Source organism: Nycticebus coucang, chromosome 13 (genome assembly GCF_027406575.1).
Source record: "Nycticebus coucang isolate mNycCou1 chromosome 13, mNycCou1.pri, whole genome shotgun sequence".
Classification (NCBI taxonomy): Eukaryota; Metazoa; Chordata; class Mammalia; order Primates; family Lorisidae; genus Nycticebus; species Nycticebus coucang.
The window spans coordinates 46,111,711-46,255,889 of record NC_069792.1 but is presented as its reverse complement, the minus strand read 5'-3'; the positions used below and the strand labels follow the sequence as shown (position 1 = coordinate 46,255,889).

General features: G+C 38.6%; 3 protein-coding genes and 1 pseudogene across 5 annotated transcripts; 1 reads left to right on the top strand and 3 right to left on the bottom strand.

Annotated features, from left to right (window-relative positions):
- Nucleotides 1-30,093: 30,093 nt before the first annotated feature.
- On the bottom strand, nucleotides 30,094-31,297 carry LOC128563652 (high mobility group protein B1-like). Its single transcript, XM_053559076.1, has one exon. It carries the CDS (start codon nucleotides 31,178-31,180, stop codon nucleotides 30,545-30,547), a length of 636 nt encoding a protein of 211 aa, XP_053415051.1. The 5' UTR covers nucleotides 31,181-31,297; the 3' UTR covers nucleotides 30,094-30,544.
- Nucleotides 31,298-64,746: 33,449 nt separating this feature from the next.
- Nucleotides 64,747-108,717, top strand: NBN (nibrin). 2 transcript variants are annotated; one of them, XM_053559205.1, is made up of 16 exons: nucleotides 64,747-64,902; nucleotides 66,999-67,132; nucleotides 67,957-68,105; nucleotides 68,488-68,647; nucleotides 71,594-71,697; nucleotides 75,667-75,784; nucleotides 76,600-76,793; nucleotides 79,917-80,014; nucleotides 86,830-86,959; nucleotides 89,940-90,215; nucleotides 92,105-92,546; nucleotides 96,063-96,146; nucleotides 97,552-97,707; nucleotides 100,361-100,474; nucleotides 107,047-107,096; nucleotides 108,548-108,717. In XM_053559205.1, the coding sequence occupies exons 1-16, from the start codon at nucleotides 64,866-64,868 to the stop codon at nucleotides 108,576-108,578; spliced, it is 2,277 nt and encodes a 758-aa protein (XP_053415180.1). In that variant the 5' UTR covers nucleotides 64,747-64,865; the 3' UTR covers nucleotides 108,579-108,717. The 2 variants fall into 2 exon arrangements, with proteins under 2 accessions (XP_053415180.1, XP_053415181.1); XM_053559206.1 differs by lacking the exon at nucleotides 64,747-64,902 and adding an exon at nucleotides 65,083-65,317.
- Nucleotides 108,718-115,188: 6,471 nt separating this feature from the next.
- OSGIN2 (oxidative stress induced growth inhibitor family member 2) lies at nucleotides 115,189-138,551 on the bottom strand. 2 transcript variants are annotated; one of them, XM_053559330.1, is made up of 6 exons: nucleotides 136,893-138,551; nucleotides 128,510-128,664; nucleotides 123,891-124,027; nucleotides 123,206-123,397; nucleotides 120,697-120,788; nucleotides 115,189-117,175 (listed from the first exon to the last, which is right to left on the bottom strand). In XM_053559330.1, the coding sequence occupies exons 1-6, from the start codon at nucleotides 136,988-136,990 to the stop codon at nucleotides 116,143-116,145; spliced, it is 1,707 nt and encodes a 568-aa protein (XP_053415305.1). In that variant the 5' UTR covers nucleotides 136,991-138,551; the 3' UTR covers nucleotides 115,189-116,142. The 2 variants fall into 2 exon arrangements, with proteins under 2 accessions (XP_053415305.1, XP_053415306.1); XM_053559331.1 differs by lacking the exon at nucleotides 136,893-138,551 and adding an exon at nucleotides 136,105-136,384.
- Nucleotides 138,552-143,708: 5,157 nt separating this feature from the next.
- Nucleotides 143,709-144,179, bottom strand: part of LOC128563363 (oligosaccharyltransferase complex subunit OSTC-like) — a 590-nt pseudogene continuing 119 nt past the window's right edge.

Genomic DNA, 144,179 nt, shown 5'->3' with positions numbered 1-144,179 from the left:
TTTCATCTTCTTTGGCACTACTGTGAAAGGAATAGTGTCCTTGACTGTTTTTTTTGGCTTTGTTATTGTTGTTATATATAAAGGCTACAGATTTATGGGTGTTGATTTTGTAGCCTGAGACATTGCTGTATTCCTTGATCAAGTTTTGTAGTAGAATCCCTACATATATTGAACCAGCTTTGAGACCCTGGGATAAATCCTACTTGGTCGTGGTGTATAATTTTTTTGATGTGTTGTTGGAGTCTGTTTGTTAGGACCTTATTGAGTATTTTAGCATCAATATTCATTAGTGATATTGGTCTATAATTTTCTTTTCTTGTTGGGTCTTTCCCTGGTTTGAAGATCAATGTGATGTTTGCTTCGTAGAATGTGTCGGGTAATATTCCTTCTTTTTCTATATTTTTGAAGAGGTTTAGTAATATAGGTACTACCCTGTTTCCCCAAAAATAAGACAGTGTCTTATTTTAAGGTGTTCTCCCAAAGATACACTAGGTCTTATTTTCAGGGGACATCTTATCTTTCCTGTAAGTAGGTCTTATTTTCAGAGGATGTCTTATTTTCAGGGAAACAGAGTAGTTCTTCTTTAAAGATTTGGTAGAATTCTGACATAAAACCATCGGGTCCTGGGCTTTTCTTTATAGGGAGATTTTGTATAGTTGATACTATTTCGGAACTTGATATAGGCCTGTTCAACATTTCCACTTCATTCTGGCTATGTCTTGGTAGGTTCTGTCCTTCCAGGTATTGGTCGATTTCTTTCAGATTTTCATATTTCTGAGAGTAGATTTTCTTGTAGTATTTGTTAAGGATTTTTTGAATTTCTGAGGGGTCTGTTGTTATTTCATCATTACCATTTCTGATTAATGAAATTAGAGATTTTACTCTTTTTATCCTGGTTAGATTGGCCAAAGGTTTATCTACTTTATTGATCTTTTCAAAAACCAACTTTTGGATTTATTGATGTTGTCTCATTCTTTTGTTTTCAATTTCATTTAATTCTGCTCTGATTTTGGTCATTTCTTTTCTTCTGCTGGGTTTGGGATTGGAGTGTTCTTCCTTCTCCAGTTGCTTGAGATGTCCCATTAAGTTATTAACTTCCTCTCTTTCCGTTTTCTTGAGGGAGGCTGGCAATGCTATAAATTTCCCTATTCGGACTGCCTTTACAGTATCCCAGAGGTTCTGGTAATTCGTGTCTTGATTGTTGTTTTGTTTCCAAAAAATTGGTGATTTCTTTCTTAATCTCGTCTATAACCCATCTATCCTTCAGCATAAGGTTATTTAGCTTCCATGTTTTTGTATGCATATGCAGATTCCTGTTGTTATTGAGTTCAACTTTTATTCCATGATGGTCTGAGTAGATGCAAGGAATAATTTCTATTTTTTAAAATTTTCTGAGGTTAGATTTACGGCCTAGGATGTGGTCTATTTTGGAGTATGTTCCGTGGGCTGATGAGAAGAATGTGCATTCGGTTTTGTTGGGATGAAATGTTCTGTAGATGTTTGTTAAGCCCAGATTTTGAATGGTTATGTTTAAATCTAAGATTTCTTTGCTTAGCTTCTTTTTGGAGGATCTATCCAGGACTGCTAAAGGGGTGTTAAAATCTCCAGCTGCTATGGAACTGGAGGAAATCAAGTTGCTCATGTCTGTTAGAGTTTCTCTTATAAATTGTGGTGTGTTCTGGTTGGGTGCATAAATATTAATAATTGAAATCTCATCATATTGAGTATTACCTTTAACAAATATGAAGTGTCCATCCTTATCCTTCCTTAATTCAGTTGGTTTAAAGCCTATTGCATCTGCGAATAGGTTTGCAACACCTGCTTTTTTCTGCTTTCCATTTTCCTGGAGTATAGATGTCCATCCCTTCACCTTGAGTCTATATTTGTCTTTTAATGTAAGATGCGATTCTTGCATGCAGCAGATATCTGGTTTGAATTTTTGTATCCAGTCAGCCAACCTGTGCCTCTTTAAGGGACAGTTTAAACATTCACATTAATTGAGAATATTGATAAGCCTTTCAAGAGTCCGGTGGACATTTTTAATCCTTTTGTGACTGTGGAAGTTGGAATTTGATCAAAATTTTCTGGGTGGGTTTACTTTTGTGGTGGAGGATTACGCTACTCTTTATGGAGGATAGGTCTGAGAATATCCTGGAGATCTGTTTTACTTATGGCAAATTTCTTCAACATGTGAATGTCACTGAAGTATTTAATTTCTCCATCATAAATGAAGCTCAGTTTAGCTGGGTACAGGATCCTGGGTTGAAAGTCATTTTGTTTTAGGAGATTAAACAAAGCTCTTCTAGCTTGAAAGGTTTCAGCAGAGAGATCTGCAGTTATTCTAATATTCTTGCCCTTGTAGGTGATGGTTTTCTTTTATCTGGCTGCCTTCAGAGTTTTCTCCTTCATATTAACTTTAGTGAAATTATGATGTGTCTGGGGGATGTCTTATTAGGGTTGAGTCATGCTGGAGTTCTGAAACTGTCTGCTATCTGAATTTCAGAATCTCTTGGCATGTGTGGAAAGTTCTTTTTCATAATCTCATGGAGAAGAGACTCTGTGCCTTGTGAAGCCACTTCATTGCTTTCGGTGATCCCTATAAGACAAATATTGTTTTGTTTTGTTTTTTAATTATCCCAGAGCTCTCTGAGAGAGTGATCTGTTTTTGCCCTCCATTTCTTTTTCTCTTTGAGAGTTTGGGAGCATTCGAAGTTTTGTCTTCAATGTCAGAAATCCTTTCTCCTGCTTGCTCATTCTATTACTGAGTGATTCTCCTGTGTTTCTCAGATCTTTGAGGGCTGCAAATTCTTGTCTCAATGTGTCAAAATCTTTGGTCATTTTGGTCTTTTAATTCATTGAATTCTTGAGATATCTTTTTGGTTACTGCTTTGGAATACTAATTTGATCTTATTTGCTATCCAGATTCTGAATTCAATTTCTGACATATCAGCTATTTGTTTGTGCTTGGGATCTTGTGCTGTGTCTGCCCCATTGATCCTTGGAGGAGTTGATCTACTCTGATTATTTGTATAGCCTGAGTTTTTCTGTTGATTTCACCTCATGATTGTTTTTCACCATTGCTTCTGGTGGTCCTCAGATTTGAGGAGGTGTCTCTCCAAGATTAGACCCCAGCAGGATCACTCTATTGTTGCTGGGTCTTTGTAAGGAGTGACCCTGTGTAGTTCCTCTGGGCTGCCCCAGACTGTGAGTTCTGGTTGTGGAAGCAGCTCCGGAGTGTGACACACCCAGATTCAGCAACAGGGCAGGAGGTGGTGTGCACGGTTCTGGGAGTACCTGGTGCCCAGTGACTTTGCCACAGACAGCCCAAGGAGCCAGAAGTCTCTGGCCAGGAGAAGGGCTCTGTGCAGAGGCAGGGAGCACTCTGGAGGGGCATGCAGCTACCAGAGTCCCTGGCCAGACGAGCAGGCTGGTGTGGAGGCAGGGAGGGTACAGGAGGGAGGATGTAAGGTTGTGCGGCTCCCACAGTTACTGGTCAGGGCATGCAGAAGCCTGGCAGGCGTGATTCATGGGTCGGGGGTCACGGCACAGCTCTTATGGAGGTCCAGGTGGCACCAAGCCCAGGAGTTTGAGGTTGCTATGAGCTGTGATGCCATGGCACTCTACCCAGGGCAATAGCCCGAGGCTCCAGTGTGCCAAAACCGGTCTCACTCTGCCCCTGAGGGTTAAGGCTGTAAGGGAGCACAGTCCCCACCTTTAGGCTACTCAGTCACTTGGTTACTAGCTCCCACCCGATCCTTGCTCTGCAACCCTGAGGGCGGAGCTTGCTGGGGTAGTTCTCTCACAATGGCTCCCTGAGGCCCACAGCCAAACACTATTAGCTCCATCTGGCTCAGCGGCTCAGTCTGGGGCCCTAGACAATACCCAAAGTTCTCCACACTCTTACTCAAGCTCTCCCCAAGGCAGTTCAACTGAGTGCCAAGTTCAAAAACACCAAAGCAGTTCATAGGTAAGGCCTTTCTGGTTTGCAGTCTCACTGCTGCTTGTACTTATGGCTGCTGGAGGGATTAGGTCGATCAAACACACACAACCACTTGCTAGTTTTCCACTTTTTTTGTCCTTCTCTTGGGGTCCAGAAATCTCTTGCTGACTCCCTGTATTCTCAAAGGGATGATTATAGGCAGATCCCAGCAGCCAGAGATGCCTGGAGTCTTATCTCCCCAGACTCACCGTGCCCAGTTGCAGGGAAGCTGTTACTCAGCCACCATCTTGCTCCCAGAACAAAGTTCTTAACCCAAACTTCTTCCCAGGCCGATTTCTCCCTGCCTGTATACTCAGTTCCTGATATGGTTACATTACACATTTTTGGCTGAAGCTACCCTCCTCTCTCTGAACTCTGAACTCTGTCTTTGAGGTTTTCTCCCTGATAAAGAGCTTGGACACCACGCATTAGGTGACGGAGAGAGAGGGAGTGATTTTAAAGAGATAGACAATTGAAAATTGAGCTGCAATAAGCATTCTGGTTCAAATGACTTTGTAGTAAAATGATTTTTGTTCTTCTAGGTAGATGCCTAGTAATGGAATTGAGAGATTGTGTACAAGGTCAACTTTCAGATATTTCAGGATTCTCCATGGGATGGAGTTGAACTATATTCTTCTTAGTAAAGTATTGCAAGAATTGAATAATACATATCCAATGTACACAATATTAAATTAAACCAATATGTAAATAATTACATACTCACATGAACAATAAAAAGCAAATAAAGTCTAGAATGGTAGTGGACAAGGAGGGGTTAAGGGGGAGGACGATTGACAGGAAGAGGGAAGGCATGTGGTCATCTCCCCTAATGGGCAGAATGGGTAGTTCGATACCAGGCCCCATAGGTGAAACGTTCTCTTACATCTGGATCTTTACCTTGGAAGTGAGAAAAATGTAATCTAAAGATTATAGGCATCGTATTAATTTATAAATGAAAAATAAAACAAAATAAAGAGATTGACACAATCATATTTGCATATAATAAATGTAACTTTGGGTCCAGTAACCAGACATCTCTATAAAGAACTCTGGTGGAGAAAGGAAGATAGAAATGGAATCATAGTTATGAGTGGTTAGAAGATGGAAAAAGATTGACTGAATGACTAAAGAGGCTATAATGTGTTTGTCAGTTAATGGGAAAGGGCTGGTGTTGAGGCAGATTTTGTGGAGAAAAAAATGCCACAGCTGAAAGAATCAATGATCAATATAGCTAAGAAGACAGAAGAAAATAAGGATGAGAGCATATTGGGTGCAGGTGCACTTTTCCTTCGAGTCTTGTGAGAAATAGAGAAGAACAAAGGTGGGTGCCTCAAAATGATGTCCAAGGGAAAAATACTGAGAAAATAGTCCCCATGGGTTTAAATTTCTCCGCGAAGGTGAGAAAGAGGTTTCCAGCAGAGTTTTAATGTAGAGTTTTCTGGTGAGTTTGTGAAAAGTAGCAAAGTTTTTTTTTTTTTTTTTTTTTTTTTTTTTTTTTTTGGTTTTTGGCCAGAGCTAGGTTTGAACCCACCACCTCCGGCATATGGGACCGGCGCCCTACTCCTTGAGCCACAGGCACCACCCTAGTAGCAAAGTTTTTTGATGGGCTGTCATAAGTAACGGTAAAGACAGGCACACTGAAGATTGTTGAGAGTCCAAATGAAATGCAGCATCATCAATTATGGCTCCCACATTGTCTGATTTCTTTACTATGTCTCTGCTATTCAGAAACAGGGAGTGAAAATACAGGCAGCTTTTCATAGGGTCAAGGTTTTGCTGGAAGGGTGCCTGGCCATGGAGTTTAGACTGGGGAGAGATGAGAGTGCTACAACTGGGGTGGCTACCTGGCATACAACACAGAGGTTTAGAGGCTGCAAATCATGGTCAGGTCAAAGAGCAGGTAGACACAAAATGAATAAGCTGCAACAAGCAGCATCTGGCAATTAAACGACATTAGCATAATAGTGTTAAAGACAAACCCTACTTGCATCCACTTAACTATTTGGCTTCCTCTAACCTGAATCTCTTTTTCTCTTAGCATGATATATGTCCCCGGCTCCCTCTTTCCAACCCACATAAACTTCTTGGCAATCTCCTCACAAGCAATGCTTTCTTTATCTCACCTCCTAAGTTCAGTGTAACATGCACTTTAGCTGTAAAAATACATGGCCATACTTGGGACCCAGTTATCAATTAAGCCTGTGCAATTTTTATGTCCCTCACTTTCCAGTAAGGAAACCACACCATTAATGTCCGAGTACGCATATGCTTCCCCAACACATGAGCATGCTCCACATGACAGATCCTTAAGCACCATCTACCCTGTTCCTCAGCTCCTCCTTCAACCAGCTCAGTATCCACCACAGCAATAACCCCTCAAATACTACAACCCTCCTTCACTCACCTGTGTGAGCCTCTGCTCACTGACAATTTTTTCTTACACATGATTAATGCTGAGAGAATGGGGACCAAACACCCCATTCTTGGCAAAGGAAAGCACTCCCAGAAAAAGAGGAAAACTAAAAAGTAAACTGAGTGAGTCTGAATTAAAAAAAGTAAGCTAGTTTACATTTAAACTAGCCATTGCTAGCAATCATGCCTTTTCAGAAATTCTAGCCTGTTGGGGATACAGCTTACAAACACCCTACGGGGTCTGTGAGCACTCTGAGGAGAATAATGTTCATAGAAGAGGCTATGACAGTTCCTCAGGAAAGATATAACTTCTATGGCATTTCCTGCCCATTAAACAGAAACTCATTGTGGATATTTGCATTTGCCGGGGCAGAGACCAAGGCAGTAGTTCAAGCTCTGAAAAATGGGCAGAAGAGCTTATATCCCTTATAGCAGAGGAAAGTTGTTTGTGGTGCTGATGGGAGGAATATGCTTTCCTCCCTCTGATCCCTCAGAGGAGATGAATGCTGGTGGCATTTTACTCCACAGAGAACTAGTGGAGCTCAACACCTCCCTAAAAATCTGTGTGTGTGACCTCAAGTGGGAAGCTCTCCCAATACAAGGCTCAGATTTCAGATTACTGAAGTCCACCCTTAAGGTGAATAATAATAACAATAGAAGCTGATATCATCAATCCCAGAAACTGCTGAGGCCTTTGTTCTCTCTCTCATCTTACCCTCTGGGCAAATAGACTTCAATAAAATCAGAGTGGAACAAACACTCTGGGCTATTACCAGAATCCCACAATGAGCAATGGACCCCTGAACTCCCACTTCCCACATTTTTTTGTTTTTGTAGAGACAGAGTCTCACTTTACTGCCCTCGGTAGAGTGCCATGGTGTCACAGAACTCACAGCAACCTCCAGCTCTTGGGCTTATGTGATTCTCTTGCCTCAGCCTCCCGAGCAGCTGGGACTACAGGTGCCCGCCACAACGCCCGGTTATGAGCTCCCACTTTTAATTCAACTCTGTCTCTTATCTTTCTTTACCATTGCTCCTACCTCTATAATTCTCCAGTGGATCACTGCTGCTTTCCACAGGTGTAAGCAGACACTGTTCTTGGGGCAGGACACAGACATCCAAACCATCATTTTCTGAAATATATGCCTATCTTTGGTCTCCTCTACAGATGCAGAAGACCTATCCTGTTTGCTGCTCTACAGGATATAAAACAGACTAGAGGGAGAAGGTCTGGGCTACAATAGAATTCCATGAAGGCAAAGAGATGAGAAACAGCCCATCTCCTCAAACTTTCTAAGGTATTGAAGGGGATGTGGGGTACATAATATCCATTCCTTGACAAGAGCTCCAGAGCACTGGTCAACTTTTGGAGGCCAAATAAGCACTGTGAAGAAATGAACTAACCCCTACTTTCTTCACTAAGAACACACTCTAGGTTCCCCAAAACCTCTGACCCCAGACAGCACAAAGAAAAGACATGGGGCTTAAGAGAGCATTTATTGGGAAGAACCTGCTGGTTTTTCTCTTAGGGAAATAACTAGCCAACTTGAAACCTGCAGGGATTCCTGGATGGTGCAATGGGGTCTCAGGCTCTCTGTAGAGCATGGGTAGGGAATGCTTCTAACAAAATTGGGGGCTACCCTTTTCCAGAGAATCTTCTTTTTCCCTTCTGTTTTATTCTGCATTTAAAAATATATTGCCAACCAGAAATCATCTCCTTTTGAATGTGATATTCAGGAGGAGGCCCTGCCTTCAGAAATGGGGATGGGGAAGATGTGCTCCTAAGCATGTCCTCACACATCTTGTATATGCTTGCATGAGGGGGGCACAGAAGAGTCTGCCTGCCATTCTTAATTGTCTGCATATTCTCTGTTGGCCTCATGCTTGGTATAAAAGGGAGATTGTAGTAGGGCTCCCTGTCCTCACTTTGCTCACATGTGACGAGGCACAAGGGGATGATCAAACCTGGAAACTGAATTTGTTGTTCCAAACTGTTCTCTGTGACAAGCTTTAGAGCTTCTTCTTGGGTCTTGGAGATCCTACCTTCAGAATTTGTTGTTCCCACATGTTCCAATTGTTTTCAGACCTAGGCTCACTCTTGAGGGCTTTGAATTATTTCCTGCTTTTATAGCTCTTTCAGAGAGTTAGACTCAGATCCTTATCTGAAGATCTTTCTGGATCGCTGAACAGATGAACTTTTAGGCCACTCCTCAGGCTATGTTCCTCATCCTTCCCAGTATCCTTGTTAAGTAGCAGCATTTCTGAGCAGCTCTCTTGGAAGCTTCCAGTTTGGCTGAATCCATAATTTTCTTGCTGAAGATGAAGCCCTATTATTTTTAGAAGCACAGTGCTGAGAAAAAAATCACCAGAAGGATGGATGGAAATTAGAATATAGCCCTTGGAGGACTGGCTGAGCAATGTGAGGTTGGGAACTAGAGGACAAAAGATTCCTGGGATTTCTTGATCACAGAGTGTAAACACCACATAATTTCCTGTTCTTTCTGTAACACATTCCAGATCACGTGAGAAATGTCAGATGACAGAACACACTTGCCTCATTCTGGTGTTTATGAAAACACACTCCCCAGAACCTAATCTGGGATAGGGAACCAGGTGTTAGATTGGGAGTGGATTGAAATTGGGCCTGAGACTGGTCCTGAGTGAGGGTTAAGGACTGAGATTAGGCAGGGTATGACACATGGAGAGAGGCTGGAGATGGTTAATTACCGGGGATTTTTTAGCTATGAAGGTATTTGAGATTGAAGAACATAGATGGTGAGGAATAGCCACTTGGAACAAGGACCACCAAGGGCAGGAACTCACCTCTTTGGACCTCCTGTGTCCCTCTTTGGACACAGGAGCTGTTGTCCACGTGCAGGTGCTCTGGTTTGTCTTTGCTGGTTCACAAAGGAAAGGAATCTGCTGAGCCACGCTTATTGAGAATTAATACTAACATTGTCCCTCAAGAATTTACCATATTTTGCCATGTATACTGTGCACCCATGTTATTGGCCCAAACTTTCTGGAAAATGCACCTCAGTTTTTGTCCAGAAGAGACACATGTGGGGAGGGCTAACATTCCTCTGTAAACATGCAGATTGTGCTACTTTTGCATAGCCACCCGCTCTTTGAAGGCTGCCCCTTTGCTCACTCCCAGGAGCCATACCCTCCTCATCACATGAGAGGCTACACTCAAGAATACCACACATGTAGCCACAGGGGCAGGAGCTTCTGATATGCTCAACCGAGGGGCAATCATAATGGTCCAGGAGATCCTCCCAAGGCTCCAGAACCATTCTTCACACAGCTGCCAACCCCCTCTGCGCAGGCCTCCCACCAACCTCTATGCAGCAACACCTAAGGCCACAGACTCCATCACACAAGGCCAGGGCCTGCCTCCCCAGCCCCACCACAGCCACCCTCCTTGGTCATGGCACTAGGTGGAGGCCACGCTGGCTCACTCCCACCAAATCTGGGATTCTCCTGGACCAGAGCCCCATACACCCACCACACGCAAGAGGGAAAGCATAACAGCTCCAGGAGGTCCATTGGGCCCCAAGCCGTACTGTCCACATATGATGCGCATCCTTGTTGATCCCTCACAAATTTGGGTAAAAAGGTGCACATTATACATGACAAATTTAGTAGCTGGAAGTTTGGCATAATTTCTTTGGGAAAAATCCTGTTTTCCTTTCCTTTTCCTTCCACATCATGAAATCCCTCCAGATTTTAACTTGTCTCTCCAACAGGTCCATAAAATCAGAGTTGGGCATGAAGAGGTAACCAGATGTTAAAATGTTGGCTTCAGGGTCTCCCACAAATAATGTCTCAGAAGGTGAAGGGGAAAAAACTCAGAAGATGCAGGCTGCCACAGGAGAATTCTGACACTGCTAGGCTTAGAGGATTGGTGCCTGTGGGGGCTGGGAAATAGTGGACACCTCATCAGCACCATCTGCAGAGAACATCTCCAGAACAAGCTTCCGTGGATGGAAACAGGTTTAGTTGAGTCACAACTAAAGTGCCATCTGATGGCGGGTGGGTGGCGCCGGATGATGAACATGGGAATCAGTGGAACCACTCCCTGGGATAAACTTGGTAAGAAGTAGACATCTCAGGAAACGCAAAAATTAAATAACTTCGCCGTGTCCATAGAGAAATCCACGTCTGATTGGAGAACAACATTTGCTCTCTGAGTGTCAAATGGTGGGAGAAGAGGAAAGGCAAGCAGCTGAGGTGCAGAATTTCCACTGGGAATGTGGGACCCAAGGGAGGATTATGCTCTGAGAGCAGAGAGTGACTGAGTGGTGAGAGTGAAGTTAAGTCACATAAGGGGGTCCTCAGACCAGGAGAGAGAATGGCTGGTAGACGTGAAGAGGCTCGGTCAGAGGGGCTGGTATTAACTCTCCTGGAGGGCTTGCTGACAGTGCAGAGGACAGATTGGGTGAACATTATCTCACGGAAAACATGGGAGTGAACAGGCCTGCAGAAGGACCAGGATCTTCAGGGACTCCCAGGACATGAATGGCTTGACTTCAGCATTTGTTCCATGGCACATGTCACAAGGAGTCCGTACACACTGCTGACAAATGCAGACGGTATCATGATGCTGGCCTGGGGACGGCAGAAGATAGGAGGCACAGTACATTGGATACTTTTTCTTCCATTCTTGAGATACTTTACTAAGAAGAATATGTTCCAGCTCCATCCATGTAAACCTGAACAAGGTAAAGTCTCCATCTTTCTTTAAGGCTGCATAATATTCCATGGTGTACATATACCACAGTTTATTAATCCATTCGTGGTTCGATGGGTACCATGATCACATTAATGTACACAGCTATGATTTAAACTTAACAAAAAAAAAAAAAAAGAAAAGAAAAAAAAGAAGATAGGAGGCACAAACCTGCAACCAGGACCAGGAAAAGGAAAAAGGGGCCTGCTGACCTAGCAGGGTGTGGGCATCTGAAGCCTGCTGCCCCTTGACCGCCCTTCACCCACCCATGACTTGACAATACTGTCGGTGGCCTCCTCCCAAAACCATCACTCACATCCCGATCCCAAGGCTACCACCTCACATGACCATGGCAGGATGCACTGAATCCCTGAAATGTATAGAACATGCTTTCCAAAGGGTCCAGAAAACATGGAAAGGTTCATCACGTTTTCAGAGCAGAAAGCAGCTTCCTTCATTCTTCTGCTTCTCTTTAGGTAACTCTCCAAACCTGGGCAACCTGGAGAGTAGGTGATATGTAAGGAAGATAGGAGCACAGGGATTATACTGGAGTCCCTTTAGGGGAGACACCTTTGTTATTAAACTCTGATGGCCCCAAAAAGCTGACAAGGTCAAATGGTCAACAGTAATATTAACAGATTCAAGACCTTGTGGTTTCATTTATCCAGTACATTACTCCACCTGCTGCTCAAAACCACCACCTGAAGCTCAGACATCAGTGGTTACTTCAGAGGAAGCCGAGCACACAGGAAGTCAAAGTGCTGATTCAGTCAGGAGACAGACGTGCTGACTCCAAACCAACCTGTTATCTTTCCTGGACACCTCCCTTGGCCACCTATTGGGGAATACCCAGTGCCCACATCAGTCACTGCTTCCTGCCCACAAATGGAAAGAGCAGAGATGCTGAAAAGTGTCCCATCGCTTAATATCTTCCTAGGAGCCTACCCCAGAGGGCTCTGTTTTCCAGAGACACTGTATCTAGCAAAGGACATCCTCTGAGAGCATGAACATGGGACCTCACGGAAGTAAAGGAAGGCTCACAATTGGAGAGCTCGGTCAAATACACACAACCTTACCTTTCACATACCATTTTCGTTTCCCCTGTTGGCTCTGCCCTGATGCTGCTGAGAACAAAAGGAAAAGAATGAGAAGCTGAGATTTGCTTCTCTCACACCTCTTCACTAAGAGGCTCAGACATTCATTATCCAAGAATAATGTCCCTCTCCATTTTAACAAATGGAAAACTATTCCTCTTACCATTATTAAAAGTGATAGCATATTTCCCATTTTCCTTCTTTGAAAAACTCAAGGGAGAATTTTGTTGCAGAATCTCCACTTAGTGTTCTCAGAAGTCCTCTGCTCAAGGAGGATACAGAATCAGAAACCAACAGTCACATCTGGTCCCTCAGAGGACCCTGTGTTCTGAGGACAGAGCTTGGGTGGTCTGGACATTGCTCTCCTGAGCAGGCAACATGAAGAAAGAGTTGGCTGAGTGATACCTAATATGGGAAAGCAAAAATCAAGTGTCGCTTTCTCAATATGCCAGTCCGGAATCACGAAGTCACACGTTTGGGTATTTATCCTACAAGACTCCACCACACCCAGATAGGCAGCCTGTTAGCCTAACGTGGAAGCCTTCGTCCTCCTGGACCCCTAGCCCTGTCCACGCTCTCCCCCTGGAGAAGTGATGCTCTATCATTCTCCAAGCCAAGTAGACTCATTTAGAAATGTGGAAATAGAAATGGGAAACAGCAACAGGGAATCTCTCTTGGAAGCTCCTTACCTTTCGGTTGTCTTAGATTTTCCAGAAGGTTGGTGAAAATGCTTTCAGCACAAGGTAACAGAGGTACAAAAGGAACAACCCAAAACTACTAAGAAACGTGAGGAGGAAATTAATATTCAAGAAAGTGAAAGCAGAGCTTAGCCAGAGCTCAGTATGGTTGTTCAGAAAACAGAGACTCTTCTGCACTGTCTGGAGAGTGGGGCTGCCTGAAGCAACTGAGTGCTGAGGGTGCCCTGGCTTGCCTGTAGCCCCAGGCATTCATCACAAAGGAGAGTCACAAAGGGGTTTTGAGGGTTTGGAAGGGACAACAGGAGGAGGGCAGCCACAGCCTCCCACCCATCATCCCAGCAGATCCTCTGCCCCCATTGGGACTTCTGGGTTCCCCTGCCCTCCCCTGCCATCCCGTTTTACAACTTCACCCTTTCTTCATAAAATATGTTTGCCTCAGTGAAATGTTCTGTTTGTTTTATCTGTAACCAGCTATTACCTGAGTCCCCCTTTGCTTTGTGCAGCCTTTGACTTGGACCTTGGAAGTCTGACACAGCTGGAATTTCTGCTTGTACGCAGGCATTTATACTTTCAGGATTACACAGATCCTCAAATCTGTCTTATCTACAAAATTTTTTTGCCTTACTCTAACTTAGATATAAAACGTAAAGTTCTATTACACTTATTTTAGTCTCATGGATGTTGAATAGAAAATGTTTTCAGGTCAGCCTTTAGTATTTTCAATCAGAGTAGCTGACTCAAATAAAACTAATAATATATTATTCAATATTCCAAAACTAAAATAAGTATGAAATGTATGTATTTAAAACTTTAAGTGATATTGGTGGTAAATTCACTTATATTTCTGAAGTTAGTGAAGCTTAAACTCTACAAGGACTTCAGACATACTCCATACACACACACACACGCCCACGCACATGCACATGAACACGCACACGCACATGCTTTGATGAATGAGTCAAATATTTTCAAATTCAGAAATCAATTCCCTCCTATTACTTCAATCTTCCATTCATTATATTGACCATACTTTGTTTTCTAACCCTAGTTAAGTAACAGATAGTCCCAGTCCTCTACATTAATTTCATTATAGGTCATTGGCTACCTGAAGACAGGCCAGTCACATAGCTGTTGACTCCCTCAGCCTGTGGTGGCAAAGTAGGACCTAGGAGTGTGAAAGCCTTCAGGCAGAATCCATTCTTAAGCAGCCTCTCCTGAGTCTTCCATGGGCCATGTGAATGTGAACAGAACCTATTCCATGAAGTTCTTCATGTCAGGTGTATATAATCCCAATATTCCTCCACTTTTTCCCCATAGTGTCATTGTAAACTCTTTATCAGATGATAGCTGTCCTCTGAACTGTCTCCCAACTTTTCATGTCTCTCTGAAACAATGTAGCCCTTCACTTACCAAGAGCTTCCACTCTCTCCTCTCCTTGATATGCATCCTCAATCAAGTTTTTGTTTAAGAAATATTTCCTTCTGGAAAGTAGGAGACACAGACATCTGTAGATTTGGGGCTCTGCCTTTGACCTCATAATGCAGTTTTAGCAGTAATTCCCACATAGTTCAATAGCTATTCAAATGTGCAGAAGCAGTTTTCCTACCCACAGCATTTGTAACTCCCCAGTGGTCTCTGCAACAAATCAGATACTGTGGGGCATAACTGCTCACACACATCATGTCCCTTCTTAACAATGGCATTATACTGCCCACTGATGTGCATTAATTGGCTATTAATAAACCAAAAAAGTGGACATAAAAACTAAAATTACAACAATTATGCAATTATTTTACCATTTATTATACTCATATTATAGAATATTATACATTTTGTTTATTTGTTTTTCTAGATGGGGTCACTCACCCAGGCTGGAGTGAAGTGGTACAACCATAGCTCACTATAACATCAGGCTCCTGGGTTCAAGAGCTCCTTCTGCCTCGGCCTCTGAACTATCTGGGACTACAGTCATGCATCACCTCTAATTTTTCTAGAGACGGGGTATTGCTATGTTGATCTGGCTGGTTTTGAACACATATCCTCAATCTTTCTGCTTAGCCTCCCAAGAGATTCTAGGCATGAGCCAGGTGCACCGGGCCTGGAATATTATATTCAAGGAAATGATGAAAGTATTCAATTTTTTAAGTGTATTAATTAAAACTCAAAATACAAAAATATATGAAAAGCCCAATATTGTTGTATATATTACACATACACACAAAGGTGGAAATGAAAATGCTAACCACATAAATGGACATGTTAATCAACTTGATTGTAGTGATTATTTCACAATGATGGCATATATCAAAATATCAAGTTATACACCCTAAATGCATACAATTTTTAATTATCAAGTGTACATCAATAAAGATAGAGAAAGTTCAAACTGAGAGACATTTTCCAAAATAAACAACTGGGGTTCAGTAGATGTGGAGGAGGACTAGAGAGTTGGAGTTTTAAACCCCCCACCCTGCACCCGAGGCAGATGGCAGCCCCAGGGTCCTGAGATCTCATTTTGAGAAGCCTTGAGCCAGAGGAGTCATTTCTAAAGAAGAGTGTCTGGAATGCTTCTCCGTGGTGCAGGGAGAAAATACTGAAATGTCTCTTTTAAAATAACTATTTATGGAGGAGAGACAAGATGGTGGACTGAAGCCAGCTTTCAACAGAGGCTCCCGTCCAGAAGGAGAGTTAAGGGACAGGAATTTAGTAAGTATCCTGGTGGACTTGAGCCACACCAAGAGAGAAGGTTGAAGAACGCACATCAACACTGCTGAGGCAAGCTGTGATCACAATGATGCAAACAAAAGAACGGCTCACTTCTGGAAATTCTGAGGCAACACCCCCGTCTCCCTGGGCAACCAGAGGAGGCCACCGGTGAGCGGGGGATTTCCTGACACTGCTCACAAACCTGGGAAGCTTCCAGGGCGGGCCGACACAGAGAGGTGATCGGATGCAATCCTCCAGCAGCAAAGAGGACACAAACCTCCAGCAGCAAAGATGTTTGAACTCAGAACAGCCCGTCTTCTGTAGGCAATTTTGGCAGGAACAGAGACAGAACCCCGCAAAGTTGTCTGTTCTGTTCTGTTCTGTTAGCAGCATCAATCAGGGACGGGGCTAAGCCTGAGTGAACACCTTCCTCCCATCACCTGCATCAAGCACTCAAAGATGTCAGGCCCCATCTCCTCCTGCTAGATAGCGGCAGACTGTGGGGGCCTGGCAGACTTCCTTGCGATTCAGGGAGGTGCAAACACCTGGAGTGTCTGTTCACTGTGGGCAACTGGGTTAGCCATCTGCAGAGATACCAGTGACTGGGTCCGATGGAGGGGCAAAGTGGGGAAGGAGACATCAACCTTCCCAGACTGCTCTGTTTGCTGGGTGGCTCCTCCAGACTCCACGCTGCACTAGGGTGAGCCATGTCAGAGGAGTCACCAGGCCCCTGTGATCCAGTTCCCAGAGACCTCTTGAACTCTCCCACCTGAGACAGGTGCCGATTGAGACAGTTGATTTGGCCCTTTAGAACTGGGCTAATAGACTGAGGACTTTTTAGGCGGTGCCATGGGTGTGCGGTTGTAGGAAGGTTTGATTCTCCTTTTCCAACTGGGGCCAGAGGTGGGCGGGAGGGGTGACTTAATTGCTGATTTTTCCACACAGCCGAGACTTCAAGCCAGAGTAGACATTGCAATAGGATTGAACAGAAACCAGCTAAAAACAAGACAGAACCACTTAGCCCCACCACACAAGACAGGGCCCCAGTTCCTCAGGCCACAACACTGTATGGGCCCTTGATAAAGCCCCAGGGGAAAAATCAAAGTGAGTAAAATAACCATGGGGCGGAATCAGTGGAAAAACTCTGGTAACATGAATAACCAGAATAGATCAACCCCCCCAAGAAAAGATACGGCAGATGTGATTGAAGATCCCATTCATAAACAACTGGCTGAGATGTCAGAAATCGAATTCAGAATTTGGATTGCAGACAAGATTAATAAAATGGAATTAGGAATTCGAGGAGAAATTCAAAAGTTGTCTCAAGAATTTAACGAATTTAAAGACAAAACCACCAAAGACTTAGACACACTGAAACAAGAATTTACAGCCCTCAAAGATATGAAAAATACAGTAGAATCCCTCAGCAACAGAATGGAGCAAGCAGAAGAAAGGATTTCTGACATTGAAGATAAAGTCTTCGAACGCTCCCAATCTCTCAAAGAGGAAGAGAAATGGAGAGCAAAAATGGATCACTCACTCAGAGAGCTCTCAGATAATTCGAAAAAAAGCAATATAAGAATTATAGGGATTTCTGAGAACGATGAAGTGGCCTCCAAGGGCACAGAGGCCCTTCTGCATGAAATTATGAAAGAAAATTTTCCAGACATGCCTAGAGAATCTGAAATTCAGATAGCAGACAGCTTCAGAACCCCAGCACGATTCAACCCCAATAAGTCATCCCCCAGATATATCATAATTAGCTTCACTAAAGTTAACATGAAAGAGAAGATTCTCAAAGCAGCCCGGCGAAAGAAAACTATTACGTACAAAGGAAAGAATATTAGAATAACTGCAGATCTCTCTGCTGAAACTTTTCAAACCAGAAGAGGGTGGTCATCAACTTTTAATCTCCTAAAGAAAAATAACTTTCAACCCAGGATCTTGTATCCAGCTAAACTGAGTTTCATCTATGATGGAGAAATTAAATACTTCAATGACATTCATATGTTGAAAAAATTTGCCATAAGTAAACCAGCTCTTCAGGATATTCTCAGACCTATCCTCCACAATGACCAACCCAATCCTATAACACAAAAGTAAACTCACTCAGAAACTTCGGATCAAACTCGAACTTGACACTGGCGAAAGGATTAAAAATCCACTGGACCTTTGAAAAACTCGATACCCAAAATTCCACCAGACTTATCAATACTCTCCATCAATGTGAATGGCTTAAACTGTGCTCTAAAGAGGCATAGGTTAGCTAACTGGATACAAAAACTCAAGCCAGATATTTGTTGCATACAAGAGTCACATCTTAACTTAAAAGACAAATACAGACTCAGGGTGAAAGTATGGTCATCCATATTTCAGGCAAATGGTAATCAGAAAAAAGCAGGTGTTGCAATTTTATTTGCAGATACAGTAGGCTTTAAACCATCAAAAGTGAGGAAGGACAAGAATGGTCACTTCATATTTGTTAAGGGTAATACTCAATATGATGAGATCTCAATTATTAATATCTATGCACCCAACCAGAATGCACCTCAATTTATAAGAGAAACTCTAACAGACATGAGTAACTTGATTTCCTCCAGCTGCAGAATCTTCGGAGATTTCAACACTCCTTTGGCAGTGTTGGATCGATCCTCCAGCAAGAAGGTGAGCAAAGAAATCTTAGATTTAAACCTAACTATCCAATATCTAGATTGAGCAGACATCTACAGAACATTTCATCCCAACAAAACTGAATACACATACTTCTCATCAGCCCAGGGAACTTACTCCAAAATTGACCACATTTTAGGTCACAAGTCTAACCTCAGTAAATTTACAGGAATAGAAATTATTCCTTGCATCTTCTCGGACCATCATGGAATAAAACTTGAATTCAGTAACAACAGGAATCTGCATACTCATACAAAAACATGGAAGTTAAATAACCTTATGCTGAATGATAGCTGGGTCAGAGATGAGATTAAGAAAGAAATCGCCAAGTTTTTGGAACAAAACGACAAGGAAGACACAAACTATCAGAACCTCTGGGACACCGCAAAGGCAGTTCTAAGAGGGAAATTTATAGCACTGTAAGCCTTCCTCGAGAGAACGGAAAGAGAGGAAGTTAACAACTTAATGGGACATCTCAAGCAACTGGAAAAGGAAGAACATTCCAACCTCAAACCCAGTAGAAGAAAAGAAATAACCAAAATTAGAGCAGAATTAAATGAAATTGAAAACAAAAGAATTATACGAGAGATCAATACATCAAAAAGCTGGTTTTTTGAAAAGGTCAATAAAATAGATAAACCTCTGGCCAACCTAATCAGAAAAAAAAAGAGTAAAATCTCTAATATCATCAATCAGGAACAACAAAGATGAAATAACAACAGACTCATCAGAAATCCAAAAAATCCTTAATGAATATTACAAGAAACTTTATTCTCAGAAATATGAAAATCTGAAGGAAATTGACCGATACTTGGAAGCACGCCACCTTCCAAGACTTAACCAGAATCAAGTGGAAATGTTGAACAGACCCATATCAAGTTCAGAAATAGCATCAACTATACAAAACCTCCCTAAAAAGAAAAGCCTGGGACCAGATGGTTTCACGTCAGAATTCTACCAAACCTTTAAAGAGGAATTAGTACCTATATTACTCAACCTGTTCCAAAATGTAGAAAAAGAAGGAAGACTACCCAACACGTTCTATGAAGCAAACATCACCCTGATCCCCAAACCAGGAAAAGACCCAACAAGAAAAAAAAATTATAGACCAATATCACTAATGAATATAGATGCAAAAATATTCAACAAGATCCTAACAAACAGAATCCAGCAACACATCAAATTATACATCATGATCAAGTTGGTTTTATCCCAGGGTCTCAAGGCTGGTTCAAAATCTGTAAATCTATAAATGTAATTCAGCACATAAAGAAATTAAAAAACAAAGACCATATGATTCTCTCAATTGATGCAGAAAAAGCTTTTGATAATATCCAGCATCCCTTCATGATCAGAACACTCAAGAAAATTGGTCTAGAAGGAACTTTTCTTAAACTGATAGAGGCCATCTACAGCAAACCCACAGCCAATATCATATTGAATGGAGTTAAATTGGAATCATTTCCACTCAGATAAGGAACCAGACAAGGCTGCCCATTGTCTCCATTGCTTTTCAACATTGTAATGGAAGTTTTTTCCACTGAAATTAGGGAAGAAAAGGCGATCAAGGGTATCCATATAGGGTCAGAAGAGATCAAATTTTCACTCTTCGCAGATGATATGGTTATGTATCTGGAAAACACTAGGGACTCTACTACAAAACTCCTAGAAGTGATCAAGGAATACAGCAGCATCTCACATTACAAAATCAACATCCATAAATCGGTAGCCTTTATATACACCAACAACAGTCAAGTGGAAAAGGCAGTTAAGGACTCTATCCCATTCACAGTAGTGCCAAAGAAGATGAAATATTTGGGAATTTATCTAACAAAAGACATGAAAGATCTCTATAAGAGAACTATGAAACTCTAAGAAAAGAAATAGCTGAAAATGTTAACAAATGGAAAAACATACCATGCTCATGGCTGGGAAGAATCAACATTATCAAAATGTCCATACTACCCAAAGCAATATATAATTTCAACGCACTCCCTATTAAAGCTCCACTGTCATAGTTTAAAGATCTTGAAAAAACAATACTTCATTTTATATGGAACCAGAAAAAACCTCGAATAGCCAAGACATTACTCAAAAATAAAAACAAAACAGGAGGAATCACACTACCAGACCTCAGACTTTACTACAAATCAATAGTGGTCAAAACACCATGGTTTTGGCACAAAAACAGAGAAGTAGATATCTGGAACAGAATAGAGAACCAAGAGATGAATCCAGCTACTTACCACTATTTGATTTTTGACAAGCCAATTAAAAACATTCAGTGGGGAAAAGATTCCCTATTTAACAAATGGTGCTGAGTGAACTGGCTGGCAACCTGCAGAAGACTGAAATTGGACCCACACCTTTCGCCATTAACTAAGATAGACTCTCATTGGATTAAAGTTTTAAACTTAAGACATGAAACTATAAAAATACTAGAGGAGAATGCAGGGAAAACCCTTGAAGAAATTGGTCTGTGTGAGAACTTCATGAGGAGAACCCCCCGGGCAATTGAAGCAGCTTCAAAAATACACTACTGGGACTTGATCAAACTAAAAAGCTTCTGCACAGCTAAGAACACTGTAAGTAAAGCAAACAAACGGCTCTCAGAATGGGAGAAGATATTTGCAGGGTATATCTCTGACAAAGGTTTAATAACCAGAATCCACAGAGAACTCAAACGCATCAGCAAGAAAAAAAACAAGGGATCCCATCGCAGGCTGGGCAAGGGATTTGAAGAGAAACTTCTCTGAAGAAGACAGGTGCACGGCCTTCAGACATATGAAAAAATGCTCATCATCTTTAATCATCAGAGAAATGCAAATCAAAACTACTTTGAGATATCATCTAACTCCAGTGAGACTAGCCTATATCACAAAATCTCAAGACCAGAGATGTTGGCGTGGATGTGGAGAAAAGGGAACACTTCTGCACTGCTGGTGGGAATGCAAATTAATACATTCCTTTTGGAAAGATATATGGAGAACACTCAGAGATCTAAAAATAGATCTGCCATTCAATCCTGTAATTCCTCTGCTGGGCATATACCCAGAAGACCAAAAATCACAACATAACAAAGATATTTGTACCAGAATGTTTATTGCAGCCCAATTCATAATTGCTAAGTCATGGAAAAAGCCCAAGTGCCCATCGATCCACGAATGGATTAATAAATTCTGGTATATGTACACCATGGAATACTATGCAGCCTTAAAGAAAGATGGAGACTTTACCTCTTTCATGTTTACATGGATGGAGCTGGAACATATTCTTCTTAGTAAAGTATCTCAAGAATGGAAGAAAAAGTACCCAATGTACTCAGCCCTACTATGAAACTAATTTGGGGCTCTCACATGAAAGCTATAACCCAGTTACAACCTAACAATTGGGGGAAGTGGGAAAGGGAGGGGAGGGGGGTGGTGGGTAGAGGGAGGGGGATTGGTGGGATCATACCTGTGGCGCATCTTACAGGCGTATTTGCCAAACTTGGTAAATGTAGAATGTAAATGTTTTGGCACAGTAACTGAGATAACGCCGGAAAGGCTATGTTAACCATTGTGATAAAAATGTGTCAAATGGTCTATGAAGCAAGTGTATGATGCCCCATGATAATATCAATGTATACAGTTATGATTCAATAAAAAATAAATAAATAAAACAATAAAAAATAAACAGCTGATTTTAAAATGGGCAAAAGATTTAAATAAATGCATCAGAGAAAATGAGATCCAAATAATCAAAAGATTTTGCAAAGATAAGATGCTCAACCCCATTACTCATCAAAAAACAGCAATAAAAATGATGAATACCACTGTATACTACTCATATAGCTAAAATGAAAACACAGACAATATTAAGTGTTGACAAGAATGCAGACTAACCAGAAATCTCATACTTTGCTGGTGGAATTTATGTTGGTACAACTATTTTGGAAAATTGTTGGGCAGTATCCCTATATCCCTTAACAAAGCATTTCTAGTCCTTGCTGTGTACCCAAGAGAATTGAGTGCAATAACTACAAAAACACATGTGAAAAATGTTCATAGCAACTTGACTCACAACATCCAAAAAATATCCTAATAATGAAACCAAACAATATCCTAATAATGAAGAATGAAAACAGAATTTGCAGTCTATTTGCATAATAGATATGGATATATACACTTTTATATATATTCATCTCAGTAGACAGGTGTAATAGGAGATGAAGTCCTTAATTTTTGGATGTATCCCAATGATCACAACTCATTTTGTAGCTTATCCTTTAACTCTCTTTATCGTGAATTTTGTCAAATAAAGTTCTTAATTTTGATAAGTTACAATCTATCATTTGTTATTTTTGTGTGTGTGTGTGTATGTGCATGTCTAGATATGTTCTGTATAAAAATCTTTGCATAGTCGAGAGGTGAAACAAGATGGCCAGATAGAATCCTCTAGAGAATTCCCCTGCAAGAACACCAAATTGAACAAGTATGCCCACAGAAAAACACCTTGGTAAGAACTAAACATCACACAAGCAATCACAGTGCCTAGTTTTAGCATCATAACATAGAAAGAGTCACTGAAGAAGGTAGGAAAGGTGATCCTGTTTGCCTGGCCACAGAGCATCGCAGCCCTCCACTATCCCCCACCACTGTCAGGCCAGTGCTGAGTAGGGAGAGAATCTATGTGCTTGGAGAAAGGAGCACACAGGACTGTGGGACTTCACATTGGAACTAAGGGCCAAGGAAACACAGGGGAACACAACACAGGACAGAATTCTGCTGGCACGGATGAAGGAAGCATGCAGACCAGCCCCAGAAAAGACTCTTCCACTGCAACAGTAGGAACCCAATTTCTAGCTTGCTCCACCACCAGCCCATGAAAGTGGCCTGAGGCCAGGAATAAATGTGAAAGGTAGTCAGGCCACATAACTGTAGTCATTGGGCACGTCTTGGTGCTGCTCTAGGCTTAGATACAATGGACATGGGGAGCTCATGGCTGGAACACCCACTGTGGTGGCCAAGGGAGTGCTCACATCACCCCTCCCCTAACTCCAGGCAGTGCAGCTCACGGAGAAGTTCCTTACACTTGGCAAAAGGAAAGGAAAGAGTACAGGGAACTTTGTCACGCATCTTGGATACCAGCTCAGCCACCATAAAATAAAATACCACACAGACGCCTGAAACCCCTGATGGCATACAATATCTCCTATATGACATTACTAGACTTAACCCTGGACCACAAGGGAACATGCTTCCCTGAAGGGAGGGTTCTACCCCTGGCAGGATTCACCACCTGCTCGCTAAAGAGCACTTGGGCCTCGAATAAACACCAATAGTGGCCAGGCTACATAGTCTGGTGTGAGCAGAGCAATCCCAGCAGTGGTGGCTGTGGGAAGGGCTTGCATCATCACACCCCCAACTCCAGGCAGCCCAGCATGGAGAATGAGAGTCCTTCCATTTGGGGGAAAGAGAAGGAAGAGTGTGAGATGGTAATCTAGGGAATTCTCGCTAACCTTACCCAGGCCCACCAAGGCTGTACTACTGGGAGGCTGCAAGAGTTTGGCATTTCTGTGCTTGAGTGCCCCCTAGTTTTGGCATGGCTGCACTGACCAAAGACAGATCACAACACTCAATTCCCTCTGAATACCAAAAATGATATGTACAAATATGCCTGGACTGCAAACATTAGAATAAGGACCGAAGTCTTCAATGCCCAGACAACAATAAACATCCACAAGCATCAAGAACATCCAAGAAAACATGATGACCTCACCAAATAACTAGATAAGGCACCACTGACCAACCCAGAGTGATGGAGATGAATTTCTAGGAATACCTCAAGGCCATAAAGATATTATCTTATGATTTTGTTTAAAAGTATTGTATTTTACCTTTTATATTTAGCCCTTGATCCATCTTAGATATTCTGTGTGTTTGCTGAAATGTTAGAACAAGTTGTTTTTCTTCCTGCAGGGGTTCAGTTATTTGACATTTCTTTCCTCCACTAAATTGTCATGAAAGTTTTGTTGTTAAATTAACATACTAAGTACAGAGGGAACTGACTTCTGGACCCTCGTTCTATTTGTCCACACTGCTTTAATTAATACTACACTGTCTAAATTAATACCACACCACATTAATTTAAAAAGTATTACTTTAATTCTTAAAATCTGATATTATCACTTTACTGTGTTCTTCCCTTCAAAGATCGAGCTTTTGACTGCATAGTTCAATTTAGTAATAAAAGACATTTAAAAATTTTTCAGTATATTTACTCAATTTATAAATACCTGTATTTCTCCATTCATTTAGAATCTCACATTTCTCTCAGTATTTTTCTTTTGGTTTTCAGTATGAAAAATTTTTATATCTTTTGTTAGATCTTACCTAAATGTTTGATGTTTTATGCTATTTTTGTTTCTTTTCGTTCATTTTTAAAGTGTTTATATTTGATATATAGAAATAAAATTTTGTATTTTTTACTTGTATATAATTTTTTCAGATTCACTTATTAATTCTAGTAGATTGCTTGCAGATTCCTTAGGGTACACAATTATTTCATTTGTGATTAATAACACTTTCAATTATTCATTTCATTTCTGATATTAATAACTTTAACTTATTTTTCCTGTGTTCTGAAAGTGTGCAGAAAAAGTTCAAATAGAAGTGGTGTTTGTTAATCTGACCTCAGGAAGAAAGTGTTCAATGTTTTACCATTAAGTGTGATTTGACTAAAGGATTTTTATAGATAGTCTTTATCAGATTAAGAAAATTGCTTTTATTTTCTAGTTTGATGAGCATTTTTGTCATGAATGATTACTTAATTTTAGCAAGTGTCTTTTCTACCACCTTAATTCTTTTTATCCTTTATAATGTGGTGACTTGATTGATTTTCAAACATCAAACTCATTCCTAGTAAAAACCCACATTGGTCACCAAATTCTGTTTCTGTTAATTCTTACTGTGTTACAACCACCCCACATTCTCTGGACTACAGTTTTCCTCTTACATGATGTAAGTTTTCAAAGATAATCATAAAGTCTTTCTTGATGCTTTGACTGCAGGGTGCTTTGTTCAGGCTCTCCTAGGCTGCAGGTTATGTTTAAGGGGATTGGACAAAATGCACATAAGTTACATATAATATTTACATTTCTTGTTCGTCTCCTTTGGTCACAGAATACAAGAGGAATTCTAATACTTCGAACTCAATTAAAGGGCACCACCACCTGAGTCCGGGTCTCCATCAGCAGTTCTAACTGACTGTTGTTGTTTCTCCCCAGCACTTGACCTTACATAATGAATCCCAGATTCTGGGTGAGAACACCCATGTAAATAAATTTGCACTCATGGCCTTATACTTTATCCCACTTGGCCTTACAACCTTTTGTTTCCTTCTCTAATTTAGTCTTGTGTCTCTCAGGAGAGTGGCTACAAGCTCTAGCCCTGCCTTGCCTTGGCTGCAGGGGATTGGGACATGGACATTGACAATGTGACTTTCATGGGAACTTCTTTATCTTGGTGAAAAGACCAATGCCTATTTATCTGACCTATAACCAGGTATGTCTCTCGCAGGAAACTTATTTATACTGGCAGATGCTCTTGTGGCTCTTGTCTAACTAGTATTAAGTTTATTCCTGTTAAGATAACCAGTTCCTATGAAAGACTTGTCCAAGAATTAAAATTTAGGCCAAGTATATCAGCCAAGTGAGACACAGAGCGGGCAACATACACAATATGAAAAATATGAAATGACAGAAGTTTATTACTTATAGGTCCATGAAGGAAGAGGGGAATCAGTTAGGGCCACTGGGAAGGTCACAGGGACAGTGGGCAGAGCCAGCAGTTGGTGAGCAGGAGAAAGATGGGTCTTTGAGCTCAGGCCTTTATTGGTGTCCAGGGAATTACCCAAGCAGGTTTCCCATGGGGAGCTCTAACAGATGGGCTTGGAACAAGAAGGTGCACATCCCATGGGGGTCACACCATGACTAAGAGATGGTCACTGTGCACATCTGCACAGGCCATATGCAATTTGGGGGTCACTGGAGTGAGTCAGGTCGATGGAGTTGACGTGTCCCAGAGGGAGGTGATCAGCAGCAAAGGACTGTATAAAAAAGATATCTGGACAAACCACACTGAAGAACTGGGAAGAGGTGGAGAACAGAAACAGTGTCAAGGGTAACTGTGTCCTGCTTCCAGTATAAGAAGGTTGAACCTATATTCACAATGGATGCTGAGAAACATCAAATTTAAAAATTGACTACACATTCTCAGAATTCACTCCTACACATGCTTTTCTACTCCTGCTTATGTAAATTGAAAACACCCTATAGTTCTTTCAGTATATAGGCTATCTTCCCCAGAAGCAGGTACCACCCCATCTGTGCAATGCTGAGAACAAACTCAAGGTCCTAGACAGGCAATGAGGAGAGGTAAGGGGTGGGATGTGAGAATCACCTCAGCTTGTGAGCACTTGAGATAGGTGCTCTCACTGGAATACTTTTCTTCTAACATTGAGGGTGAGACTGCTTAACACAGCTAAGGAACTTCCGGGAATATGGAGGCCACGGAGACAGGGATTCCAAAATTCACGGCATTGAGTGTGAGTGCCCAATTTCCCATTCCTCCTTCCAGAGGCCCAAATCTTCCCCTTCAAGCCTGATGTAGGCACGAGCCATGACAGGATCCAGCACCAAAGTAGGCCTACGGTCTAAATCTCATGATCAGCCCCAGGACTGGGTTTTCATCCTGATCTGCTCTATGAAGAAAAGATTGACCCCTTCAAATTGCCCTGGAGGATTTCTTATTTTCCATATGTGTGCTTCGCTGGTTTCAATATTTCCTTTCCCTATGCTAATTTTCAGGGCATCTAGAAGAAACCAGATAATACTACAACCTTTATACCACTTGTGTTTTGACTAATCCTAATTGCCACAGCCCCAAAATCTCCCATTATTCTGCCATGACCCTCACTTTGTCCTCAACCAGCACTGATGATCTTTTGAATATCACTGCATTTTATCTATCACTCCTGAGCCATTCTCCCAGGAAAGAGAGGATTACTGCCATATTTAATTTTAAAATAACCCAAATCCATAATTCTGTTTTTGAGAGTTTGATCCCTGCATCCACTCCAGACACCATTTATCACAAGAATCCTCACAGGAATCAGAACCATCAAAAGGATAATAGAAGTAAATTTTAATAAAGGCACTGTTTACAAAGGCATGGGGGAGGGGGATGGAAACCACCAGACATAGTGCAAAACCCTGAGGCTAGTAACAGGCAGGCCTTTGCACCCCTGGCCTGACAGAACTAGAGGAGGGGGCAGATATCAAAGGAGAGAGAGAGAGAGAGAGAGAGAGAGAGAGAGAGATATGTGTGCAAGGCCATCTGCCTGGTATAAATGGTAACTCCTACTTAAAGATGCAGCAGCCACAAGTTAGTGGTTCCTAAATAAACTTTTCGACCTCCCTCTCTTTCCTTCCTCCAATCTCTGCTATAGCTCTTTGTTGACTAAACATACCACAAGGCAGAAAATAAGGCAGACTTTTGTTGAGCCCACAGTGATCAACTTCACACAGTACTGGGCACAGTGGAAAGCAAAGAAGAACTGATCTGGAGATGCAAGGGGAAGCTGTCCAGCTCTTCCCCATTCAGTACCATCTGGTGTGATCTGTTGTTTAGCTTTTTTTTTTTTTTTCAATTTCAAGTTAAGGTGAGGGTACAAACAACTGGGTTACAATATTTGCATTTCTCAGGGAGTCCCCTCTTATAGTTTTGTCCTACACCAAGAATGTGTGCCATATACCTTTACATGGTGTCCATTAAGTGGGAGCACACCAATCCCCTCCCCTCTCCCTTGTTTCCCCTCCCCACAGCCAGAGTTGAATTGAATTCTTCTCTTATGTTGGCTTGTAGATGATCTGTTGTTTAGCTTTAAAGACTGTGCCCTCTTCAGCAAAAGGAATATTGGAAATTGAGACAAGGATAGCTGCTCTTTGTAGCTGCAGAGGGCAGACAGAATCATGAACTGCAAATCAGTTTTGAGGTCTGGTTCATTTGATTCGCTGTAATAAAGTGTTAAGCTGAGAAAATGCCAAAAAATTCTCTTACACTATTTTGTGAAGCATACAGCATCCTGTTCTGTTTGTCAGTCAAATGTAAAATTGTCCTTGAAAACAAGTTTTTTCAAGAAACTTATATTTCAATAATTGTTTTCACGTTTTATAGAATGTATTCATTAAGAGCCTTTGGGCACATTACACTGCTGGCCTGGCTTGTTAATTCATGAATTACCTGAATAATGGTTTCAAATTCCCACCTTCTTTAATAGTCTGAAGACCCTTCAAATTCAATTCATTTCCCCCTTTGTACTTCAAGGTATATATCCAACCTCAATAGACTTCTTTTTTTTTGTATTAAGTCATTTACACATAGATCATGAGTACATTTATGCATTTGTGGGATTCAATGTGTTGATTATTTGTGCAAATTGGAGCGCTTACCTCCTACTAATTAACATAGCTTTCACCTCATTTACTTAATCACAGTGTTAAGACATTTGTGTTCAAAACTTGATAGATTTGACTTTCTATGTTAACTAAAATTATAAGGATCTTTGTCTCTTTGGATAGCATCATACAGATCACAAACGTATGATTTGATGCAGTGACTTCTACTTTGTATAAGTTCTACTGGTAGATATAGAGTTCATAGTATATTTAACCTACTCAAACTTTTATTTCTATATTTATAAAGTAGAAAAAAAAAGCCATAAGTCATGTTCCCTTTATGGAACATAAGAATTAGAATGTGTTTTTCCTTGGTTTCTTTTTCAGGCTTCCAATTCATTGTCTGTGTCGAATTACTCAAAAACGTAGGATATAGATTATGCACAATATTCAAATTGTTGCCAAGAAAATTGTATTTTAAAACATATTTTCAGTATTTTTACTTCATTTTGTAAACACATGTACAGAATGGTTAATGTAGCTGGGTATAGAATAGTGAGTTGTGAGTTTCCACTTAAAACTCTGATAATTCTTCAGTATATTAGGGCATTGGTGTTTTGTCAGGAGAAATCTCAAGCCTGTTTGGTTCTCTATTTCTTTCTAATAAATCTATTATTCTCTGGCATTGACATTTTTATTCTGAAAATATATTATTCCTACCCCTAAAATACCAAAATATCAATAGGATACATGTAGGGGGCTTTTCATTAAGATTCTCCAGAGTATGCTGAGGCTTTCCATCTGTGATGAGATTTTTGGATTCACTGTAATATTTGATTCACTTTACTATAACATTCATGTTTTCTTTTTTCCAACTTGTTCTGTACTTTCTGTGTAAATACTATTTTTCTTAAGTTAGAGTTCCACGTACTCTCCATACTCAACTTTCTCTCTTGTTTTACACTCGTTGTCATTTTAATCTTCCTTTAAGAAATACTATCAAGGGCAGTGCCTGTGGCTCAAGGAGTAGGGCACTGGCCCCATATACCACAGGTGGTGGGTTCAAACTCAGCCCTGGCCAAAACTGCAGGAAAAAAAAAAAGAAAAAAGACTATTGGCGGCACCTGAGGCTAAAAGGAGTAGGGAGCTGGCCCCATATGCCAGAGGTGGCGAGTTCGAACCCAGCCCTGGCCAAAAAAACTGCAAAAAAAAAAAAAAAAAAAAGACTATCAATTCTGTTCTGTATCTTACTAACATATTTTTCTTAATTGCCAATGCTCTCTAGACTGCTCATTTAAATCACTTTTTCTGCCTCTTACTTTCTGTCTGCTGTTTCCACATCAATTTAATTTTCTTTTTTTAATAAAAAAATTGTATTTGCTGAGAAGCATTCAGAATGTCAACAAAACAGCTGCAACTTTTTTTTTTGCAATTACAGAGTGGTATTCAGTTAACAGAACAACAATTATTTAGTATAGGCTGCATCAGAGACAACTGAAGATGAAAAAACTACCATCCCCATATATAACTAATCTGTGCTGTGCACAAACAAGAACCTTCTTTAAATTTCCATGCCAATTTACAACCCCCATACTGTACCAGGCGAGGTTAGTGGCTATTGAAAATACCACCAGGACAGGGCTATCTAAAGACACATTCAGTAGTGTGTTAACTATACAAAAAAAGACACTGTACAGTTTAAAAACAAATCTTACACAGCCTTACATTTCAATTTTTTTCTTTAAAAGGAGTGAATTGTGTACAGGGGGGTTAAATGCTTTATAGACAAGAAAAAAAAACTGCACTAGAACCAACTTATTCATCATCATCTTCTTCTTCTTCTTCATCTTCCTCCTCCTCTTCATCCTCTTCGTCCTCCTCATCTTCCTCCTCTTCCTTCTTTTTCTTGCTTTTTTCAGCCTTGACGACTCCCTTTTTCACTGCATCAGGCTTTCCTTTAGCTCGGTATGCAGCAATATCCTTTTCGTATTTTTCCTTCAGCTTTGCAGCCTTCTTTTCATAAGGCTGCTTGTCATCCGCAGCAGTGTTATTCCACATCTCCCCCAGCTTCTTTGCAACATCACCAATGGATAGGCCGGGATGTTCTCCTTTGATTTTTGGGCGATACTCAGAACAGAACAAGAAAAAGGCCGAAGGAGGCCTCTTGGGTGCATTGGGATCCTTGAACTTCTTTTTTGTTTCCCATTTAGGAGGGATATAGGTTTTCATTTCTCTTTCATAAAAGGCCTTGTCCGCCTTTGCCTTATCTTCAGAGTTTCCTTTCTCTTTAGCAGACATGATCGTCCCCCTCTCTGAGCACTTCTTAGAAAACTCTGAGAAGTTGACTGAAGCGTCTGGGTGCTTCTTCTTGTGCTCCTCCCGACAAGTTTGCACAAGGAATGCATATGATGACATTTTGCCTCTCGGCTTCTTAGGATCTCCTTTGCCCATGTTTAGCTATTTTTCCTCAGCGAGGCACAGAGTCACCCAGTGCCCGTCCGGTTCTCACTTGCCCCAGCGCTGTCTCTATGGAACTCAATGTACTGCAATGGCTGTGAGAGCGGGAGCCAGACCTCAACTTCATTTTCATCTAAATTTCTTTACTGTCTCCTGCTCTTAATGTCTTAAAAACATGAAAGAGACACAGAAGGAAGGGTATGTGGGCACCTCACCTAATGAGCACAATGTGTGGTTCGATACCATACCCCCTGGCGAGGGGTTCTTTTACAACGGGAGCTTTACCTTGCAAGTGAAAGCAATGTAATCTAAAAAGTTGTAGCCTCATATTAATTTGAAATAAAAAAACAAAATGAAGACATGGACATAATCATATTTGCATATAATAAGTGGAACTTTGGGTCCAGTAACCAGACATCTCTATAAAGAAAATTGGCTGAGAAAGGAAGCTAAAAATGGAATCATAGTTAGAAGTGGTTGCAAGATGGAGAAAGATTCATGGAATGACTAAAGAGGCTACAATGTGTTTGTCAGTAAATGGGAAACAGCTGGTGTTGAGGAGGATATTGTGGAGAAAAATGCCGCAGCTGAAGGAATTGATGATTAATATCACTGAGCAAACAGAAGAAAATGAGGATGAGAGCATATCGGGTGCAGGTGCACTTTGCTTCTGAGTCTTGCGAGAAAAAGAACAGAAAGGAGGTGGGTAACTGAAAATGATGTCCAAGGGAAAATATTGAGGAAATAGTCCCTATGAGTTTAAATTTCTCTGTGAAAGGGGAAGTGACACCCAGATTTCCAGTAGAGTTTTCATGTAGAATTTTGTGGTGAGTTTGTGAAGAGTGGCAAAGGTTTCGATGGACTTCCATGGGTAATGGGAAAGACAGTACCACTGAAGATAGTTGCGAGTTCAAATGAAATCCAGCGTCATGAATTATAGCTCCTGCTTTGTGTGATTTCTCCACTATCCCTTGGCTATTCAGAGACAGGGAGCGAAAATATGTGCAGCTTGTCATAGGGTTGAGGTTTTGCTGGAAGGGCGCTTGGCCATGGAGTTTAGACTGAGGGGGGATGAGAGTGCTAGAACTGGACTGGCTACCTGGCACACAACACAGGTTTAGAGGCTTCAAATTACTGTCAGGTCACAGAGCAGGTAGACACAAAATGAATAAGCTGCAACAAGCAGTATTTGGCAATTAAACAACACTAGCACAATAGTGTTAAAGTGAATCCCTACTTGCATCCACTTAACTCTTTGTCTTCCTCTAACCTGAATCTCTTTTTCTCTTAGCATGATATATGTCCCCTGGCTCCCTCTTCTCAATCCACATAAACTGCATATTGGCAATCTCCTCACAAGCAACGCTCTCTTTATCTCACCTCCTACCTCCAGGATAACATGCATCTTACCTGTTCAAATACTGGCCACATTCAGGACCCAGTTATCAATTAAGACTGTAGTATTTTTATGTTCCTCACTTTCCAGTGAGGAAACCACACCATTAAGGTCCAAGTACCTGTGTGCTTCCACAGAACATGAGCATGCCCTACATAACCGGCTCTTTAGCACCATCTACGCTGTTCATCAGAACCTCCTTCAACTTGCCAAGTATCCACAGCAATAACCCCTCAACCGCTCCCATGCATCCTCAACCACCTGTGTGAGTCTCTGCTCACTGACATTTTCGAAGATATGATTAAACCACCATTTTCTGTAATACATACCTATCTTTGTCCTGCTCTACAGATATAGAAGGCCTATCTTGTTTAATCCTCTAAGGCAGTGGTTCTCAACCTTCCTAATGCTGTGAGCCTTTAATACAGATCCTGTGAGTTGTGACCCACAGGTTGAGAACCGGTGCTCTAAGGGATGTAAAACAGACGATGAGAGAGAAGGTGTGAGCTGCAATATAATTCCATGAAGGCCAACAGATGGGAAGCAGCCCATCTTTTCAAACTTTCTCATGCAGGGAAGAGGGTGTGGGAGGACATAATATCCATTCCTTGACAAGAGCTCCTGGGCACTAGTCAACTTTTGGAGGCCAAAATAAGCAACTAGGAAGAAGTGAACTAACTCCTACCATTCCTGACTAAGCACACACTCTATGTTCCCCAAAACCTCTGCCCCCAAGATAGCACAGAGAAAAGACATGACTCTTAGGAGAACATTTATTGGAAAGAATCTCTTCATTCTCATTTTAAGGGAGTTTATTTTCCTCTCAGGAAATGCAAGGAAGCAGAGAGACCCTACAATCTCAGCAGTGCAGTGGGGGCTGAAGGCACCTGGCCAACTTGAAACCTGCACGGGGTCCTAGATGGGGCACAGGCTCTCTGTTGGGCATGGTGGGGAATGGTCCTGACACAATTGGGGGCTGCCCTTTTCCAGAGGATCTTCTTGCCCTTCTGTTTTATTCCGCATTTAGAAATCCACTGCCAACAAGGAAGCATTTACTTTCTAATGTGATGTTCAGTAGGAGGCCATCCCTTCAGTGACAGGGATGGGGAAGACATGTGCTCCTAAGCTTGTCCTCAAGTATCTTGTCTACACTCCCATGAGGGGTGCACAGAAGAGTCTGCCTGCCATTCTTAATTGGACGTTGTCTGTTGGCTCATGCTTGCTCTAAAACGAAGATTGTCTTAGGGCTCCCTGTTGTTCCTTTGCCCACAAGTGAAGAGGCAGGAGGGGATAATCCAAGCTGGAAACTGAATTTCTTGTCCCAAACTATTCTACATGACTAGCTTTAGAGCTTCTACTTGGTGGGGGCTTGGCGATCCCACCTTCAGAATTTGGTGTTCCAATGTGTTCCAGTTGTTTCAGAACTAGGGTCACTCTTAAAGGCCTGGAATTATTCCCTGATTTCCTAGGCCTTTCAGAGCGTTATACCCAGACCCTTATCTGAATACCTCTCTGGATCACTCAACAGATGCTCTTTTGGGCCATCCCTCAGGCTAAGTTCCTGATCTTTCTGAGTATCCTTGTTAAGTGAAGCATTTCTCATCATTTCTCCTGGAAGCTTCCAGTGTGGCTGAATCCAAAATTCTCTTGTGATGATGCTGCGCTGTTTTCTTCAGAAGCTCAGTGCTGAGAGAAAAATCTCTAAGAAGGATGGGGTTTGGAACACAGACCTTGGAGGACTGGCTGGGCAATGTGAGGTTGGGAACTAGAGGACTAAAGTCTTCCAGGGATTTCTTGATCATAAACCCCACATAATTTTCTGCTCTTTCTGTGACACATTCCAAAACAAATGGGAAATGTCAGATGGCATAACACACTGTGCCTCATTCTGGGGTTTATGAAAACACACTCCCCAGACCCTAATCTGAGATAGGGAACCAGGTGATAGATTGGGAGTGGGGTTTAAAATTGGGCCTGAGACTGGTCATGAGTGAGGGTTAAGGATTGAGATTGGGCAGGTTATGACACATGGAGAGAAGTTGGGGGTTCTTCAGCTATGAAGGTATTTGAGATTGAAGAACACAGATGTTGAGGAACAGCCACCTGGGACAAGGACCACAAAGGGCAAGGACTCACCCTTCAGAGACATGAGATGCCAGGAGAGCTGGATGTACTTTGCTCTATGTCATCCCAAAGGTCTTTGGACACAGGAGCTGCTATCCATGCTCTGGTTTGCCTTTGCTGATTCACAAAGGAATGATTTTTGGCATTCACTGAGCCATGCTTTTTGGCAATTGATACTAACATTGTCCGTGAAAAATTTACCATATTTTTCCATGTATACTGTGCACCCACATTTTTTGCCCAAACATTCTGGAAGACACACCTCAGCTCTTGGCCAGAAGAGACACATGTAGGGAGGGCTAACATTCCTCTGTAAACATGCAGATTGTGCCACCCTTCTGCAGCCACCTACTCTGTGAAGGCTGCCCCTTCCCCTGCTCCCAGGAGCCGTTCCCTCCTCATTACATGAGGGGCTGCACACAAGGTTCTCTCACATGTGGCCACCATGGCAGGAGCGTCTAAGCTGTTCAACCCAAGGTCAGCCATGATGGTTCCTGAGACCCAAGCAGGGCTCCCAAACCCCTCTGTGCAGGCCTCAAAACCTCCTCTGCGCAGGGCACCCAACCCCCTCTGCACAGGGCTTCCAACCCCTTCTGGGCAGCAACACCTTGAGCCACAGTTACGACCCCACAAGGCCAGAGCCTGCCTCACCAGCCCCACCACAGCCCCTTCCCTTGGTCAAGGCACTAGGCGGAGGCCACACTGGCTCACTTGCACCAAATCTGGGACTCTCCTGGACTGGAGCTCCATAAACTCATTAGGCCCAAGAAGGAAAGCACAACAGCTCCTGGAGGACCATTGGACACCCCACCTCCAAAGCTGTACTACCCACATATGATGCACATTCTTGTTTATCCCTCAAAATGGGGCAAAAGTTACACATTATACACGGCAAATTTTGGTAGTTGGGAGTCTGGCCTAAGTTGCTTTGGGAAAGAACCTGTTTGCTTTTTCTTTTCCTTCCACATCATGAAATCACCATGGTTTTAAACTTGTTTCTCCAAGAGGGCCAGAACATCAGACTTGTGCAGGGAGAGATAAACAGCTGTTACAGGTTGGCTACAGGGTCTCCCACAAATGAAGCCTTAGAAGGCGAAGGGGAAGAAACTCCGAAGATGGAGGCTCCCGCAGGAGAATTCTGACACTGGTTAGAGGATCAGGGCCTCTGATTGCTGGGACATAGCGGACAGCTCATCAGCACCATATGGGGAGAATGTTTCCAGAACTAACTTTCTTAGACGGAAACATGTTCAGGTTGAGTCACAGCTAAAGTGCCATCTGGTGGTGGGGAAGCAGACAAGCTTTTGGTTCCTGATGGGAATCCGGGAGACCATTTTCTGGGATAAACTTGGTAAGAGATTGACATCTCTGGAAAGGCAGAGATCAAAATAACTTCACAGTGTTCAGAGAGAAAGTCCCTTCTGATTAGAGAACAACATCTGCTCCCTATGTGTCCCAGGTAGGAGAGGAAGAAATGCATGTGCAGAATGTCTGTTGGGAATGTGGAATCCAAGGAAGGAACAGGCATTAGGATCAGAGAGTGACTGAGTGGTGAAGGTGAAGTTAAGTCACATAAGGGGGTCCTCAGGTCAGAAGATAAAAATGAAGGGTGGAGGTGAAGAAGGCTCAGACACAGAGGATGGTGTTAATTCTCCTGGAGGGCTTCTTGGGAGTGCAGAGGTCAGAGTGGGTGAAGATTGTCTCACAGAAACCACAGGAATGAACAGGCCTGCGGAGGGAGCAGCATCTTCAGGGACTCCCAGGACACCAGTGGCTTGACTTTAGCAGTTGTTCCATGGCACATGTCACAGGGTGTCCAAACACAGCTGATGAATGTGGACGGTCCCACAGTGCTAGCCTGGGGGCTGCAGAAGACAGGAGGCACAAAGCTGGCCAGGACCAGGACAAGGAAAGGGGCGTCTACTCATCTAGCAGGGTGGAGCCACCAGAAGCCTGCTCCCCCTCACCTTGCCTCACCCATGACTGCACAATACCCTCTGTGGCCTCCTCCCAAGGCCATCACTTACATACCCATCGCATGTCTACCCCCTCCCATGACCATGGCAGGACGCACTGAATCCCTGAAATGTATCGAACATGCTTTCCAAAGAGTCAAGGAAACACACGGAAAGATTCATCACCTTTTCAGAGTAGAATTCAGCTTCCTTTGCTCTTCTGTTTCTCCTTAGGTAACTCTCCAAACCTGGGAAACCTGGAGTGTAGGTGATATGTAAGGAAGATAGGAGCACAGGAATCATACTTGACTCCCTTTAGGGGATATCCCTGGGTGATTAAACTCAGATGGCCCCAAATCAGCTGGCAAGGTCACATGGTCAACAGTAATATTAACAGATTCAAGTCCATGTGGTTTCATTTATGAAGTACATTATCCCACCTGCTGCTCAAAACCACCACGTGAAGCTCAGATATCACTGGTTACTTCAAAGAGGAAGCTGAGAACCTAGGAAGTGAAAGTCCTGATACAGTCAGGGGACAGAAGTGCTGACTCCAAACCAACATGTAATCTTTCCTGGACATCTCATATAGCCACCTATTGGGGAATACCCAGTGTCCAGGTCAGTCACTGCTTCCTGCCCCCAGATGAGCAGAGCAGAGACCCTGAGAAGTGTCTCATTGCTGAATATCTTCCTAGGAGCCTTCCTCGGAGGGCTGTTTTCCCAGAAAGATTGTATCTAGCAACTGACATCTGAGAGCATGGACATAGGGCTTCATGGAGGTAACAAAACACTCACAATTTGAGAGCCCAGACAAACACAAAACCTTACCTTTCAATGTTCCACCTTCCTTTCCCCTCTTGGCTCTGCCCTGATGCTGCTGAGAACGAAAGGGAAAGAATGGAAGGCTGAGACTCGCTTCTCTCACACTTCTTCCCTAAGAGGCTCAGACATTCATTATCCAAGAATAATGTGCCTCCACATTTTAACAAATAGAAAGATGTTCCTCTTATCCTTTTTTTTTTTTTTTTTTTTTTGAGTTTTTGGCTGGGGCTGGGTTTGAACCTGCCACCTCCAGCATATGGGGCTGCAGCCCCACTCCGTTGAGCCACAGGCACCACCACCCTATTCTCCTTCTTTGAAAAACTCAAGGGAGGATTTTGTTGTGGAATCTCCACTTAGTCTTCTCAGAAGTCCTCTGCTTAAGGAGGACACAGAATCAGAAACCAACAGTCTCCCTTATCTGCTCCCTCAGAGGACCCTATATTCTGAGGACAGAGCTTGGATGGTCTGGACATTGTTCTCCTGATCACCTCAACATGAAGGAAGGCTTGGCTGAGTGATACCTAATACAGGAAAGCAACAATCAAGTGTCACTTTCCCAATATGCCAATCTAGAATCACAAAGTCATGTGTTCAGGGATTTAGCCTAGAAGCCCCCATCACACTCAGATAGGCAGCTTGTGAGCCAAACATGGAAGCCTTCGTCCTCCTGAATCCCTAGCCCTGGCCAACCTCTCTCCCTGGAGGAGTGATGCTGTATCAATCTCCAAGCCAGTTAGATTCATTTAGAAATGTGGGAATAGGAATGGGGAACAACAACAGGGAATCTCTCTTGGAAGTTTCTTACCTTTTGGATGTCTGACTTTTTTCAGAAGGTTGGTGAAAATGCTTTCAATACAAGGTAGCAGAGGTACAAAAGGAATAGTCTGAAACAGAAGCAGAACTCAGCCAGGGCTCAGTATAATTGTTCAGAAAACAGAGGCTCTTCTTCAATGTCTGGAGAGTGGGGCTGCCTGAAGCAACTGAGTGCTGAGGGTGCCCAGGCTTGGCTGTAGCCTCAGGCCTGCATCACACAGCACAGGAGAGTCACAAAGGAGTTTTGAGGGTGGAGAGGGGACAACAGGAGGAAGGCAGCCACAGCACCCCACCCCCAACATCCCAGCAAATCCTCTGCCCCTGTTGGGACTTCTGTGTCCCTCTGCCCACCCCTGCCATCCCATTTTACAATTTCACCCTTTCTTCATACTATATGTTTGCCTCTGGCAAGCCATAGACCTGTAATGAAATTAATGTAAAGGCCTGAGACTATCTGTGAAATGTTCCGTTTGTTTTATCTGTAACCAGCTATTACCTGAGTCCCCCTTTGCTTTGTGCAGCCTTTGACTTGGACCTTGGAAGTCTGAAATAGCAGGAATTTCTGCTTCTACCCAGACACTTATACTCTCAGGATTACACAGATCCTCAAATCCATCTACACAAATTTTTTGCCTTACTCTAACCTAGATATAAAATCTAAAGTTCTATTACACTTATTTTAGTCTTATGAATGTTGAATAGAAAATGTTTTCAAGTCAACCTTTAGTTCTTCAATCCGAGTAGCTGACTCAACTAAAACTAATAATATAGTATTCAACATTCCAAAGCTAAAATAGGTATGAAATAAATGTATATAATTAAAACTTCAAGTGATATTGGGGGAAATTTTAGAGCACTAATTTTTGTGAAGTTAGTGAAGCTTAAGTTCTACGAGGACTTCAGACATCCTCTATACACACACACGCACACACACATGCACATGCACATGCTTTGATAAATGAATACAATATTTTCAAATTCAGGAATTAATTCCCTCTTATTATTTCAATCTTCCATTCATTGTATTTACCATACTTTTTTTCTAATCCTACCTAAGGAACAGATAGTTCCAGCCCTCTACATTAATTTCATTATAGGTCTGTGGCTTCCACAAGCCAAGCATAGGTCACAGTGTGACAAACTGTTGACTCTCTCAGTCCGTGGTAGCAAGGTGTGACCTAGAAGTGTCAAAGCCTTCAGGCAGAATCTGGTCTTGACCAGCCTCATCTGAGTCTTCCATGGCCCATGTGAACGTGACCTTTCCTATATTCAGGCTCTTCATGTCAGGTGTATATACTCCCTATATTCCTCCACCTTTTTCCTATACCTTCTTTGTAAATTCTTTATCAGATGATGGCTGTCCTCTGAACTGTCTCCCAACCTCTCATGTCTCTCTGAAACTCTGCAGCCCTTCACTTTCTAAGAGCTTCCACTCTCCTCTCCCTTTGATATGCATCCTTAATCAAAGTTTTCATTTAAGAAATATTTCCAGACTGGAGCCTGCTTTCCACAGAGGCTCCCATCTAAAAGAAGAATTAAAGGACAGAAGTTTAGCAAGGAAGCTGATGGTTTAGAGCTGAGCAAAGAAAGAAGGTTGAAGAATGCACATCAATCTTGCTGAGGTGAACTGTGACTCCAAGGAAACAAAAAATAGGTACAAAATCCATCACGAAGTGGATGGGAGTCCCCTACCCCATGAGAACAGCTTACAGTATACTTTTTACATACAAACAAGTGAGCAGAGTTCAGATCCCCTCCTATTTTATCCCACAGGAGAAACCATCTAAAAACTCTAACTCCTTCCCCAGAGAGCATCTATCAGTGTGCCATGGCACTCTCCTGCCAGGCATAAAACTGTATATATTCTCTACCTGCAATTCTGAACTCCCAGCACTCCCCTCCACTCTCACCACAAGAAGTGGAAGCCTGTACCCCCATGGAGTCCAGATTCTTTGTCATTTTCTCAAAAGGTGTAGACAAGGCATGGGCTGTTGCTGGTCTGTGCTGATTCTGCAGCATGGGAGTAAGAGAAGATGGTGAACTGAGGGAACCATACGGGAGAGGGAGAGGCAGTGCCCAGCAGCACAGAGCAATAGAAGCAGTGGCAGGAACAATAGGGATCACACCCTGGGGATATTTTGGAAAGACACTCCCTGCCTCTTTGGGCTACCAGAGGAAGCTGGGCATCTTCTCCAGTGGCAGACAGTGGTGGAACAGATCTGGGACAGAAATGCACTTCCCAGGTGGTACCTGCCTGGGTGAGGCGTGGCGGGGATGGAGACTAGAATACACAGGCACAGAGAAGGCATACTCCCAGGGTGGGGCTGAGCCAGAAGGACTTCTTTAGTGAGCTTAGGCAGCACCTGGCCCTCAGGGGATCATAGCTGAGATAAAAGCAAGTAGGGAGAGGCAGAAACTGAGAGTTGAGTGTGAGCTCTAACTGCGCCTGCCCTATCACAGAGTGCAAAAGAGACAGACACACTAGCTCCAGGCAGTGGCACAGACTGGGGCTCAGTTGCAGTTCCTGTGAACTCAAACAGCATCTGATCTGCAGGGGAATATATCTGGGACAGAAACAAATTCTGCGAAATTGTTCTGTTCTGTCAACAACATGAATCAGGGGCAGGGCTGGAACTGAGTGAACCATCCCATCTTCCATTAAGCACTCCAGGTTGTCAGGCCTCAGCTCCCCCTGCTGAATAGTGACAGACAGCAGCAGCCTGGCCAAGGAGACATAGTTCTCCCTGTGACTCAGGCAGGCACAACCCCCTGGAGCATCTGCTCATTGAAGGGACCTGGGTCACAGCCCTGTGCGTTTATTAGTGACTGAGTGTGACAGAGGTGCAAAGTGGGGAAGGAGGCATCAACCTTCCCAGACTAATTCATGTGCTGGGTGGGTCCTTCTGACCTTAAGGAGCACTGGAGTAAGTTATACTCAAGCTGCCAGCAGACCTCTGCTGTCTAGTTGCCGGAGACCTTTTGAACTCTCCCATCTGAGACTGGTGCTGACTCGGACAATTGATTTGGACCTCTTGAACTGGACCAATCACCTTAGGACTATCCAAAGTGGTACCCTGGGTGTGTGGTTGTGGGAAGGTTTAAAAACAACTACAGTTCACTGAAACGCAGTCCCAATTTCCCATTTAAAAGACCAGGAACTAGCCACCCTCATCCAAGAAAAAGCATTACACTCAAGCTTCTGTTTTGTTCAACTCATTATACATTTATTGAGTTCATTCTACGTACAAGGCATGGAAGTCAGTGATTGTTTTTTAAAAACCATGTTTTAGTCTTTTAAGAAACTTACACTATAGTAAAGAAGATGTATGTGCCACAGCAGTATAAAAATTACTACAAGGGGGCGGCGCCTGTGGCTCAAGGAGTAGGGCGCCGGTCCCATATGCCGGAGGTGGCGGGTTCAAACCCAGTCCCGGCCAAAAACCACAAAAAAAAAAAAATGACTACAAGGAGTTTCCAAATGTCAGTATAGAGCACTGTTGCCCCATAGAAATACAACGCAAGCCACTATTTAATTGTAAATTTCCTAGCAGCCTAAGGGAGAAAAAAACTGTAAAGTGAAAAAATTAAAATGAATTTCAATGATATACACAACCCACTCTATACAAAATAATATCAATTTCACATGAAATCAACATAAAAATTGAGGTATTTTACATTCTTTTTTCTTCTTACTACATCTTGGAAATTTAGTATGTACTTAAAGCACATTGCCATTTGGAAATTAAATTTTCTTCTGAAATACTTGGACCATATTCAAAGCTCATAAATTTACATTTGAAGAAAATAGATTTACCTACACAAATTGTTCTAAACACATCTAGAAATTTTTTTTTTTTTTTTTGTAGAGACAGAGTCTCACCTTGTCGCCCTTGGTAGAGTGCCATGGCGTCACACAGCTCACAGCAACCTCCAACTCCAGGGCCCAGGCGATTCTCCTGCCTCAGCCTCCTGAGTAGCTGGGACCACAGGCACCTGCCACAACGCCCGGCTATTTTTTTGTTGCAGTTTGGCGGGGGCCGGGCCCGAACCCGCCACCCTCGGCATATGGGTCCGGCACCCCCTTCACTGAGCCACAGGCACCACCCCCCACATCTAGAAATTTTTATGTGACTGAACTATTAGGGTTTTTTAACTTGAAATTCATTGAATTAAAATTAGAATTAAATATTAAAAAAAAGAAATTTTAGACTTAAACAATTGGATTCAACAGACATTTATAGAACATTTCACCCTAACCAAACTGAATACATATTCTTCTCATCAGTCCATAGAACATCTTCCAAAATTGATCACATCTTAGGTCACAAGGCTAACCTCAGCAAATTTAAAAGAATAGAAATTATTCCTTGCATCTTCTCAGGCCATCATGGAATAAAAGTTCAACTCAATAACAACAGGAATCTGCATACTCATACAAAAACATGGAAAATAAATAACCTTATACTGAAAAATAGCTGGATCATAGATGAGATTAAGAAGGAAATTACCAAATTTTTGGAACAAAATGATAATGAAAACAACAATTATCAGAAGCTCTGGGATACTGCAAAGGTAGTCCCAAGAGGAAAATTTATACCACTGCAAGCCTTCCTCAAGAGAACAGAAAGAGAGGAAGTTAACAATTTAATGGGACATCTCAAGCAAATGGAAAGGGAAGAACATTCCAATCCCAAACCCAGAAGAAGAAAAGAAATAACCAAAATTAGAGCATAGTTAAATTAAATTGAAAATAAAAGGATTATATATCAGATCGATAAATCAAAAAGTTGGTTTTCTGAAAAGGTCAATAAAATAGATAAACTTTTGGCTAACCAAACCAGGAAAAAAAGAGTAAAATCTGTAATTTCATCAATCAGAAATGGTAAAGACAAAATAACAACACACTCCTCAGAAATTCAAAAAATCCTTAATGACTATTACAAGAAACTCTCTTCTCAGAAATATGAAAATCTGAAGGAAATAGACCAATACTTGGAAGCACACCACCTTCCTAGACTTAGCTAGAATGAAGTGGTAATGCTTAACATGCCTATGTCAAGTTCTGAAATAGCATCAACTATCCAAAATCTCCCTAAAAAGAAAAGCCTGGGACCAGATGGCTTCACATCATAATTCTACCAAACCTTTAAAGAGGAACTAGTACCTATATTACTCAACCATTTCTTAAATATAGAAAAGAAGGAATACTACCCAACACATTTTATGAAGCAAACATAACCTTCATCCCCAAACCAGGAAAAGACCCAACAAGAAAAGAAAATTATAGACCAATATCACTAATATCTTCACAAACAGTGCAAGTATTACAATTTCATCCTTTACCACTAGACTCTAGTAACCGGTGGTGAAGGATGAAATCTTAATACTAGAACTGTTTGGGAAGAAAGATGACAGAAGTGTAAAAAGTCTGTACCCCACATATGAATGAATGTATTCATGATCTATATGTATTTGACTTAATAAGAAAAAATGAAAAATAAAATAAAAAAATATTTCATTATGTAAGGTCTGACAGTTAAGTTCACAAACTTGCTATGTGCATTAGCAGCACTGTACAAACAACCTGGTAAGGTCTTATCACCTTGGGATATCTGTGTCTCACAGCTGTGTTCATGCCAACCTGTGGCAGTGTCTTCCTAAGTGGTGTTAATTATTGTTGTTGGGTGTTTTTGTACTTTCACAAGAATGTCAAAACTTGAATTAAAGTAATGAACAAACACTAAATTTCTTGTTAAACTTGGCAAGAGTGGAAATGAAATCAGAGACATATTAGTCCAAGTTTATGGGGATAATGCTATGAAGAAAATGGCAGTGTAAAAATGGATTAAATGTTTTTCTGAGGGGAGAGAAAGTGTCATTGATGAGAGATCAGGGTGGCCAGTAAAAAGGAGAACTGGTGAAAACATTACAAAAAAATTGTCAAATTGTGCATAAAAATCATCAGCTGACCGTGAGAAGCAGAGCAAAGCAAACATCAATAGAGAAACGGTTAGGAAAATCTTAACTGAAACTCTTGGACATGAGAAAGGGGTGGATCTTGCATCACGACAATGCACCAGCTCACACTACACTGTCTGTGAGGGAGTTTTTAGCCAGTAAACAAATAACTGTACTGAAACACCCTCCCTACTCACCTGACCTGGCCCCCACTGACTTTTTTCTTTACCTGAAGATAAAGGAAATATTGAAAGAAAGACATTTTGATAACATCAAAGCTTGAACGTCCATACAGCTCTGATAGCCATTCAAGAAAAAATAATTCCAAAATTGCTTTGAAGTGTGAACTAGGCACGGGAGTCGGTTCATAGCTTCCCAAGGGGAGTTGTTTGAAGGTGACCATAGTGATATTCAGCAGTGAGGTATGTAGCACTTTTACTAGGATAAGTCTACAAACTTAATTGTCAGTCCTCATATTCACATTACCAAATGCTTACATACTTCTTCCCTACTTGTATCAGACCCTTCAGAGATGAAGAGCATACCGATTCCTTATAATAAATAAATATAATATATATATAATTGGTTCCTTCTATATACGGTATACATTGTATTATATATTATGTAAATATACTGTATATAGTTTTATATATTATATAAATAAAATTGATTCTCTCCAGAATACATGTCTATATGTGTGTGTATACATATATGCTGCATATTGTAAACAAAGATACATGTAGTAAAATTTCCCATTTCCCTATGTATGTATGGTGACTTTTGGGACATATATATATTCATTTTCCAGAGAACTTTGACTAATACCCTTTCTCTATTAACAAAAGCAATAATAGAAATAAAAATAAACTATAGCTGCTTTTCATACATGCAGAGGAAAGGTGGCTTTCTGAGCTTCAAAGGTCCTGCTCTGACAATATCTTAAGCTGAGAAAAAGCACAAAATAATCTTATTCGTGTTTCTAGTAAAAACACTTGTGTAAAATTTTTCAACTATAAGCATCTTATTCTGTTTTTAATTAAATATAAATATGTCCATAAAAATGTTTTTTCAATATACAGGTAGTCCTCAAGATACAAACATCCCATGGATGTACAATTCATACTTATGAACAGTGGCTATTACAGGCAATAGGGAAATGTACCTGTTCTAACTTAAATACAAATTCAACTTAAGAATCTGTTGAATTCTATAGAACCTATCTTGTTCATAACCCAGGGACTGCCTGTGCTTTAACTTTCAAAGTTCATTTTTATATCTTATGGAATGTAACCTTTAATGTCATAGTGTCTTTGAGGCATGTGAAACCAATGGCCTCAGTTATTAATTAGAGAATTGACTGAACAATGATCTCAAATTTGTACCAATGATTTCTGTAACTATTAGTACACATACTACCTGTTTTCTTTGATATTGTTGAATTTCAAACTCATTTTTCAAATTTTTATTTTAGTATATTTAGAGAGTACAAATGTTTTTTTGTTACATGGATGAATTTTATAGTAGATAAGTCTAGGCTTGTAGTGTTACCCATAACCTAAATAGTGTACAGTATACCCAATAGATAATTTTTCATTCTGCACAGCCCTCCAAACCTTCCCCTTATAAGCCTCCTATGTCCATTATATCACTGTGACCACACACATACCCATCTCTTGGTTCCCACTTACAAGTGAGAATACACGGTGTTTTTTTTTTTTTGTTCCTGAGTTACTGCACTTGGATAATGGCCCCAGTTCCATACAAGTTTCTGCAAAAGACATTATTTCATTTTTTATGGCTGAGTAGTATTCCATGGTAAATAATCACATTTTCTTTATCCACTCTTCGGTTGGTGGGCACTTAGGTTGATGCCTTTACTATTGTGAAATGTGCTGTAATAAACATATGAGTACAGTTATCTTTTTGATAAAATAACTTTTTTTCCTTTGGGTCAATACCCAGTAGTGAGGATGCTGTATTGAATGGTAGGTGTACTGTTAGTTCTCTGAGAAATCTCCATACTGTTTCCATAGAGGTTGTATTAATTTATATTCCTACCAATAGTGTATAAATACTCCTTTTCACTGCATTTGAGCACCTATGGGTTTTTGATTTTTTTTTTTTAATAATACCCATTTTTACAAGGGTAAGATGGCATACCCTTGTGGTTTTAATTTGCTTTTGTCTGATGATTACTGATGTTGAGCAATTTTTCCTATGTTTATTGGCCATTTGTAAATCTTCTTTTGAAAAATGTCTGTCCAGGGCAGTGCCTGTGGCTCAAAGGAGTAGGGCGCCAGCCCCACATGCTGGAGGTGGCAGGTACAAACCCAGCCCCAGACAAAAACTGCAACAACAACAAAAAAAAGTCTGTTATGTCTTTTGCCCACTTTTTAGTGGAGTTACTTGTTTTCTTTCCTTTCTGATTTTTTTGAGTTCCTTATAGATACTGAATATTAATTCTTTGTCAAATGTATAGCTTGAGAATATTTTCTCTTATCCATAGGTTGTCTGTTTATGCTGTTTATTATATCTTTTGCTATGCAGAACATTTTTATTTTAATTAAGCCCCATTTGTTTATTTTTGTTTTTGTTATATTTGCTTTTAGGGTCTTAGTCATAAATTCTTTGCCTAGACCAATAACAAGAATAGTTTTTCCTAAGGTTTCTCCTAATATTTTTATGGTTTCAGGTCTTACATTTAAGTCTTTAATTTATCTTGTTTTGCATTTCTCTGATGATTAAAGATGATGAGCATTTTTTCATATGTCTGAAGGCCGCGCACCTGTCTTCTTCAGAGAAGTTTCTTTTCAAGTCCCTTGCCCAGCCTGCGATGGGATCCCTTGTTCTTTTCTTGCTAATGCATTTGAGTTCTCTGTGCATTCTGGTTGTTAAACCTTTGTTGGAGACATAACCTGCAAATATCTTCTCCCATTCTGAGGGCTGTTTGCTTGCTTTACTTACTGTGTTCTTGGCTATGCAAAAGTAAAGTGTCTCAAGAATGGAAGAAAAAGTACCCAATGTACTCACCCTTATTATGAAACTAATCTAGGACCTTCACATGAAAGCTATAACCCAGTTACAACCTAAGAATAGGGAGAAGGGGAAAAGGGAGGGGGGGAGGGGGGAGGCAGGTGGAGGAAGGGGGATTAACGGGATTACACCTGCGGTGCATCTTGCAAGGGTATATGTGAATCTTAGTAAATGTGGAATGTAAAGGTCTTAGCAAAATAACTAAGAAAATGCCAGGAAGGCTATGTTAACTAGTGTGATGAAAATGTGTCAAACGGTCTATGAACCAAGTGTATGGTGCCCCATGATCATACTAATGTACACAGCTATGATTTAATAAAAAAAAAGAAAGAAAAAAATAATAATTTATCTTGTGTTAGTTTTTTAATTTCACTCATTTTTTATTTCTACTTAAAGATGAAATATATATCTGACTTTAGTAGACATCTTTTAAACTAAATTATATGAATTTATGTCTCATTCTATGCCATTATATAGACCACACAGTTGATTTGATACAGTGACTTTTTTTTTCAATTCTATGAATATGTAGCTAGTTAACTAGAAGAATTAACCATACTTAAGTCTTTCTTTTTCTGTTTACGAACCCAGGAACAGAATAATAACTTGAGTCACTTTAAATTAACACAAGAATTAGAATATGTCTTACTTCTGGTGTTTTTTCCCAGCATTCAGGTTCCTAGTCTTAATTAAATTATTCAAATATTTAAAATAAAGATTATTAACAAAATTTAAATTTATACCAATAAAATGTTATTATTAAATGAAAAATTTTAGTATTTTCATGAGTATCATAAACATATTTACCAGAGAGAGGTGGAAACAAGATGGCGGACTGAAGCCAGGTTTCCAGAGACGCTCCCCTCCTGAGGGAGAATTAAGGGACAAAAATTTAGCAAATAACCTGATGGATTCGAGCAGCACCAAGAGAGAAAGTTGAAGAACACACATCGACCCTGCTGAGGAGAGCTGTGACCACAAAGACGCAAACAAAAGGTACAAAACCCACCACCAAGCAGATGGAAGTCCCCCCACCCCATCTGATTGGCTTAAGAGCCCAACAAACAAATGGGCAGAAATCAAAGGCCCTCCCAGTACACTTCACCGGAGAGACCTACTAAAATCTGGACCTACCTCCCTTACTAGGGTGCCTAGGCATTCTCCTGCCAGGCATAAAACTGTGTAAAATTGTAAATATCATTTGCCGGCAACTCTGAGCTCCCAGCGCTTCCCTCCACTCTCTGAGGTCTGAAAGCCTGTCCCCCGGGAGTTCGGATTCTTGGGTGACTTCTAGAGGGGAGAGGACAGTCCCCGAGCTGTGGCTGGTCAGCGCTGATTCTGGGGCACGGGAGAGAAGTGAGGACAGTCAATGGAGGGCGACTCTCACCAGGGCGGTGCTTCCCTGAGGCGTGGTGCAGCAGCTCTCTTTGGGCAACAATACAACCAGGCATAAAACTGAGTGGAACTGTGTGACCTCACTACTGGCAACTCTGGGCTCCCTGCGGCTCTGGGCTCCCGGTGCTCCCCCAGCCCTTGCTCTGTGGTCTAGAGACCTGAGCACCTGCCATGTGGCCGGGCAAGGAACTGGGTGGAACTGAGTCTGTTCACTGCCGGCGGCTCTGGGCTACAGCTGCTCCTCCCACCCCGCCCTCACTCTGAAGCCTGAAGGCTTGAGCTGCGGCGTTGCAGCCGGGCGAGAGACTGGGAGGAGCTGAGTGTGCTCACTACCGGCAACTCTAGGCACCCTGCGGCTCTGGGCTCCCAGAGGCTCTGGGCTCCCTGTAGTTCTGGACTTCCGGCGACTCTTGGCTCCTGGGGCTCCCCCCGCTCAAACTCTGTGATCTGGAGACCTGAGCACCTGCCAGGTGGCCAGGAAAGGAACTAAGTGGAACTGAGTGTGTTCACTGCCAATGGCCCTGGGCTCCCAAAACTCCCCCCACCCCGCTTCACTCTGAAACCTGGAGGCTTGGGCTGCCGTGGTGTGGGGGAGCTAAAGATTGGGAGGAATTGAGTGTGCTCACTGCCGGTGGCTCTGGGCTCCCGGCGCCCCACCCCACCCTCACTCTGGGATCTGGAGGCCTGTCCCTCAGGAGTCCAGATTCTTGGGGGATTTGTCGGGGTGTGGACAGTGCCCAAACTGCGGCTGGTCGGTCCTGACTCTGGGACACAGGAATGAGGCTGGGGGAGACCACCATCAGAGCAGCAGTTCCCTGAGGCGGCTGAAGCCACATCCCCTGCCTCCCTGGGCAACCAGAGGAGTCCACCCCTGAGTATAGGATTTGCCTGAGGTGACTCACAGACATGGGAAACTTACAGGGCAGGGCCGACTCTGAGAACTGAGACTTCAACCCAGAGCAAGTGCTTCACTGGGGTCAAACAGAATCCAGCTGAAAATAAGTCACAACCACTTAGCCCCACCACACCAGACAGGGCCCCAGTCTCGCAGGCCACAACACTGAACAGGGGGAAAAATCAACTAAACCCCAGGGGAAAAATCAAAGGGAGTAAAACAACCATGGGGCGGAATCAGTGGAAAAACTCTGGTAACATGAATAACCAGAATAGATCAACCCCCCCAAGGAAAGATATGACAGATGTAATTGAAGATCCCATTCATAAACAACTGTCAGAAATCGAATTCAGAATTTGGATTGCAGACCAGGTTGATAAAATGGAATTAGGAATCTGAGGAGAAATTCAAAAGTTGTCTCAAGAATTTAACGAATTTAAAGACAAAACCACCAAAGACTTAGACACACTGAAGCAAGAATTTGCAGCCCTTAAAGATATGAAAAATACAGCAGAATCCCTCAGCAACAGAATGGACCAAGCAGAAGAAAGGATTTCTGACATTGAAGATAAAATCTTTGAATGTTCCCAAACTCTCAAAGAGGAAGAGAAATGGATAGCAAAAATGGATCATTCTCTTAGAGAGCTCTGGGATAATTCAAAGAAGGCTAATATATGGAGTTCTATATAATAGGAGTTCCGGAAAACGATGAAGTGGCATCGATGGGCACAGAGGCCCTTCTGCATGAAATTATGAAAGAGAATTTTCCAGAATGCCTAGAGATTCTGAAATTCAGATAGCAGACAGTTTCAGAACTCCAGCACGATTCAACCCCAATAAGTCTCCCCCAGACATATCATAATTAGCTACACTAAAGTTAAAAAGAAGGAGAAAATTCTCCAGGTTATGAGGTGAAAGAAAGCCATTATCTACAAAGACAAGAACATCAGAATGATTGCAGATCTCTCTGCTGAAACTTTTCAAGCCAGAAGAGAGTGGTCATCGACTTTTAATCTCCTAAAGCAAAATAAACTTCAACCCCGATCTTGTACCCAGCTAAACTGAGTTTCATCTATGATGGAGAAATTAAATACTTTAACAACATTCATATGTGGAAGAAATTTGCCACAACCAAACCAGCTCTTCAGGATATTCTCAGACCTATCCTCTGTAATGACCAACCCAATCCTCTACTACAAACATAAACTTATTCAGAAACTTCTGATCAAACTCCAACTTCTACAATGGCGAAAAGATTAAAAATTTCCACTGGACTTTTGAAAAACTCAATAACCAAAATTTCACCAAACTTATCAATAGTCTCCATTAATGTGAATGGCTTAAACTGTCCTCTAAAGAGACATAGGTTAGCTGACTGGATACAAAAACTCAGACCAGATATCTGTTGCTTACAAGAGTCACATCTTAACTTAAAAGACAAATACAGACTCAAGGTGAAAGGATGGTCATCCATATTTCAGGAAAATGGTAATCAGAAAAAAGCAGGTGTTGCAATTTTATTAGCACACACTATAGGCTTTAAACCAACAAAAGTAAGGAAGGACAAGAATAGTTACTACATATTTGTTAACGGTAATACTCAATATGATGAGATTTCTTTCTTTTTTTTTTTTTTTATTCTTGGGGATTCATTGAGGGTACAATAAGCCAGGTTACACTGATTGCAATTGTTAGGTAAAGTCCCTCTTGCAATCATGTCTTGCCCCCATAAAGTGTGACACACACCCAGGCCACACCCCCTCCCTCCTTCCCTCTTTCTGTTTCCCCCCCATAACCATAATTGTCATTAATTGTCCTCATATCAAAATTGAGTACATAGGATTCATGCTTCTCCATTCTTGTGATGCTTTACTAAGAATAATGTCTTCCACGTCCATCCAGGTTAATACGAAGGATGTAAAGTCTCCGTTTTTTTTAATGGCTGAATAGTATTCCATGGTATACATATACCACAGCTTGTTAATCCATTCCTGGGTTGGTGGGCATTTAGGCTCTTTCCACATTTTGGTGATTGTAAATTGAGATGCAATAAACAGTCTAATACAAGTGTCCTTATGATAAAAGGATTTCTTTCCTTCTGGGTAGATGCCCAGAAATGGGATTGCAGGATCAAATGGGAGGTCTAGCTTGAGTGCTTTGAGGTTTCTCCATACTTCCTTCCAGAAAGGTTGTACTAGTTTGCAGTCCCACCAGCAGTGTAAAAGTGTTCCCTTCTCTCCACATCCACGCCAGCATCTGCAGTTTTGAGATTTTGTGATGTGGGCCATTCTCACTGGGGTTAGATGATATCTCAGGGTTGTTTTGATTTGCATTTCTCTAATATATAGAGATGATGAACATTTTTTCATGTGTTTGTTAGCCATTCGTCTGTCGTCTTTAGAGAAAGTTCTATTCATATCTCTTCCCATTGATATATGGGATTGTTGGCTTTTTTCATGTGGATTAATTTGAGTTCTCTACAGATCCTAGTTATCAAGCTTTTGTCTGATTGAAAATATGCAAATATCCTTTCCCATTGTGTAGGTTATCTCTTTGCTTTGGTTATTGTCTCCTTAGCTGTACAGAAGCTTTTCAGTTTAATGAAGTCCCATTTGTTTATTTTTGTTGTTGTTGCAATTGCCATGGCAGTCTTCTTCATGAAGTCTTCCCCCAGGCCAATATCTTCCAGTGTTTTTCCTATGCTTTCTTTGAGGATTTTTATTGTTTCATGCCTTAAATTTAAGTCCTTTATCCATCTTGAATCAATTTTTGTGAGTGGGGAAAGGTGTGGGTCCAGTTTCAGTCTTTTACATGTAGACATCCAGTTCTCCCAACACCATTTATTGAATAGGGAGTCTTTCCCCAAGGTATGTTCTTGTTTGGTTTATCAAAGATTAGGTGGTTGTAAAATGTTAGTTTCATTTCTTGGTTTTCAATTCGAAAACCAAGTGTCTATGTCTCTGTTTTTGTGCCAGTACCATGCTGTCTTGAGCACTATGGCTTTGCAGTACAGATTAAAATCTTGTATGCTGATGCCCCCAGCTTTATTTTTGTTACAGAGAACTGCCTTAGCTATACGGGTTTTTTTCCGGTTCCATACAAAACGCAGAATCATTTTTTCCAAATCTTGAAAGTACGATGTTGGTATTTTGATAGGAATGGCATTGAATAGGTAGATTGCTTTGGGAAGTATAGACATTTTAACAATGTTGATTCTTCCCATCCATAAGCATGGTATGTTCTTCCATTTGTTAATATCCTCTGCTATTTCCTTTAAGGCCAGTTTCATTTAAAAAGATGCTTGATGGCCCAGCACAGTGGCTCACACCTGTAATCCTAGCACTCTGGGAGGCTGAGGCATGTGGATCTCTTGAGCTCAGGAGTTTGAGACCAGTCTGAGCAAGAGCAAGACCTCTGTCTCTACTAAAGGGAGCTAGGATGCCACAGCACTCTACCCAAGGATAGAGGACTTCAAAAAGTCCTTGATGAAGCAGTAAGAATTACTTTTCTTAAATTTTGATCCTTAAATGCATATCTTTTTTAATATGAGTACTCAATGTGAAGTTCACATAAGGCATCTCTGCTACAGCCAAAATATAATTGCTGTCTCAATGAATAGCACATTAGTGAGTTGCAACCTAAAACATCCACTTTTTTCATAGAATGCCATTTTACATTAAACGACAACTGAAGGACAATGGTTATTCATGCTTGGATTTTTGGCAGACATTCATTGAAATAATACAACTGAATCTGTGACTTCAACCAAAACAAGTGACAGAATTTTTCAGCAGTGATAAAATTTAAGCTTTCAAGTGTTAAAAACTTGGAAACTTGTATCTGCTACTATAAGCTTGACAGTTTCCCGGGGAAAGACATTTGTGTTGAGAATAGTGGTGATTTCTTTTTAATTAACAGGTAAAATTGTATTTACTTATCATGGGTATCATGATGTTTTGAAGTATATATACATTGTGGAGTGACTAAATCTAACTAATTGACATGTGCATTACCTCACATGGTTATCGTTTTTGTGGTGAGAACACTTTGTACCCACTCTCCTAGCATTTTTCAAGAACGCAATCTATTAACTATAGCCACCATGCTGTGCATTAGATCTCTTAAATCTATTCTTCCTATATAACTGAAATTTTATATCCTTTGGCAAATATATCTCCAATTTCTCCCCAATAACCCCAGTCCCAGTTAACCATAATTCTACTCTCTACTTCTATGAGATCAATTGTTTTAGATTCCCCATGTAAGTGAGATCATGCAGTATCTGTCCTTCTGTGCCTAGCTTATTTCCCTGACATAATGTCCTCCAGATTTATCCAGGTTATTGCAAATTACAGGATTTCCTTTTTTTTTTTTATGGCTGAATAGTATCCCAGTGTGTTACTACATTTTCTTTTTCTCTTAAAGAATTAGCTTTCTCTTTTCCTTTTGCTCATGGCAGAAAAAAATAAAGTAGATTTATTTTAGCAGAGAGTTAGGTCATGATTCTTTTGACAAATCCAACAGAATAATAAATTTAAACCATTATTCCCGATTTAAAGGTATATCATGACAGCATTTCTAGAATGCAACAAATTTGCCACTGTCCCAAAGAAATGCCAAAAGTAACCAATATGTCCATGTGCTTTATATTCTGTGCTTTTTTATTCTGTGTCCCCTGATCAGATGAACCAAGTGAGGATGATCTATTACGTGGCCATACCTACAGGAGAAAGATTCGTTAGTGATATTGGTCTATAATTTTCTTTTCTTGTTGGGTCTTTTCCTGGTTTGGGGATCAGGGTGATGTTTGCTTCATAGAACGTATTGTGTAGTATTCCTTATTTTTCTATATTTTGGAAAAGTTTAAGTAAAATAGGTACTAGTTCCTCTTTAAAGGTTTGGTAGAATTCTGACATGAAGCCATCTGGTCCCAGGCTTTTCCTTTTCATGAGATTTTGTATAGTTGATGCTATTTCGGAACTTAACATAGGCCTCTTCAACATTTCCACTTGATTCTGGCTAGGTCTTCGAAGGTGATATGCTTCCAAGTATTCGTCAATTTCTTTCAGATTTTCATATTTCTGAGAATAAAATTCCTTGTAATATTCATTAAGGATTTTTTGAATTTCTGAGAAGTCTGTTGTTATTTCTTGTTTGTCATTCCTGATTAATGAAATTAGAGATTTTACTCTTTTTTTCCTGGTTAGGTTAGCCAAAGGTTTAGCTATTTTATTCACTTTTACAAAAAACCAACTTTTTGATTTATTGATCTGCTGTATAATCCTTTTGTTTTCAATTTCATTTAATTCTGCTCTAATTTTGGTTATTCCTTTCCTCTACTGGGTTTGGGGGTAGGAATGTTCTTCCTTCTCCAGTTGCTTGAGATGTCCCAATAAGTTTTAAGTTCCTCTCTTTCAGTTTTCTTGAGCAAGGCTTACAGTGCTATAAATTTCCCTCTTAGGACTGCCTTTGCAGTATCCCAGATGTTCTGATAATTCATGTCTTCATTGTCATTTTGTTCCAAAAATTTGGCAAGTTCCTTCTTAATCTCATCTATGACCCAGCTATCATTCAGCATAAGTTATTTAACTTCCATGTTTTTGAATGCGTATGCAGATTCCTGCTGTTACTGAGTTCAAATTTTATTCCATGGTGATCCAAGAAGATGCGTGGAATAATTTCTATTCCTTTAAATTTACTGAGGTTAGACTTGATGATGTGATTGATTTGGGGGTATGTTCCATGGGCTGATGAGAAGAATGAGTATTCAGTTTCGTTGGGATGAACTGTTCTGTACACATCTGTTAAATCCAAATGTTGAATGGTTAAGTTTAAATCTAAAATTCCATTGCTCAGCTTCTCATTGGAGGATCTATTCAACACTGCCAAAGGAGTGTTAAAATCTCTGACTATTATGGAGCTGGAGGAAATCAAGTTGCTTATGTGTGTTAGACTTTCTCTTATAAACTGAGGTGCATTCTGGTTGGGTGCATAAATATTAATAATTAAAATCTCATCATATTGAGTATTACCCCTAACAAATATGAAGTGACCATTCTTATCCTTTCTTACTTTCGTTGGTTTAAAGCCTTTTGTATCTGCAAATAGAATTGCAACACTTGCTTTTTACTGATTTCCATTTGCCTAAAATATAGATGACTATCCCTTCACCCTGAGTCTATCTTTATCTTTTAAGGTAAGATGAGATTCTTGTATGCAGGAAATATCTGGTCTGAGTTTTTGTATCCAGTCAGCCAACCTGTGCCTCTTTAGAGGACACTTAAGCCATTCACATTAATGAAGAATACTGATAAGCCTGGTAGAATTTTGGGTATCGGGTTTTTCAAAAGTTCAGTGGACATTTTTAATCCTTTCACCACTGTGAAAGTTGGGGTTTGATCAAAAGTTTCTGGGTGAGTTTACTTTAGTGGTGAAGGATTATGCTGGTCATTATGGAGGATAGGTCTGAGAATGTCCTGGAGAGCTGGTTTAGTTATGGCAAATTTCTCCAACTTGTGAATGTCATTAAAGTATTTAATTTCTCCATCATAAATGAAACTCAGTTTAGCTGGATACAGGATCCTGGGTTGAAAGTTATTTTGTTTTAGGAGATTAAAATTCGATGACCACCCTCTTCTAGCTTGAAAAGTTTCAGCAGAGAGATCTGCATTCATTCTAATATTCTTCCCTTTGTAGGTTATGGTTTTCTTACATCTGGCTGCTTTCAGAATTTTCTCCTTCATATTAACTTTTGTGAAATTAACTATGATGTGCCTGGGGGTTGTCTTATTCAGGTTGAGTCATGCTGGGGTTCTGAAACTGTCTGTTATTTGAATTTCAGAATCTCTTGGCATGTCTGGAAAATTCTCTTTCATAATTTCATAGAGAAGAGTTTCTGTGTCTTGCAAAGCCACTTTGTCACCTTCAGGCATTCCTGAGGCGAATATTAGTTTTCTTCGAATTATCCCAGAGCTCTCTGAAAGAATTATCCATTTTTGCTCTCAATTTCTCTTCCTCTTTGAGAGTTTGGGAGTGTTCAAAAGTTTTGTCTTCAATGTCAGAGACCCTTTCTTCTGCTTTCTCCACTCTGTTACTGAGGGATTCTACTGTATTTTTAAGATCTTTCAGGGCTGCAAATTCTTGTCTCGATGTGTCTAGATCTTTGGTGATTGTATCTTTAAATTTGTTGAATTCTTGAGACAACTTTTGAATTGCTCCTGGAATTTCTAATTCCAATTTTTGAATTGCTCCTTGAATTTCTTATTCCAACTTTTTTTCCATTCTATTAATCTTGTTTGAGATCCAAATTCTGAATTCGATTTCTGACATCTTGGCCATCTGTTTATGAATGAGATCTTCAGTTGCATCTGCCATATCTTTCCTTGAGGGGGTTGATCTACTCTGGTTATTCAAGTTACCAGAGTTTTCCCACTGATTCCACCCCATGATTATTTTACACCATTTGACTAGATGAGCAGATAAAGAGAAGTTGGGTGAGCGGCTCCTGGAATAGTGATTAACCAGGCCTTTGCCCAAAAGCTGGGACTGGTGTCTGTACCTTTTCCCTTGAAGTTTAGCCAAGGACCTGTACAGTACTATGGCCTGAGAAATTGGGGACCTGCTTGGTGTGGTGGGGTTAAGTGGCTCTGTCTTGTGTTCAGCTGGTCTCTCTCTAACCATAGTGAATCAGTTACTCTGGTTTGAAGTCTCAGCTGTGTAGAAATACCAGCAATTAAGTCACCCCGCCCCCCACTGGCAACAATTGGAAAAGGAAAATCAAACCTTCCTACAACCACACACCCAGGGTACCACTTGGATAGTCCTCGGGTGATTGGCTCAGCTCAAGAGGTCCAAATCAATTGTCTCAGTCAGCACCTGTCTCAGGTGGTAGAGTTCAAAATGTCTCTGGCAACTAGATCATAGGTGTCTGCTGTCAGCTCAAATATAACTCACTCTGGTGCTCTGTGATGTCAGGAGGACCTACCCAGCAAATAGATTAGTCTGGGAAGGTTGATGCCTCCTTCCCCACCTTGCACCTCTGTCATACCTAGTCACTGATAACCCTACAGGGCTGTGACCCAGTTCCTCCCCCAGTGAGCAGATAGTCCTGGGGTTTGTATCTGCCTGAATCACAGGGAGGTCTATGTCTCCTCAGCCAGGCTGCTGCTCTCTGCTACTATTCAGCAGAGGGACGTGAGGCCTGACAACCTCAGGTGCTTAATGAAGGCTGGGGCTGTTCACTCAGTTCCAGCCCTGTCCCTGATTGATGTTGCTGACAGAACAGAGCAACTTCGCAGAATTTGTTTCTGTCCCAGCTATATTCCTTTGCAGAAGAGACGCTTTTAGAGCTCACAGAACCTGCACCTCAGGCCCTGTCTGTGCCACTGCCCGGTCTTGGCTGTAGTTTATATTCCAGCAGCACAATTAGCTATCAGTTCCAGCCTCTGCCTGCCCTCCTTTGTCTCAGCTAATGATCCCCTGAGGTCCGGGTGCATCTTAGGCTCAGTGAAGCAGTCCTCTGGGTCAGCCCCACCCTGGGAATCTGCCAGCTCTATGCATGCATATTCTAGTTCCCGTGCTCCGCCCATGCCAGTACCACTTCAGGCATACCTTTTACTCACGGGGCCTGCATTTCTGTCCCAGATCTGTTCCACCAGTGGTTGCCACCAGAGAAGATGTCCGGCCTCCTCTAGTTGCCCAGAGGGACAGGGGGTGTGACTCCAGAATATCCAGGGGTGAGTCCTATTTTTTGCAGAAGCAGCTGCTGCTCTGTGCCTCCAGGCACTGCAACTCCTGTATGGTTCCCTCTCAGCTGACTGTCCTCTCCTTCTCCCATGCTGCAGAATCAGCACTGACCAGCAGCAGTCCATGCCCTGTCCACTCCTCTTGAGAAAATACCCAAGAATCTGGACTCGTGGGGGACAGGCTTCCTGACCTCAGAGTGAGAATGGAGGAGAGTTCTGGGAGTTCAGAATTGCAGGTAGAGAATATATAAAGTTTTATACAGTTTTATGCCTGGCAGGAGAACACCATGGCACACTAGTAGGGGAAGTAGGTCCAGTTTTTAGAGGGTGTCTCCCATGGGATATAATGGGAGGACATTTGAACTCTGCTCATTTGTTTGTATGGAGTACTGTGAGCCATTCTTATGGGGGGAGGGCACTCCAGTCCGCTTGGCAATGGATTTTGTACCTTTTGTTTGTATCCTTGGGGTTGCAGCTTCCCTCAGCAGGGTGGATGTGCGTTCTTCAACCTTCTCTCTTGGCCCAGCTCTAATCCACCAGGTTACTTGCTAAACTTCTATCCTTTAACTCTCCTTCTGGATGGGAGCCTCTGTGGAAAGCTGGCTTCAGTCAGCCATCTTGCCTCAACCCCTCCTTTTTTTTTTAATAAGATAAGGTGAAGGAACCAAAGAGAGAAAGTTAAGATGCATAGAAGAAAAGGGTAACTGATAAAGCAAAACCCTGGGGGAAATGTGAGGAGATGGGTTTGAGCACAAATGGAGAAACAGAAAGATCAATTCATGTTCTGATGCCAGAGAAAAGAAGACAAGAATGAAGTGTGGGTATTGATTTTAGAAGTAAAGAAGTTTGTTTTGCCATAGGGACAGAGACAAAGTAGGCTCGGAAATGTTAAGAAAGTTCTTGCATCAATTTCCTGCATAAAATATGATACCATATTCTTAGGAGGAAGGCAGGAGATGATCAGATCTGAGGAGTTTAGGAAAGGCATGAAATGCCTCTTCAGAGTTAAGAATGTATTACCTTAAAGCAAGAAAAGGTACTGATGAATTGTGTTCCATAGTTCAACTGATATTAGAGTTTATAAGCTGGTATTGGCTCCATATTTTGGAATATGGACATATATTACCCACATACCTCAGGAGGTAAGGCTATTGTAGGACTGACTCAAGCTTGGGGGTTTGTTAAGGCTTCATAGACAAGTGAGTGATAGGGCTCAAAGGGAAAGCGGGGAGAGCTAAGAATAAAAGCAGTTCCAAGAGCTGTAGCTCACAACTGAGAGCTGAGCTGAGCACAGAGGTTATCAACCTATAGGTCCTGGTGTCTAGCCTGGAGATGAAGGCTGGGTAAAATGGAGGGCTTATGTGGCTGGAGACCTACAAGAGGCTAAATAGCAGTGTGATGGGAGTGAGTATACAGGAAGTGAGAAGGCCAGGCAGTTCCACTCATTATAGGATAAAAAGTGTGGAGAAGTTCTGATGATTTGAAGATCTGGCAGGGATGCCTAACCTGTTGCCCATGGGCCACACCAGGGATTGTGTGAGGACTTTTTTGCTTATCTGTAGTAGCAGATATCACAAAAATTATGCACAGGCTTTTTGTTGTTGTTGTTGTTTGCTCATCAGCTTTCTTTAGTGTTTGCGCATTTAATATGTGGCCCAACTTTGCATGGAGAAGCCAAAATGCTGGACACTCCAGAGAGAGTAGTGTGTGTGGAGTAGTGACGAAAGTCACAGGCTGGGTGGCGCCTGTGGCTCAGTGAGTAGGGCGTCGGCCCCATATGCCGAGGGTGGTGGGTTCAAACCCTGCCCCGGCCAAACTGCAACAACAACAACAAAAAAAATAGCCGGGCATTGTGGCGGGCGCCTGTAGTCCCAGCTGCTCAGGAGGCTGAGGCAAGAGAATCGCGTAAGCCCAAGAGTTAGAGGTTGCTGTGAGCCGTGTGATGCCACGGCACTCTACCCGAGGGCGGTACAGTGAGACTCTGTCTCTACAAAAAAAAAAAAGAAAGTCACAGGTGCTGAGACAAAGGAAGGTGTGCTGAGCACACCTGGGTTTTTTAGTGCATCTTATGATAATTTGCGAATGATAGAGTTGGGACAGAGCAAAACACTCTCACATTGGTGATAATGTATAGGCTAAAAGCCTATATGCTCTGTGCCCAAGCTGCCCAAGAAAAGAAGTTTCGACTTCTTGCTGACTAAGGTTTCATTGCAGGCCTGACTGCCTCAGTAAACAAAGTTGTTAAGCCTGAGGCTTGGAGGTAAAAGCCCAACCTCAGTGAAACAACTATGTGGCTGTTAAGTCTGGGGGCTTTGGAGCAGAAAACTCCACTCCCAGAGATACAGGCCAGAGGCTGATGCATGCAAGTCATGTAATCAATAGGCTGAATCGTCTCCAGACTATGATTAAGCGAGATAATAAGTTTCTGCCTCCTAGGTCATTATGGGTTTCCAGAGATCTAAAGGAACAATCTACTCTTTCTTTATTGTGGTCTTGTGACTTATCAGCTCACGAGCAAAGCAGCTGACATATGTTTCATGTGATAGTTATTTTTAGGTTAGAAAAATGTATATCAGTTAATCAGTAGATTAGCAAGCACCAAGAAAAGGTTAATCAAGTTTTACAATATGTTATGTAAAGTATTGTGTGATTATGGATTAACAGTGTGTACGTGACTAGCTGGCTATTTAAGCTGGCTGGAAATAAAGAATATCGCTACTTGCCATTATGAGCTTATAGTCGTTTCTTGCTTTCATACCATTTCATACCATAGTGGGCTTGCACCCATGGAGACAGCCACTCCATAATCCCTCACACAACAATAATGTCCTCAATGAATGTGGGCAAATGGCATGGACACCTGCAATCACTAATAGTAAAAGGAGGTCTAGAGGGTGGTAGTCCCACAAAATAACCTTGACCCAGGAGAGATTTTGTGACATAGGGAAGAGTAATACACTAAAATGGAAAGTAAAGGTCCCATAGATGTGATAGATATGAGTGGGTGCAGTAATGGAACAAATTATTCTAGAACTTAAGGGAAGCTGTAGTCTAGGGTGAGAGCTATGCTTCATTTAAAGCAGGATGTAGAGGGAAATTTCTGTCAATACCCTGAAGATCTAGCAGGGTTTATTTATAACAGAACAGAGCTAGGTGATGCTGGCAGGCTACATGAAGCAGAGAGTACATGCCAGCAACCAATTTGGTACCAATCTCAAGCCCTGTTTGCTTTATTCCCTCTTTTTTCAATTTGTATGGGCTGTGCTTATCAGACTTGTTTTCTTGCCAAGCAATAGATGGAAATCAAAAGCTCTCAGCTGTCCCTTATCACTCTTCCACTGCCATATTTCCTCTTGGCAATCAGCTATAAATAGGGCTGAGTTACAGTAAACCAGAAGGGAAAGACTGGGCCTGATAAGGGAAGGTAGTGGCTTTACCTTGAGGCAGCTATAGAACCCAGCCAATATGTAGCAGCGGGATTAAGAACATGCTGTGGGGCTGTATTTTGAGGATGTTGAACAAGAGGTGAATGGAAGATAAATTTAGATGAGGGAGAACTTATTGATTAGTAAGCACTCTTCAGAAAAAGGAGCTTTAACATCCTGACAAGGGCCCTAAGGCATCATGCTTCTATGATGACCCTGAGAAGCTTGAGGAAAATTGGTAGCCCAAAGTTAAGTAGAAATGCCAGAATTGCCATGATGGATGGTAGAAATGGGAATCAAAATGCTCAGAGAAGTGAGTTTGCTAGAGTGACTATACCAGGTAAGGCCAAAAACCTCACTAGATATCAACATTCCAGTTCAGATGTTCCATTTTTTAAAGTGACGAAGAATTCTCTGGTGAGACAAGCACCAGCATCACTGAGAAGTGAGTGATACCTCTGCTCTATAGGTCATGGTTGATGATGAAAGATGCTGCTATGGGATTGAATTGATGGATGGATAGCAATGGGGATAACAGAATCCTGAAGTAATGAAAGCCAAATGGTGACATTTAATCATCAGTAAGCTACAATTATTCTAGTAAGTGGCAAGATTGGACTGGCAGCCAGAGCTCTTGACCCAAAGAGAGCTTAAAAGATGGTTAATAGAATAAGCTGTCCCCATGGGGAAGTTAGAAGCTAGCCAACAGGATACACTCCATATACACAGTGAAAAGATATCAAGGATGGATGACATAGGCTCAGAGAAGTAGCCTCAATAAAAAGCCAGTTTCTTCCCCAATTTCCTAACTTGAGTCATTTTACCAATCCAGAACCCATTGACTGATGGGTCTGAAAGGAAGGCAGAAGGAAGGAACTTGCAACACTATTGTGAGGAAAAGGAAGTCATATAGTAATTACTTCCCCTATCCCCACCCCATTCCCAGTCCTTCTCTTAAGGTACTGATAGCCATTAACTTAGAAAAATCATATACAAGGGCTGGGTGCTGTGGCTCATGCCTGTAATTCCAGTACTCTGGGAGGCCAAGGTGGGTGGATTGCCTGAGCTCACAGATTTGAGACCAGCTTGAGCCAGAGTGAGACTTCATCTCTAAAAATAGCGGATGTTATGGTGAGCACCAAGTAGTCCCAGCTACTTGGGCGGCTGAGGCAAAAGAATTGTTTAAACCCAGGAGTTTGAGGTTGCTGTGAGCTATGACACCACCACACTACCATGGGTGACAAATTGAGATTCTGTCTCAAAAAAAAAAAAAAAAGAAAGAAAGAAAGAAAAGAAGAGAAAAATCATACACTGACAAAAAAAGAATGCCCAAAGATTTTGAGGATTGTTGGACATGATCATTATTGATACCCATGAACCCAAAATATTATTATGGGCCCCTGTTAAAGTGGAGGTATTTGGGAACCAGATAGTTGCCCAGGTCTGGGTTACCATAGGTTACTGAGCACACAAACGTATATAGCTGTCTTTTTCCTAGTTCCCAAGTATGTAATTGGAATGAACATACTTTTTTGTTAGTACAATACCCACATCAGTTCCTTGGTCTATGAGTAAGAGCTATCAAAGTGGAAAAGGCCAACAGGGAGCCTCTGACATTGCACAACCATGATGATAAGTAAAATACAATACAGGGAAATGGTAGATGTTAGTGCCCTTTTTGGTTCCCTTCATATTTTCATTTAATTCACCATACTTGACCTACAAAAGTCCAACAGTTCCTGGGGAATAAACAGTAGACTGCTCTAACTCAACCAAGTAATAATCCCAATTAAAGCTGCTATACTAGATGCAAAATCTTTATAAGACCAGAGTAACATGACCCCAGGTAACTGGTCTGTTAGGTGATTGATAATGATGAACGTGTTCTTTCCTAACCTCATCAGAAAGTACAATCCAAAATTTTTCATATTTGATTGGAACAAATAATAGAAAATATTTATAGTGTTGCCCCAGCACTATATCTCTTCTTACCCTCTGACATAACATAACACAACATAACATAACATAACATAATGTAACATATAGAATGTCCTAAATTGTCTGGATATTCCACAGAACATCCCACTGGTCTATTACCTTGATGGTACTAGGTACCATGCTAATCAAATTGGATGAACAAAAACTGGCAAACATGTTGAGGGTGAGATATGCATGCTCCAGAGTGTAGAAGAGAACTTTATGCTCTAGAGCGGTGGTTCTCAACCTTCCTAATGCCACAGTGTATTTTCATTGTTAAAAAGGGGCCACAACAAAGGTTGAGAACCACTGCCTTAGAGTGTGGAAGAAAATTCCTACAAATTTTTGAGAAGTCCCCACATCAGTTGTATGTGGCCTGTGTCCTAGTGGCTGAGCCAGAGCACTTTTGAAAACTAGAAGTTACACCATCAGAAGTGGGCTGTCAGGTGTTTACTTGGCAGTGTAAAGGATGTAGAATAGACTGCCGCGTGAGGCTACTGTGTGTTAAGTAGAGAGCTTGAACCAATTTGGGCCCAGTGGGAATGAAAACAAGGGGTACACTGTGCAGTATTCAACATGTGATTAGACGAAAGTGTAACATTATGCAATAGAAAGGTTAGGAAAAGTTAATTTGAAGTTGGAAAAGAGTAAAAACAATGAGTCGACTTTGGGGCAAAATTTTTATTTTCACCATTATCACCATCATTAGGATGCAAACAAAGAAAAGACTGTAATTTAAGAAATGGCAAATACATGGCTATATAACTCGTTAATATTTTGATGGCTTTAATTAGAAACTTTCCTTATGGTGCTGTGGAGCTAACTTGAAAATTTTTGTATACTGATAATAAGAAAATGTAGATAATCTTATATTCAGCAAACACCCTGAAGTGGCAAGCGTACTGCACACCCTTTGGATACAGCACATTTCAAGACAAATTGCTCTGTTCCTTTCCCAGCCACCAGGTGGCGACCAGGCGCCCAAATCGCACTCCCGCCCCATTCCCGTTTCTCAGGCAATCTGCGTGGCTCCCGGGAGCGCGCACGTCCCGGAGTCCGCGCTGGTCGTAGGCTGTATCCGCGCTCGTTAGTGCGTTTACATGGCTGCACTTCAGTCCGAGTCCTAAGAAGCCGGACTCATGTGGAAGCTGGTTCCGGCTGCGGGCCCGGAGCCAGGTAAGTGCGGAAGGGAAATCTCGGGGCCCGTTTTCCCGGGAACGACTGCAGAGAGGGGGCCTGCGAGCGAAGCTTCCTGCGCCGTCCCAGTTTCCGGCCCGGAAGGCTGCGGAAGCGGATGCCAGTCTGGGAAGCGCCTGGTCTTCCGGGCGGCGCGGCGACTGCTAGCGGGGGCTGCAGCCCGACCAGCCGGTGGGCGTGCGGCGGTGGCTTGCGCCCCCGCCCGGTGTGACGCGCTCTCGGCGTTTGGGACCAGCGGGGCATAGATGTTTTGAGGAAGGGAGCCGTGGCTGGGACCCCCTGGGACATCCAGTCCTGGGGGAAACACCTATTGTAGCTTATCAGAGGCCAGACCACACGCTAGCTACTGGCGACTCTAGAGTATATTGTTTTCGTGAAGACTCCCATGATTTGGGTATGTGGCAACTGTGGGAAAGCTTACTTTCAGTTTTGTTTCAGAACGACTGAAAAAGTAGATTTATTTTTTTCTTTTCTGCATTTCCAGCAGTGGGAAATGGTTACACATGTTGTTTAGTGTGTGTGGTCACTATTAGTTGATAGAAGAGTAAGCAGGTATACTATGATTGGGGCTTGTTCTCAGGAACTTCACGATAGGCAGAAAGATCTACGTAGAGACTAAGAGAAGGGAATATGAAGAGGGCCAAACTAAAGTCTTTGGAAGACATCACTGTGGGCCCGGCTTTCCCGAACGCCTTCCTGCCCTAATTACTCTACCATTCTGGTAATGATATCTTGTGCTCCCAGAGTAAACTCCACAAATCTCCCAACATACATGCTGTTACTCCAGCAATTTGTAATTTACAACAATTTTTTAGAAGACTGATAATCTTTTCCCACTGATTTGAAATGCTACCTTTAGCGTAAAAAACAAAATTACACGTCTAATCTGGAAATTATTGCATTGTTCTGTGTTGTTTACTCCTGGTCCATAACTATACTTTTTAGCAACTGTAGTTTTACAGAATATTTTGCCATCTAGTAGGGCAAGTTCCCATAATATCATGCAAATATTGATTATTTTTTAACATAGTTTCCTGATTTTTTTTTTTTAATTTGTTTATTAAGTTATAAACACAGTATTTTGATTTTGGGTTGGTAATACTGCAAGGGTTGCAATCTGCCCTTGGTTCTTGGTGTGCTCTTGGCCAAAGAATGACCAGACACACCACAATGTCAAGCCCAGCCTTCTGGTTCTATTACCTGGGTTTTTGACTCCTTAGGAGAGAAAAATCACCAGCAGGGACAGTACAACAAAGTTACCTAGAGGAGAGAGACTGACTAACTTGACTCACTTACTGCTCAGGTTGTTTCCTTTCATTGGCCCATTCCCCAGGGTGGGCTTTTGGGAGGTGTGGGATGTTAATAAACAATCAGCTAGTGTCCTCAGTTTCTTCTGGGTAAAAGCTCCCTCTCCAAAAGTCCACCTGGAGGAGCTGAAGGGAATTCCCAGGTTGATAAAGCAGTACCTCCTTTCTCTGATGTAGCAGTTGGTTGAGATAGGATTGAGGGTTGGGCAACATCAGAACCAGGCGGTACCCTTATCCTCCTTCCCAGGTGGAGCAGTTGCTCCAGAAAGCACCCAAGCAGGGCACCCTTGTTCCAAGAAGAGCTGGCGGACATGTCATCCACCTAACATACTTTCTAACCACTACTGCTTTACAGCATATTTTGCCATCAAGTAGGGCAAGCTCCCATAATATTACTTAAAATTTTTTGACCATTTTTTAAAGTAGTTTCCTGGTAAATTTTTGAATTTGTTTATTCATTTCCAAACTGAGTATTGTGATTTTGGTTTGGTAATACATTAAATTTGTAAGTTAATTTGGGGGAGTATTGCGTCCTCTCAGTATTGTTTTTGCTTTAGAAAAATAATATATTTTTCATCTATTTTTAGGTACTCTTTTATATTTCAGTGATAGAAACAAGTTTGACTTGTGTTTAACATTTGAATAACAAATAAAAATGTTTTAATATTGTCCTACCTATATTAGATATGCACATGTGTGTGTCTGTACATGTATTACGTGTATGTGAATGTCTATCAATTTACCTTTTCTTTTTTAAATTTCTCTTAGTGGAACCATACAGACTTCTGACTAGTGTTGACTACATTGTTGGAAGGAAAAACTGTGCCATTTTAGTTGGAAATGATCAGTCAATCAGTAGAAATCATGCAGTGTTAACTGCTAACTTTTCTGAAACCAACCTGGTATGTTACTAATTTTACTAGCTTGCAATAAGGGGGTTAAATCACAAGAATTAGCTTGTTGCACATGGTAGAGTTTATAGGACATTTCATTTCATAAAGCTGTTTAGATTTGATTTTGAGATTTGAATTTTCTGTTTCAGTATTTTTCTATTATAGTAATTTAGGAACTCAGAGGGAGTAGGACATACTTATTTTTATTTACTTAACTAACATTTATTGAGTGTTTACTGTGTGCCAGTCCCTGTGCCAAGCCTGGGAATAGAGCAATAGACTTTCATGACCAGTGGTAATAAAAAAGGAAGGCCATTATTTTGAGCAAAGTTTGCATTTATGCAAATGCTATATTCCATGTTATTTAGGTTTTGTGTCTGTTATTTTAAGTATAAAAGAATCAAAATTCTGCAGATTTTGTGAGTCAGAAACTCTAGCCTTTCACATCTTACTGTGATTGAACCAATTTTTATAATACGATTTTGATAATGAAAAATAAAATAGTAATGAAGTTGTCATGTTATATGTGAAATAGACTGTACCAAAGCAACAAATTCAAAATTGTGTGAAATTGAAGGGTCAGAAAATTACAAAAATAAGTAACATTTATTTGGGGAATTGGGAAATTTCCTTAAGTTAAATATTAATTGCGGGTTGAGTGATCATTCTCTGAAGGCAGCCAAAGCAGTAATTTATGTACAGTGTTGGGAGGTTAGCCACGTATCTATTCCCTAATCAAAAAGTTGTCAGCTTTTCCTTTTTTAACCTTTTTTTCCCTAGGAATTGAATGTACTAAGTGGTAAAAGATTTTAAAATATTATTTGATTTTTCAGAGTCAACCAGATGAAATCCCAGTGTTGACAATAAAAGATAATTCTAAGTATGGTACCTTCATTAATGAGGAAAAAATGCAGAATGGCCTTTCCCAGACTTTGAAGACAGGGGATAGAATTACCTTTGGAGTGTTTGAAAGTAAATTCAGGTAAGAAGTTTTAAGATTAATGTTAAAATAGACAGCTTTGTTTCATACCAATCAAATTCTAAAGGAAAAGGATGTTTATAGGTAATGAATTGAAAACAATATAATTTAGTTCCTACTTACAATAGTGGTAGTGCATTGTGTCAATCACAGTGATGAGAGTTTGAGCGGGCCCTGCAAGTTTTGATGGGACATGTATTAGTTTGATTCCTCATAGGTCAAAGTATAATGTTAACTTTTACTTGTTTTTTTCTTGAGTGGAGAAAGTTTAATAATACATAAAAATTAAAAGGATATGACATGATCTTAAATTTTTAAACTACTATAAATTGCCATCTCTGTAACTATGATAGTGTAACTTCATGTTACTTATTCTCATTTTCAGGGTAGAGTATGAGCCTTTGGTTGCGTGCTCTTCTTGTTTAGATGTCTCTGGGAAAACTGCTTTAAATCAAGCTGTATTGCAACTTGGAGGACTTACTGTAAACAATTGGACAGAAGAATGTACTCATCTTGTCATGATATCAGTTAAAGTTACCATTAAAGTAGGTTGAAAGTATTGTTATTATGGTAAAATAAGTTCTGTCAATTTGAGGTTACTCGTTTACTCACCGTATACAGACTTCTCAAAAAATTTAGAGGGAGTGGGTGAGGGTAGGAGGGAGGAGAATGGAGGTACTCCCACTTAAGGGATACAATGTCATGATGTATGGCACACCTCTTGGGGGCGGGGCACAATTATAAGAGGGACTTTACCTAACAAATGCAAATACATTTGTACCCTCCATTAATGTGAATCAATAAATAAAAATTCACTTTAAAACTTTTAGAGCTGGTAGTTGTAGATTTGTATGTACCCATTCCATGCCTTTATGTATCATTTAGGCTTGAATGGCTTTTCATATAACATATTTATTGTATGAAATGAGCAAAAGTACATACAATTAGATTTTAGGTTTTGATTCAGCATTTTAGAAAGTGATTAATGATATCCTTTCACCAAGAAGTTTATTAGAGTGCATATTTTGTTTTCATTCTAAACGCAAAGCAAGTAGTGATTAACTGCTGATCTTCAGAATCACCAGGTATCTCATGCTCTTCTATCAAGTTGTCTTCCTCTAGTCTGTGATACTCTCTCATGAGCTCATGCTGTTTTATTTAGTATTTATTTGATTCAAGGTCCTAATTACAAAGGCTTTAAGTTCTTGTAGTTTAACATTAGTTTGATGCATCTTTATAAGCTAGAGATAGTAAATAAGTACTTTTAGAAGACATTGACTATTAAAACAGGGATATATTTTGGTATGTTTTCAGATTTTGCATCTTAATCAGGTTTGGTTATATTCAAAGCTAATTGAAGAATGACATTGGGAGGTGATTCATCTCCTTTTAAGCAGGTTGATACAGATTTGTGGGATTGTTTTAGGTTAATGTCTAAAGCAAAAATTATTTAGATTCCTTTATTGGATAATTCAAAAAATCTTTATTAATATAATCAATTAGAGTATGTGTGTTATAACTTAAAGAGGTGTTATAAAGAAGGGCTTACAGTGTGGATAGATCCTCAGGTTAAATTTATACCTTGGTAGGGTTATCTCCGATCAAAGATTTTTTTCAACTTTGCAAGTTTATGAAATTGATTTTATAAATTTAGCAACATGGTTAACTTCCAGAAAATTAAGTTATGCAAGTAAATCCACATATAGTAGTAAATTTATAAATAATAATGTTCATTTATTAGTTTACAGTAGGAATATACCTTTATAGTGACCAGAATATTTAGTGTGGGTCCAGCACAGTCCCCTTTAAGATACTAAGGTTCTTAAGAAACAGAGTAGGTAATTATATACTTGCTTTGGTGGGTGTGAAATAAGATGAAAAGCAGTACATCTTGAGAGCTATTTTCCTGAGTCTGTGACAAGCACGAACACTATTGTAGTAAATGGGATGCTAGTAGCCACCTTGTGGATCTTCATTAGATACACCAGCATGGTTTACAGAGCACTTCTTTTTCAATATTTCTGATCAATCGTGCCAAAAAAGAAAACCTCATTATACTATTTTTTGATAAATTTCCTAAAAGTAAAGGTTAGCTTATGTTTTTAAAATGATTATTAGAACCAAAAGGGAAATTAAACAGCATTCAGTTTAACTTATACTATTTTGAGGGGTTTGGAGGGTGGTGTGTTAAATTTAAAACTATTAGGGAAGTACAAATTCTTTTGTATGTGGAAATTTTTATAATGTTTAAGTCGTGGCTATTAGTGTGCCCATGGCCTGAATAGTGTTCACTGTATCTGATAGGTAAGGTTTTATGACAGTACATCTCTCTGCCTATGTGTGCCGGTTGATTGCTGTCCAGTTATTACAGGGTGCATATGGTGTTTGTTTTTGCATTCCTGAGATACTTCACTTGAGATAATGGTCTCCAATTTCATCCAAATTGCCGTAAAAGACGTTATTTCATTTCTTTTTATGGCTGAGTAGTACTCCATGGTGTATATATACACCACATTTTGTTAATCTGCTCATGACTTGATGGGTGCTTAGGGTGATTCCACATCTTTGCAATTGTGAATTGTGCTGCATTGAACATTCGAGTATAGGTGTCTTTATAATAAAATGACTTATTTTTTTGAAGAGTAAATCGAGAGGCAGTGAGCAATTGAATAATTTTCCCAGAGTGGTGTGTTTTAGAGCTTACTTGGTCCAGTGTTGAGTTGTACATGACTGCTTCATGCTGGAAGTTAATTATTAAATTCACTTTGGAGGTTGGTGTCTTTCAGTTTGCATGTGTTATTAAAAACATACATGTAAACTCATTAGTTGTATTCTTTCCTAGGCTGCTGCTGCTTTTTTTTTCCATTTTCATTGCCCACTGTTAAATTTTCTAATCTTTCTCAGGTTTTTTGTTGTATCTTTTTTTGAGGCTTGTAGCTTAATTCACGTTAGCTGAAACTTCTTTTTTTTCCTTCTTATTTGAGTTTTTACCTAACCCTAGTTATTTTTTTTTTTATTACTTTCTTGAAAAGTCTTTATTGTGTAGTTAAAATCTTTATGAAAGGTAATCAGGCTGAAAATATCTTATCTCTCATGTTTATCTCTGGGTATTGTTTTCTCTGTACCAGATATGTTGTATTTCCTCAATCCTAAGATATACTTAGATATACTTTTAATATTTTTGAAATTGCAATGCATTTTAAAATTGACTTTTATGTTCCACTTTCATCCATAAAGCAGTGTTTAAGAAAACATTGTAATTAGTGGCTTCTTTTATAGTGGTTATGTAGGGATTTGTGTTCTATTAATAAAACTAAGCAAGCAGTGACAAAATACTGACTTCTATTGTGTATTGTATATTCTAACTCCTTTATAAATTTAGAGAGATGATAAGCAGTGTAGAATGGTCTCTTTGTAGTTTATAACTTAAAATTTTTCTTTTAAAAAGCAAGCATATGAGTATGTATATTTACATGTTTTCTTTATTTTAGACAATATGTGCACTTATTTGTGGACGTCCAATTGTGAAGCCAGAATATTTTACTGAATTTCTCAAAGCAGTTCAGTCCAAGAAGCAGCTTCCACAAATTGAAAGGTATGTTATATATTTCAAATATAATAAGATACGACATAGACAGTATGATAGCATTGATTTTATTTAGGTTAATTCCTTCTTAACGGTTGTTTAAGATGTAATAGTTAATGTGTTACAGTTCAGTGTTGTTAATGGAAATTTATTTCTATGTAAAGAAAAACTTCCTCAAAGTCTTTGTTAGTTGTTTCTTATCTCTGTGAAACAAATGTTAAACATGTGATAGTACTTAAAGCAAAAATTGAAAGATGACACTGAGATATCGTTAAAAGAGCACATGTACCAGTGCCAGGCATTACTTGAGAGGTACCTCTGAAGTGTGGTACAGCAGCCCTCTTTAGGAGCCCTCTTGAGCATGCAGCATTGGAAATGGAGCCCATTTCTTCTCTGTATCAGTTACCTCACGTTCCTTAAAAGGGCCATAAATTCAAAGCAACTTCCAAATGCTAAGAAACCAAAGGAGGAGGCAGACAAATTCAATTTGGTTGAATTTGGTTATTGGTGTATTGTTATTTATTAGAGCAAGTTACTGATAGAAGTGTGGTCTTGGACAGGCACAAGACAGGTAGATCTCTACACTACAACCTGCCAGACCTGGCCTAAGTCTTGGAGAAAAAGTATACATGCTCTGGAAGGAATGTGTAGGTGGCTGTGGGTATCACAGCTTATGATTTCTGCAACATCAATTGTTTTGGAGAACAGGTAAAACTTAGAATGAAAAGGTCCTCTACATAAAGAGTAATACAGCAATCAGTTGAACATTTTGGATGCATTCCTGTACTGGGGGTGATTCGGGTGAAGTAGCTTTTAAAGTCATTGTTGTCCTCACACCTCCTTTCAAAAATGAGAATGATTCCTGTATATTTACATTATTTTTAGTATTAGTAATGGAGTAACTTAGTCATGGATCACTTAACAGTGGGGATACATTCACAGATACTCATTCTTACATGATTTTATCCTGCATGAACATCAGAGTGTACTTAGATTAATCTAGGTGGTACCACCTACACATACCTGGGCTGTCTGTTACAGCCTTTTGTTCCTAGGCTACAAACCTATACAGCATACTATGGACTACTTACTAAATACTATGGACTACTTACTAAATACTGTAGACAGTTGTAACACAATGGGATGTTTTTGTGTATCTAAACATATCTAAATTTAGAAAAGGCACAGTAAAAATATGATATGTCATGGGACCACTGTCATATATGGTATGCTTTATTGACTGAAATGTTATGTGATACGTGAATATTATATAAAGTCTGAGCACATTGCTTGGTATTATAAGTGCTAGTTAAAAGAAATGTTTCCTGTTGCTAGTTTTGAATATCTAGGAAAATTCGTAATAGTTTTATTACTTTGTTTTACTTTCTTTCGATGCCCAAATGAACTGCCAGATTAGAAGATCTGTGTTGTGTTAGTGAAACGTAGAGGTAATATAAATTTTGGTTGAGGAGAAAGACACTTGGATTTTCTTTCCTGGATTACAGGTTAAAATGCTGAGGGCCTTAAAAATGGTGAATGTTTTTAGTAAATTTAGTAGCATGAAAATTTTCTTATCTAAAATACTTGTTGGAACAGTCCTCTGTCAGTACCCACAGGGGATTGGTTCTAAGACCTCCCCATAGATACCAAAATTCACATATACTTAAAATCACCTCTAGATTACTTACAAAATTTAATACAATTTAAATGCTATGTAAATAGTTGTTATACTGTTGTTTCTCATTATCATTATTTATTGTTATATTGTTATTTTTTAATATTTTTGAGCAGTAGTTGGTTGAATTCACAGGTACAGACCACCAACGCTTACACTCTTACGCTTACAGAAAAAGGGCCCTGTGTTTTCTATACAAATGCTTGAGACCATACTTTCATATCTCATCTTTTTTTTTTTTTTTTTTTTGAGACAGAGTTTCACTATATCGCCTAGGTAGAGTACCATGGGGTCACAGCAACCTTAAACTCTTGGGCTTAAGTGATTCTCTTGCCTCAGCCTCCCAAGTAACTGGGTCCACAGGTGCCCACCACAATGCCTGGCTATTTTTTTGTTGTAATTGTCATTGTTGTTTAGCAGGCCCTGGCTGAGTTTGAACCCACCAGCCCCAGTGCTTGTGGCCCTCACCCTAACCACTGAGCTACATGTGCTGAGCCTCATATCTTATCTTAAATATCAGACCCCCAAATTCAGAATTCTGTTAGCATTTGCTTCATAGAAATTGGGCCATATATTAAACTTTTATTAAATCTTCTTACTATATTTCGCAAGAAAAAGTAAATTTTTAGTTTATGTGAACATCTCAATTATAACAATATGAAGATTTTGCCAAAATCAATACATTTCATAGAGTAAATATGTATGAATTATGTGTATTCAGATTCATCCAAATACCACTGACTCATTATCACAATAATCAATGTATGTAATAAGTTAATTCTGTCGTTTTTTGTTGTTTAACTGACTTCAGCTGACAAAAAAATAGCTTTAAAATACATGTTGGTAGATCATAATAGATTATGTATTTGTAAACCCTATGGGACAATTTTGAATATTCGAGATTTTAAAAATTAAAATATGCAAGTTAGGAATTCTGTTATAAATTTTAAACTACTACTAGCTGTTATAAACTATTTTGCTTAATGCAGGTTTGTTTGTTTGTTTGTTTGTTTTAGGGACTATTTGTACCTGATAATAGGTGTCTGCTTTTTAACTAATAAAAAATCATGTTTTTCACTTTGTTTGTAATTTTTATGTGCAAAGCTTTTTGTGTTTTTTACTGTGGTTAACAGATAATATAGTATTTTTAGAATCTGGGAAAAGATCCTCAGTTTTTAAAATACATGATTTTTAACCTTTTCTGACTCTATGACCTTTGTGAGAATATGAAAGCCTGATCTCTTCTCGGAAAACTTCATGTATGTGCTATAAACTTGTGAAATATTTCAGGAGAATCACATTTTCCTCTGAAGCGTCTTTATGAACCTTCCTGGGGACTCCATAAATCCTATTACCTATACCCTTGCTGTAGATAATAAACCATCGTTAGTGCTAGATAACTTGAGGTTAAGATAACGTAAGGTTTTCACTACTCGTGATTCATTGACTTGGAGTTTTCTGAATTAGTCATTGATTACTCTTTTGTTAACATTTTCAGATAAACCCTGGATGATTTTTTGACTGGGTTCAGTGTAATTTCTTTCTGGCTTAAATTTCTGACTGTTAACATACATAGCTATAATAAAACATCTCTACTATAAAATTGTTGAATAATTCCGAATCATTGTTAAATAGGAATTTGATGATGGCAGTTGGTAATATGTGGTCATTTGGCTTAATAGAGTCCTCTGCCAATCTTGATCCATTTTGATTTGCTTGTTGAAGACTTGCTTGATTCAATTTGGAAACATTAATAGTAGTAATGAGTTACAAAAAGGATATGAAATAAATGTGGTGCCTCTGTTAATTACATAAATAGCTCTTTTGTTTTGAAGAAGCATAATGATCGCTAGTTCTGGACTTAAATGAGGAGGCTTCTAGTGTGTTGCAGAAATCATCATGATTGTGCATCTACAGGACTAATGAAGTAAACTGCTATCCATGTGTTGGGCAAGTAAATACTTGTAGTTTGGGATACAGTTTTTAGGGCCAAAGTTATACATGGATTCTGAAACATTCTATATTTGAAAAGTCTTCATATAGAGGTGATGTGATGTACTGTAGGTTAGATGAAATTTATTGAAGATCATATAAAAAGTTATATCTTCATGGATGATAAAGACACGTTAAGACACTTCTGGTCATTTTCTATCAGATGAAACTCTTAACTTTAAAAAAACATGTATACTGAAATGGTAGCAGGGAAATTAAGCCTTTCTAGTGCTAGATAATAACCCTATTTACAAATTTAATAGTAACCATATAGAGTAGTATGTGATTAGAGTATACTTTATTTTTTACAGTTTTTACCCACCTCTTGATGAACCGGCTATTGAAAGTAAAAATATTGATCTATCAGGACGACAGGAAAGAAAACAAATTTTCAAAGGGAAAACATTTGTATTTTTGAATGCCAAACAGGTAATTGTTATAAGCTAAATTTTCTTAAAGAGAACATCACAAACGAGGATATATTATTACTCTTAACAATAGTTGTTAAATGTATATCGTTTTGGGATTTGGTGTAGAAGTGTGAAGTAGAATAAAAAACTGGTCAGGCATCAGAAGCTGCCTACTGATTATGTATGTCGGAGGTATTGACCCTTTTTTTTTTCCCTGCTGTCACACATTGGAAGAATAAGAGTTGTTTGGGGCCACACATTAAATACACAAACACTAAGAAAGCTGATCAGTAAATAAAAGGTTCATGAATATTTTTCATGATATCTGACACCACAGATAAGCAAAAAAAATCTTCATACAGTCAGCATGTGGTTCGTGGACTGCAGGTTGGATACCCTTGAATGTGATTACAGTATTTCTTAATATATGTTAATTGGCCTATTAATTAAGTTTATATAAATATGAAAGTGGGGGGGGAGAGAAAACTTTTTAAGTTTGAACTTGTTCATTTAATAGATATATGTTGAATGTGTTGTGTGCTGAAATGGGAGTTCCAAGAGTTTATGTTGGGAAAAATTATGCAGGTAAGCTCACAGTTAATTTCTGTGTGCTAAGAGAGGTAAGGAACTGGAGACAACATAACAATTCTGGGGCTGCACAGATACTTGTTAAACTAGGGCTTTTCTCAGAGTGGAAGCTCAAATTGCCCACTTAAGAAGTAGAACCAATTCTATCTAATTCAATTCTATTTTAATTCCTAAATCAAATTGTTATATAGTAAGAACCTTCTCAAGAAATTATTACATTTTTGAGATGTTTCTTTTCATTTTTAGCATAAGAAATTAAGTTCAGCAATTATTTTTGGAGGTGGAGAAGCTAGGTTGATAACAGAAGAAAATGAAGAAGAAGATAGTTTCTTTTCAACTCCTGGAACTTGTGTTGTTGATATAGGAATAACAAACTCACAGATCTTAATTCCTGACTCTCAGAAAAAATGGATTCATTCAATTATGGATATGCTCCAAAGGTATAGAATTACTTTTTATTAGTAAAAAAATTGCAAGTAGGAGAGTTTGTACTTAACTTTTTATCACACTTAAAGTAAAAGTAGATAGAAAAATTATTATAATGGTTTTATCATGTAGTGTACTTGAAAATTGATTATGATTTAGTATACTAGAAATAGAGTATCTTTGGGGCTGGGTGTGGTGACTCACGACTATAATCTCAGCACTTTGAGAGGCTGAGGTGTGAGGATTCCTTGAGGCTAGGAGTTTGAAACCAACCTGAACAACATAGTGAGACCTCATCTCTTCAAAAGATTTTTAAAAGTTAGCTGGACATGATGGTATGCATCTGTAGGCCAGGCTTCTTGGTAGGTACAGGCTGAGAGTTTTTTTTCTCTTAGGTGAAATACTGCTTTGTGTCTCTTGTCTGGTTTTCCATTGAGATAATTATACTGTTCTTTAATATTAATACAAATTTCCCCAGTTTCATATAGACTCATTTGATTTTATAGTTAGTTCACATGTATGTTCATATATTCACAGTCAACAAACAGAATAGTTGCATCCCCACAAGGAATCCACATGTCCTGTTGTACTCACACCTACCTTCTCTCTCCCAACCTCCCATTCCTTGTCTCTAAACCCTGGCAGCCACTAATTTGTTCTCTATTTCTAAAATTTTGTCTCTTAAAAAAATGCCACATTAATGGTTGAGTCTGTGGATGTAGAACTTGAGGATACAGAGAGCCAACTCTTCTTGATATTAATCCTTTTTGTTTTTTCACTTACGTACATTATAAATCTGTTAACCACTTTCTAACTTATCTTTGTAGTATATTGGTAAATAAAAGCCTTTAATTTTAATGCAATAAGTCTTCATTTAACATCTTAGAAACTACTGCGTTAAGCAAAACATTATATAATAAAACCAATTTTATCAGTTTTTGGTGCAAACAAAAGTTACTCTGGCATATTTCTAGTCAAAGAAACATCACCAAACTTTTAAAGACCCAAAACACTGTTGTTATTAAACTTTGAAATAAACATGAGCTATGCATGTATATACATGTAATAAAAATTAATAAAAAACGAGCAGGATAATTACCCAATTTTTAGTGCATCCATCTGTGACAGTGGTCATTGTGAGTTAAATAAAGGAATAAATGTTCGCAATGCAAAAATTGTCAGGAGCACCTCCTGCCACCACATAATTCAAAAACAATAAATGTGGCAGGCTTGTTGAGCACTTTTGTACCACATCATTTATTGTTATGCATTTGTATGATTATCATATACTTTATGAATTTCTATTCATGATAATTTATATTCATTCATTCATTTTTCAGCCCTACTTATTCCAGTTTAGGGCTGTGAATGGCAGGAGCCTATTTTGGCAGCTCCGGGCACAAGGCAGGAATCACCTCTGGACGAGAAGCCATTTTTCCACAGTGTATACTCACACCCACTCTTGCTCAGACTGTGACAATTTAGACATGCCAGTTCACTTCACATGCACATCTTTGGGATGTGGAAGAAAATTGGAATACCCAGAGAAAACTCATGCAGACCTGGGGAGAATGTACAAACATTTTGTAGGCAGTGGCCCTGGCCAGGAATTGATTTTTTTTCTCATCAATGTTATAATAAATGGATGTTGAATAAGATGACATTATCTAATCAGAAGTACCCTCATATTAACCCATAATAATAAAAAAAGAATAAGACGATGTTATTCGAGGACCTGCCATGTTATCCACTACAGCTTTATGAAACCTGGTCAGTTGATGTTAACAGTTGTCTACTGTAGCCAATTGGACAAAGTGATGACGATGCTTGGGATTAAGAAGAATAGATTGGTCATAGAGACAGACAAGTCCTCTTGCAAGATAATACTGTTGCACAAATAATGCTGCTCAAACTACATAGCTGGACTTCAAAACTCTCTTGTCACCCACTGTATTCACCAGAACTTTCACCAGCTGACTGCCACTTCTTCCAGGCTTCAAACCAGTTTTTGCAAGGAAAAATATTCAGTTCTCAGGAAGCTGTGGAAATCACATTTTGTGATTTTATCCCCACTCACTCCCTAGGCTTTGTTGCTGACATAAACAAGCTGCCATTAAGATGGCAAAATAGTTTAGGCACATGCTTTGATTAATTGCTTCCTGTTTGAGATAAACTAAACTTTTGGTTTGAAATCAGACATTTTATGTCTAATGACCAAATAGAATTATTATTAAATTGTATTAAAATGTCTTTGTTTTATAAAATCAGTCTTTCAGATTACAGAATAATAGAAAATAGGTTCACCATAAGATTCCTTTCAGATAACTTAATACATGTAAATTTAGTATAATGATTTACTAAACTTAAACTTCATAACACATATATAGACATCATTTATGTGTAGTTCTTTGTACTTCTTCATTCCCCTTTCTCTTGTTTTTTTTCCCCTCTCTTTTATCTTATGATTATAATAACCACAGATTTGTTTATAAAAGTCCAGTGTTTGTGGGAGGGGGTTGATGTTGTTTTGGAGGGTTTTTGGTTTGTTTTTTGAGACAAGGTCTCAGGCTACTAAAATGCAGTAGTGTCATCATAGCTTACTGCAACCTTCAACTCCTGGAACTCCTGGGCTCAAGTGATCTTCCTGCCTCAGGCTTCCAAGTAAGTGGGACCATCAGCAAGTGCCATCTTGCCCAGTTAATTATTTTTTGTAGAAATAGGGTCTTGCTCTTGCTCAGGCTTGCCTTGAACTCCTGACCTCAAGTGATCCCCTTGCCTCAGGAAGAGTGCTAAAATTAGAGACATGAGCCACTATGCCCAGCTAAAAGCCTATTTTAATTGTTTTATCTGTTATTGTTTTCTTCTTCTGAAAATTATAGAATTTTAGAACTTGGAAAATCTATATTCTTTACTCTAGCCCCTTACTTTACAAATAAAGTTAACTGAGTTACTAAAAGGTGATGGACTTGCCCAGTGTAGCAAGTCTATACTCTGTGTATTTGGAATTCTGTCCTTACCATAAATTTATGGTATCTCTTTGGGAAGGGAAAAAGGTTTATATAGCTTGGTGTCCTCTTGATAAAAGTTGCTAGTTTTAATATGTTGTCATGCTTATTTAAACTATTGCATTCTAACAGGCAGGGTCTTAGACCTATTCCTGAAGCAGAAATTGGATTGGCAGTTATTTTCATGACTACAGAGAACTACTGTGATCCTCAGGGCCAGCCCAGTACAGGTAATTAAAGCATTATTTTATTGATTCTTTAACAATGTTATTTATTATATAAAATGGACAATAAGCTGTATGTGCATTACTCTTACACTTTCTAGGAGTGACCATATTTATTGTCTTTTAAAACTTTTTACTTTGATATGTTTATTCATTTAGTAAATATTTGTAACTGCCATGTACTGGGCACTGTTTTAGGTTTTGTAGAGTGGTTAATAAAAGTAAACAAGATTTTTATTATTATGAACTTTATGTTCTGAAGATTGAGATTCGGTAAACAAGCAAACAAATGCACATGGTAAGTTCAGATAGGCCCAAGTATAAAGATGAAGGTAAAACAAGGTGATGTAATAGTGACTGGGAGTGGGCTGTATAGCTAGGTAACCAGAGAAGACGGTCTCACTGAGGATGTGATATTTGAGCCTCACTCATGCATCCTGATTGATGAGAAAAAGGCAGCCATGTAAGGATCTGGGTGGCATAGAATTCCAGATAGAAGGAACAGATTACTGTGGTATTTGTGGAGAGAGTGGATTCTAGTAGTCCACTAATGGAATAATGGAATTGGAAATGACTAGAAAAATATTGTGGAGGTTCACATGAGAAAGAGCCCGGTGCCGTGAGCCAGTGTGGTGCTAGTGGAGACACAAGGCCAGGTGCCGTGGCTCATGCCTGTAATCCTAGCACTCTGGGAAGCTGAGGCAGGTAGATTGCTTGACCTCAGGAGTTTAAGACCAGCCTGAGTGAAAATGAGACCCAGTCTTATGTCTCTACTAAAAATAGAAAAAAACTGAGGCAAAAGAATCTTGAACCACGGAGTTTGAGGTTACTGTGTGAGCTATGATGCCATGGCACTCTGCTAAGGGTGACAAAGTGAAACTGTCTGAAAAAAAAAAAAAAAAAAATGGCGATGCAGAGAAATGAACAGATTCAAGATATATTTTAGAACTAGACCCAGCAAACTTGCCAGTGGATGAATTAGAAACAATTCCTAGTTTTCTGACATAAGTAACTGGGTGGGTGATGGTATCATTTAGTGAGATGAAGAATGTGTATTATAATCATCTTAGTGTTGATCACAAAAGCCAGTGTATTCAGAGATAGTATCATCCCTTTATTATTTAAAACATTTCAGTAGGTTTAAAAAAAAAAAAAACTTACTGCCATTATAAAGATGGCTTCTTTTAGAGATTTTTACGTTTATTCTCCCTGGTCACTTTTCTCTGCCTAGCTATCCAAGCATCCATTTTGTGTTAATGCATACATTTATTTCCTTCCTGGGTTCTTTCTGTAATTACTTTATTAGCTGTTACTGGACTTTGGCTGAAAGAGGCAACTTAGAGAACAGCATCACCTCCTTGTACATTCCAGGGGGTACCATTCACATTGTAGTCCATTGAATGGCACTTTTGGAGTTGGGGAGTGATCTCCTGAGTGTTTTGCAAACTTGGAATGTGCTAAGCTAGGTTTTTGGATGCAGTAAGCCATTAGGGCCTAATGACCAGGAATTGATTAGGGATATAAATTATTAGTAATAATGATTGGTAGTGATAACTGCTATCCCTGGAGTGTGCAAAGACTGGAGTAAGTACTTCACATACATCATCAGATTTTAATCTGCAAAACAATTCTTTTAAGATAGAGGATATTATCTACGTTTGGTAGATAAGGGAAATGGCAGAGAGGTTATGAAATTAGCAAGTAATTGATTCAAACTGACTCTAAAATCAATGCTATTATGACATGATTACACTACAGTATGGATGGCTTATACTTTGATGTGTGAAGTTATCAGAAGTAATGGTGTAGGGAACAGATGCTAGTTTGAAAAGAATTTTTGACAGGCTATTATTTTATTATTTGGATAAGGATGTTTATTTACCTGATACCTCTGTCCTCTCCCTGATTACATAAGGTATGTTTGTGTCTGTACATAAATAACCTTCAAATACATTCAATTTAAGTGCATGTAAAGTTTCACATGTGTTCAGATAACTTATTTTGGTGGAATTGTGATATGCTTAATATTTCCCCCAAATTGCCAGAATTCATCCTTAAAATGAGAAGCTAAAGACAGCTCTTCAGGGTATTAGCGTGAAAATCACCTTCAGATGGACCCTAAAAGGGAGCCATGTTCTTGGAGAAGCTACTTCTTCCCTGTCTGTCAGAAATCTGCCCACCTTTTAGAAATAGGTGCTGTAGATAATGATTTTGTTGACAGTGGATTTCTGTTCTGTTACAGAAAATAAAGGCCAGTATTAATAATTTTAGACTTTAACAACAATAAACATAAAAACAGATTCATTGGATGTAAGTCAGTAGCTCCTCTTGTCCCAGTTCCCATTTGGGGCAATTGTCCTTTGTTTCTCTGTTTAGAAAACAAATTCTTAACTAGATACATGCTTCAGAAACTATTTCTAATGCATACTCACATTCTTCGTAGTTCAGGATATTCTGGGATGCAGCCTAGGCAACTAGATTTTTTGGTTTGTTTTGTCCGACATTAAGCTCTTGTTTCTCAGGTGAACTCCACGAACCACTGAGTGAGAATATCTCAGGGAGGACTAAACTAGTGTTCTCATATATATGTGGAGAAGGCACTCAGACTTCAAACTCTGGTCATGTTTTATTCTTTCTTTTCCACTTTATGAAGAGGACCCCTTTACAGCTTCCGCTCAAGAGTGCTACCATTCCTTCTCATAGCCACTGCCTTACTTGAACCCTCTATATTTTTTTCTCCTGAGGGCTTTTGTACCCAGTAATGACTCTATCTCAGAAGCCATCTTTGTAATTAACATTTCACTAAGTCAGCAGTTCCTACCCTTTTTGGCACCAAGGACTGGTTTCATGGAAGATATTTTTTCCATGGACCAGGGTGGCGGTGGTGGTTTTGGGATGATTCAAGCACATTACATTTATCGTGTACTTTATTTTTATTATTATATTACATTGTAGTGAAATACAACTAACCATAATGCAGAATTAGAGGGATCCCTAAACTTGTTTTCTTACAACTTGACTGTCTCAGCTTTAGCGTCTCTGCTTCAGTGCCACCTCAGATCACTGAGCATTAGATTCTCTCTCATAATGAGCCCAAAACCGAGATCTCTCACATGTGCAGTTTGCAGTAGGGTTTGTGCTCCTTTGGGAATTTAATGCGGCCACTGGTCTAACAGGCAGTGATGTGAGTGATGGGGAGTGCCTGTAAGTGCAGATGAAGGGTTGCTTGCCCAGCTCACTCACCTCCTGCTGTATGGTAGGGAGGCAGTGATGTGAATGATGGGGAGTGCCTGTAAGTGCAGACGAAGGGTTGCTTGCCCGGCTCACTCACCTCCTGCTGTATGGCAGGGTTAATTAAGCCTTCATGGCCTAGGGAGGGCCCTCAGCACTGTGCCATTATAATCAATTTCATTTTTCTCAAAAACTTTATCTAGCTCTCACTATTTTTATGGAAAAATACATACGCTATTGTTTTTTATAGTTCCCACCCTTCCTCACTGATGAGTACTGTTCATCAGACTCTGACTCATTCCGCAAATCCTTACCTCCTTTATGAAGCTTTTCTAATTTGTTTTCTCTCCCATATATCTGTTAAGGCAGAGTTAATTATTCTGTTTTCTACACTCTAGTAACTTTTTTTTTTTAGTCCAGCAGTAGAGTTTCTTCCTACTTTGAAATATAACCAGTTTGTTTCCATGTCTTTTTTGGTCACTGGATTGATCATAGCTTGAATTCCCTGATAGCAGCAAGCGTAGTACTTGTTTGTAGCATAAATATTTGCTTAACTGAACTAAATTATTGGTTTACAAGATTATGTTTGCAGGCCTTAGAGATCATCTGATTTTTCTATTAAATGGTAAGAGATGTCAGCTGTGCTCAGTGACTCATACTGAGCATACATTGTGAGGCCCAGACAGGAATATGGCTTGAGGCCAGAAGTTAGAGACCAACCTGGTTAGTAGGAAGACTCTGTCACTACAAAAAATGTAAAAATTAGCTGGACATGGTAGTTCATGCCAGTAGTCCTAGCTACCTGGGGAGCTGACTTAGAAGGATTACTTGAAGTTCAGTAGTTTGAGGCTGGAGTGATGATGCCTCTGCACACATCAGCCCTGCCAACAGAGCAAGACTTCATTAAAAAAACAAAATAAAAAAAGAAGTATCAAAGCTGAGAAAAGTTCAGGCTTCATAACAACTTAATGGCCAACCCAGTCCTAAAATATGCTTTTCTAATTGCCAGACTGGTACTTTTTAAAAAGGTATTGTTATATATAGAAACAAGGTCATGAGGATGAATAAAATGTACACTACCAATAGTAGTATTATTTTTTGCATATATTCCCAGGTAAGTTTATATGGATTCCAAATCATGGGCTTCTGACTTACAAATAATTTTATAATACAACCAGGTTAGGGGGAACAGAATGAATGCATATCTCCTTCCTTTTATTCATTCATTTATTTCTTCAACAAATATTTATTGAATATTTATTGAATACCTGTAATTATGCTAAACACTTGGAAAAAAGAGATGAGTAGTCAGACCAAATCTCTGCCCTCATGTTATTTTCAGCAAGAAGAGCATTGTAAGTAATCTTAATGTAACATCAGTTCTGGGTCATTAGATTAGATTTATAAATCCTTCTTTTGGCGATTATATAAACATTTATAATTTTCATTCTTTGTAAACTTCTGTACAAGCTAAAATGAATTCCAGATGTATATGGAACAGAACTTCTGTAAGTTGACCACCCATGGGACTGTAACAAACTGGTTAACATAAGGAGGTGGTCAACATAAGAAACTAGGCATACTATACTGATATGTACGTGTGGTGCATGCCCAGTCTATGAAAATTAGGTCGGCTTAAAGAAGTGATCAATGTGCGGAGGTGGTCACCTATGGAGGTTCTACTTGTGTGTATATGTGTGTATACACATACCTATTTTTTTTTTTAAAGGTTTATTGGGGATTAAGATATTGTTTGTGGTTTTTTGTTTTTGTTTTTTTGTGGTTTTTTTGTGCCAGGGCTGGGTTTGAACCCACCACCTCCGGCATATAGGACCGGTGCCCTACCCGCTGAGCCACAGGCACCGCCCCTACACATACCTATTTTAATACTTAAACATGTGATAAGGTCTTGTTCTGTTGCCCAGGTTATAGAGTGCAATGGCATCATCATAGCTCACTGGGACTGGGACTGGGACCTCAAACTCCTGGGTTCATGAAGTCCTTCTGCCACAGTTGGGACTACAGATGCCCACCACCACACCTGGATAATTCTATTGTTTTGTAGAAACATAGTCTCGCTGTGTTATTTAGGCTAATCTCAAACTCCCAACCTTCAGCTTAGGCCTCCTAAAGAGCTGGAATTATAGCTGTAAGCCGCCACACCTAGTCTGAGATGTATATATTTAAGGAAATGCCAATGAGCTTCTAAGGAGTTCATGTAGGGAAAGTGGCAGGCATTTAAATATCTGAATTTAGAATCACTAATAAACATTTATTAAGCTTATCCTGTCCTGTGGATTATTTATGAATGATAATTTATGTTAGATATTCAGTAAATTTCAACTTTTAAATTTTTCAGTTAATTTTTTTTTTTTGAGACAGTCTTACTTTGTCACCCCCACCTTGGTAAAGTGCCATGTCACCATGGTTCACAGCATAAATCTGAGGGTTAATTAAGCCTTCATGGCCTTCATGGCCCTCAAACTCCTGGGCATAAGTGATTCCCTTATCTCAGCCTCCCAAGTAGCTGGGACCACAAGCACCTGCCACAACGCTCAGCTCTTTTTAGAGATGAGCTCTTGCTCTTGCTCAGGCTGGTCATAAACCTGTGAGCTCAGGTAATACACCCGCCTCACCCTCTCAAGTTCTGGGATTACTGGCATAGCCACAATGCCCAACCCAGTTATCATTTTAATGTACTTAATTTATATCTCCTGTACACCAAGTGTCAATCTAGGCACTGGAGATAAAGAAATCAGCAAGACATTATCCCTATTCTCAAGGAGATTCCAGTCTAATAAGGAAATACAACAAGTAAATAACTTGATAATAATAATAGCTAATGTGCTTGCTATGTTCTACATTTGTCTAAGTGCTATTGTGTATCAATTTATTTTGCCATCAAAACAACTTTATTTGGAGGTTATTATAGTTATTCCTGTTTTATGAATGAGGAGACTAAAATATAGACAAATAGTTCACACAGCTGGCTATAAGTGACTTTTTAATACAGTGATGTGCATAGTGGTATGGGACAAGAAATGAGCACATAATTCAGTGTTCAAAAAAGTATTCCAGAGTGTGACACTTGAACTAAGTTGCTATTCTAGTAAATAATACGATGATGTCACCATGGCTTTCTGGAGTAGTGAAAAAGTTTATGAATACAATGATTTTGTGTGTCTTTATTTCAAATAATATATTCCTTATGAAATAGAATTCAGATCCATTCTGATTTGTGTAGATGGTTAGGTAGATATACTTTCTGTGGGGAATAAATATAATTTTCTTGTCTACTGACTTAAAACATAATTTGAATTAGAATTTAATTTTAAGTTGCTAATACTTCATCACAAAGGATTTGATGTCTCTTTAAAATGATTTGGCTTAGCTAAGCCCATCGTAGATGTCAGCAGGCTTCTTGTAGACTGTTTTGTTGTGTTTTGTTGGCTCCACTGACTGGAGACAACCTTGAGCTACACCACATATTACCTAGTTAATTCCCTTACCATGGCCTGGTCTTAACAGTTTGAAATGAAAATCTTGTGTTTGTAGTTTTAAATCTTTATCTTTCCTTGTGTGAATTACAGGGTTAAAGACAACTACTCCAGGACCAAGCCTTTCACAAGGCTTGTCAGTCAATGAAAAACTAAAGCCGAGTGTCCTGGTGAATGCCACAACATATGTAGCAGACACAGAATCAGAGCAAGCAGATACATGGTAAAACTTCTTTGTTAACAAACTTATGTTTTTATTCTGTCAGTAAATGAATAATATATTCAGGAAGTAAAGTCAGTGTCTTTATCCCGTCATCTCTTGGGAGGGTGGGTTGAAAAAATAATATTTTAGGATAGGGTTAACATATTTTATATAAAAGACTGGAGAGTAAATATTAGCTTTCTGAGCTGTTGGTATCTGTCCCAGCTACTCAACTTTGCCATTGTCTCATAAAAGCAGTCATAGACAACAATAAACAGTCAGCTTAACAACGGGGATGCTTTCTGAGAAATGCCCTTAGGTGCTGTCATTGTTTTGTGACCTTCTGAGCGTACTTACACTAACCTAGATAGTGTAGCCTACTGTCCATGGTTCCTACGCTGCAAACCTGTATAGTGTGTTACTGTACTGAATACTTTAGGCAATTGTAACACAGTATATCTGAGCATATCTAAACATAGAAAAGGTATAGTAAAACTATGGTATAGAAGATAAAAAAATAGTACACTTGGACTTACCATGAATGTGAGATGGAGCAGACCTCCCCTTTCCTGAGCACAGTTCCTGTAACAGGGCATAAGTCAGGCTGCCTCCATGCTTAAGAATGCCTGTTAAAATGTTTTTCTGCTGACCATGTGCCCATGACAGAAAAAAGGCCATAGGGACCCCTCCTCTAAAGCAAGATGACCAGCTGGTCTAAATAAAGGCTCTTTATTGGCTTTTAAAAAGATTTGTCAGGTGGTTACTTTACTCGCACCATAACAAATGGAGTTTTCAAGGCTAGAAGTTGCTCTGGGTGAGTCAGTGAGTGAATGATAAATGAACGTGAAGGCCTAGGACATTACACAGCTGTAGACTTTATAAACACTGTACACTACAGTGTACACTAATTATATGATTTTTCTCAATAATAGCCTTCATTTACTGTACTTTTTTACTTTATAACTAACTTTTTTTAGCTTTTTGACTTATTTTGTAATAATACTTAGCTTAAAACAAAAGCACATTGTAAGGCTGTCCAAAAATATATTCTTTCTTTATATTCTTATTCCATTCCATTCTTAATTCCCATTCTCTTTTCTTTTTATATTTTTTTGTTAAAAAGTAAGACAGAAATTACACACATTAGTCTAGGACTGACTACACAGGGTCATAGTCCTCCATGTCTTTGTCTTCCACCTCCACATCTCTCCACTGGAAGGTCGTCAGGGAACAGTGACACACACACACAGAGCTGCCATCCTATGATAACAATGCCATCTTCTGGATACCTCCTGAATGACCTGCTTGAGGCTGTTTTACAGTTAACCTTTTTTGTAAGTAGAAGGAGTATGCTGTAGTGATAAAAACTACAATATAGTAAATAAACCAGTAACATAGCCCTTTTTTTTTTAAGAGACAGAGTCTCACTTTATTGCCCTTGGTAGAGTGCCATGGTGTCACAGCTCACAGCAGTCTCCAATTCCTGGGTTTAGGTGATTCTCCAGCCTCAGCCTCCCAATTAGCTGGGACTACAGGTGCCTGTCACAGTGCCCGGTTATTTTTTGTTGGAGTTTGGCTGGGGCCAGGTTCAAACCCTCCACCCTCAGTATAACCACTGAGCCACAGGCACTGCCCAAGACAGCCTTTTATTGTCAAGTATTATGTACTATACCTAATTCCATGTGCTTTACTTTTATATGATCAGCAACATAGATTTGTTTTACGCTAAAGTCACAAACACAAAATTGGTTGTACTGTTGATTACACTAAACAATAGGAGAATTTCATTATTATCTTATGGCACAACCAACATATGTGGTCAGTGTTGACTGAAATGTCATGAAGCATATGACTGTAATTGAATAAGTGTGTGTGTTCCAGTAAAACTATTTACAAAAACAAATGGCAGGCCAGATTTGGCATATAGCCTATAGTTTGCTAGCTCCTTCTCTTTGCATAGTTTTTTCATTCCTTGCAAATGAAATACTAAAGAGAATTATACAGCTTTATTTGTGATTGGTGAAATAGGTTTGAAATAAATGCATTTGTACTGTATGATGTTGACAATATTTGAATGTTATGTATAGTTTTGGAGATATAACAACAACAACTACAAATAGTCGGGCATTGTGTCAGGTACCTGTAGTCCCAGCTACTTGGGAGGCTGAGGCAAGAGAATTACTTAAGCCCAAGAGTTTGAGGTTGCCATGAGCCACCACAGTACTCTACCAAAGGCAACATAGACTGTGTCTCAAAAAAAAAAAAAATTAAAAAAAATTCTACAATGTAGAATTTACAATGTAGTATTTAAGATATCACTATATTAGACCATATTCATTTTTATTTTTGCTATACTCGTATATTGAGGCCAGACTGAACTTTTTAAACTGTCAGTTTTTTTTGAAGTTGCTTGAATAACAGCCTTCCCTCTTGTTTTTGTGAAATAAGAATAGCAAAGGAACTGTCTAATTCAAACATGCTTTGTAAAACTCTGTGAGTTTAAAATATTTTTCTGATAGTATAGAGTTCTATTCTAGAGACTCCATCTGGCTGGAATATAATGTATCAGTTCATCCGAACTTATCTAAACTCTCCATTATTTATGATAGTAGAATGAGGGAAGATTATTTGGATTTTCTATTTTTTATTATAGCCTTTTTACATAGAAATAAATTTAAAATTTTAAGCAAAACAAAAACTGCAAGTGATTATCATCTAGTTTAATTTACAGTAGGATACCAGGTTGATATTCTCTACGTGTTTGGCAATTGCTGTAGCCTGATTATGTGCTGTAGGGGATGCATTAGAGTAAGAATACCCTTCCTCTTCAGATGCTTAGATGACAAAGGAACTACTTTCTTGGGATAGTAAAATATATTCACTGACTTACTGTGTAAAGATAGTTGGTTACATTTCACAGAACTGTCTAAGGATCCTTCTTTCTAGGTAAATGTTGCTATAAACTTGTTTGTTCACCTTGCATTGTTTTCTTTTGCTACAGTATGGATTTGAATGAAAGGTCGAAAGAAATCAAAATCAGCAGAAAGGAACAGTATCTCAGAATGCTTTCACAAGAATGCCCCACTATGAAGGAACCTTCCAAAACAACTAATAATAATAGTAATAATATTGTAGTTTCAAATACTCAAGCTAAGGTGAAAATCCTGAACTATCAGCTTTCACCAACTAAATTTCCAGCTATAAATGGAAGAGATCAAGCTTCGCAGCAGCAGAACAACTCCATCATGAACTACTTTCGGCCACTTACCAAAAAAAGGTATACTTTTATTTAATAATCTCTCTTTTGTCTCTGAAAAAAATACTAATTTCTTTTAGTCTGTTCTGCTTTGGGGGAATGCTCTGGCCCTTTGACCTCATTTCCTCAGAAATGTTATAAGCCCGTAAGACAGATTCTCCTTCGTCTTTCTTCTGCACCTTAGCTTATCTTGTTGTTTTATTTGCTGCACTTCTCTTGAAAAAGAACTTACTCATGTTTGAGTTTCAAAATCACATATCTGCCTATTCTCTCTTCACTGTCTCTCTTACTCCCTCCAGGACCTCTCTGACTTTATCAGCTATTTTTCTCTCAAGTTCTACTAGCTTTAATGTCTTCATCATCTAGATTTTTTATTTATTTTTCTTTCATTTTCTAAAGCTTAGTCTCACTATTTTTTGTGGGGGTAGGAGGAAGAGACAGGATCTCACTCTGTTGCCTTAGATGAGGGCTGTAGCATCATCAAGGGCTCACTATAGCCATCAGCACCGTGCCCAGCTAATTTTTCTTTTTTGTGAAGACAAGGTCTCACTATCTTGCTCAGGCTGATCTAAACTCTTGACTTCAAGCCGTCCTCCTGCCTGGGCCTCCCACAGTGCTAGGATCACAAAGGTGAGCCCTGTCTCCTGGCTTCACTTATATTTTTGAACCTTCCCTTGACCTGGTTTCTTAGCTGCTCCCATTTGTCTTTTATAATTACTGTTAAACTTCTCAAAAAAGATTATTGTTATTGTTACTGTTTCTGTATGAACTATCTGTTAACTAGCAGTATTTTATCTTGAAATGACATCCTTTTGAAATTAACCACTGACAACATGGCCAGTTCTAGTGGCCTTTTGGTGACTGTCCTTGCAGTTCCCTCTGACTTTGTCCTTTGAGGGCTTTTCTCCCTCCTTACTGCTCTTTATACTCTATGCTCCACTTTCAGGTTTTGTGACTTTATTATAAATGTTTAACATATTTGGTCCTAACTTTACCTTCAAGTTTCACTTCTACTTTGCTACATGGATTTCCTGTTATACCAAATAGATCTACAGACCTTTTCTGTCTTCTCAGTGAATGTGTTTAGAGTTTATCTTGTTATACTATCTGACTTTTTTTCTCATTTGACCCCCCAAACCAATATTGTTGATTCTTATTTTCACTGTCCTATTAAGCCCTTCCTTTCCATCTATTGCCGCTCCTGTGATTCAGTCTCTGACCATCTAAATTATTATGAAACCTCCTGATCATTTAATTTTTCTAGTACCTTGACAATTGGTGCTAATAGACTGTTATCTTGACTGTTCCAATTCATCATGAATCCAGTAAACTCCTGGAGTACAGAGATGCAGTTGTTTATACCTCTATGGGCCTTAGTGCAGTTTGTATAAAGTGGTTAGTACTTACCGAGTGATAAAATATTGTTTAGAAAACTCTTAGTGATATATTCCCATAGTGTTTGCAGCAATACAGTCATTACCACGTTCTAGATTTAGTTATTCTGACTTATCTTGAATCCGTCTCTCGTTAACCTATCAGATTATATTCCCAAGGTAATTTTCCTTTGCCCACAAGTTTCTACATTGTAAAGTATGCTGCTGTCTCTTGGCAACAGGTCATTTATATTTTTCTCCTTTTTCTACAATTGCTTTATCAAATAATGCTATTCACCAAAGTAGACAGATCTCTGCATGGCTTTAGCCACAGAGACCATCAGCTCTATGAAAACAGCAGAATGTATGTGAATTATATATGGTTTTCAATTTGTTGACTCCAGTGATATTGTTAATTAATAAAACCCAGAGTATATTGTGACTTAAATGGTGGGAGTGGGGAATATCGCCAAACTAAAAAATTACTTACTTGTATTTATTGTTTGGTTTTGTTTTCTTTTCCTTTTTAAATCTCAGGGAAAGGGATGAAGAAAATCAAGAAATATCTTCATGCAAATCAGCAAGAATAGAGATGTCTTGTTCTCTTTTAGAACAAACACAACCTACTATACCCTTAATATGGAAAAATGAGCAGCATTTATCTCAGAATGAATCTGTGGACAAAAAATCTGATAATTTATTTACAGAAGCAGATTTAAAATTCAGTGTGAAAAATTCTGCCAATATATCCTGTTCTACAGAAAAGCTAAGATTAAATAAAAGAAAAGAAATTGATGATTTGGCTATAGAAGATGAAGTATTGGAAGAGTTATTAAAAAACACAAAACCAGAGTTACAGATTGAAATGAAAGTTCAAAAACAAGAGGAAGATGCCAGTATTAGAAAAAGGCCAAAGATGGATATAGAAACAAATGACACTTTTAATGAGAAAGCAATACCAGAAAATAACAAAATATCTGTAAGTAACATTTTTAATGAGAAATGTTACAAGTAGAAAGTTAAAATGTTACAAAATACTTTAGATTTTGTGTTTACAATATGAGCATGCATTATGTCTTCAACACCTTGTGTTAAGTATAAGAATTTATCAGTCAGTAAGGTGAATGTTAAAAACATGATTCCGGTGGTGCCTGTAGCTCAGTTGGGGCGGGGGGGGGGGGGCGCGCTGGCCAGATACACCGAGGCTGGCGGGTTCGAACCAGCTAAAACAACAATGAGAACTGCAACAAAAAAATGGCCAGACGTTGTGGGGGGTGTCTGTAGGCCCAGTTACTTGGGAGGCTGAAGTAAGAGAGTCACTTAAGCCCAAGAGTTTGAGGTAGCTGTGAGGTGTGATGCCAGGGCACTCTACTGAGGGCAACATAAAAAAAAAAAAAATGATGATTCCTTTGATAGTATGAAATAAAGAAAAACAAAACTATTACAAATGATTGTTTTAGTAGTTTCCAGATTAAGCTGTACTATCATAAAAGACATTTGGCTATGCTATAAGTGTATGAGATGTTTTAATAGAATAAAGAGGCACAGAAAGATGAAAGAAATTGGTAAAACAAAGTTTCTAATGAATAAATTTTTAAAATAAGATATACTGTATAACATCACCAGGAATTTTTATTTTCATTTAGGTCTTTAATGTCCTATCCCATTTTCATGAATGTTGATAATTTGTGTTACCCACTTTGGTCTATGAAAACTCTCCAAATTATTTCCTCTTTTATATATCAGGAAGTTGACCTATCTGTAGACTAATTAGCTCATTAGATGAGAGCACAGACTTGATGAAATAACAGTTTATGTTCTGATCTCCCTCTTGGGCTCATTGGCTCTACTGTTATTCATGACTGTGATCATCTCCTTCTGTAGCTTTACAGGATAAGGATAGGAATAAGTGAAGGGATAAGGATTAAGTGATTAGAAGTAGCAATTTGTTAAGCAGTTGAGAACCTATTGTATATCAAGGACTGTAGTAATCTCTAACTCCCATTAAAAAAAAAAGAGTGTATGTGTCTTTGGCTTATATAGAGTATATGTGTCTTTGGCTTATATATTGGCATATTCATACAGAGAAGTGAATCCTCACTATTTGTTACTTCTTACAGTGAACCCTAAATGTCCTCATTTGGATCAGCTGCATCAGAATCAACTGATGACCTTTATAAAAATCCTATAAAAATGCCCTGTTCCTTTGCATATTCCTGTTATCAACCTTCTCTGAATGTTATTTATTCAGTTTTTCCAGGCTTTGGGCATGCTAGCATGAAAGGCAGTCAGTCTAAAAAGAAAACTTGGATAGACTGTTACTTTAGCTCTAGACCATTCCAAAATTCATGTTCAGCTTCCTTACTACATGTTAGAAATAAGTTGTTAGTATCACTTTGACCACACCTTTGGCAATGCATACATTTCCTTTATGGTAGCAATACCCTTTCCTCCTGTATTTCTTACTTTCTTTCTTTCTTTTTTTGTAAATAGAGACAGAGTCTCGATCTGTCATGCAGATTGGAGTACAGATGCAAACCACCATTCCCACCCATGCCCAGCTGATTTTATTTTTGATAGAGATGGTAGTCTCACTATGTTGCTCAGGTTGGTCTCAAGTAGTACTCCCTCTTTGGCCTCCAAAAGTGCTAGGATTACAGGCATGAGCACTGCACCCAGCCCTATATTTCTTCTTATTTTCTCTTATGTGTTCTTATTTTCTTTCTCTAGTTTTCTTGTCTTATTACATATTTAAGTCCTTTTTTTTTTTTAAGTATCCTTTTTTTTATTTTTTTCGCTTAAATTCTATCCCAGATTGGTCCACTACTCACAGTGGCTAGAGATCTGTCTGGATATGGTTGTGGTGTTTTTATTCACAGAACTCTTGTCCATGAATGAACAAAAGATTCATTTGCAATGAATCTTTGCAAATACCTGTTTTCACTGCGTATTCTTCCAGTACTACCATTTGTTGGATATCACATCATTATATTTGTAGTAACCCTGCAATGAAGTAGTTAGTTCTACATCATTGAACATATGTGGAAATTCACAGTGGGAGTTGTTAAGTAACTTGCCAAAGTCATAATTTTGACATCTAGGACTGGAATACAGGTCTGCCCTGTTCCTTTGCATATTCCTGTTATCAACCTTCTCTGAATGTTATTTATTCAGTTTTTCCAGGCTTTGGGCATGCTAGCATGAAAGGGAGTCAGTCTAAAAAGAAAACTTGGATAGACCTTGAGGTAGTGTCACCAAGACTTGGTGATTGACTCACTATGAGAAATGACTAGATTCAAAAGAGTATAGGATGTTTACCAAGCTTATCATCTGAGTGTCTAGGTTATACTATTCTCTGAGTTAGGAAGTTAAAGCCTTGCTTAAAAGGATGAGCAAGTTTGAAGGAGTAGATAGGGCAGGATGGAGAAAAGGTATGTGGAAGAAGTTTATATTCTGATTGTATTTAAAGGGAGTAAAATGTTCTGATTGTGGTAACTTCTAGTGGATGATGTGGAACATACCTATTTAATCTAACTATTGCTAAATAAAAACATTAATTTTCTTTACTTCCTGAACAAGCACAAAGTACATTTGTTTTTCTGCTGTTTCTTTACAACTTCCTCTTATTAAATTTTTATGAATTTTTATTGCTGTATCGAAAATTTGATGTAAAATGATATGTTCCCTGTTGTATCCAAGGGGATTGTATTATTATTATTATTATTATTTTGCAGTTTTTGGCCAGGGCTGGTTTGAACCCATCACCTCCTGCATATGGGGCTGGCGCCCTACTCCTTTGAGTCACAGGCGCTGCCCCAAGGGGATTGTATTTTTTAATGAAAGTATTAGAAAGCCGTTTTATGTAATAGAGTTTTGCCTAGGACCTCATCTAGCTATGTTTATGTGAAAGATACTGTAACTGTAACATACAAGGCAGTCTCCACTTTTATTGAAGACTAATATTTTAAAGCATAATTTAAGATTTTATTCTAGACAAAATGTGGCTAGAATTCTTCTTGTAAATGTTTTATTTTTATTATAAAAGTAACACATGTTCATATAAAATGTGGAAGATGAAGGAAAATAGACTGACAATTGGTTGATAATCCTACCATCTGCAGACAACCATAAATTAATACTCTGATACTTTCAAAAATTTTATTTAGCAGACTTTGAATTAATTTTTGTAGCCATTTTTAAATTTATTTATACTAGGATCATTTTCCTGTATTGTTAAATATTTTCTAAGTGTGATTTGTATGAATTGTGATGGTTTCTAATTCTTTGCACTGTAATATTTTCTCTACCTAAATTTTTATTTTCATCTCTTAATTTCTTTAAGAAAGACACTTGGAATTAAAGTGACTGTGTTAGAGCTGGAAGTTATCTAATGTTTTTAGACAAGTATCATTTTATACTTCATTTTATCCAAGAGGCTAGGAAGTTAAAGTTACCATTTCATAACTCCTATGAACAATATTTTTTATTTCTTTAGCAAGAAAATGAAGTCTGGAAGAAATGTGAGAAGAAATGTGAGCTCAAGAAAGAATCACCATGGTCAATGAAAAAAGAAGTATCTGTGAGGAAATTGTTTTATTTAATTTTTGTAAAGTTTTGACTCAGAAGGACCTTCATCTCATTAGTTTTTGTCATTTTGTATCCTTAGGATGGATTCTTTTTCTATAATTTAGTTGCATTTCATGATTGTGCCTCCTGTAGAAATGGATAGATCGTATTATAACCATGATTCCGTAAAAGGAATATATAGGAGAAGCCAGGGTATAATTTCCTGCTTTCTACTCCATGGATAAGTAACCTTGAGCAATTCATTTTCACATTTATGAACCTCAAGTACTTTATTTATAAAATGAGGTTAATTCTCTTCTCTCCTCTCCTCTCCTCTCCCCTCCCCTCCCCTTCCCTCTTCTCTTTTCTTCTCTTTTTGGCTGGGACCAGGCTTGAATCCACCACCCCTGGTATTTAGGGCTGGCGCCCTACTCCTTGAGCCACCGGCACTGCCTGTTGACACTTTTCTATCAGGATTGTTATTGGTATCAAACAGAGTAATGAATGTGAAATATTTGTCAACTCTAGAAATTTTATGGCGTAGGGGTGCGCACTTGTGATCCCAGCTACTCAGGAGGCTAAGGCAGGAGGATCACTTGAGCCAGGGGGTTCAAGGTGAGCCAGAGCAGCATAGTAAGAGATGGTTACAGTCTGTCAGAAGAACCTTTCTTCTTTCCCCCCTTTTTTCTTCCTGCCTTTATCTTATCTGTTGTCAACTTTCATATGAGTTACACAGTTCAGCAGATAAAAGAATGAAGGTGGTCTGCCTTAAGCAGCTATGACACCATTGATCTGTAACTAACTAAATAATTAAATGGCATAAAACAAAAAAGGTCTCATCTAGCATTTGAATTATAATAGGAAGACTCTTCAGGCTGATTTAATAATCTTAATTTATTAATCTTAATTTAACATGGATTGTCGATTAACAAGGGAGTGTGTCCAGAACTAATGATTGATTTTTTTTTTGAGGTGTCAAAAATAATAAAAAATACAAACTTGAGAATCTAAGGAAGCTTAAATACAGTAGATGAGAACCTATAGAACAAAACATGTTTCATCTCAGTGTACAATTTTAATGAAAAGAAGCATTGCTGAGATTTCTTGTTAAAAATAGATACCTGCAGGTAAATTGTTTATTGAGATGATATTTATTAGAATAGGCTAGTAAGTTAGAAATACTGTGTGGTTTTAGTCTTCTGTCACATATGAGTATGTTATGTTTCCCAAGTTATAGAGCATTTGAATAATTTTCTGGCTTTGAAATCGATAAGAGTTGATTCCAAATAAAAGTTCAGGTTCTGGAAATAAACTATTTTTATTGTTTTTTCAGTTATTTGAACTTTTTTCTGTAGATCCCTAAATGACAAGTAATTTTCCTTTCCTCTTTTTATTTATCCATTTTAACCCCATTTAAGAACAATGATGTACTGCAGGACAGTAGTGAGATGCTTCCAAGAAATGTGTTATTAACTGAATTTAGATCACTGGTGGTTAAAGACTATCCTTGGAGCGATCTATCTGGTATAAATAATGATTATGGTCAACTAAAGAATTTCAAGAAATTCAAGAAGGTAGGTATTAAGTGTATCACAAGAGGGCAGTGTTTGAAATGTTTTTAGAAGTACAGTTGATACTAAGCAATAATAAAAAGCAGTTTACACTGAAAGCTGATGCTATTTCTTCTGTTTAAAACAGTTAAAAAAAAAAATTATTGGAAGGATATGAACTGACAGTTTATGAATATAGGGAACTCCTGGAAGGAAACAGATTTTATCAAGAGTGAGTTTTATACAGGGTGTTGTTTACCTGGTTTTTTCTTCCATAGGTTGTTTACCTGGTTATTTCTTCTTTGTAATGACAAGGTCCTTCTTGTCATTCTAATATTGATCTACAATGACTTGAAAGAGTTTTTTAGCTTAGGAATTTATGAAGATAAAAATGTATTTAAAAAATAGCCGGGCATTGTGGCGGGCGCCTGTAGTCCCAGCTCCTTGGGAGGCTGAGGCAAGAGAATCGCGTAAGCCCAAGAGTTAGAGGTTGCTGTGAGCTGTGTGACGCCACGGCACTCTACCCGAGGGTGGTACAGTGAGACTCCTATGGCTACAAAAAAAAAAAAAAAAAAAAATGTATTTAAAATAACAGCGTATTCAATGAAAAGCAAAAACATAAATGTATATACTGAGTATTACCATCAGACCTGAGTTTCTCATTAAGGAACTAGTATTTATCAGTATGGTTAAAAAGAATGTTTCTGATCCAGTCTGTAATCTTTTGTTGTCTGTTCAGGGATATTTGCTTCTTGTTCCGGACCTGCTTCTGACTGCTAGCATTTGCTTATGTATTTGATCAGAGTACAGTAATTATTTCAAAAGTAATTTTTGTGGAAAATTGCTTTCCTCTATAACCTCATCTGTACAATTCTTGTCATGACTGAGGTGGTATAGCTTTTTCTCTCCAGTGTGAACATTTACTATTACCATTTCTCAATTAAATTAGTTTTCTACCTACTATGACAGTATGTGAAGGGTCCTTAACTTCATTTAATGGGAAGAATCTCTTCTACTTAGGAAGGAAGATGGAAATATTACCCACTTGCATGAGACCATCATTATGTTTTTGTTTAATGCTGTGTTTCACGCCATAGCTGTGGCTCATGTACAGCACAGGGCATCCTTACTGCATGGTCACCTCATGTTTAATATTGTGTCACAAAACAATTCAAAGGACCTCTTAAATTGGTTGAGTAACCAAAGAAAAAGCAATAATGTTCACTATTGGCACAAAAGTGGTATTAAAATAACTCTGAGGAAGTAATATAAAATTCTAAAAGATGGCTTAGAACAGTGGTACTCAACCTGTGGGTTGTGACCCACAGGAACTGTATTAAAGGGCCGCGGCTTTAGGAAGTGTGAACCACTGGTTTAGAAAGATGTAAAACCCTTAAAAAAATGATATCCTTAACCAAGAAAGTTGTTTTGAAACTACAGAAGAAATTCAAACTAACATTTGTGTAGAAAGATGTTTGAATTCGTATTTTGCCACTGATGAAGGAATCTGAGTTTGTCTTAAATGTTGAAACCCATGGTGCTTTTTGTACTTTTAAAATACTGCTTAATGATGAAACTAATTTAAAATTTTTTTATATAGATATATTTTTTTCTCCTTTTGGCAATGATTTTTATTTTTATTTACTTTTATTTTTTGTTTTTTTTTATTATTAAATCTAGCTGTGTATATTAAGGTGATCATGGGGCACCATACACTGGTTTTATACACAGTTTGACACATTTTCATCACACTGGTTGACAAAGCCTTCCTGGCATTTTCTTAGTTATTGTGTTAAGACAATTATATTCTACATTTACTAAGTTTAGCTTTTAAAAGGGTACATGTGAAACTTTAAAAGTTTAGCTTTTAAAAGGGTACATGTGAAACTTTAAAAGTCCCATAAATACTAAGGACTAACTACTTACTCCCTAAATACAATATTGCCAGTGTGTTTGATGTGTATTTTTGCATAGAATTTTTTTTCTTTTTTTTTTTCTTTTTTTTTTTCTTTTTTTTTTTGTAGACACAGAGTTTCACTTTATTGCCCTCGGTAGAGTGCCGTGGCGTCACACAGCTCACAGCAACCTCCAACTCCTGGGCTTAGGCGATTCTCCTGCCTCAGCCTCCGGAGTAGCTGGGACTACAGGCGCCCGCCACAACACCCGGCTATGCATAGAATTTTTTAAAGCATCTCTGTATTTGTAAATAATTAAAATGTCAAAAGTATCTTCAACATTTTCTGCTAGAGATCTATAAACTGGGAAATTTTGAAAGATGTAAATTTCCATTAATACTAGAAAGGGCTTAAAATTTGAGGTCTTTAGAACAAAATATAATGCTTTAAATCATAGTGTACACCGTGAGTTGTTTTAATTAGCAAATGATAAGGTAGGGTCAGTTTTTAATAAAAACTTAAAATTTAAAATCTTAAATTCTTTTTAGTCTGTAAATCCCAATGACATGTTGAAATCTAGATATAGTAATAGCTAGAAAAGAAAAGAGCAAAACCAGTTGGATCTAGCACAGAGTTTACCTCTTTATCACCTTTATTTGTGGGATTTAGACATCTTTAGTACTTAGATTATGCATGATCTTTGCTTTTCAAGCTTTTGAAACATTAGTTGTTAATTTGTTCATATAAGTTAATAATTGTTCATTACTTTTATTATGTAACAGGTCAGTTTTCCTGGGGCAGGAAGACTTCCACACATCATTGGAGGATCAGATCTTATAGCTCATTATGCTCGAAAGAATACAGAATTAGAAGAGTGGTTAAGGCAGGAAATGGAGGTAGGTAGGACGTGAGGCCCAGAAACTTGTTTGAATTGCACTTTGGTCTTTTGTGGTTTCCTTATAATAATTTCTTTTTAAAACTAAACTTAGGGTAAGTGACTTAATATCATTCATTAAAACTCCTGAGTTGCAGAGCATTAAGATTAATCGGTACTTTTCCTTAACATGTCTTTAAGGGAATTCTAGATTTATTTTTGTTAGTTGAAAAAAAATGGGACCTAAATAAGTGAACTAACTGTTCATTACTGTAAAGGGGGATACAAGGAGAACAAAGGATTAAGGCACAAAAACTTGAAAGGAAATTAAACAATAGAATAACCAATTAAAAGGATAGTTATCTGGAAAATATTACAAACATAACCAATTATATAGACTATAAATGGATTGTCCTTTTAAAATCTGGATTGTGTTTTAGCAGTTCTAAAAATTTCTCATTTATTATTTCCTTGAGTATTACCCATTTGCTATTTTCTCTATTATCTCCTGGAGTTCCAATATGACATAAGTTAAATTTTCTCACTTTCTTTTCCATGTGTCTTACTTTTTTCCATGTATTTTATCTCTTTGTTTTTCTGGATTATGCCACACATTTTTTTGTAGTTTATTTAGATTTTTTTCCAGTTTATTTTTCTCTTAAACTCTGGTTGGTATTGTATACCTATTGTATTTTTTTATTACTGGAAGTCTTTTTCTTTCCTTTTTTTTTTTTTTTTCCAGAGACAAGGTTTCTCTGTTGTCTGGGCTGGAGGGCTATGAGGTCTTAGAAGCTCGCATCAGCCTCAAGTGATCCCCCTGCCCTAGAGCCTTAGCAGCTGGGGCTATTGGCACATGGTACCATGCTCAGCTAATCTTTTTTCTGTGTTTTATAGAGACAGGGACTATTTTGTTCAGGGTGGCCTTGAACTCCTGGCCTCATAGGATCACAGGCATGAGCCATCACATCCAGTGCCCTGCTAATATTTTTAAGCACCTCTTTTGATTCTTTGCCTAGTGATAGAAATACCCACAGTGTTTGTTCATCTGTTTTCTGTTCTTATGGCACCATGTTTTTGAGTATATCTTTGGTGATCTTCGAAGGTGAATAGATTATTTTCCTTGAACTTGATCTGTTGAACTCCCTTGAGTCTTAAATACAGATTTATTTCCTCCAGAAAAGATACATTTATATCTGCCAGTACTCCTCTACCTAGGTGAGACCACTGTAAATTAAACTCATTTCTTATGATTTTTCTGAATCTCTCAGGCAGTTACTAATTTGTGTGTGTTCCAGAAGTCTGAATGAATAAAGGCTCCTTATTATAAACTTGAATGAGATTTTTATTTCACTTCTTTAACAAATGCCAGGGTCAAGACAGGCGGTTTTTTGCTATCTCCTGTGTTGTGAGGTTTATTTCTCTTTCTTGCTTTAGTGCTGTGTCTTTTTTTAAAAGTTTTCTTCTTGTTTTTTTTTTTTTTTTTTTTCATGTCTCTCATACCCCATATAGACATTAACGCAGAGCTCTGGTTTTTCACAGTTTTCAGAGAGCAGTAGGCAGAGCAAAAGCTGGCTGTGGTACTTGCTAACCACTCGGGGTTCCTTACTTTACTATATTGTAGACATTCTTTTTTAAAATGCTTTTTTAATCAAGGTTATTTTTAAATAAGGGTTATTAGGAAGGTCACTCATTAGGAAGGTCACTGAGGATATTTACTGTCATAAAACAAAAGAATGGAAGTCATATCCTTTCTCCTCTTTTTTGAAAGAATAATTGGCTTTACTATTCTATAAATGTGCATTCCAAAGAATTGTGGCAGTATACAGAAGAATGAAGAAGTGAAACCTAAAACCCAGAGATTACCTGTTTAAACATTAAGTGAATATCCCAAACATCTCTTTGACAAGTGTTGGGAGGAAGGGAATGGAAAGAACTTGGCAGAAGGAAGTTAAACTGAAGGCATTGCAGAATTTGTATAGATTGTTCTTCCCTGCAAGGTATTTTATTTCTTGAGAACCCTTTAAGCTTAAGAGGGAATAATATGAAATCATTGTAAGTTGGAATTAGTATTTGTTTTAGACCGCATATTCAATTTCACAGACTATTTGTTGGTTCCCTGCTATGAAGAATGAGAACATTATTTATACTTCCTCCCACTTCTGTTCCCCCACCTTATACCAGTACTACTTTTCCTCTTTTTAGGTGACTTACATGTGTGCAATATTCTTTCTTAAATTTGAAAGATGGTAACAATCAGAATACATCTCAGCATTGATATTCTCCATTAGTTTTTCCTGGAATACAGTATGTTATTTTGATTTGTGGTGTAGTCCTTTTGCACTTCAAGGAACTTTTTACTTGTTTTCTTAAAAATATTTTTTATAGTCAGTGCCCGTAGCTCAGTCAGTGGGTAGGGCGCCGGTCACATACACCAAGGCTGGCGGGTTTGAAACCAGCCCGGACCTGCTAAAAGAACAATGACAGCTGCAACCAACAAAATAGCTGAGTATGGTGGTGGGCGCCTCTGCTCCCAGCTTCTTGGGAGGCTGAGGCAAGAGAATCGCTTAAGCCCAAGAGTTTGAGGTTGCTGTGAGCCATGACACCACAGCACTCTACCGAGGGCAATAGCTTGAGACTCTGCCTCAAAAAAAAAAAAAGAGAGAGAGAGAGACAAAGAAAAAAATGTATATTTTTTACATTTGCTGAGCTCTGTACATTTAAGACATAGCTATCCTTTTACTGATCACCTTTGCCCCACACAGCTATTTCTTCTACATTCGTTGTGGATTTCTTTTTTTTTTTTTTTTTTGTAGAGACAGAGTCTCACTTTATGGCCCTCAGTAGAGTGCCGTGGCCTCACACAGCTCACAGCAACCTCCAACTCCTGGGCTTAAGTGATTCTCTTGCCTCAGCCTCCCGAGTAGCTGGGACTACAGGCGCCCGCCACAATGCCCGGCTATTTTTTGGTTGCAGTTCAGCCGGGGCCCGGTTTGAACCCGCCACCCTCGGTATATGGGGCCGGTGCCTTACCGACTGAGCCACAGGCGCTGCCCTGTGGATTTAAGCTCTTTTACTTGTCTATAATTCAGATCCAGTTATGTCTTCCATTTCTCACCAGTTATATGACTGTAGGCAAATTATTTAGTGCTCCTGCCTCTTTTTCTGCAAAATGAGAATAATAATAATAATAATACCTTTATTTCATAGACATGTTGTGAAGGTTACATAAGATACTACTTAGTAAAGCATTTGTAACAGTGGAAAGTGTTAGCTATTTCTAATGTATTTGATTCTGAAAGAGCATTATTATGAGTCTCCCTGAATTTCATTGTTAACTGTTTTTTTCACTCATAAGTGGATAAAGAAAGCTTTTGCTTTCTTTTCATTGTTTTCATGTTTGTATTTTATTTTTGCTTTCGTTTCATTGTTTTCATGTTTGTATTTTATTTCTTTTTTATTACTTCTTGTGAACTGAGTTTTTCATCTATTTATTGCATATTCTGTTCCAGCAGTTTTTCTTTCCACTTCAGTATTTAGAGAAGTTTTGCTCTTTTCTTTCATCTTTAGTCGTGTAAAGTGAAATGTCCTATTCATCTTCTTGCTACAAAAAAGGACTGTGTGCTATCTTCTGCATGGACTACCTTCTTAAGCTAGTTTGTGAGGCAAAAATTGAGTGTAATCTGAGTTACTCCTAACCCTCTGAGTGTGCCCATAAAGAACAGAATTCCTCTGTGCCTCACTGTCAGTATGGCAGCAAGCTCAAAGGCAGGATGTGTGTCCCATCTATTTTCTGTTGCCTGGAAATGTTGAATAAGGGAAAGGAAAGGCTCAGGTGGAGCTGTGTGCAGCTTTTACTGAAAGGCAAGACTAACTCTCTCTTGGGATTCAAATTACATATCCTGTACCAGGAAGCATACCCTATCCCAGCAGAGATAAATCTAGCATTTTAGTTGTTTACGCAGTTTGTCAGGGATTCGCGGGGCATGCCTTTGGTCTTCACCTCCCCATGCCACTAGTACCTTCAATTGCAGCCCACTAGCAATTGTTTTCTCTGCTTAGGCTACTTTTTTCCCAAATTTGGGGCATTGGTAAGAATACTCAGGTTCGGTAGCACTTTTTAATGAGATGGATTAGGAATCATTTGCAGCAAAATTGTTTGGTTCTTCTCACAGCCATGGTTTTAAAGTCTAGGGAATAGACTTAACTTCTCCTTGATTAATTACACTGTCCGGTTTTATTTAGTTGATTTTGTCTAGGAGAGGAGTTGAAAGAATGAAGATCAACAGCTGCTGACTTTATTCTGTCTTTATTTCATTAGGAATTAAGAGAGGGAGACTGTTTCTAGATTTATTTCATTTAATCTGTTTTTCCTGGGACGGTTTGAGGTGCTGTAGGTAGCATTTATTCTCTAACAGACTTGACTTTCTACTGTGCACGGCTCCTGCGTGTACACGTACATGTCCTGCTCTGCTGACATCTCACTACCTGAGGTTTGCCTCAGCTACTCTTTTTCCGTATTCTCTGTCTTTTGTTCTTTTTCAGCCCTTCTTCCTCTACTTCTGCTTCAGACTAGTCCTATTAAATGTTTTCATAATCATTTCATAATCAACTGGATCAGTTCCCAAAATTCCCTTGAATTTAGGATATCTTCATTCTGCCTATCAAACATGATACTTCTTTGAATTCTGTCTAACCTGATTTGAATTTTGAATGACTATGAGTTGTGATTTTCTTAGACCCTTGAAAAGTGTCAGTAATATGAAGCATTTATGTTTTTTAATATTATTTTACTTAATGATTTTACTAAACTATATGAAATAAAACTGATTTTTTTATTTACTGTGCTATAATTTTAATATTAGTACCTCCTGCCTGAAAGCTTCTAAGAATATTTAGAATAATGATACCCCAGCTATTTTGAAAACTACCTTATGAAAATTGTATATCTCCCCATTTATGTTCTGCTACCCTATTAGAAAATGTGAAAAGAAAAAATGTAGTTTGACTTAGACATTTCACTATATGAATAGAAAATCAGCCTATAAGATTGAATCCCTACAAGTCATTCTTCTAAGCTTTTTCCAAAGACTCAGAAGTAGTGGGGCAGCCTGGTTAAGGGGAGTGTGTTTATTAAAGGAAACGTAGTCAAATCATAGCCATTCCAACTGACTGGTTTTTGTTCTATTTGCAAATTATTAAACCTAAATCTCTGTTCTTTTATTGGTTAAAATTGGGGTAATAGTGGTAATAAACTTACATGAGGTTTAAGTGAGTTTTCCTAATAGTTTAAGAGTACATCTGGAAGTACACAAATGTAAATTATTAACAGTAAAAACAAATAGTCCTCACTTAACATTGTCAATAGGTTCTTGGAAGCTGCAACTTTAAGCAAGATGACGTGCAGCAGGTCCTTGAATCATTTTGTTATGATGTTGATGAGGAAAAACATTGGTTTTGTTATGTCCTTTCCAAGAACCCATCAGTGACATTATTGAGGACTTATTGTATCTGGATGTAAGGAACTTATTATGGTCTTTTAGTGAGGATGTAATACAACATAAGATAGAAATTGATAAGCACGCTAGTTCTGTAGTTGAAGTTTTGGGGGATGTCTTCATAGCAGGCATTAAAGGAGATCAGAATCCTTTGATCCTTTTTGTTAAAGAGGCAAAGGACATATTCCTTGACACTTAATAAGAATTAAATAATTATTGAATGAATGTACCTTGAACAATGGTTCCAAGGGAGGAAGAGGCTCAAAAAAAAAAAAGTATCTTTCTGGCCAGAGGAAGAAACATGGACAAAAGCAGAAAGAAAGTCAAAGGAAATTTTTTAAGGAGTGATTCTGGGTTTCTGGGTTTTTTTCCTTCCTTTTTTTTTTTTTTTTTTTTTTTTTGTGATTCAGTTATAGAGACCATGAAAAGGAAGTAGGAAGTGATGGATCCCGGTTATGAAGAGCCTGGCACATTTTAAGGGTTGGACTCAAGGGTTTCCTTTGGTAGGTGGGAGAAGTCACTGAAAATGATAGGATCATATCTCAGCTTGAGGAAAATGCACTCAGCACAGGGCTTATTTGATCCTAAACTCCCTAAGGTGCTTTTGGAGTTTGGTATGTTTGTGTTTAGGAGTACTTTGTAGGTGAGGTAATTTAGCAGCAGCTTCTACACCCTAATTTGGGACCGAGGGGATGGGAACCTCTTAACCTGAAGAACTGCTATAGTTAAAAGTGGGGTAAATAGTGCCTTCTGTGTCCCATCTTTGGAGTCTGAGCCCCAAGCACTGAAATTTCACTTAGAAAAAGGGTTATGTTGGACAGAGTGTGTAAAAACTCAACTATATATGTTGGTTGCCTTTGAGAAGAGTTTGAATGGAGAAAGTAGTTTAATTAGTGCCATTTTGCAATAATCTTATTAAGAAGTGAAAATGAAGATCATCTGTTTAATGAGATTTTATAGAGGTAAGAACTCAAGGACCCTTGGGACTTCAGACCTCCATGATGTGGAAATCTCAAAGATGACCTATCAGTGTATTAGTTCATTAACTATATATTCTTCACTACTGAGCAAATGTTTGAAATTATGTTAATTTTGACAGGTGCAAAATCAACATGCAAAAGAAGAGTCTCTGGCTGATGATCTTTTTAGGTAAAGTTTGATTTGACTTCTTTGTGTACCTTTGAGAGATGTATATAAAATTTAGTTCTATTCATGGAAAATAGATACTTGTCACATCTGTCCTTATAGGCACCAAGTCCCTTCATCTAAAAATGTTTTGTTTTTAACATACATGCTGCTTCTTATTACTTGAGTACCTCTTAATTAGGTTTATTGGATATATTTTGAGGTTTGTGGTTGAATGAGTTATACTTGTATCTCTTAGATACTTAATTATATGGGGGCATTTAGGGAAAAGAAGGTTCCTGAACTGGGTGAATGTGGCTTATGAATTAAAGATATTTTTCAGCTCTGAATAGAATTATGAATAAAATGGTTTTGAATTAAGACAAGATGCCAGACCACATACATAAAAGCAAAAGACTGGATTAGAGTTCAAAGCAGGTTTTTCTGGGAGGTTTTAGAGGAGTTGTGATGGGTGATGATAATATAATTCTGATTCAGTACATTTTCAACATTCCTGCAATCCTAACAAACTTTATACAGTTTGCCTCAATACTAATAAAAGGCTGTACCAGAGGTAGATACTGTCTAAGGGAAAGTAACCTTTTCTCCAAACTTTCTTAAAGGCAGAATCAAAAAATAATATATTTTTTATTCTGTTTTGCAGCCAGTTAGATTAATTCTCTAATTTCATAATGGACAATATAAATCACAGGTGAAAATACTGTTTTGTTTTGTTTTTATAAGTCAAATGATACTCTCTGGGTGTGCTCAGCTATATTTAACTTGTATAGGAGAAAGCCTTGTAAAGTAATTATATTTTAGGTTTTTATGGTCCTTTGTACAAATTATATACTTTAATTTGGGAAAGAAGGAATATGGAATCTATTTGAAACCATTACTGGAAGAGGTATAAACTCATCTTGATTTTTAAACTGTTGTTTTCATTATTTTAATGCTTTCCTAGGGTTTTGTTGGTATTTTGTTTTTACTAAATATTCATCAAAACAACATCAAAGAGATACTCTGTAAATGAAAATAAAAACGTCATTGCTTCACATCTGCTCCCAAAGATAAAATTGTCATTCTCATTCTATTTGCCAAAATGTGACTAAAGTTTGAAAGCCTTTTAGGCTTGGCGCCCCTAGCTCAGTGGTTATGGCGCCAGCTACATACACCTAGGCTGGTGGGTTCGAGCCCTGCCCCGGCCTGCTAAACAACAATGACAACTACAATAAAAAAAAAAAAAAATAGCCTGGGCATTGTAGCCAGTGCCCATAGGCCCAGCTACTTAGAAGGCTGAAGCAAGAGAATCACCTAAGCCCAAGAGTTTGAGGTTGCTGTGAGCTGTGACTTCATGGCACTCTACTAAGGGTGACATAGACTCTGTCTCAAAAAAAATAAATTTCAAAAAAAGAAAGCCTTTTAACTCTATAAAGTACCATTCTTATCAATTAACCCTATTTCTTTCTTTGCAGATACAATCCTAATATAAGAAGGAAAAGATAACTGAGGATTTTAGGAAGAAGCCATGGAAAAACCTTTCCTAGCAAGGATTCCTGGGATATATGAATATAGCATATAAAGGAGATTTGAGTTACAAATATTTTATTGCCTAAATTTGTTAAATAAAATGCACAAAACTCTACTTCTTTTATGTGTGACAGTGAATATCGTTTGTTGTTTTCAGGCTTTGACATCTTATGAATTTTTTTTTCATTTTTAAATTGGTTTTATTTATTGAGTAATCAAATCAAACTGTCCTAGCTATTTGGCTCCCCTCAAAAAATTCATAATGCCCATTTCTTACAAGTCTTTGCAAGATTTTTAATGCCTCTTCAAATTCCTAAGCATACCGTTTTTTAGTAATTACCTACACAAATTACAGCGTAGCATATACAGTGTTCTGTACCTTGTTCTTTTTCACTTAAGACTGGAAGATCATGAACATAACTTCATTCTTTTAGTTTTTTTTTTTTCCATTATGCTATAATCTTCCCTAAAGTGATGCAAATGAAATGGCTTCAGTGGTAAAATGTCATCTGCATTTTATTCTAATACTAGAAAGTGAAGAGAGTGTGGAAGACTTCATCAAACTAGTGGCACCCTCTCCCCAGAATGGAAAGACATGCACATACCTTTTAGGTAGTTTCATTGAGCTGGGTGGGCCTATAGTCCTGATTTTCCTACTTAAAAAGTTGAAATGGTAAGGCTGTCTTTTTTTTCCACCTTAAAAGGAGATGGCTAAAAAAAGAAAGGTTTCTTAATTAACTCTAAGGACTGACAGATGTATTATGTCCTGGAAAATAGGATAAACCATGATCCTGACTTGAAAGCTTCTTAATCGAACCCACCAGCCTAGGAAATGGAGGTCAGAGACAATCCAAAAGGAACTCAGAGCAACCAAAGCACTGTTAAATATTTTAAGCAGGAAAGAACATAGGGAATTAGATGCTTAAAATGTCTTCAAGGATAAACTCTGAACAATTTACCTCAGACCTAGTCAGGTTGCTCCTCACTACAGCTATGTATTGAAGAATACATTTGTGTATGACCTAGAGAGAAAGAAGCACCCATCAAGAAGTCAGGTACTGGCTTGGAGCCTGTAGCTCAGCAGATAGGGTGCCAACCACGTACACCAGAGCTGGTGGGTTCAAACCCAGCCTGGACCTGTCAAACAAGAAGTACAACCAAAAAAAACAATAGCCGGGCATTGTGGCGGGTGTCTGTAGTCCCAGCTACTTGCAAGGCTGAGGCAAGAGAACCACCTAAACCCAAGAGTTTGAGGTTGCTGTGAGCTGCAACATCACAGCACTCTACTAAGGGTGACATAGTGAAACTGTCTTAAAAAAAAAAAAGTCAGGGACTTTAATGCCCCTCTGACATAATTGGACAGAGCCTCTAAACAAAGATATAAAAGGACTTAAATGTGACCGTAGAAGAAATGGGATTAATAGACATATACAGAACACACCATCCCAAAGCTAAGGAATATACCTTTTTCTCATCAACCCATGGTACGTACTCCAAAATCGACCACATCCTAGGATACAATCAAACCTCAGAAAAATTAAAAGAATAGAAATTATTCTCATATATATATATCTTCTCAGACCACAAGGCAATAAAGGTGGAACTCAACTCCAACAAAAACATTCATTCCCACACAGACTTGGAAATAAAACCACCTTAAGCTGAATGATAGTTAGGTTCATGAGGAGATAAAAATGGAAATCATTAAATTCCTCAAACATAACAAAACCTGTGGGATACAGGAAAAGCAGTCATAAGAGGAAAATTTATCACATTAGATGCTACATTCGAAAAACAGAACAAGAGTGCATCAAGAAACTCAGGAACCATCTTATGAATTGGAAAAAGAACAATCTAATCCCAAACCAGCAGAAGAAAGGAAATAACCAAAAATAAATCAGAGATTAATGAAATTGAAAAGAATCATTCTGAAAATAAACAAGACAAAAAGTTGTTTTTTAAAAAAAAAAAATGAAATCGATAAACCCTTGGCCAGATTAGCTAGAAACAGAAAAGTAAAATCTCTAATAACCTCAATCGGAAATGATAAAGGAGAATTAACAACCCATGCCAGAGATTCAGTTCATCTCTGAGTACTATAAGAAACTCTATGCCCAGAAATTTGACAACATGAAGGAAATGGATCAATACTTGGAATCACACACTTTCCCTAGACTTAATCAGGAAGAAATAGATCTCTTGAACAGACCAATTTCAAGAACCGAGATCGAAGAAACAATTAAAAATCTCCCAACAACAACAAAAAGACCTGATTCAGATGGTTCCACACCAGAATTCTATCAAACCTTCAAAGACGAGCTTATATCTATACTGCAGAAATTATTCCAAAAAAGTGAGAAGGAAGGAATCCTCCCCCAACACATTCTATGAAGCAAACATCACTCTGATACCCAAACCAGGAAAAGACCCAACTAAAAAGAATTTCAGACCAATTTCACTAATGAATATAGATGCAAAAATTCTCAATAAAATCCTAGCTACACATTAAAAAAAAATTATATATCACCATCAAGTAGGTTTCATCCCAGGGATGCAAGGCTGGTTTAACAAACACAAGTCCATAAACATAATTCATCATATTAACAGAAGCAAAAACAAAGACCATATGATCCTCTCAATAGATGCAGAAAAAGCATTCAATGAAATTCAGCATCATTTTCTAATTAGAACTCTAAAGGAAATAAAAATATGTGTCACATTTCTTAAACCGATTGAAGCCATCTACGACAAACCCACATCTAATATTATGCTGAATGGAGTAAAACTAAAAGCTTTTCCACTTAGAACTGGAACTAGACAAGGCTGTCCTCTATTGCCACCACTATTCAACACAGTGCTGGAAGTTCTAGCCAATAAAATAAGTCAACAGAAGGAAACAAAGGGCATCCAAATGGGGGCAGAAGAGGTCAAACTCTCGCTCTTTCCTGATGATATGATCTTATACTTAGAGAACCCCAAAGACTCAACCCCAAGACTCCCAGAAGTGAGCAAAAAATATAGTAATATCTCAAGATATAAAATCAATGTCCACAAATCAGAAGCCTTTGCATATGTCAATACCAACCAAGATAAGAAGCTAATCAAGGATACAATTCCCTTTTCTTCCTCTCCCCCCCCGTTTTCAGTAGATTCAAAGAAAATGAAATTCCTAGGAATATAGTTAACAAAAGAGATGAATGACCTCTATAAAGAAAATTACGAAACCCTAAGAAAAGAAATAACAGATGATATTAACAAATGGAATAACATACCATGCTCATGGCTGGGAAGAATCAATATGGTTAAAAAGTATATACTTCCCAAAGCAATCTACAGAGTCAGTGCAATCCCCATTAAAATATCAACATCATACTTTCAAGATTTGGAAAAAACTCTTCATTTTGTATGGATACAGAAAAAACCTAGTTTAGCTAAAGCGATTCTTAGCAATAAAAACAAAGCCAGGGCATCAGCCTCCCAGACAAGGCTATAGTGATCAAAATAGCATGACATTAGCACAAAAGTAGAGACACAGACATTTGGAACTGAATAGAAAACCATGAAAATGAAACTAACATCTTACAGTCACCTGATCTTGATAAACCAAACAAGAACATACACTGGGAGAAAGAATACCTATTCAATAAATGGTTCTGGGAGAACTGGATAACCACATGTAAAAAGACTGAAACTGGACCTGCACCTTTCTCCTGCACTAAAATTGATTCAAATGGATAAAAGATCTAAAACTGAGGCATGAAACAATAAAATCCTCAAAGAAACTGTGGGGAAAATGCTTGAAGTTATCAGACTGGGGAAAGACTTTATGAAGAAGGCTTCAGAAGCAATTGCAACAACATAAAGAAATGAATGGGAGTTAAATTGAATAGTTTCTGTACAGCCAAGGAAACAACCAAAGTAAATATATAATCATCGGAATGGGAAAATATATTTGCATATTATTAATCAGACAAAAGCTTGATTATTAGGATTTACAGAGAACTCAAATTAATCAACATAAAAAGAGCCAAAAATCCCTTATATCAATGGGCAAGAGATGAATAGAACCTTCTCTAAAGAAGACAGACGAATGACTAACATATGATGAAATGCTCATTGTCCCTAATCACCAAAGAAATGGAAATCAAAACCACCCTAAGTTATCACCTAACCCCAGTGAGAATAGCCCACATCACAGTCTCAAAGCTGCAGATGCTGGTGTAGTTATGGAGAGAAGGGAACACTTTTACACTGCTGGTGGGACTGCAAATTAATACAACCTTTTTGGAAGGAAGTATGGAGAACTCTCAGAGAACTCAAACTAGACCTCCCATTTGATCCTGCAATCCCATTACTGGGACATCTATCCAGAAGAAAAAAAAAAATCCTTTTATCATAAGGCATTTGCACTAGACTGTTTATCGCAGCTCAATTTACAGTTGCCAAACTGTGGAAACCACCTAAATGCCCACCAACCAGGAATGGATTAACAAGCTGTGGTATATGTATACCATGGAATACTATTTAGCCACTAAAAAAGATAGACTTTACATCTTTTGTATTAGCCTGGATGGAATTGAAACACATTCTTCTCACTAAAGCATCACAAGAATGGAGAAGAATCCTATGTACTCAATTCTGATATGAGGACAATTGATGACCTAGTACATGGTGGGGGTGGGGAAAGGAGGAGAAGAGATGGAAGGAAGGAGGGGGTGTGGGGTCGTGGTGTGTGACACACATCTCAGAGGCAGGATGCAATTAAGAGAGGGACATTACCTAACAAATGTAATCAGTGTAACCTGGTTCTCTGTCTCTTCAATGAATCCTCAACAATAAAAATAAAAAATAAAAAATCAGTACAGCTGCCGAGTTGTCTGGAGAATGAATAACGGAACAACACTGCAAGGAAGCCATATTTCCATGGCTGTCCTTGTAAGCAGCAACAGTGAAAGAAACAGAAAGCTGGCCTTTACCTCACTTTCACCTTCCGTATCTTGAAAGTGTACACGTACTTGCCAGAACCAAATTAATCTACTGGAAATTCTGGCTACTCGCTGGTGGGACTCTAGCTGCAAGGGAGTCAGAGAAATGTAGTTTTTATTTATTTTTAGAGACAGTGTCTCACTTTGTCGCCCTCTGTGGAGTGCTGTAGCGTCATAGCTCACAGCAACCTCCAGCTCTTGGGCTTAGGTGATTCTCTTGCCTCAGCCTCCCGAGTAGCTGGGACCACAAGTGCCCACCGCAACACCCGGCTATTTTTTGTTGCAGTTTGGCTGGGGCTGGGTTTGAACCCTCCACCTTTGATTTATGGGGCTGGTACCCTACTCACTGAGCCACAGGTGCCACCCGAAATGTAGTTTTTAAACTTCTTAGCCTTTCTAGCAAGTGGAAATTGGGTGAGCCAATCTGCAATTTTTACTATAACCATCAAGATCAATTAAGAGATTACTGAAATAAGGAGTTATGATGAACAGTTCAACTCTGATAGTGATGTGACACTGAAGAGAACAGGGGACATCTCAGAACATGCGACATCTTAGAATTCACAGAAAGCAGACAAGCGAGAAAATGCTAAACAAAGCAGTTAAAGAATGTTAAGCCATTTCTGTAAGGTGTGTAACTAGTTACAAAAATGTTACCATCACAAAAGGTAACTAAAACTGGATGGCATAAAATCAGGTTAAATTTAATTAGATGTGAGTTATCAAGAGTCTAAGAATTCATCTGAACCAATCATTTGGTAGAAGCAAGTATATTCTAAACAATTATATTTAAGATAAATTATGATCATAGTAAGCAAAGCACTTTTATAGCACTGCTATAAAATGAACAGAAAAATACTGTCAGTCTACTCTTTAATTCTAAGAAAAATAGAATTAGAGGTTCAATAGACATATTCCAGATGAAACAGTTGTACCAAGAGAAAATGATTGAGAAATTCAATTTGCCATGGAGAATTTCAGAAGTCTTTTTAAACAGTAAAAAGTCTAGCAATTTGTGTGAAAATAATCCAATAACATTAGTTATTAGAATATGAAGTACTGTCAAGTTTTCAATAATGAAAATATTTTTAACAGACCCTATCTGGTAATAAATTAAACTTATATACAGTTGATTAATTGCAAAATAAACTTGAGCTGTAATTAAGCTTTTATATTAAGTGCCCTAAATAAATATAAATCAAGATAATTAGAGCAAATAAATTCAAGAAATAACCATGGTATGAGCTGCTATATCATCTTCAATGAACAAACACTACTAAAGATCTCAAAGTAGTAGTAACTACTTTGGGAACGGAAAAGGTTTTCATCTTTTTTTTCTTTTCTTTTTTTTTATTGTTAAATCATAGCTGTGTACATTAGTGCAATTGCCTGTACCCATTCTAAGATGCACCATAGATGTGGCCCCACCCATTACCCTTCCTCCACCAAAACCTCCCCCAAGGTTTTCATCTTATTTTTAATTTTAACCTTTAATAATTCTGATAATACCCAACTACTATTAACAATTTTAGAAGTATTTACCATGCCCAGATATTTTAGTTTCAATGATAGAAATTAACTCAATGTACACACAGGGATAAGTAATTCCATTCACAATTTATTGAACTGCGAATCAGATTAATTAAATGTTATGGTGGTTAAGCAGAGAATAAATCTCTGAAAAATACTTCGTGGGATTTTGGATGTCAAAGTGTTTACCAACATTATTAGATTATTTAAATTATTAGAATATGAAGTACCTGTCAAGATTTCAACAATAAAAATATTTTTAAAAGACCGTATTTTTAATAAATTAGATTTATACAAGTGATAATTTCAAAATAAATAAAACCTGAGCTGTAATTGCCTCACACCCCCACCCCAATCCCAGTATACACACCTTTCATCCCATATTCATTTAGACCAGCGGTTCTCAACCTATGGGTCAGGACCCATAGGAACTGTATTAAAGGGTCGTGGCATTAGGAAGGTTGAGAACTACTGATTTAGACCAATGTGTCTCAAACTTTTATGAGCACACATATCCCTTGGGGATCTTGTTAAGATGCAGTTTTTGACTAAGTATGTTGTGGGGCCTGAGAGTCTACATTTCTAACAAGCTACAGATGAAGCTCATGCTGAACAGTCTTTGGATCACCCTTTAAGCAGCAAGGTGACCCACTATTTATTTAGTGATAACTTCTGGCCTAATGACTGTGGTTTTATAGATTCAAGGCTGTAATATTTTGTAATCACACATAAGAAATAACCAAAATAATCACAAAAAATAAGTCTTGGAAGAAAATAATGGTTTAGTTTAGGAAAGTTTAAAGTATACCAAGTTAGGCAGTGTTTCTACTTGTCTGACAGTGACACCTTTGATAAATTACAATATAAATCAGAACACCAAGTTCTGGTAACTTAAAAAAAAGGAAGTTACTGTAGCTTGAAGCTCTCCTCCAGTCAAGTCTAAAAATTCAAGCCAGTACACTGCAAAATCACTATTAAAAATCTTTAATGGTAAACTGTCCACTTAAATTTCTTCTAAACTTGCTTTACGCTATCCCATCTCCTCCTCCTCTTTCAACAAATAAATGCTGCTTTTTCTTCTGTCTTGTAGTTAAACAGCGTGTAACACCCAGTGCCCCTCCCTTTAAAAATCGAACAAAATTGTCTCCAACCAAAGGACCCAATGCAAAAAGGTTGGCTTCTTTAACACACTCATAGGTATATGTATCTATTTCCACAGGATTACCCTTACATGTGACTGGCTGACTTGATTTATGGCCTAGGTAACATCCTTGTTCCTTCAGAAAAGACAGATTAGGATGAGAACCTATCAACACTACCGCAGCAGAAAGTTTAAATATTTTCTTCAATCCAGAGATGCTTTGAAGAACGCATTTCATGTCCGACTTAAAGGAAAGCACATGGTGCTCAGGAAAACTGGTATAATCAGATGAAAGATTTGAGTTTACAGAATATGACCGAGTACACATCATATGATAGACTTTATGGTATTCTGGATAAAGCTTTTTGGGAAGCTGCTTGAAAATTAAGCTTGGATCGGTTACTCGTCTGCGAAATACATGTATCACAGGGATATTATTGTTGTAAGCACAGAGTACTGCGTCAGCCGCAGTGAGCCCAGAACCTACAACTAACACTGGGTCCAATTTGCCACGCAACTTTCCTTTGCTTATAGCAGCTCCAAATTCAGGCATTGAATGAAACACAAATGGAAAACCTTCCCCTTCAATTTCCAGATGAGCAGGAGAATCCAATGTTCCAGTTGCCAGAGCTACATTCTCAGCAAAGAGACAGAAGGGAACATGAGAACCATCTGCTACTCGCTGATAACCCCTGATTTCCCAGTTTCTCTTGATAAATTTTGTCTCCTCTATCTGTAAATGATTTGTTGAAATATCTCTGTCTTGACTGTCATCGTCGTCTTGATCTCTGTAAAGTCTTGATACAGAGGTTATATAAGTATTATCTCTGAAATTTTTCTGAAGACCCATGACTTTCACATAATGTTTATAGTAGCGAGCTATTTCTTCTGGCATAACTCGATCCCCTTTCAGGTTCCTAAAAAGGAAAAGAAAAATATATTGTATGATGATAATACTATTAATTTCCATGGTTATTACTTACTCCATCTAGTAAGCTTTTATACCTCTTTAATTCTCTGCAAAACCACTATTAAAAATCTTTAATAAATTATATTAGCACTCACCAAAAAAGTTTTTTTTTCCTTTTTTAGTTAAAGATGTTAATGAATTAGTTTTAACAACAAAGGAAGACCCATAAGGACAGATACTGTATTTAATGCGCCTTTGTTTTCCTCAGTGCCATGTACAGTGTCTGCACAAATTAGCTACTTGATAAACTTTCATTGAAAAAATAAAGAAATTAAAATGTGGACATCTGAAAATTGTTTTATATCTCAAGGCTGTAATATTTTGTAATCACACAAAAATCTATATTACACATTATAATCTATGATTATCAACTGAATGATTTATATTTTAACCACTGAGATATTACAGTTCTATTAGTATCTATGCTTCTTAAAGATTATATATATCATCTTGACATGGTTTTATTAAAAACCTATTAAAGTTGTTTTCTATTTTCCTAATAACAAAATAATTCAGATCTGTCTTCTGCTGATCAGTCTTCTTACACCTAAGTAAGAGATAACATTTTGTTCCATATTTTCCAACACATAAAGAAATTGAAAAACAATCTGTTCTTCTTAGTATTAGCTATCACTTTCTAATTTAAAGTGATGAGCAGTAATACTTCTAAACCCCTGCCCTAATCAGAGGTAAGTTGCAGTAAAAACAAGTCACTATACATAATTCATTACAAGATGCTTCTCAAATTATAATGGAGTTAATCCTGATAAACTACCATACATTGAAAATATAAACTGAAAATGCACTTAATATACCTAAAATAGCCTACCTTAAATATGCTCGAAACACCTATATTAGCCTACAGTTGGGCAAAATCATCTATCACAAAGGCTATTTTATAATAAAGCATTCAATATCTCATGTGACTTATTAAATATTGTATTGAAAGTGAAATACAGATTGATTACATAGTACTCAAGGTATAGTTTCTACTGAATGCATATCATTTTTGCACCATTGTAAAGCTGAAAAATTAAGTTAAATTATCATTATTTGGGGATGGTCTGTAATTTTAAGTTTGTAAAAATATTTCTTTTAAAGTTTACTGATTAAGATTTAGAATGTATTAACTCTAACTTTTTACAGAAACTTTCACGGTACTAGTTCAATCACGTGATACATAATGACATTTTAGTCTACCAAGGACCATATGTATGATGTTAGTTCCATCAGATTACAGGAGAGCTGAAAATTTCTATTGCCTAATGATACTGTAGCCATCTTAAAGTCATGGCACAATTACTTTATTACTTTTATAAATTTATTGTGGCCTATGTGTACAATATGTATAAAGCCTACAGTAATGTGCAGTACTGTTCTAAGCCTTCCCATTCATTCACTAGTCACTCATTGACTTAACCAGGGCAACTTCCAGCCTTGCAAGATCCATTCCCTGTAAGTGTCCTACACAAATTTACAACTTTAAATCTCTTAAACTGTATTTTTACTGTACCTTTTCTACATTTAGATATTTTAGTGGAATTTTACTTTTAATTGTTTTGTTGTTGTTGTTGTTGCAGTTGTCATTGTTGTTCAGCTGGCCTGGTGGGCTGAGCTTGAACCCTTCGTGCATGGGGCCGGCGCCATAACCACTGTGCCATAGTTACACAAATAATTACCACTGTGTTCTAACTGCCTTTAGTATTCATTACAGTAATATGCTGTGCAAGTTTGTAACCCAGAAGCAATAGGCTATATTGCTAGGCAATATACTTGTATAGGCAAGTATACAAGGTATGCAGTAGACTATACATAGTACCACAGAGGCTTGTCAAAGTATATCCTATCATGGTCACCCAAAGACAAAACTGCCTGATGACACAATTTTCAGGATGTATCCCAATCATTAAGCAACAGACGACTGTATCATCATCTCCATTTTATAGACTAGTAAGCTGATAACTAGTTTAAGTTAAATGACTTGACTTAGGGTCACAACATTAGAAGTTACAGAGTCAGGACTCAAACCTGCCTATCTCTAGAAACCTACAGGTCTGCTCTCAAAGTTATGCAAAGGCAACAACTAAAGCTAATATTTACCACAAGGTTAATTTTCACCTATCCACAAACTATTTCAAAATGCAATATGTACAATTTAAAAAATTAAATATTTCTGGAACATAAATCATAAAGCATTTCCTTTCTTACCAATTTTACAAAGGGAAAAATGTGTTGAGCAATTTTTCTTGCTTACTTAAGAAAATCAAGAACTTGTACAAATTAATGATTTCACAACTTTAAATTTCAAAACCACATATACCTCCTTCTTTGAAAATTTAAAATGAATGTTTTGAAAGCTTTAAAGTTTTCACAATTAAAGTTTTCAGAAGACACGTGATGATCTACTTTGCTCTCTCAAATCTCCTCAAATTGGGCAGTGCCCCATATACTGAGGGTGGTGGGTTCAAACCCAGCCCGGCCAAACTGCAACAAAAATATAGCAGGGCATTGTGGTGGGCGCCTATAGTCCCAGTTACTTGGGAGGCAGAGGCAAGAGAATCACCTAAACCCAGGAATTGGAGGTTGCTGTGAGCTGTGATGCCAGAGCACTCTACTGAGGGTGATAAAGTGAAACTCTGTCTCTACAAAAAAAAATCTCCTTAAATTAAGGAAAAGTTCTATGGATTAGCATGGTTTCTATATAGCTGGAGGTCAAGTACTCAAAATGTTATATCCCTGTTCTAATGAAGTTTAAGGAACTTCCTGCTTTAACTTATTGTTTCTGTGAGTAGTCAAATTAGAATAGTTCTCTTTATTAGCAATTCCTAAATTATATTATGTTTGAAAGTAATAGGGTTTTTCATTTTTCTCCTTTTAAATTTGGAGTTCTTTCCTCAAAAAACAAACAAACAAAAAAAAAAACTTAATATTCTTCCAAGATGAAATTTCCTGTTACTCCAACTTTCATTTTGTTAAATATTTACCTTCATACCCATGTAGCTAACCATATTCCAGATTCTTATTTATTTTACCATTCTAAATTACCAATCACATAATATACACTCTTTATCATTAAAGTCAAACACTTTAGGTTTCTATACACAAGCTATGCATATTTGAAGTTATATAACAATTCATAAATAAGTAGATAAAACTGTAAAAAATGATAGGTGGGTGGATGAGAAAGTAAACAGAGAATAACTTAACAGGAGAGTGGGAGAAATTCATGACTAAAAAAGAAGTCACAGGAAACCAATCTGCAGATAATCCTTACACCTCTGTTCCTAGCTTTACAACATCTCTAAATGGAACCTCTCATTATACTCACCGCTTCAATGAAGCATTTTTATTTGAAATACATGTACATTTATATTCCTCATCTGTGAGAAAATGACAAATATTTTTAAATTTTCTGACAGTCTCTTTTTCAATGTATAGAAAAGGATTTTTAACAGAATTGACCTTTACCTTCGTTTGCTTGACATCCAATCTTTAAATTTAAGACCAGGTAACTCCATCCAACTTCCAAAGCTGATCGTCAACATGGAGCCTTCCATATTCTATTAGAATAGAAAAAGTACAGTTAAGAAACAAAAATAAGCAGTAGCACGGATTTTTTTGGTAGTCAAACTCATGTCATTTATAATTACAATAAGGTACATTCAAGCAGTCCTGAATGATTGTCTAAAGTACCTCTGAAGCTTTAAACTTTTATACACATTTATCTTTTGGCATTATTCATCTGTACTTCTTCTCTCATATAGTTACACGTTTATAAAACATGTTTATGGTATATAAAACATGTTTATGGTATTACCCAATGACTACACAATGTTGGCGGCTTTGGCCTAAGAGCAACATGGTACTTTAGATATACAGTACCATGTCAAAGAACCAATATTTTCACTTTTTTTTTTTTTTGAGACAGTTTTTTTGTTGCCTTCAGTAGAATGCTATGACATCACAGGTCACAGCAACTTCAAACTCTTGGGCTTAAACAATTCTCTTGCCTCAGCCTCCAAAGTAGCTGGGAATATAGGCGCCCCTGCCACAACACTTGGCTATTTTTTTTTTTCCTTTTTGAGATGCTCTGGTTCAGGCTGGTATCAAACCCATGATGTCAGGCAACCACACGCCTCAGCCTCCCAGAGTGCTAGGACTACAGGCATGAGCCAATGCACTCGGCCTATTTTCACTTTTTAAATGAAAGGAAAATGGTTAATTAATTTCTAAACCTTCGATATTTTCATTATTACTTTAATATTATTAACATATTTTTAAAAATTAGCAACAAAGCTTTTTGCCCTCCATCAATTATAATTCTAAAGTCTAGGCTGATTTGGATACAGCAGTATCTCATCCTAAGGATGGAGAAAGAAGCAGGGGGTTACCTGAGAAACAGACTCACTGATGAGGCTAGTGCTGCCAGCAAGCTCTCCTGACTTCTACTGCTTTGCTCAACACAAAGCAAGAAAAACCCAAGAGTCAAGGATCTACTATCCCAATAACTCCCTCTCACCCCAAATGTATTATGGCTTTTTCAAGAAATATAGAGCAAATATAAAAACTTAAGCTTTGGCAGTGACAAAAATCTTATATCGGTACTTTCACTGTTATATACATTTGTCACAGCTCATCAAATTATACACTTTAAATGGATACAGCTTATGGTTAAATAAATTTGATCTTAAGGAACTAAAAAACAACACTTAAGGTAAAAGGCACAGATAATTTGGGAGTTGCTACCTACTATCATAAAGAAAATTAATATTTCAAAAGAAATCAGTAATATTATATATATTTAATCTAGGAACATCCCTGATACCTTGAGACAGTCACTTGTTAAATGTGAGCAACCATTTAGATGTATAATATTACATTAATATAGGAATAGACAACTGGAGTTTATACTAAAAATGTGATGTTTAATAAAGTTCCCATGAAGTCTGTATTTTTACACAGCCAACTAAATTACTTTACATTAATTTGTACAAAAGTGAACAGTTACTGCATAAGGATATAGAGCCTTTGGGAGGTAACTAGGGTTAGATGAGGTCATGAGGGTGGGTCCCTCTTAATAGGATTAGTGGCTTTATAAGAAGAGAGAGATTGTTCTTTCTCTGCCATATGAAAACACAGTGAGAAGGCAGCTATCAAAAAGCCAGAACGAGGACACTTACCAAGAACCAAATTAGCTGGAACCTTGACCTTGGGACTTTCCAGCCTTCAAAACTGTGAGCAATAAACGTCTACTGGTTAAGCCACCCATTCTGTTATATTCTATTATATCAGCCAAGCAAACTAATAGAACTTCTTTCTTTTACAATACATTTTTTCATTAAGATCTGAAAAATGAGCTCAACTCCTATAGCTTAAGTGGCTAAGGAGCCAGCCACATACACTGGAGCTGGCAGGTTCGAATCCAAACCTGGCTCGCCAAACAACAATGATAACTATAACCAAAAAATAGCCAGGTGTTGTGGCGGGCACCTGTAATCCAGCTACTTGGGAAGCTGAGGCAAGAGAATCACTTAAACCCAAGAGTTGGAGGTTGCTATGAGCTGTGACGCCCCAGCACTCCACCCAGGGCAACAGCTTGAGACTCTGTCTCAAAAAAAAAAAAATCCAAAAAACATGAGGAAATAATGAATACTGGTTTGAAATACTGCACGAGATTTTATAAACTCTAAAATGAATCAATTTTGAATCATTTATTATATAAAACATTCCTGAAATGTTTTCTATGTAATTCTTATAATATACAGAAATGTTTATTCTAAGAATGTATCAGTAATGCAATTTGGCTTAATTAGCTGCTATTAGTAATTAACCTAAATTTATCAACTGAACAGCATTAAAATTCCTCTGATAAAAATATGAGAACTATATATTACTAGTATGCTTAAGAATCAATATAGTCTTATCAATATGAAATATAATTTCACATATGTTAAAATGTTAAAAAATATATACTCACATGCCAAGCCCCACCAGGTGGACCTTTACCAAGAACTAAGTGAGGGATATAATGATGTTGTTCTAATTTCCAGTGCAGAACAGATGGATAATCATACCCAAAGTCAGCATCTGGATGAAGAAGTGTATCAAAAAGTACTGCAACTGGATTGGATGATCGGCCCTCAAGGCCCTCAGACAAGTATTCTAAATCCTGAATGGAAAAAAAAGGGAGATAGAGTTTGAAAAAAGCCAAAACGTTGATCGTAACAAGGTTGAAGGCAATTATTCTAATCCAGAATTTGACAGATATTCTATCTATAGAACACTGAATACGTTCTTGAAATCTTAATAGATGCTTTGGTCAAATAAATACAGGAAAAGCTAACCAGATTCTTATAATGCAAAACTTGAAAATACCCTAAATATGCTAATGTCTACCAAGATACTCTATTAATAAAAGCAATACTTCCCTTTTTTTTTTAGTGTTAGATAACCTACTAAAAGTGCATCAGGAAATAATTTGAGAAATTCTGCTCTAATAATTTCAAGAATATAAATAGAAATAACTCAGCACAATATATTTATGAATCTAAAATATAAATGAAAGTATTATAACATTTCTAAGAAATAATACTTATATAAATAAAAGCTAATCTCATTTCATTAAAAATTATTTTTAAAGACTGATATGTCCGAAATAATACCTGATCAACAATGGAAAGATGTCTTGCTTCTTCTAATTTATTATGTAAGATTGTATTTGGGTGTATTGCTTCTGATGATAAATATGGTCTGTAGCCTGATAACATATAAGAAAGGCATATTCCTGAGGGTCCATTTCCTGTTTAAAAAAAAGGTGGAAAGGAGTAATCATCAAAAGATAGAAGGGGTCAGGCATGTTGGCTCACGCCTGTAATTACTGTGATACTGTAATACTATAGGAGGCTGAGGCAGAAGGACCACTTGAGCTCAGGAGTTGGAGACCAACCTGAACAAGAGTGACACTCCATCTCTACTAAAAACAGAAAAATTAGCTAGGCATTGTAGCAGGTCCTAGCTAGTCAGGGGCGGCTGAGGCAGGAGGATACCACAAACCCAGGAGTTTGAGGTTGCCATGAAGCTAGGCTGCCACCATGGCACTCTAGCCTGGGGCAAAAGAGTCAGACTTTGTTTCAATAAAAAGAAAAAAGGGAAAATAAACCATCTGACTTCATAAAAATAAAAAAAAAATGACAAATAGCAGGAGTTGGGACCTGAGGCAAAAAGCTAGTTTGCTTGAATCAAAATGAAAGACAAAATTAATGAAGAAAAATCACATGCTAGTATTAACAAATGCAGAAAAAGCATGACAAAAATAACACTGATTCATAATTTCACAAAAAAACCTCTCAATAAATTAGGAATGGAGAGGAACTTCCTCAACATAATAAAGAATATTCCTGAAAAACCTACAGCTAGTATTAAATACTTAATGAGACACTAATGCTTTCTTTCTAAGATGGGGAAAAAGACAGGGACATCCCTCCCACTAATCCTACTCAAAATCATAATGAAAGTCCTAGCTAATACAGTAAGACATGAAAAAAAAAAACACGGATTGGGAAGGAAGAAATAAAATCATCTTTGTTTGTAAATGCATGATCATCTATGTCAAAAATCTATAAGAATCAACAAAAAAGTAATTAGAACTAAAAAGCAATTACAGCAAGGTTGCAGGGTGCAGGTCAATACATAAAAGTCAATTGCTTTCCTATATATCAGCAATGAATAAGTTTGATCTGAAATTAAAAGTACAACAGAACTCGAATTTGCACCAAAACACACACACACACCCCAAAAAAAACTTAGGTATAAACCTAACAAAATATGTATAAGATCTCTATGAAGAAAAACTACAAAATGTTAAAGAAATTAAAGAAAATTTACATAAATGGAAAGATAATCCATGTTCATGTACAGGAAGACTCAGTATTGTTGAGATGTCAGTTCTTCCCAACTTGAGCTAGAGATTCAACACAATCCCAAAAAAAAAAAAAAATCCCATCAAGTTAGTTCGTAGCTGTTGGAAAATTGATTTTAAAGTTTATACGCAAAGGCAAAAGACCTAGAACAGCTAACACAATATTAAAGATAACAAAGGCAGAGGACTGGATCCTACCCAATTTCAAGTCTTTTTTGATAACTTAGGAGAAAATCTAGGTTTAATAATAATGGGTTTTTTGATACAGTACCAAAAGCAGAATACATGAAAAAAATAAATTCACAAGTGGGACATCATTAAAATTTAAAACTTCTTTTCTGCAAAAGATACTACAAGAATGAAAAGACAAGTCATACACTGAAAAAAAATACTGCAAAACACCTAAAATATACAGAGAACTGTTACAACTGAACAATAAAAAAACAAAACAACCCAATTAAAAACTAGGCAAAAGACCTGATCAGACACCTCACAAAAGATAATCGAGGTAGCAAATAAGAATATAAAAAGATGCTAAACATCATACATCATATGGAATTGCAAATTAAAATAATGAGCTACCAATCCACACCTATTAGAGTATCTAAAATCCAAAACACAGATCACCCCAAATTCTAAAAGGGATGTACAACAATAGGAATTCTCATTTATTGCTACTGGGAATGCAAAATTATCTAGCTAGGCTCAGCGCCTGTGGCTCAAGCGGCTAAAGCGCCAGCCACATACACCTGAGCTGGCAGGTTCAAATCCAGCCTGGGCCTGCCAAACAACAATGACGGCTGCAACAAAATTATCTAGCTATAGTTAAAAACAGTTCAGTGTTTCTTACAAAGCTAATCACAGTCTTACCATATGACCCAGCAATTATACTCCTGGGAATTTGTTCAAATGAGTTGAAAATTTATGTTTGTGCAGAAAACACATGAATGTTTATAACAACCTTATTTGTAATTGTCAAAAATTGGAATCAATCAAGATATCCTTCAAAAGGTGAATGGATAGGCAAACTGGTACATACACACAATGGAATATTGTTCAATGATAAAAGGAGCTGAGCTCTCAAACCACAAAAAGACACAGAGGAACCAAAATGTATACTGGTAAATGAAAGAAGTCAGTCTGAAAGGTTATACCTAGATGACTCTTGTATGACATTCTGGAAAAGGCAAAACTATAAAGGCAGTAGAAAGATTAAGTGGTTGCTAGGGGTTGAAGCAAGGTACCCATAGGTGGAATATAGACTCTTAGAACAGTGATATGATATCACTATATGATACCATAATGGTGGATACAAGAGAGTATATACTCAGTAAAATCTACAAAGCTGTGTATCACAAAGAACAAAGACTAAATACAGCTTTTAGTTAATAATAATATACCAATTGGTTCATCAACTGTAAGAAACCTATCACACCAATGCAAGATGTGAAAGTTAGGAACAGGGGAAACCAGAGGGGGAGAGGAAGAGTATATGGGAACTCCTTGTGTTTTCTCCCCAATTTCTCTGCAAATCTAAACTGTTGTGAAAAATACAGTCTATTAATATAATAAATAAATAAATGATGAACTAGGAGAGTTAGGATCTGAGTCAAACAGCTAAGTTCCTGGAAACAAAAAGATACAATATTCAAAAGACAGCAGGCAAAGAATACAACGGCAGTTCACAGCAAGATGTTCCAGTCCTAAACCCCAGAACATGCCAACGTTATCTTGCACAGCAAAAAGACGCTGTATATATGATTAAGGTCCTTGAGATATAAGGAGTATTCTGGCCTATCCAAGTGGACCCTATCTAATCACATGAGTCCTCAAAAACAGAACCTTTCCCTGCTGTGGTGAAAGGGAGATGTTTCTTTCTTAACCTTCTTTCACAGTTACAATGTTGCTGGTTTTGAAGATGTAGAAGGGAGCCAGAAGCCAAGAACTGTGAATAGTCTCTAGAAATTTTAAAAAGCAAGGCAATATTCTTCCCTATAGCCTCCAGAAAGCTCTGTCAATATGCTGATTTTAGCCTAGTAACATCCATGTTGAATTTCTGACCTATAGAAAAGATAATGCACTGATATTGTTTAATGCCTCTAGATTTATCGTGATTTGTTACAACAGCAACAGAAAACCATTATGTGTATTAGGGAAATTAGCTCTTGATCTATCATTAGGTTAAGCTACCCATGGGCTAGCTGAGGCAAAAGGGATAGATTGTTTTGGAAGTAGTGCAATGGGCAGGTGCAGATGAAGGTCTGTTCTTTTTCTGACCATCCCACAGCCTAGCTAGCCTAAAAAGATAGTTTTCCTTTACTCATTCTAAGACACCAGGGCAGAAAACTGGGGTTGGACACAGGGAAATGAAAGACAATGAATGGTCCCTTAGATCTATCTTGGATGGGACCTGCTGCAAAAACTGTCTATCACATACCCTAGAGGAGAATCCAGAACAACAATCTTGTTCTCCCACTTTCCTTCCTTTCATCATAGCATTATGGCATATGGGAGCATATGTCAGTCAAAGGACATGAATTTTCTTTCTTCCTACTAACTTTGATACAAGGTATCAAAGAAAGTTAGGCAGTCAAATGCTCCTAAGGCATCTCTATCCCATAATTCTCTCTTTTGGCTTAGCTGTACACTATAGTATATATTTGACTTCCTAGAGTTTTTATATTAGATGCAAAATATAAATGACAAGTAATTAAATGCATGCAATAAAAATTAAAAATGTTTAATTCTGAATTAGGTTTTATTAATAGTTTAATTTTTAATATCTTATATGCCTATCTGCTGAGGTGGTACAAAGGCTCTATAATAATGTTATAGCTAAGTTGCAGCAGAGTACTATAATGTCATTGCTGCTTGAGCCCTGTCACTAACTTGCACAAGTCACTCAATTTCTGAGTCAGTTTCTCTGTCTGTAACTACCCTACTAACAACAGAAGGCTAGAGTGAGGTGTAATCCAGTAATAAGGAGTTCTATGTACACAGCTCTAATGGTATTTGTTATCATCACTACCACAAAACTGTCATATAGTTAACACAAATGATAGGCAATATTTTCAAATAATGTACTAATATCAGCCCTTCCACGAAAAGATACTGCACATAGACTCTAACATCAGATAAACCAATTACACAGTCCAATGATTTGGTTATTTGTTATTTTAGTAAAGATTTTAACATTTTTTTCTTTTATACTATCTAGGTTTGTGTAATATTTCAGCAAATATTTTAGTAAACAACCTAAAAATACTTTTTAATACAATCTTAACTTGCACTATCTAACTATAGACTTATAAAAGTAGTAAGGGTCATTCTCTAATTTTAAGACATAAAAATGCAGCAACTTACCTATTATTACCACAGGCAAAGTCACTGATGAATCTTCAAGTAAAGACGTTTCTTCAACTAATGGCATAGTTTTAACTTTTTGCCCCAAATTATCACCAAAATATTGCACTAAGGAATTAAAAATCTCTCCTTCAGTTTCACTGTCACTGTAGTTTCTTGGAAAAAAAAAAAAAAGCAGATAAATAAAATAAGAAATACAGTCAACACAGACTTTATAATCTTTACTCAGGTTTTATTTAGGTCATAACATATTCAATAGTTTCATAGGAGGAAAAGAAATGCTTCTGATTAATACTTTCAAATTAACAGTTCAGATACATGTCAACCTATACAACTTTGAAGACCAAAAATCCTAAATAGCTGTTTTTCTCTCATTAGTATCTTGTAGACAACTCCCTACTAAATAAGAAGTTCTCTTTAACGACCATTGTACTAGTGATTTTATAATTCTGAGATCTCCTAGAAATGGCTAATTTCTCTCTTTTTCTTATTAAAAGGTAAGTGCATTAAAGACAATATATAGTCACGTACATTTCTAAGAAATGTTATCATACTTATCAATTGTGTGCTTTGGAGAAAAAAATATCATACACTATATCCTCAAAAATATATTAAAATAATTTTAATGTTGATTTCGATTCTTTCTTTTACCATTTGCCTTCATAAAAACTAGTTTTAGCAATCTGACATGTTTATGCAATAAATGAGTTTTCCCTGAACAGTTAATGTACTGCATTATACTATGTTACTTCAGAACAGAATCCCTTAACTATTTTTCACCTTCATACAATCAGCAACAGCCACAATGCCTGGCTTTGTGCCTACTAGTGGGTAACAGGGTTTATCACTGTTCCAAATGATAAATATGGAATGGATCGGTTCTTTTACAAGACTCAAGTCAACTCACTGATCCCAGAAGAGTTTGATCAATGGAAAGAATTAAGCAGAGAGAGGAATTTCTACTTCCCTATAACTTTCAGAGCTCCCAATCTAGCCTAGCATAGGGCAGAGTTCCTTGGGATACTTTGAGCACTGTTCTAAACCAAAGAAAGTAACCTCTACCCCCAAATATTTGGACTCCTCTCATATGGCCCTTTTTGACCAAAACAGATATCCATCAGGCACGGCTGCTAAGGCAAACCCCTCCTCATACTGCAAAGCTACTCCTAGAATTAAGTGTCTTCTGCCCAACCCATCCCTTTCTAAATCATTCCAACTACTATCTCTAATCAAATCCAGATGGATCTTCTTGCCAGCTTCTGCTTCTGGGCAACTGCATTCAATATGAGTGTTTTATACTCTGGCTTTGTCCCTAGTATTTCTCTAAAGTGTGTGCAAAGGATAGGTGGCTCAATTATTATTGTTCCTTTCTCAGGAGATAGAGACCTTCATTTTCAGTTTCTCTCAGACATTCCTACTGTAAACACTGTTGCTTTCATATATATAACCTAAGAAATAATTAATAAAAATGATACTCCCTTTAAATTTTTGGTTACTACAAAGATGTTTTCTTTCTTCAAAACTTAACATTTTACATGAAAAAGGGGGAGGATGGGAATGGGCTTGGGGTTGTCAGCATGAGACTGAACATATTAAACTTGATAAATCATTACCTGACATTCTGTACATTCTGAAAGCAAACTTAGGATCTTTTGAAAATGACTGTGGCCAGGCACAGGGGCTCACACCTATAATCCTAGCACTCTGGGAGACAAAGGCAGGAGGATCACTTGAGCTCAGGAGGTCTAGACCAGCCTGAGCAAGAGCAAGACCCTACCTCTGCAAAAAATAGAAAGATTAGCTGGGCAGTGTAACAGACACCTATAGTCTCATCTATTTGGGAGGCTGAGGCAGGAGGATCACTTGAACCCAGGAGTTTGAGGTGCTGTGAGCTAGGCTGCCACCATGGCACTCTAGCCTGCACAATAGAGTGAAACTATGTCTTAAGGGAAAAAAAAGGCAGCACCTGTGGCTCAAAGGAGAAGGGCTAGGGTTCCAGCCCCATATGTCTGAGGTGGTGGGTTCAAACCCAGCCCGGCCAAAAACTGCAAAAAAAAAAAAAAATTTTTTTAAAAAGAAGAAGAAAAAATGACTATGTTCACAGTTGATTTTATGAGCAAACCTCAATGATCCATAATGCCTTAATCAGTTTCAAAAGTTCACAAATAAATGCTCTGAAATACTTAACAATTCCTTAAGGACAAATTATGATTACCCCTGCCTACTTAAAGAAATTCCATATCACTTTTGCTTAAAGGTACAGAACTCAAATTCTGTATAACCCATTTTTATTACGAGACATTTATTATATTCTAACTCAAGATGTCTCAAACTTAGAATTTTATTACAGCTATCAATTCTGTATTTTCACTCTATCTTTTATAAGCAATTACCCTTCCTTACACTGAACTTGTCCTTTCAGTTTATACTTTAAAAAAAAAAAAAAAGTAACTTGAGAGGTTAAGACAATTAGAAATAAAATGCCCTCTGTTGGGCTTGTGTAAAAGGACAAATACATTTCAAGAGCTCAAAAATACAAAGACAATAGATCATTTGATCAGGCCCTGGATCAATATAAATAGAGGGAGACTTGGAAAGGAAGTTTTTTGATGTTTTTTAAGACCTTTAACGAGACTTTAATGGGACATTATCCACATATAATTCAGTGCACACGTCCATGCCCATGGTTTCTAATACAGTCACAAGGTTTTGCAATCATTACCAGTCACTCATTAGGAGACATTCCCCCTCTTCCACTTTCCCCAGCCCTGACAACCACCAGCCTACTTTCAGTCTTATTAGATCTGCCTGTCCTAGACATTTCATATGAATGAAACCCCTCATGCAATACGTGGCCTTTTCTGTCAGGCTTTTTCTACTTAACATGTTTTCAAGTTCATGTCAGAGTATATGGAAGTACTTATTCCTTTTGATGTCTGAATAATATTCCATGGCACGGATGTATCACAGATGATGAACATACAGGTTATCACCGCTTGTGGGCTATTATGAATAATGCTACTATGAACATTCGTGTACAAATTCTGTGTGGGCACTGTTTTCATTTCTTTAGGATATATTTCTAGGAGTGCAAAGCCTTGGCCATAAACTCTGTATTTAAGCATTTTGAGGAATTGCCAAACTGTGTTCCACAGTGGCTGTACCATTTTACATTCCCAATATATATGGGAATATATATATATATATATATATATATACACCCTGTTTTTCTACATCTAGCTAAAACTTCTATCTTAGCCATCCAAGAGGGTGTGAAATGGCCTCTCATTGTAGTTTTGATTTGCATTTCCATAATGACTAATAATGTTAAGAATCTTTTCCTGTGCTTATCTGCTATACGCGTACTCTTTCATATCTGTTCAAATCCTTTGCCCATTTTTTAATTAGGTTTTTAAAAATTATTACTGTTGAACTTTCGAAGTTCTTTATATATTCTGGATACAAGTCCCCCTTCGGATATGTAATTTACAAATACTATAAAATATTTTCATTCATTTTGTGGACTGTCTTTTCAACTGTTTAAAGAGAAGGTCTCTCTATGTTGCCCACACTGGTCTCCAACTTCTGGGCTCAAGTGGATCAGCCTTCTGAGTAACTGGGAGTACACCAGACTAGCTTTGCCTTTTTGCTTTTTTAATGATGTCCTTTAAATCACCTAAACTTTACATTTTAATCAAGTTCAATTTTTCTTTTGTTGCTATGCTTTTGGTGCCTTATCTAAAAACCACTGCCTGATCCATAGTCATAAAAATTTATTCTTTTGTTTTCTTTTAAGACTTTTATAATTTTAATTTTTATCTTTAGGTCTTTGACAATTTTTTATGTATGGTATAAGGTAGGTGTACAACTTCATTCTTTTGTTTGTGGATATCCAGCTGTCCTAGCAATACCTGTGGAACAGACTCTTCTTTCTCCATTGTTTAAAGACGCTTATCAAAAATCAGTTCACCATAACAAATGTAAGTTCTCTCATGCCAACACCACATTTCTTAATTTCTGTTGCTCTGTAATTAAGTTTTGAAATTAGGAAGTGTAAGTCTTCCAATTTTATCGTTCTTTTCCAATACTTTCTTGGCTATTCTGGGTTCCTTGAATTGCCATATGAACTTCTAGGACACGCACACCAATTTATACAAAAAAAAAAGGCAGCTAGAATTATGATAGCATTGCAATGAATCTATAGATTAATTCCAGGAATATTACCATCTTAAGAATACTAATATTCTATATTCCTTGAATACAGAATTCCTTTCCACTCACTGAGACCTTTAATTTCTCTCAACATTTTGTTTTCAATCCACAAGTGTTTCACTTTTTTGTATTAAACTTACTCCTAAGTATTCCATTATTTTTGACGCTTCTTGGTTATTTTATAAAAAATGAAGTTGGTTAATTTCATTTTAGATTGTTCAATGTTAATTACAGGAATCAATTTTTAGTAGTCATTGGTATAATCTGTGTGATAAACTATTTGTGGTAAACTTGCTGGCCTATTTAATACATTTAATAGTGAGGTAACACAGAGATATGAAAAACTAAGTCAAGAGAATGAAACAAAAAATGAACGTATGGTTGACTGGTTTTACATAAAGCAATAATGAAACAAAAGCCTGCTAGTAACTATTCTTTCTAAAAAATTCAGAGCCTAATTTCTAATTATAGTATTGCTGTACATGTTTTATAGTCTATACACTATAAACTGTTAATTTCCACTTTTGGTTTCCAATTTGATAAATATTTGTTCTATTTAGCACGATTTTATTTTGAATAATAAAAATCTACTTTCTTTATTTGGGACACCAACTAAATTAGAAAATATGTACAATTAAATTTAGGAAGTAGTAAAGAACACCATTTAACACACATAAACAATAGTCTCCCTAAAGTTAGGCCTTAGGTAGGTAAAAGACTAACATTCGAGTTGATTTTAGGGGCCTTCCAAATTTTTTATTCTGAAACACTGTCTCAAAACAAATTTAAAAGGATAGTATAAACAAAATATTTGAATAATACAAAAGACTTATTTGCATACCAATGCTTCTTTGAATAATCAAACTACAATGAAATGCTTTCCTATCAGAATTTTTATAGTCTGTGGAAGGATGATCCTAAAATTTTACCAAATTTATGCCACCACATGACAAGAAGATTCTAAAGCCATAAATGAAGTCAGTCATCTTTTTCATCTTTAAGAACCGTACGTATGAGGATTTTTCCTTTGGAAAAGGAGTGGAGAGTTCTGTCCTAATATCTATCCACTCAGATATTAAACACGATCCAACATGTACATGTTGTCACAACCTATTTTAAAACATATGTTTCTAACAAAACTGCTCAAAGAATAGCATTAGTAAATTAGAAATATATTTTTTATTAAGTCTTTTGTACATAGATCATAAATACCTTTATGCCAATTTCAGTGTGTTGATTATTTGTACAAATCAGAGTGCTTACATCGTATTAATCAGCATAGCTTTCACCTCATTTACCCAATTATAGCGTTAGGACATTTGAGTTCTACACATGATAGAACCAACTTGTACTTGCAATGTGCTCCATAGTTGTGGTCCCCCTACTATCCCCTACTATCCCTCCCACCTCCTCCCCATCCCTCTCCCTCCCCTTCCCTCCTTCATCCGAGGCTAAAGTTGTGTTTCATTTTTCAGTAAAAAAAAAAAAAAATAGAGACTTTACCTCCTTTATGTTTACACGGATGGAGCTGGAAAATATTCTTCTTAGTAAAGTATCTCAGGAATGGAAAAAAAAAAAGTATCCAATGTACTCAGTACTACTGTGAAACCAATCTATAATAACTCACACTTGCATATGAAAAATAGAAATATATTCTTAAAGAAGCTGGCCAATCTTTTATTTTTAATTTTAGACACAACTGTTTTTCAATGACAGTGTGGTTGATTAATCACAATATTTATTTTTTGGCTAGCAGACCTGATTTCCTTTCTGCCCCTCAAGACGAAAATGCAGCAAAATTGTTTCAGCCCCTCTTCCAAATTTCTTTGCGCAGCAGTAAGCATATGGTATTGCCACCTAAGGTTAACCAAAAATATATGAATCCCATGCTGTGTATCAAAAAGTGTCAAATGGCTTTTAGACAGTACTTTCTGAAAAGGCATGTTAGTTTCTAAGGGGTTTCAGTTTAGTAACTTTTCTCTTCCAGCACTTGTTTTCTAAAACTCTCCCAAGTGAATCTGATATTCTCAAAACACTTTCACTTGGTAGTCAACAAACTTGTCTAGAATTTAAAATCAAGCAGTTTATCACATATAACAATTTTTTTCCAATCTCCAGAATTTAGAGACTGGTACAAAACTCACTAAGAAGCTGGACAAGCCTGGATTTTTGACATTACAACAGGTGTTCTGAACTTTCTCTGTGTCTTACATCCCTTTTACAATTTTGTTAAGACTCTGGACCTCTTCTTTGAATAACGTTATTAAATATATATAGGATTTACAAAGAAACCTATTATGAAATACGGTTATAAAATACAGACTTGCGATATATATATATATATATATGCATGTCTCTTTATACATTAAATACAGTGATGTGTAATTACTGTGATGTTTAAGAAATGATAAGCATAATTTATTTCTAAATAGAGGGTGTGTCTGCCACTGTAATGTGATATGAAAATAATTGTGATTTCTATTAAGGACAGTCACAAAGTACTACTGTGATTTGTTGCTCAGATTCATGGGTGAAGGAAATGTTAGCTTTTTAAAATTTAGTGAAAATAATATACCTCTCTTTCCATCCAAGTTCATACATACTTAAATTCTACCTATGACCTCCTATTTAAGAATTTTTAATCTGAGTTTCATACTTTACCATAATAGAAGTTTTACACAGTATTCTGGAAAATATATGTAAAACGAGGTACTATAAAGCCTTCTTTAAGCTTAACATTTCTTCACCCCACAGTTGAAAACCACAGTTTCTAGCATCTTTGGTCTCTCCTGTAACTTAAGTGCTGCCCAACTGGACTTGCTCTATTAGGTATATTTTTTATATGTCTAAGAAATATGCATGTACTTATTTTAAAATTGCACTATCTTTGTCACACCTAAGAACTTGCCCTATAATTTTGTGTGTAAAATAGCCTCATTTTTCAAATTTATACAATATATACGGCTTAAAATGACTAACATCTTAAGTCAGAACTTATTTGTAACCGGATGACGACACTAAAACGTAGTTTCCTAGCTTCGTTCAACACACAATTATGTTAATAGATTATTTTTTTAAGAAGGAAGACCCTTCGCGAAACCTTTCGCTAAAACTTTGTACAACTTAGGAGTCTCAATTCCCCGCAGTAACCGACTCAGGCAGGGCCTAGCAGGTCCTGCAGTCCCGCGACCAGTGAGCTCCTAGGAGAGGAACGGGGAACCCGAAGACGGGTCACCCCTCGAACAGGGGCTGCCGAGGCGGGTCTCGGAGGCAGCACACTGCGGTCCAGGGGCTCGTCCTCCAACCTGGCTCGGCTAGGCTGCGGGGCCCGACAGCGCTCCACCCCCAGCCTGCTCCCCTCCCGTCCCCAGCCTAGAAGTCACCTGAAATGACCAGCCAGAGAGCACCGGCAGCACCACACCGGCATGGAGCTCTGCGCGAGGGGTACCCCAGCCCAGCCGGGTCGGCCGCCACTGCTTTCCCCGGCCGGGCTGCCCGCTCCGGGCAACCGCTCGTTCGGGATAGCAGGGTCCTCCAAGCGCTCCCGCCCCGCGCCTCGCCGTTGCAGCGGCTGGCCGGGCTCTGTGGCACCCGGAGTCCGCCCGCCGAAAGCGGCTTCCGCTCCTCGCCTGCGGGGAGCCTGGCGCCAGCGGCGGGTGATCTCCGGGCGCTGCGATGGGGGCGGAGCGGGGCGGGGACGCTGCTACGGCAGCGGCGGCGGCGCGCGGGCTCCTCCTCGCAGGTGCGGCGGCGGCGCTCGAGGCCCGCGATTGGTGGAGCGGCGGCCGCGGTGAGGGGGCCGGCCCGACGGAGCGGAGGCTGCGCGGGCCGGGGGACGACCAGCGGCTGCGACGGCCGCAGCCGGGGCCTCGGACTTCGGCCTGCGCTTCGCGGCCCGACCGTGGGGGACTTGGCGAGGCCGGCGATGCGAGTGCGCGAACCCAGGGCCCAGCAGAGGACCTGCTAAGCCGGGCCACCGGGACGACCCGGGGGGAAATCCTGCGTACGGCATGGCCTCCGCGACCCGGCCGAGGATTCCGGGAATGGCCGAGTTCCGCCCCTGAGAACCCACTTGTGGGTATTTCCTCGCGGTGGCCCCGGTGCAGACACTGGGAGCTTGCGGGGGCCTTCCTCCCTCGACTCCGCATCACAGTCACCTGGGGGAACTCACCTCACCGCAGGTGCCCGGGCCTCGCCCGGGAAGATTCTGTTATGGAAGTCCGGCTTCCTGGAAGGGTCAGCTCCTTTAAGTAAGTGGCTCTCGAACATCCACGAGTGTGACAATTACCAGCATCGCTGGTTAAAAATCCAAGTGCTCAGGCCCGCCCCAAGACCTACCGGGTCGGTAGGGAGCATGGGAAGGGCTGGAACGCGAGCTGCTTTTCAAGTCCCTCCAGGCGATTGTGATGCAATTACGAGTTAGAAAATAGAGAGTGCCCCTGTTAGGTGTTTGTCAAAATTTAAAGGAGTGAGGGACAAAAACTAGGAGGGATTGATTGCATCTACCGTTCCTCGGAGATGTCTCCCCCCTCCCCGTCCTGATTATTTTCGCGGTTAAACTATAAGATGCTTGAGTTTATATTTTAAAATGTAGTTTAAATGTTCTTTTAAGTTTTGCCGAATGCTGTCATTGAACAAACTTGCGGTTAACAGGTATTTCAGATTCTGGGAAACTTAAAAGAACAACATAGTACTACTCAGCCTGTTTCTAGAACTAAGCAATCTAAGAATATATTTACCTTTTTTGGAAAAGCAAATTATGTTTTTCTCCTTTTTGAACTTTTGACAGTTTGACACATTCATTTCACATTAACAGTAGTTCTGAAAGTGAAGCATGTAATTACTTTTCCTTTAGTATTTATACCATTATATTTTCGAAGGACCTATTTCCTGCAAGTTACACCAGTCCAATCCATAGGATGTAAATCATATCTGACACCATCAGAATGTTTCTAAGTACTTTGTGTAAGTTTTTCCTTTATGGTTTTTTTTTTTTCTTGCAGTATTTTAAGATCAAAGTGTCATCACTTAATCTGGTTTGCATTTAACCTTGTCAACTTGCTGTCACGGCTTAATCTTGATAATGAGTTGTGACTAAACTAGGCTACAGTGACTACATAGAGGATTTTTCTTATAGTAAATGAGACATAACAGTATTTTCACATTTGTATTTTGAAGTTGTGAGTGACCTCTTAAATATAAAACCCAGAGTTGGCAAGGTTGTAGGGAAACAGATTCAGCTGCTGTTGTTGAGAGTGCAATGCCTGCATGATGGGAGCTCACTCTTCCTCTCATTGCCCACCATAGTATAATATATTGGGGGGGGGGGCTCATCTCACATGGAAACATGCCAGTTTATGGTACCTTCTGGGTCTCCAGTATCATCTGGTGGTAGAATACTTAATGGACAACTCTTTCTACTGATATATAATGTACCGATATTTTATACATTAAATTGCAATATAGTGGCTAAGGTGATTGTCTGGATTGGAATCTTTACTATGCTACCTGTGTGATCGTGGGCACGTTACTTAGCATCTCATCTATAAAATGCAGATAATAGAATTTCATTGTTTGTGAGGATAAAACAAGAAAACACAAAGTACCACAGTGCTTGACTCATTAATCTCCAAATAAATGTTCGTTTTCTTGATTATCAATAATATTATGAAATATTTTTATATTTTATAATAGCAAAATTCTGGAAAGTATGTGCTATGAACTGAACTGTGACCCACACAAAATTCATATGTTGTAGTCCTAACCCTCATAGTAACTATTAGAGGTAGGGCTCATAAGGAGGCCACAATTGTGGGGCACTAATAGGCTAGAGGAAGAACTCCTTCATGTGAGGACACAGCAAAAAGATGTCAAGCTAGGAAGAGAGTCCTCACCAGGAATGCAGATTGATCTTTGACTTCTCAACCTCTATAACTGTGAGAAATAAATTTCTGTTGTTTAAGCCATCTAGTCTATAGTATTTTGTTATGGTAGGCTGAGCTGACCAAGGCAGTATATTTTTGCATTATCTAGAAGCAAACAAAAAAAATTAATGTAAACTAAACTATTGCATTTCATAATTTCTAGATAAATCTATCAATAACCATGTCCTAAAATGCAGGCTCAAAGTATTATAGAAAACATTCTAACAAAACAGTTCCTCCTCTATGTGAGTTTCACTGTGAAACTCAAATTACTTGAGGTGATTCAGATTTGTTATCTTTCATTCCATTGATACATTCTTGTACAGTAAATACCTGTGTTCGGCTATCAGTTCGGAATTGCATCAATTCAAGTCCCTATCTAGTAAGCAAAGTTGAGATTTGCTTTTGCAGTTTGATCTCAGGAGGTGGAAATATACCAAGGATGCTTCTTGCTAAAAAAGCACAATTTGTTTTGTGAATATTGTAGCAGTCAGATACAGTTGCAGAGAACAGAATTCATAGAATTCACTCTAAGGATAAAAATAATTTCTTACCGGGTATGACATATTTTGCAGTATTATAAAAGGTCAGAAAAATCAGAATATATCTGGAACTCACAAAAGAATTTTCCAAAGTCACACTGCAAGAGCTGGCCACCAAAGGACCGGCTGCCTATCTGTGAGCAAAAAGTTGCCTGCCAAATTGGAAAGCTGCTGACTCCAGAATTATACTTGACATGTAATATTTTAATTTTTTTATTGTCTGTCTCTCTCTACTACAAAGTAAGTCCAGGAGGTCATGAACTTTTTTCTTTGTTCACTATTGTATACCCAGCCCTGAGAGCAGACCTTGGCTTGTAGTAGGAATGAACATACACAATCATAGGTAACACCCCATAAGCCCAGTAGGGCCAATGCTGGATAAGCCTTTAAATGAGAGAGATAAACATGAGTTATGTGAGACTCATTTCTTTGTTTCATCGCCTATAAGGTCAGTTAATAGGCTCTTTGGCATTACTACAAGATTAAAGAGAGGGGGGAAAGTAGAGGACAAGAGATAAGAAAGATAAGTTATAAGAATCTAGGTTTTCAACATCAGAATAGTAAAAGTTCCAGAAAGACTAGAGACAGTGATGGGAAGAAACATATTTAAAAAGAAAAAAAGTTTCAGAACTAAAGGGGGATGTAAAGTTGCAAATGTAGAAGACCTACTGAGTACTCAGCAGGAAAAAGGAAAAAAAAATATGTACACATAGATCCATCATGAAATACAAGAATAGAAACAATAAAGAGAAGATTGTAAAAGTTTCTAGGGAGAAAAGTCAAGTGCCTATGAAGGAACAAGAATCAGGCTGGCAACAGACTTCTCATCAGCAGGATTGGTTATTAAGAAATAAACAATGCCCTGAAACTCCATAGAGGAATTGACCTTGAACTTTGGATTCTATCCCAAGCCAAACTACTGGTGAAGTATGGGGATAGAATGAAAAGTAAGTATAAACTGAGAAAGCTTTACCTATAAATATTATTTTTTAGCATGTTACATGAGAATATAGGCTAGCAAAACAAGGGAGTTATTTAAGAAATTGGAGTGAAAATAATTCAGAAATGCCCCAAAGGCAAGTTCTATAATAGTTGTGCGGCAGGAGGCCACCTGGTCCAGATTAATAAGACTTCAAGTCTGTGAAAAAGAAGATGTGATAGAATTCTGAAAATGTTGAAAGAACCTATTCTAATGATGCTATGAAGGGAGACAATTCATGATCTAGTGAAAGGCAATTTATAATCCAGTGAGAAAGGGGTGTTTGACAAAAGTTGCACTAAAGACAATTATAGAAAGCAACTTTCCTTAGTAGTGAATACTGATGAGATGGATGTAATTGTCTACTGATTTTCTAATTTACATTCAACCTGTAGACAAAGCAAGAATTGCTTAACTATGGTTACAGAACAGGTTATAAATGTTTGGCAGAATAATGTAAAAGGTAATGAGAAATGAAGAGAAGGGTATGGGATACAAAATTTTTCTCTAACAAAATGAAGAGATATTGTTTGTATTGAAACAAGAAATATTAGTTTATTATTTAAAATCACAAATGTAATGAAAATGGAAAATCTAACAATAGTGATATAATTTATTAGTGTTAAGGGTAGGAAACATGGCATGGTGTCCAGTAGGTAAATCCTTATCTATCTTGGAAAAAAGTGAATATGTGAGATCTGAGATTATACTTCAAAAATTCACATCATAAGCATATTATTTACAGATAGGAGGATACCAAAAACAATGAGATAAAAGTAGTTGCCTTTGGGAAACAAGTTTGGAGGGATTGAGAAAGGATAGGTTGGGGCCTGTTGTGTTTTGGGGTCAGCCCACTTCAATTCATTCATTCAGTGTATTTGTTGGGTGGCATTTGTGGCTCAGTGAGTAGGGCACAGGCCACATATACTGAGGGTGGCAGGTTCGAACCTGACCCCAGCCAAACTGCAGCAATAATAGCCCCCACGTTGTGGCAGGCACTTGTAGTCCCAGCTACTCGGGAGGCTGAGGCAAGAGAATCGCCTAAACCCAAGAGCTGGAGGTTGCTGTGACCTGTGAGGCCACGGCAGTCTATCAAGGGCGACAAAGTGAGACTCTTGTCTCTGAAAAAAAAAAAAAAAAAGTGTTGTGTGCAAAAAAATGTGCCAAGAGAAATACCTGTCTACCCAAATCATCAATAAAGTCATAAGTAAGATATTTTCTATAACAATGCCAAAATTTGATAATGGGTGTTAGCCTTGTTCTTAAAAAAATTATTTTTTTTTGAGACAGACTCTCATGCCATAGTGCATAACTCAACCCATTTGCCTCAGCCTCCCAAGTAGCTGGGACTGCAAGTGCCCATTGTAACACCTGGCTAGTTTGGGTTTTTTTTTGTTTGTTTGTTTGTTTCTTCCATTTTTAGTAGAGACAGGGTCTTGCTTTGCTTAGGCTGGTCTCTAACTCAGGCAATCTGCCCCCCTCTGAAGAGTGCTCAGATTACAGGCAGAAGGCACCATGCCCACCCCTTAAAATTTTTTAATGGGCAATTGGTGTCAACCATATTTCTCCCCTCTTTTCTCAACCATTCTCTAACATTCTTACTCTCTGTAACAAACTTTTCTTTTTTTTTTTTTTTTTTGTAGAGACAGAGTCTCACTTTATGGCCCTTGGTAGAGTGCCATGGCATCACACAGCTCACAGCAACCTCCAGCTCCTGGGCTTAAGCGATTCTCTTGCCTCAGCCTCCCGAGTAGCTGGGACTACAGGCACCCGCCACAGCACCCGGCTATTTTTTCGTTGCAGTTGTCCGGGGCCGGGTTTGAACCCGCCACCCTTGGTATATGGGGCCGGCGCCCTGCTCACTGAGCCACAGGCGCCGCCCCCTGTAACAAACTTTTCAGTCTCCTGTCACCCACACATAGTCTTGTTTGTTAGTTTTGTTGGAAACTCACAGTAAAAGAAAAATGTGGCCTGTCTAGTCATTCCCTTCCAATGGGATGGGTGGGTGAGGTCCCTGCATTTCTATGGAGGAGATTTGTGGTTTTAGAGTTCCAAGTAGTGACAACATCGGAGGTAGCAAGGATGATGAGCATATTGAGCAGTTAACTTGGGAGCATGAATAAGAAAAACCTTCTCTTTCTCACCTGTACCAGAGTCGTTCTCATCATGGCTGCATATTAGGGTCATTCAGGGAGCCTTTAAAAGATAACAATGCCCAGGCACCACCTCCACTTCCCACCACCGTCCCCCAACTCCCATCACTACCAATTAAAACAAAAAGTCTCTAGTGAAGAAACTTCAAGGCTGTGATTCAAACCGTTAATGTATAATTACATGCAATTTCTGTACAATTGAATTGTCAAAATGAATTAAACAACTTTGTCAAACCATTTTTCTTTTTTTTTTTTTTGTAGAGACAGAGGCTCACTTTATGGCCCTCGGTAGAGTGCCATGGCATCACACAGCTCACAGCAACCTCCAACACCTGGGCTTAAGCGATTCTCTTGCCTCAGCCTCCCGAGTAGCTGGGACTACAGGTGCCCGCCACAACGCCCAGCTATTTTTTGGTTGCAGTTCACCCGGGGCCAGGTTTGAACCCGCCATCCTTGGTATATGGGGCTGGCGCCTTACCTACTGAGCCACAGGCGCCGCCCTGTCAAACCATTTTCTTTCTGATATCTGTGATATACTTAAAATCTAAGAACTTCTTTGACCTTATAAAACATAGATACGGTTAGTGTAAATAGAAAAAGTGTAACTTTTATTTATCAATAAAGTTAATTAAATGGCCACACACACATCAATTTATAGTTTTAATCTCACCTCTTATTCTCAGTCCCCCTATACTGTTTCCTAAACATGCCAGACAAACTCTCCTTGGGATTTGGGGTTGGCTATTGCCACCGCATGGGGCATTATTCCCTCATACATGCATAGTCAACTCTCTCACCTCCTCAGTGACACTGACCTACCCTCCAGAAATCAAAATGGTATTTTCCAATCTCACTCTGCTCTATTTTATTTATTTATTTATTTTAAAGACAGGGGAAAGTAGTCTCAATTGGGTTATGAAGCCCACATTCAGGGATATCTCTCCTCAGCCATGGAACTCACTTCTCTGGCTGTGAGTCTGTTACAAGGTCAGCTACTGAGACATACATAGGATGCCTTCCCAGGGATGACGTTCCATGGCATGTCCTGCCCAGTCTGACCTTGGCCGAACACCAATCTCTGGGAACTCACCTCACCTGAAATTGAGGAGCACCCTGTTGGGGCTGCTTCTGGCCCTAGTCTCAGACCTTCCCAAGGGACATGGAGTGAAGTGATGTGATGCACCCAGCTCATGGCCCCACTGAGGGGCTTACTTCTGCCCTTATTTTTTTCAATATAAACAAAAAACTAAGACGATGTTACTAAATATTGTTGGTATGTAAGTATAGGTCTGCAGGAAAAAATACCGTGTAAGCTTGTCTTTGATGCCAAGAAGAAATTCTAGTTCAACCTTTAATATACTTCACTAGTTACTTTTTCACTGCTGCTTTTCATTCCTCCCACATTTCATAGTACAGGATTGCTACTGCAATGGGGTTTGATGTTAAAACTCCATTAACAGGAACAAATCTAGTATACACTGATTTCTTCTCAAAAGGCACGTAACCCATCAGATAGCTCGGCAGTTTCGTTCTCATCAATACTCTCACCATGAAAAAATTGAGTAGGACACAGAGGAATCCAAAGAATAGAAGAAGAAATCTATTGAGTTTTGGAGTATTTGGTGCTTTGAATCAGTCCACGATTATGAAATCTAAACCTCCCACTGTAAACAGGAAGCTGGATGCAAGTCCTTCCACAAAATATCGTCCATTTACTCTGTAGACCAAGGAAACTGCTGGCCTCTGATGCGCATCTTCGTCAGTCATAGAGCCAACACTTGGAGGCTCAACAATAACATTACAAATCATTCCTCCAGTGATGAGGAAGTCAGACACCCCCACCAGAGCGTGCACCATTGT

Bases quoted from the DNA above. Each gene is read 5' to 3' on its own strand.
- LOC128563652 (XM_053559076.1), bottom strand. From the start codon at position 31,180: ATGGGCAAAGGAGATCCTAAGAAGCCGAGAGGCAAAATGTCATCATAT.
- OSGIN2 (XM_053559330.1), bottom strand. From the start codon at position 136,990: ATGTTCGAGAGCCACTTACTTAAAGGAGCTGACCCTTCCAGGAAGCCG. The intron at 128,665-136,892 runs GTGAGTTCCCCC...TTTTTTTCCAAG, and splicing joins GCCCGGGCACCTGCGGTGAG to AAACTACAGTGACAGTGAAA. The intron at 123,398-123,890 runs GTATTATTTCGG...TTTTCCATTCAG, and splicing joins ATCTTTCCATTGTTGATCAG to GATTTAGAATACTTGTCTGA.
- NBN (XM_053559205.1), top strand. From the start codon at position 64,866: ATGTGGAAGCTGGTTCCGGCTGCGGGCCCGGAGCCAG. The intron at 71,698-75,666 runs GTATGTTATATA...TATTTTTTACAG, and splicing joins CAGCTTCCACAAATTGAAAG to TTTTTACCCACCTCTTGATG. The intron at 96,147-97,551 runs GTGAGGAAATTG...ACCCCATTTAAG, and splicing joins CAATGAAAAAAGAAGTATCT to AACAATGATGTACTGCAGGA.